Below are 144,179 nucleotides of genomic sequence, written 5' to 3'. Positions count from 1 at the left end.
TATTATTAAAAGCAAACACAAAAAAAAACATAAAGGCTAAAAAAGTCTATCTTCTATGATACTGCTCAGGCTACATGAATTAGACATGTGAAGCTATGGCTATATTGAAAACAGATTTTTACTCAAATAAATGCTGAGGAAACAATCTTGCACTCTGCCAGAGCTCTAAAAATACTTCTCCTAATTTTGACAATATTAAGAAAATCTTGGTTTGCTTTAGCATGCATTAAAACTGGCAATACATAATTTGTGTTGTCCTAAAAGGATATCCAGAACTCTATTCATCTTTTATTTTAGTCAGTAAAGAGTTGGAAAGGGACAACAGAAATAAGCAACAGGAGATGTACTTGGGTATTTGAGCATAACCCCAGCAAGAAAGACTCAGTGTGGCTTATTCTACCTTGGATACCGTAAAGCCAAGCACATATGATTTCAAAGGAGGCCAGAGTATTGCCTCAAATACAACAGGAGCATCCTTCATTCAAGGAGTGGTTGGGGGGAGAACACCCCTGGGCAAAGGCACGGCAGAGCTGCAGGGCTGTGCTTCAGAAGAGCTGAGCTCTGACCCACCAGTCCCTTGCCCTGGCTCTGCTGGTAGGCAGCCACTGTTGCCTGCCTGGCATTGCTGCTGTCAGCTGGTTACTTCCTTAAGCAGCAGCGCTTTGCTGCAGATGCAACTCCTGTCTTACCCAAGTCACCTGCGCAAAAGGTACCTTTTACTGATGAAGAGGTTCAGCTCAGTTCTCATTCAGTGGGAAGCCTTTGTTTATGGTACTTGCTGTAAACAAAGGTTTAAGGCCCTGCAAGATGTTTCTTAAAAGTGGAGTGTCACACTGTTTTCTGGGAGGGGAGGGTTTGCAAGAAATCACAGGAAAACTCAATCCAGGCTTTGCATCCTCCTGACCAGAAGTGCTTTCTTTGCAGAAACCACATAAAGATTTGGGAGCTTTTTAGGGCCACCAGAGGGTATGACACAGCATAGTGTGCTACACTCAGTAGATGCCAAGCTGGGCAAGACCTCCTTCCCCTCTCATATCAATGAGGAACAAAGGGTATTTTGCCAGCAGTGCATCAGTTCTATTGTCAAATGTTTCCTTCTTCTTCACTGGATGTTGGAGCACGGGGACAGGCTTTTGAGAAGTGCCCTTTGTGCAAGTGGGAAGTTAAGTAATGAGTCATAATGGGGAGATGGTCCTAATAGTACTTGCAAATACTAAGGGCAATACTGAGGGGACCTGATGTGAAAGAGGGACAGCCACAGAGGAAGTGTGTGTTTGGGAAGGGGAGCAGACCATTATAGAACAGAAGAAACCTAATCCAGAAATCCTTACGCTGCTGAGCTTTGTGAAGGTATAATTTATATTCATAGTCTCTCATGGAAAAATAATATGAGGAAGAAAGGAAAAGAGAATTAAAAACATGGAGACATGCAAAGCCACTGCTTTTTAAAACTAGGTGAAACCATTTATGGGATTGCTGTTGTACATTTTCAGTAAGGTTTTTTTTGGTTGTTATTTTTCACTGGACCATGTAAGAAGTCAGGTATCATGGTTTAACCCCAGCCGCTCACTCACACTCCCCCACTTCCCACTCCCTGGGTGGGATGGGGCAGAGGATTGAAAGAATGCAAAACCAGTGGCTTGGGATAAGAGCAATTTAATAACTAAAGTACATTATAATAATAAGGGAAATAGCAAGGGGAGAGAATATGAAACTACAAAGGAGAAAGGAAAAACAAAAAGCAGCAGTAATGCACAAAACAATTGCTCACCTCTCACCAACCGATACCCAGCCTGACCCGAGCAGGGATCGGTACCTTCCAGGTAACTCCCCCCCTCTGTTTACATACTGGGCATCACGTGCTGTACTATGGAATACCTTTGTCTAGTTTGGGTCAGGTGTCTGCTCCCTCCCAGCTTCTTGGGCTCCTCCTCACTCGCAGAGCATGAGAGACTGAGAAGTGCTTGATCAGGGTAAGTGCTACTGAGCAGCAACTAAAACATCGGTGTGTTATCAGCATTATTCCTAGATGGAAGCCAAAACACAGCACTGCACCAGCTACTAGGAAGAAAATTATCCCAGCCAAAACCAGGACATCAGGACATCTAACTTGGCATAGCCATTAAGGTACAGTGGGAGCTGACCCAGGAGTCTGTTTAAATAACTGCAGTGGGATAACTACAGTGGAGTGGGACCGATTTAAAGAGGACAAAGCCCTCTGCAGCAGAAGCTGGTATGAGAGCATTTTCCTATTGAAGCAGGTCAAAAATAGGTACCTGTAAAGATTGTCCCTTCTTTTCTATTTAAAAAGGTTCTTTGGAGCTTTTAGGCAGATCTTTTCTACAACAATCACTCCTTTGCACGCTTTCCAGTTTTGCTAGGTTTCCTTACCACTTCATGGTATGACTTATCCTAAGAGGAAGTTTCTCAGCCTTACTCTCCCGCACATCCCTCTTAAATACTGGAGTGAGATAGACATACCTCCATAAATGGCTGTTTGTAAGGGTTGCTTTTGAGTGCAGTGCTGAGAAAAGGTACCAGGTTGGTTGATTCAGCTCATGAAGCTTTCATTTATACGTGGAACAGGTACAGCAGGCTTAGTAATGGGAGAAAATAAAATCTCAAGCACATTTGTGTTAGAGGGTAGATCACAGAGTCACAAAAGGACTGTGGAGGCAGGAAAGAACCTCTGGAGATGCTTAAGCTCAACTCTTACTCAAAACAAGGTCAGCTGCAGCAGGCTGCTCAGGCAATGCTTAGTCAGGTTTCTAGTATTTCTAAGGATGCAGATTTCATAGCCCTTTTGGGCAACCTGTGACAGTGTTTAGTCTCTCTCAAAAACACCCTGAAAAGACCAACCAAACAACACAAATAACCCCACAGGTTTTAATTATACTTAAATGTTTTCTTGCATTTCAACTTGTGCTCATTGTTGCCTCTTGAAGTTTCACTGGGCTCCACTGAAAAGGGCCTAGCTCCGTTTTATTTGCTTCTTTCAGACATGTATACACACTGATAAGGTCCCCTTGAGTCTTTTCAGAGCTTAATGGTCCCAGCTGCCTCTGCCTCTCCTTGTCCCTTAATTATCTTCACAGCCCTTTGCTGGACTCAATCCAGTAAGTCCATTTCACTTCCACTTTCCATTATGCTTAGCGATCCTCCCCAGGAATTGAAATTTTGGGTCTGGAGCTTAAAGTAATTCTGCCATTACTAGCCATGATGTTATTCCTATTATTTATCACCCCAGCCTCTCAAGGGAGTTAGTGCCAAACAGCTGACCAGTATCTTGGCTTTACAATGGAAATATTCTCTGCAAAAGCAACACACCTGTTTAGCCCTACACGGAGGATGGTTTTCCTCTCAGTCCTAAGGCAAGGCAGGTATTGTTTCACACAGGAGGACGTTGGAATACTTCCCAGTAACATCTAAAAAATATTGAATTGTAAAGAATTTAGTTGTGCCTTTGTTAGAAACAAGTGAAAATGGATTTGACCGTTTCCAAGGATTTAATTGAGGTTTGATCAGGTGTTAGATGGGTTGGAGTCTTACGCTCCAGGCATCTTTTGTGTTGATGTTTCAAATAAATTTCAACTCTTAAACAAATAGGAAAAAAAAAAAGAAAAAATCCAAACAAAAAATCAAAAAAAAATCAAATTGAAGACAAAATGCTGTGAACTTGCATGCAAGTTTGTGTATTTTAAAGTTATTTTTACTTCACACTATTCTTTCATTTTAAATCTTCATTTTTCTTTGTCCTTTAAGTAGTTTATTTGTCTGGATATGTCAAATAAGAGGGATGCTGCATGCTGCCAGGTGGGATAGTTTGACAGCTACTTGAGTGAAATGTAGTAGTCTTATACTGCGTATATTGTGAATAAATTAGGTGTCACTGAGTTTTATGCTTTTCGTGTTTAACAAGAGCTACACGGTGCAAATGGGGAAGTCTTCAAAAACTGGCAAATAAATAGGATATTATTATTTGAAAATACTAGGGTATGTTTTACTTTTGAAGCTTAACTTTAATGGTTTTCAACATAGTATTAAACTGCTGGTTATGCGGGATGTTTGATAACTTCACAACTAGCAAGCTTAATTCAGTGAAGAGTGAGTGACTGGTGAATCACTTGTTTCTGTGTTTAGTCAGTTCTCTATATTACAATGAGGATGAAACAGAGCAAATGAAGCAGTGATTGCAGGTGGGTAACTATACTTCTCTGAATATAACATTGACACCTACGTATAAAGGGAGATTCCTGTCTTACTCCAAGTGTTAGAATGCTCCCACTCAGTTGTAATTGGTTTTGACAAGTTTCATAAGCACATTCTCTTCCACAGAAGTACAGACGGGGAATCTTACAGAACAAACAACTAGTCTTTTGAATTCTGAAAGGAAATATCAAGTGGGTGTGTTTGTTGTGTGTGAATGTATGATTTATACCTCAAATATGAACCCATATGTATATGCATTGGTAAGATGGAGAGAATATTCAAAGTGCCTTTTTTTTCTGTCTTGAATAAGAAATTCATTTACCACTCTGCAATTCTTCCAGCTGTCTGTAGTATGGTGATTTATGGGAAAGGATTGTTAGTTTGATTTAGAGTGAAGCTAGGCAGTGAAGTACATTCACTTTATGATAGATATTTCCTGTTATCTTTGAGAAGACCCCACAGTAACACGTTTCCTTACCCTCCTAGATCCCTTAGATCCTGCGTAACGGCTCTCAAGCAAGGTCCCAGGCTCTGATTCCCTTTCGTGTTCTGTCTTCTGGGCCATGCAGGAGGGAAGATTAGGTACAAGAGGGAGCAGGTGGTACAGGACCCAACAGCAAATGAGCTATAAACTTGGGGAGAACAACGTAGGTAGAAGCAATTAATTTTATAGTGAAGCACACTATTCCTTCCGCTAATCACAGCTGTTCAGGTCTCACTGTGAAGAAGAAAGGAAGGATGATGAGCAGATATGTGTAATGCAATGAAATAAACCTTACCTAATTTACAATTTAAAAGGTCCTGTGTTAAAAGCTGAGGCTATTTATATACCAGCTTTAGGGGAACATTAACTTTTCCTGCTTAGAAAATGCATGTTAATAGAGGACTTGGGGACTGGTTCTGGTTGTGTTTGTCAGCTACATCAAACTCATGACCTCCTTTTCTTTATTTCAACTCTTTGAGCTCTGTGACTAAACTATGATAAAATAAGAATTCCCACTATTTATTTCAACAAGTTTTATGTACATAATACATAGGGTTATAACAGTTGTTAATCAGTGATGAGGAGAAGTAGGTCATAGATCATCATTTTCTCTGTTACATTGGTTGAATAAGAACCAGTTCTGCTATACTTGCTTGTCGTGGTTTAAGTCCAGTCAGTAACTCAGAAGCACATAGTTGCTCTCTCACTCCCACCCTTCCTCCCCTCCCCGGCTCCCAGAGGATGGAGGGAGGCAGGAGAATGGAAAGAACATAACTCCCAAGGGTTGAGATAAGAACAGTCCAGTAACTAAGGTATAACACAAATCACTGCTGCTACCACCAATAATAATGATAAGGGAAATAACAAGGGAAGAGAATACAACCGCTCACCACCTGCTGACCGATACCCAGCCTGACTGAGCAGTTATCTAACCCTTCCGGGTAACTACCCCCAGTTTATACAGTGGGCATGACGTGCTGTGGTATGGAATACCTCTTTGGTCAGTTTGGGTTAGGTGTCCTGCCTCTGCTTCCTCCCGGCTTCTCCTCCTCCCTGGCAGAGCATGAGGCTCACAAAGTCCTTGGTCAGACTAAACATTACTGAGCAGCAACTAAAAACATCACTGTTCCCAGCGCTGTCCCCAGGCTGAAAGTCAAAACCACAGCACTGCACCAGCTACTAAGAAGGAGAAAAATGACTGCTACTGCTGAACCCAGGACATTCCTTCATTACATTAACAGAGAGATGAAGTTTTTCTTCACTTACAGAACTAGTAGAAGCTGTATCTACTTATATGACCCTATCACCTGGAAATCCCACTTCTGGATTATAGTCACACAGTCAGTGCTGTATCCTCACCAGTGCTTTCCTCAGTTGTCCGAAGCAGGGCTGGAAACAAAGGACATACTTTGAAAGAGTCCCCTTACAGCAGTAAAAATTCACCCTTGTATTGTATAAGCAGTGGTGAAAAGCACACTGTTTGGAGTATCTAAAGTCTTGGTATCCCATGGGAGAACAGGGGAAGGAGGATGACTTCTAATTCAATGGTAAGTTGATGGACTGTGAGCAGAAACTGCTGTATGAATTGGTATGCCCTGTATTTAGAAGAAGGGGGATTACAGAGGGATCATTTTCAGTCCTTTAGGCTCATAGTGGAAGCTGGAGACCACTGTAAAGAGGGAGCATTCCACCCAAGAGCAAGTGAGAGAGGAATGAGGTCATTCAGAGTCATGGGGCTTACAAATAGGCCACGAGACAACATTCCAAATTATTATGAAAAGCAAGTACATGTTTGCAATGACTGTGTTTATGTGGAAATCCCTTGTCTTGGTTTGAATATTTCTCTTGGAACCATTTGACCCCCAGAGGGAGTCTTTAAGAAATAAGTTTGGAAGAAATATATACATTTGGCCCACTAAAGCTCATTGAGTCAGATGTTTGGATTTGTCACTCCCCTTTCTTATATAAAGACTGGGCTCAGCTGCTCGCGAGGGTTTGCTAGCCAGACCGAGGAGACTGGTTATTCTGAGCTATGTTTCCTGCCTGGTTTGCTCTCCGGGAGACCTGACACTTTGCCCTCTGTTAGCTGTTGTGTTCAAACTTGTAAACTGCTTGGGGTAAGTACAGGAGGTTTGAACTGTCTAGTGGCTGTGCAGGGAATGAGTTTGAACCAGAGTGGCAGCTGAAGGAAAAATGGATAATGTCTCCAAATTCCCACAAGGGAGAAGACATGGAGGTTTAATGACTAAATACTCAATAACTTTGTAGATCAAACCCAAGAGGGGAAAAAAATGAAATTAATCATTTTAAACTGTGGTGTAAAATACAATGACCCAGCAGAGCTTTACCTTCTTTTCTTTCTTTTTGTTTTCTACTAGCTAGTGAAATAGAGTAAGGTTTTCTACCAAAGGCGCGGTACCAGTTTCAGCCCAACAATAGCGCAGTTGTGGCCAAACGAGAAGCATCGATAATATAATAATCCAGGAAAACTGAAATTATTAAATACGAATCAAAATAGAGTCATTAGTTGTTATCCATCTTGCATATAGTTAGGGTGTTTTTTTTCTCACATCTGATTTTCTTATGTTGTCTCTTTGAGAATCTGGCTGTACCTAACCTGCCTTGAGGAAGGCTTATGTAGACTATAGAATTCAGTTACAGTTTTCTCGTTGTTCTGCAAGAGTAATCCATTTTTTAACTCGGCCTGTTGGGAAAATAACTGATGTGGCTTCCATAAGTGACCCAACTGACTCAGCATGAGCCAGTGAAATAGTTCAAAATCATAAATGAGATTTAAACACTGGTTCATTTGATGTCCCAGAAAATGATGATACTTGTCTTCTTGCCTTCTACTATCCAAATGAGGCCATGTCTCTGAGCATGAAAGCTGGAAAGATACTATTTTCAAGAAGTCTTATTCTTATCTTTGATTTCCAGAAAGGCTAGCTTTCAAATAACTGACACTGGACAGAGCAGCATCATTAACGAAGGTGATGGGTGACATAGCAGCTGCCATGACTTGTCTAATTAGCAGGCATTTTTCCTCCTCATGCACTTTGTGTCCAGTCTGCTCCGCTTACATCTTCAGGATTTAGCATGACCAAATAGCTTGGAAAATACATCCCTACACACATGCGAAATGGAGAGCTACATAAGACCTCTCAGAGCTGAATGCAGCAGCAGCAGCATGCATAAGGAGTATGTCACAGTCACTGCCAAATCCTTCCTTTATAGCTTGAGTTTCCTGTTCCAAGTATATACAGTTCTGTACATTTGCATGCTCATTTTTCAAGCTCTATCTTTTACATGGCTGACTTCTAGTGTTACCTGAATGGCACTTTCTATGTGGGTTATGTCCCTTCTCTGCACAAGAGAGAAGTACTTCAGGGGTTGTCGTGACAGTCATGTCTGGTTGCTTTTGGAGGCCCACACCACTTTACTGAAAGGAAGGATGCTGCAGTAGCCAAGGCCATGGTAGTGATTTGGACAGCCTGCTGTCTGCTTCCACCTCCTTACCTTTTTCATATGTGGTAATAATAAATTATTGCTACCTATGTTGGGCATTATTCTCAAAGTAATGCAGTTAGACTAGAGATAAGGTGTGTATTGTGACTTAGACTTCACTCCCATTTAAATGCTGTAAGATTTCAAGCCTGCTGCACTGGGCTCATAGAATCATAGAACAGTTAGGGTTGGAAAGGACCTTAAGATCATCAAGTTCCAACCCCCCTGCCATGAGCAGGGACACCTCACACTAAACCATGTCAGCCAAGGCCTCATCTTAGTCTGGTGCTTATTTTGCACATATGCAGGAGGGCTCTTCTGGCAGCTGTGTGTGCTCTGTGTAAACTGCGCTGCTTTCACTTACTAGGAGAAGAACCACCCAGTTAGTCTGAGACAGTTGAGCCTCGGCATTTTAATAGATCTGTGTGCTTTTAGCCCTCATCACGTTGTTATACCCAGGAGAAGGCAGTTTTAATTTTCATATTGAACAGTAATGCTCTAAACTAAACATATTGCTTTGAATCAAAGCAGCCCAAACTTGAAAGCATTCATAAAGTAGAAACAGGTGTAGTCAGCTGTTTAAATACTTCGCAAGTTGTTTGACACATTGCCACAGTAGTCTGATTCACATTTGAAAGTTAGGCATTTGCATAAGCGGAGTGAGATCATAAATCATTTTGGACAGCGTGTTATTATTTTGTTAGTTCCTGTGGATTGATGGAAACAAGTAGCTGCAACAAAGCAATGTAAGCCGGTTCTGAACATGTATACATGTTTATGATCATTAAAGCAAAGAAGAGAAAACAATTTTTCATTGACAATGATAATAAAAATTGGATGAGTTTATTCCCCAAAGGTGTTATTTTTGTGTTTCCTGTTGGTAAACTGGGAGTTGCTGGGTTGAAGCGGCTTAAATGTTTATTTAAATAGTCAACAGGGCACCTTAATACCACATTAAAGAAAGCTCAGGCACTGTGTTTGCAGAAGGGAATTCCAGATGCTACAGAGCACTCTGAATCACGCGCTATCTGGATTTCCTTGCTGTCTTTTGAATAACTGTTACAATCCATGACCTATGATCTTTGTTTCCTAGAAGTACGCACTACTCCGTATTTTATGACATGCTGCAAAATGGATGAAAATATTAATCTTAAAAAAAAAATATAATTTAATAGAGGAAGAGGGGAGAGAGCCAAGCATTATGTTATAGTTTTTTTGATGGATGTTCTATATTCCATCTTTATGCACTTGAGCCAAGAGAGTAACTCATCTCTTTGCATAAACATATGGTGGCTTTGTTTTTAGGCAGATCTGTGACAGTAGTGAGTGAGTGACTTTCCAGGCTCTGACAGTTGTCATATTCACGGGTAGCAGTACTGCCAATGAGCATACATATTAACATGGTTATTCAAGTTCTCTGTAACACCAGAGTACTGGATTCATAAACTGGTTCTCCTAAAAAGTTGAGTGCTATTGCGTTTTTTTGCTCAGGGGGGTTCTGTTTATTTGTTTGGGGCTTTTTGCTTGTTATTTTTACAGTTTTTGAACTCTTTATTTTGGAGCCAACATATACAATAGAATCTGATTGCCTTTGATCCAAAATAGTCAAAGATACTGGATTTCAACAACTGCAGTCTTTTTCTGGGGAATAGATCTGCTTGTGTTGTTTAACGTTGGGGGCTGACTCAATAAACAATAAATATGAGAGACCGTGAAATGGAAAGCAAAATGAACATCATCCCTGTCTTTTGCTCTACAGAGACCATCTGGCAGATCCACTTTTGCTTCCTGACAGGTGAAGTAGGTAAGAAAGGGAAAACAGTGAAGAAAACAGACTTGAATAACAAGTTATAATGTTAAAGAATTTATGGGGAAGGAAGAACCTAGATAAGAGACCAAAAAACTTATGGCATGCTGTGCTGAGAAACCTTTATTCAAACATATAAAAGGAAAGGGGAATATTTTTATTAGGCAGTTAGTGGTTTACAGTCAATAAAATAGGATCAGGCAATTGAGATCAGCTATAAAGAAAGCCAACCCTCCATTTCTTGAAAAGACTCTAAAATTTCAAAAAGAAAACTATCATCAAAATCAAAACAACAGCTTCATCATGCAGAAAAGGAAGAGGGAAAGGGAAATTCCTGTCTTTCTTTCCATGATGAAACGAAGGATAAGAATAGTCTTTGTCTTCTGCTCACTTTTGCACTTGCATGTTGTCAGTGCTGGTAGACACCATCCATACAGCTGCAGCATGCTCAAACTTGATTACTCTCAAGCTTGCTAGTTGGATTTTGAAACATAGATTTTCCAGGAGTGAGATATGAGTAAAACAGAAAGTTAACTTGACTGCTAACAGTTATGTCTTAACTGTTTATAAGTTCTACTTCCTGAAATTTTAATACTGCCTACCCCATATCCTATTTGACAATTGGATGATGGGGCAGAATTCTCTGCTTCTAATCTCCTTGTGTCAAACCTTATTTAAATGCAAATAGTAACCTTAAATGCTTTTTCCCAATTTACTTTTGCAATCTAAGAACCCCAAAAGGTCTCACTGAACTGATATGCGGAAGATTTTTCTATCAGTTTATGACATTTCTTGGAACAAGATTCAGATCAAATCTGTGTAATAACTAATAAACTATACATTTCTCTATGACGTAAATATCACTGAACATATAACTTAGCAAGTTAGCAGAAAAGGTAAGAGTAACAGATAGCAAAACGTGGCAACCAGTTCTGTTGCCATCTTCCCCATCGTTTTGTTCCCAACACATTGAGGTTATTAAAACCCAAAGCTGCCAATGAATCTGTCCAAAGAAAGTGAATTAAAAAAAGGTCAGATTTTGTTATATAAATACCTAAATGCTGAGTTAAAATAAGAAGGAGCAGTCAATGGCAAACATTCTATTTCTGGATGTACTTACAGAAACTATTCAAGTCCTTGATGTATTTAGAAACCAGGGAACTGCTAATAACTAATCTTACAGAGAAGAAGGTACTGTATGAAAAAAAAAACCAAATTATAATTACATTTGGTACAACAAACCACTTGGACACATACTGCGTATTATAATTTGGTTAGCAGCGCATTAAGGCATTTACTTGAGTTCTCTCAATAGTGTTACTTAAAAATTAATTCAACAAGCTGTTGATCAGTCTTGCATGATCCAGTAAAACACTCAATTCCGGTGTCACCTGAATTCTGTTGCTTAATCTCATTTGTTCCAGACCACTCTTATGCATAAATTTACTTCTTCTTTGGCACCAGGGGATGGATTTGCTTCTGTGTGCAGCCTTTGCCCTAAACTATGGAGTTAAATGATCACAAAGAATAACAACTGAATGAGAGACAGCAGCAGAAGTGATGAAGTTTTCATTTCAGGTAAAATTAGAACTGATGCAATGAATAGCAGTACTTCAGGCAACAGCTAAACTGGGTAAACCTCCTATGTTCAGGGTGAAGAGATCAACGGTATAGTTTGTAATTTTCATCTTAATTCTGCCATGTATATACCTGTATGGACGATGAGCAACTCACAGGGCAAATGAGACGTATGCTCTTCTTTTAGAGTTTCCAGTTTCCTGAATTTTAACAGTTGAAAAAGTGTGGCTTTGGTATATTGTCCTTTTTTCTGATGAGGAGATTAGGTTGATTATAGGGACATGCACTAAATCAGTGTAATAGAGAGCTTTCAATAGCACTGGGTACCTCCAAATTTTACTGTCACTAAACAAACATAAGTTTGCTGAATGCAAATTATTTTCATCAAATCAGGATGTTTTAGAGACCAAAAGCTTAAATAGGATCAAAAAAGGATTAGGCAAACTTACAAAGGAGTCATGAATTATTAAACACAATGGTTCACCAGTTCATTGAATGAAGTCCCTAATCTGCTGTTCAATAAGATAAGGAACACTGTACATTTGCTTTGATTCTTCAGTATTTCCCTTAAGTACCCAGTGTTGATCAGTCTGAAAGAGAAAAATCTTTGGCTCTGTGTCAGATCTCTTGGCCTGACTTTATAGCTAATACACTGCGATGTCTTCACCGTCAAAGCAGGTAGACCTCTGCAAAGGGAAAGCAATTTATTGTCATCCCACGTGTGATTGTTGAGAAATAGTTTGTTAGGGGTAAGATGATTGAGAAGTCTCCTCAAAGCATCCAGAGAAGACATGCTGCAAAGCCATGGTTTAGGACATGGTCTTTTGTTCCTGTTGTTCTTATCCAGAGCATTTAACTGAAACATTTCTGTCTTCTATTTTTGACTTTCTCAGCTGTGCCAGTTACCCAAATTAGATCACTTTTCTATTGGAGTTATTTCTCCATAGAGGATTTCTGAAAGGGGTAATGTGTATGTCAACCCATGTTTTCCCCTGAAGGAAACAGCCCTGTGCTTGCTTATAAGCAAATATAATCCTTGGTTTAATTGATGATTTCCCAAACAATTAAGCAATATGAAGATTCAGGAATAAACTGGAAGTCTGGTTTAGATGTTTCTTCTCTGTAGCCACAGGTCAAATCTGTATGTGCTCTTCAGGCAAATAAGGACACAGACAAGTCCTAAGAACCATTATTGATGACTGTGAATTTCACTTTGGAGAATAACTTCTAATTTCCTTCTAACCAAAAGGAAATTGTATGGGATCCTTCTTCTGGAGACATAGCCAGACAATGCAATTGTTTATTCCACCTGGGACTATTTCATCACAGGCATCACCCAATGATAGATATTCATATGATACATTAATCTCTATTTTGACCATTGCAAAAATTCCTCTTTTTCCTCTAAATCTATTTCATGGCTGCTAAATTATATCTGAAAACTTTCAATTTTTCATTTGCAATATGGATCATAGAGTCTGTAAATTGATTCAAGTTGCTTGTGTTGACTGACCCTTACACAGGCAGTCATTACAATCACTAGACAGCCATTTCTCTGGCAATTATTCCCCATGCTGCATTAGCTGAGCTGTTACAGCTGAGATAGATAGAAGTTCTACAAAATTTCAAGTGAAGATTATGCTTTTTGCCAGACCTACTGATACAATCAGATCTAAAGCATAATTTGCTAACCTCAACTTTTTTTTGACCTATTAGCTGATACAATGGAAGATACTATGTCTTCCCATGAGCTAATTAAACTTCATTTGACCCATAAGACATAACTCTAAAGAACAGGTAGCTGGGCACACTAGTGACACACTGAATTTTTGCTAGCATATCCTCATGAGAAGCTCTGGATTACCTGTCTTTGTCTCTTTGGGGTGTGTATTTTGTAGTGCAGCTACTGTGTCGTTTCTCATGTAAATGGAGGGTACCTATTTCTGCATGTGACAGCATCTTGCCTTGGAATGAGGCAATGTAACCAGCTCTACACCTCAAGGTACATCTTGTTCTTTGTGCTTCTTCAGCATTCTCAAGAAAAGCAGGCCGTCAGGCAGGTGATGAACATGAAGAACAACAGTGATTGGAGGGGGTAGGGCACTCTGTGTTGGGAGTTTAGGCACTTAGGGACCTGATTGAAAAAATAGCTTTTCAAACAACTTAAATTTGATTGGGCTACTGTTGGGCCCCCTGTTAAGGACTGTCTTTAGCAGAAGTTATCCCCAGTGCTTTGAGGGGCAGAGCTGGAGAAGGTAGGTCTCTCTAAACCAACTCACGTAATCATCTCTAGTTTGTGGGCAAGAGTTTTCACTGTTCCTTTGAGAACTTCAATTATGCGAAGATTACAGAAGTAGCTGTAGGAGACGTTCTCAAGTACCTTTGGTATTAATTCAAAGAGGAATGAGTGAAAAAATAATTTGAAGTCTGACATTAATCTTTGAATTTGTAGGAGAGCAATTGTTAGCAAATTCCCTACTGGTTTATTTTCCCAGTTCGATTCAGAATAGTTTGGAACAGTTGGTTTTTCAGCACAGAGTTAGCATTTCTGTTCCTGTATAGCTGGCATAAAATATTGCTGTCAAAAGTCAATTTGGATCAGTAATTATTTTTCTCCTGCATCTTCCAGTGTGTTTTTAAAGGGGACAGAACAGGCTGAAAAGCTGGTCTTGGAAAGAGGACTATTCTACCATGTTTGACTAACATCAGTCGGTTGATGGATCAAAAGCAGAATTTAATACAGTGAAACTGAGTCTGTTTATAACATTTAATCCCTTTTTTTTAATTTAAAAGCCTGGGAATTTTAAATCCCACCTGTGTATGCTCAAAGCCTTATGAATGGAGCTGGGTTTACAACTACTTTATGAAGTTCAAGATCATCAAATTTGGTCTGTGTGGCCTTATCTCATCAGAATGATCCTATTTCAGGTCACTGTCTCTGTGACAATAGCATTCAGATTTAGCTCCTACAAATCTGACCCAAGACTAAACTGTATCCTTAGGCAATGTTGGATTGTGAACATTAAATCTTTTCAAACTGCAAATGATACTTCCTTCATTAATTTCTAGAATTCCCCAAGTTATCAATTACACAAAGCTGAATGTTCAATATTGAAAATGCCCAGTAGATTTGTATTTTAATTTCTCTAAGCTCTTTATCATTGTTCAGTGTGTGATTTACAGACACTTTAAAATCCCATGGAATTTTGAAATTATCAGCATATTGGGAATCACTCTTCCACAATTTGCATGAAAGGCAAGGTGGACAATTTGTGAAGACAAGGCTGAAACAAATGTATACTGCACTCTGACCAAGAGGAGCAGTAACAGCCCAGGGTAATATGTCTCTGGTTTTCCAGCTTAGATGAAGTCTATATGTATGAGCTGGGACCAAAAGGTCCCTTTAGTTCAGCTGTTCTTAATGTTATGCAGTTGCCATACCATGGTGTACAGCAATGGGGAAAAACAGGTTTCCATTTCAAATTCCAAAATACTAGGTAAAAGAGCAAGCGCATACAAAGCCTGGCTGGGGCACGAGGCTTAGTACTACATGCTTTGTTCTTAAACCCTTATTCAAAACAAGGGTTCCCATCAGAACCAAGATATCTTTGAAGACTTGGAAAATTTCCTTTTAAGTTTGATGAAAAGCAGACCTTTGCATGAGTTATTTTCACAAGAAGAGGATAGGGCACAAGTCAAATTATTAAACTCCCTTGGGGATGCTCAGAGAATTGCAGTGCTGGATTGACTGGGTGTCCTGAAGCGTACGTGAAGAGCTCAGACTGTGTTTGCTGATGGCACTGTCTTGTCCCCATGGAGTTTTTGACTTTTCCATCTGAAGGGCAAGTGAAAGGGAGACCGCATTACTAAATCTCAGTATATTGCTACTTGACATTTCAGCACAAAAATTTAAACAGAAATGAAGAGATATCACTACCTTTATCTTAGCAAATTTTTGAACTTCACCTAGTTCATATACAGGAAGAAAAAGCAGGTAGCGTGGTAGCCCATTTGGACCTTCTCTGGGCTCAGGTCTTTCTTATTGTTAGGATGGTTGTCTTGGCATATTAAAGGAGGCGCAAGATCACTGCTTCATACCCATGTGAATAAATAAAAACAAAGGCCGAATGCTTTCTTCAGGATGCTCTGCCTTAAAATTTTCCATTTACTTTTGGCAAGAAACTGGTTTTAAGTATTCCTTCTTTGGGATGCACAGTATGCTTACCATGAGTGTTTTCCATTAGAAGGCGTTTCACCAGGTGTAGCCACACAGGTGCTTTTTAATAACATATAAGGGATCTTTACACAGAATTCTGCAGACCTCCACGTTTGCTCCAGCAGTATGGCAACAAATACAAGGAATCTAAATAAAAGCTTTTGTCACCTCTCTGAAAGAAAGGATCTATTCTGGAGCCTTGAGGAAAGTTTGGAAGTCCATTTCCATGGTTTTGCTGGGGGTAGATGGGTGAGATTTGCTTTTTACCTAGGGCTTTTACTCAGTTATAGGCTAGTAACTAGCAATGTCTGTACAGCTCTTATTATTCTATTTTTTTAATGGTAAAATGACACAGATGAGCTTCTGATGTACTTGTGCTAAGGAACATTTTATTTGACAAATAGCCCTACTGAACTGGGAGGGAGGAAGTAGATTAAATATTGGGTTTTGGAACCTGACCATAAATAAATGGTGACTTTTTTACTGTTTCAAATTTCTTATCTCTGAAGTTTCCTGGGGTAGATTCAAGATGTCCAAAATTAAGATCATTGCTCCTCGGTGTAAATTCAAAGAAAAATTAATTCTGTCTGAATTTATTTCCCACAACTGTAATGCTTTCAAGATGGTGTGCTCCATCGCACTCTGAGCTCCACCAAAGCCAGTGGAATCGGGCCAGTGGTAAATATTGTCTGAAATTCCAAGAAGGAAACTTCCTTCTCAGAAGATGGCTATTGCAGTTTTTAATTTAAGCTGTAGTTTTTCGAGATGGAGTTTTAGCGAGTCAAAAGCACATCTGGGGATATTTTATACACTGGAGTATTTTCCCAATGAAAATGTAAAGCTTGTCTTGTGTTATGTCCAAAATTTCATCTTAATTAGCATTTGCATTCCCTATAAGCAACTATATTTTATGTTTGTTTTGACATTGGAGATATACTGTTAATTAAACGTCAGGAAAAGCAAAGGTGCTTGAGAAAAAGAATGACATAAAATATGTACATATGAAAATATGTATATGTATGTGTGTGCGTGTGAAGCTAAGTAGTTTCTTTTGCTCTCAGAGGCAGCATTGAGCTCATCATGGAGCTTTTTTGCTTCCTAGAGCTCAATGGGAAAAATTACCTTGGAAGTTTAATGGAAGGGTAAATGAACTGAGCAGAATGTTTTTGTGCTCAGTCTTTAGCAACCAGCTTCTTCAGTTTTCATTCTGAAGGTGAACTCCGATCAATCATTCTTCTCTTTGTAGTAAAAGGCTTTGGGGACGCCTTAGGGCTTGTTTGGTTTAGGGATGTTTTTCCTATTGTTTTTATTTTATAATCGTTAGCTTCAGTTATCCTTAACCCAGCTGTCAGAGACACTGATATATGGACAAGATGCAGTAGCTGTGACTGGAGTTCTTGCTCTGTCTTGAGATACACAGTTGCCTGAAGTTCACAGATGCAAACACTCAATTTTGTAAGCCTTAACTAAATTTGAGTTAAAAGTCTGAAATGGGAGCAGTCATCAACTCTTTTGATCAGTCATTGGATATGGGTAATAATAATTATATGCTGTGATATGGTAATACAGTAGTCAATTCTGCAAATGTTTGTCATATGCTTAGTGACCTATTTACTTCCTTGCATAATATGCTCATTGTGAACTGAAGCATACATAGAAATTGGGAACATTAGTCCTGAAGGAGATTCTAAGTCCCTCTTCTTGTCCCATAGGGGGTCTAATGAACATAGCAAGGATCATGTAGATGAAGCCAAACTCATTTGCTAGGTACTGGGCCAGAAGACAATCAGCCCACTAGAGTTTCTCATAGTTTTTCATGTATGACTTCTTGTTTATCTTTACACTGCCAATGATATTGGCCCAAGTTATGTTCTAGCATGTGAACAGTATTATTTTCCATGTACTCTGCCATTATACAGTCCTCTGACAGCAAATCTACCCCGCCACCCCATGCATACACAGAGATATACTTGTTTTCTCATACCAGCTCTCAGAGCAGCCGAAGTAATACTACCTTCTGGAGAGGGAAAACAGTATTCTACTTGTCCCATCAAGTCATAATCTCTTGAGATAATTAATAACCTACACATATACTTTATGACATAAATCACTGAATTGAATGATTCACAGAGTTTTAAGGTAGGAAAAAAATCCCACCGGAGCATGAAACTATAGGCTTTTTGTAAACGGTTGTTCTGCCCCTGTCTATATCCTGAAAAGGGAGACAGTCAAATCACAGCAGTGTATCAGATAATATGAGATTTAGAATGCAAAAATCACAACAGACACCTTATTCAGCACCAGATGAAATCTGAGTGAATAATTCAATTCAAGAATAGGGTCTTGGTCCAAACCCTTCTGGAGACTGTTTCTAGATACCTGAGGAGCTGCTTCCCTCTACAGGACCATGCCTGACCATGACAGCTATGGAATAATAGAAATACCAGCTGTAAAATGGAAACTAACAGGCAGCAGGAACAGCGCTTTCTCACAGATGGTTTGAGCCGTGCTCTTTACTCCTGGAATGTATTAGGGATGCAATCAGTTCAGCTGGAAAAGAAAATGGTATCCTTTAATTGTCTTAACTTTGCCTCAAGTAAATAAGCCTCACTGAGGAGGGGAGAAATGCATAACGTGGGTACTGTATGTCAGCTGCTTTTACAAATGTTTTTAAGCAGTGCTATTGTCACTATTGTCACTATTGTAAAATAGTTAAATTACCTAGCAGCAGATTTGGCAGCAGAATCTACACATTTTCCAGTGGGAAAGCAGGTATTCTTCACGTGCATTCTGCTTACTGTAATACTGATGGCATCTTGCATGTTTTGTGGATGCGTGTAGAGTAAGACATCAATGTGGCGGGTTGAGATGGGTTTTGCCACCGCGATGCTGCCAGGCTGCCTGCGGACTTGATGACTTGCCTGACCTCCAGCTCTTGGTCTTTTGCCTCATTTTAGTTGAGACCTCGCTGAGAAGGAAATTACGTCTCCCTTATATTTATATGACGTTCATCACAACAAAAAGCTTTTTTAAATTACAACCCCTGGGTTGTACATAAAGAGTATATAGACAATCTTTTTCTTTGTCCTTTGGGAGAACCTTATGTGTAATACACAATTTATATTGGTCTTTTCTAATTCTCTTGTATTGTTTAGATGCCTGTTGTAGACTAAGTCTCTGCTATCACCTATGTATAAAGATGTGTGATACTCCTTTGAGGAACCAATCTGTAACTTTCAAAGCTCTTGCCTTTAAAGAAGATTTGCTCAGCTACTCACACTCTGTTCCTTGTTTATAGGTGGAGTTAAAATGTTGGTATTTTTTCTCATATTAAGCACAAGGTATTAAGTACTTTTAGGAATGAGTAGCATCCTAAGTTTAAAAATGAGGATAATCACTGTATGGTGTCTAAAGAAAGCTTTTCTGCCTGTAAACTTCATAGTCCTTTGCCATACAGTAATGAAGGCATTAAAAGAGATGTAGAAGATAATTTTGGATTAAATGATTGATAGTTGAATTTGCTTAGTTTAAATGGAGAATTTAACAAATAGCAGAGCACTCTTTTGAGAAATGCAAACTTTAGTAGGCTCAATGACCCAATGTTTAAATTAATATTTGGCTTTCTAATATTGGGTAGACCCAGAAAGTCTGTAATTGCCCCAGTGTTGTGATCTCTGTGGCATTGTGGGGATATGAGAAGACTCTCGCTTCAAAAATCTTTGTTGATGATATATGTAAAGATAAAGTAAGAGTTGATAATGTCTAACTCAGCTAGAATCTATATATTAAAATACATAAGAAAAGGCTTTCCAGCTATATAATTAAATAGGACTAATTTCATGCTGCAGTGTGAGCATGACTTGAGTTCCCCATTCCCCAGAACCAAAGGAGGTAATCAGCTTAGGTAAGGTGAACAACCTTTGTCCCAGGAGCGTGAAACAACTGGAAAAGGAAGGTGTAATCCTGGTAGCAAGGACTATGTTGAGACAGCCAGCCAGATATATCTGGAAAACATCAAATATAATACCTGTGTTTAAAACTGGGTAAGAGAAATGATCCATGTACCTGTATGCATCTGTAGTATTGAGGGATTAAAAGAGGAAAAAAGTGAAGGAACTAAACATATGGCAATACATAGAAAACATCTCCCATTATAGCACAGTTTAGGGTGTAGATCAATCCAGATTAATCACTCTTAGAAATTAATAAGATTAATTTATAATTATATATTTATATTCATTTATACTATATATCATTGGGCAGATACTGTCTATTCTTGGGCTAGCATAGGTGCATGAGATGGACATTCATAAAATTCAATTATGAAAATTAGTAAAAAATTGGAAAAAACATTTTTAAAAGGAGAATTGTAATACAAATTGTAATACAAATTGTAATGTAAATGCATCATAAACAGATGATGTAATGACAGGCATTGTTGAAAGGTGGATTACAATGTAGATTAAAGGTGAAACTCTCTGAATCAATTCTGGGATTAATCTTGTTTTCTCTTTTAACAGAAGCTATTCCTGCTGTATATAGCTTTATTTGCTTTAAATCCAGGAGGAAAGAAGCTTCTTTAGGTGAAAGATCAGTGGACAAACAGAAGCAGACATAAACCATTCATAATTACATATTGACTGCAAACTGGAAGAGCTGTGAAAATATGCAATATCCTCCAGTAGAATTAATGAGACCAAAACAGACATATTACTGCTAAAATAAATGTCTGCATCAATAGTCGCTACCCTTGACTATCTTTTAATCTTTACCTACTGATGTCTGGTAATGAAGCACAATGATTTTTTTAAACAGTATAATAGACTGAAATGTGAATTGAAACTGCATGCAATGAAAGCAACACAGGGCCACGTTCCAAATAGCAAGGATACAGGCAAATGTCAACTAGTCAATTTTTAACACCACCTCTGTCCTGTGTAATGAATCTTGGAGGTATATTGTTATGGGAGAAAATAAAGTATGTAATTACAGGCTGTATCATAATGCAAATATTATCAGTCAACACTGCAAAGGGCAACTGTAATTCAGATACTTTGCTTTTATAGTTTTAATGCTGTAGTAATAGGTTTGGGTTGGGTTTTTCATGTGTGTGTGTGTTTTAATTCCTATTTACATTAAGACAAAGCAAAGCATGCGTTTTGATCAAAATAAATAATAACTACAAGTTGAAAGTATTAATTATAGGATTATGCAGTTGAAGCAGTAAAAGTGATACAACTTTAACAATTCTTTTTCTTCTCCAACCCAGCAAATATTAGATTTCTGAATAAGAACTCACCAAGCAAGTTTTCAAGCATCACCTAATCTGTCCATATTAAATTTTCAAGAAACAAAAAGGCTAAATACAGCTGCCAGTAGCACTTTGTTGAAATCTCTTTGAGTAGCACAGAAGGATCGTGGTCCATCAGTTGTCTATAGCAAATATGCCACCAGTGTAAAAGTTATAGCTCCCTTTAAGGCCAAACTGGCAGTGAAAGTTTTTACATCCTTAAGGAGAATGTTGAATATATTCAATTCTATATGAAGATGAAAAATAAAAGCTTGTTTTGGTGTTATAGACATTGAAGAACAAGTAGGCAAGAAAAGCTCTGCAAAGAAAGGATTAACGTTACTGTAACTTAGCCTAGTAGAGATTTTGATGATTATGGAGCCAGGCACTAGCAGAAACTATGCTGCAGCACTATCATCTTCAGTATATCTCAAACAGGATAAATAATCAGTAAGTACTTGTGCCCCATTAAGTCACCAACAATAAATTAGAGGAAATATGAGCTTCAGAAATCATAAACACAATGCATCTATCATATTTTCTCATTCATATGGTAATACTTATTACAGGGTTGAGGTTTCTTTTTTCAATCCTGCTTTCATAAAAATTCCTAAACATTGAAAGTATTTGGAGCTCATAGCCAGCAGTTGTCCTATCAGGTTTCCAAACTGTCATTTAACCACCCTGCTTTCACTTGGACTTTAAAAATTGCTCATAATCTCCTCTGATAGTAACTCCCCAGAAGATCTCTTGTAATTGAAAACAGCAAATTGCACCTTTCAGTTAAAAAGTCTGAATTTATGTTATTTTCTTGTTGGAAAGCCAGCAAAACAAACAAATCTCTGAAGGGAGCTCTTTACACGTGCTGGAAATAACCGAAATCAGACCGTGGGTACTACTGAAACAGAGAAACGTTCTTTATTTGAGACAATGACAACTCCACAAAATCATCAGCTTCTCAGTTAACTCTCTGAGGGACGTCATTTGCGTTAAAGTCTCTACAATGGTGACAAACAATCTGGCGTCCCTTATCGGTTCCTCTGTTGTCCCTAGGGGTTTCACGTCATAAAGATTAATTTAACAATGCCTCCTTTGATTTGCCTCAAATCACTTTTGAGCTTTGCTCTTCTAATTAAAACGTTTCCAAAAGGAAACATAAAAGAACGCATCCCTGGATCTTATAGTTTTAATCCCAACATGGGTCTCTTATCCCAGACCGAAAGAAAACATATGGTTCCTATCAGAAGTGATCTTCCTGAAGATAAAATGGAAACTGCTTTGCTCTATAGAATGGAATTGTATGGGATAGTCACTACGAGACACATTTTTTAGGACAGACCATTTAATTTTCATTTTCACCTTGAATGGTCTTAACTAACATAAGCAACTGCCCTCTGTGTCTACCAGTTGAACATACAGGAGTCTTGCTGGTTGTGTGAGTATATAGCTGCCAGATTTATATGCACAATCAGACATTCTTGTGTATGTAGGCATATCCTAGTACAGGTCACCCTTTTTCAGGGCTTCCTTACTTAACAGCCCAGATACACATTTTGTCTAGGCTGAGGTATTTCCAGGTATTACCACCCAGAAGTGGTATTCCATGGTGAAAAAAAGGTTACCATGATGACAAGCTTGAAGATAACACAGACGTGTGAGAAAACCAGCATTGGCTTTATTTCCCATTATAATTTTGGCCTCTTCCCATGCAGATTAAGGTTAATTAAAATACTTTCAAATTTGTCTGGGACTTCCTGGCTGATTGAACTGGTTCCTAAACTCATTGTAAGCTTCAGCCAAAGCTTAACCCATGACTGAGTCATTTTAAGGTTCCTCTGCTGTATGGTGTTTTAAGCTGTGGGCTGATTACGCATCCTTTCTCTTAATGAGGATGCAAATAAAGCTTCTCTTCTATCTCCCTACCTATATCATTACTATAACATGCTGTCATCTTTAGTTTTCCTGCATCCTTAGCGCAGCTTGACAAAACTGCCTCACGGATGCTAAAAGCAATCTGAAGACACTGAGTCGTGTAAGCCTGTAAGAAGACGAATTTAGGTTACAAAGAGAAAAGTTTAATGAATGTCTTTTATCATCAAAGAGGCTTAATAGAAACATTTGTGTTCACCAGAAACAGAAAGAATACAGGGTTGCACTTAATAAAATGTAATGCAGGGGAGTTTATTTATCTGCTTCTTGCTTTTCAGTAGCAGGGCAAGAAGAGTCCTATGATTTCTGGTATATTTTGCAGGTTTCAGATTCCTTCTTTTCCCCCTCCACCTCTGTGATCCTTACTGTCTGCTAAAAGTACTTTTTAGAAGCCACTCATCCCATTCCCATTAGCCTGGTACCTCTGGGAGCAGACTGCCAGGGTTATGATTATGGACATAGGGTTTTCTGGGTCTCCTAAGACTGGAAAACCAGCAGAAGCTTGTTGTTTGGGACAGGGCTGTGTCTCTCTGCAGATCCATAGGGTAAGGTGTAGTGAACTAATAGGTAAAGTGCCAATTAGGCTGTACCATGTAGCGCACAGCAAGCAGCAAGGTGATATGGGCTGAGAAGTGGGGGGGGAAAGAGGGGCTTTTATTTGCCCTATAGGAAGCCTAGGAAAGATGGTGCCTCAAGAAGCTTCCTATGGTGCAGGACACCGTGCCAACTTCAAGGAAATGAGTTATGAGAGACAGCAAAAGCTGTCCACCATGTGGCAGCCTATAATGCTGTTAGCTCGGGAAATTCATGACAGTAGTCCTCAGTTCAGGCATTTGCAATAATGTTTGTTTTTTAAAAGCTGAAGGGGATGTGGATGAATGCAATGAGTAATTCCTGAGTGAATTCTGTAATATTTTCCATGTACGGTTAGAATGTAAACATGTTGGAATGGGTTCAAGAGACCAAGATGTGGAGGTGTGAGGGGTATGTTTTAGCCTGCTTGGGAATCTGAAACAGATATAACTGTTTAGTTTTGGGGTTCACTTTTTTGGGGGGGTTTACCTGCTGCAGAAATTGCTTGGTACTTCACCCTCCTTCTGGACCAGCAAGACAGAACAGCAAACTCTTTTCATCAGGCCACAGATCAGGCAGCAGATGGCAATTTTGGATAGCCTCCGATCAGGCTGGCTTGAATTAGAGATGAGTCCCATCCCCTTCCAAGTGAGCACAATGCTAGCCTGAACTGGGAATTGGGTCATGTCTAAACATTGTGTCTGGATTCAAAGCGCAGCAGAGTTTTGCTGTACCTGGTCCAAGGGCTTGGCTGGAGCCAAATTCTAATCAGGGCTAGTAACTTAACAGAGAAATGGTGTGTGTTGCCATCAGTAGCTCTGCATTACCTATGTCCTCTGCTGGTATTTCAGGAAAGACGAACTATCCCCAGGGCACAGGTGATCTCTGAAGGCTGCTTATAGCACTGGCGTTTAACACCTGAAAAGGAAAAGGTGCTATTTGATTTGGTGACTCTTTTTCACCTCCTTATAACCAGCTGGACTTAGGAGACACTTCCTATGAGCAATCTCCTGATCGGTGAAAACAAGGTAACAACTGAGGGAAGCAGCAGCTTATAAGTAATTAATTGCAAATCAGGGGCAACCTTTTCTTTCCTAATGTAGCACATGGATGAAAAGGGGCAATAACTTGAAAATGGACTTCATAACAGCAAAAAGACAAACCCTAGGAAAGGGTTTTGGAGACAATTGTTAACACAGATGACAATAACCAGAGAAGCCTCCCTAATTGGTTTTCTGAGTCCCTCGCTCTCAGACTAGCTGATTGCAGTTGTGCTGCCTAATGTTACTTTCCACTCTTTGTAATCCCTTGCTGCACAGTGAAGGGAAAAGCGTTGTGGGGCTGCAGGAAAGGCAGCCCTGTTTTCTACTCCCTGACCTTCCACATGCTCTTCTGATAGCAGCTTAGGTTTATCAAACATGTCTAGTGTCTGCATCTCGCTGTAGACTATTCTACTTGATGTGACTCTTCACTTTGGAGCTGGCCTCAGCTGCAAAAGAATCTCGGCACCTCATTCTTCTCCCAGTTTGTGCTTGCCAAACCCCTATGCTAGGAGGGGAGGTGATGTTCTCCATGGCTAGCAAAATGGAAACAGGCACAGAAGGACCAAGCCCATGCAGCATGCTATTGTCTTATAGGAACAACCGCTTTGTTCTCTGCATGTGCTCACAATTGATGCTACAGATGGACACTGAGCTCAGGGGACAGGCATCTGAAGCTGTATATTGACTTACACTACAAGCCTTTGAATTTACTTTGCACAAAAGGCAGGTCTCAGCTGTGCTCTATCACAGAGCCATGCTTCCCTCTGTGAGGAGGGATGCTGTCTGCAGCCGCTCCCTAACCATCTCCTCTTCAGTGCTGGTAAAATCCCTTGGGGTGAAGCTAGAGGGTATAAACAAAACTTCCTCTCCCCCATCATATCTAGAGGGAAGTTAACTCCCCAGTGAGGGCTGTGGGTCCCAATAGCTCTGCCCACGTGGGCAAGAGAACGGTCTCATGTTCACTCTAATTTTAGGGATGAATGTATTGAAAGTCTGAGCTCAGACATAGCAAAGGCTGTGCAATACTTCAGGCTGCTTTAGCATGCATGCCATCCGCATCTTGTTAACTTGCCAACCTAATTCCACTCTTTCGCTTCACAGACAAGTACCACTTTATTAGCCACAAATCTATTATCTTCCTGTTTGAAGGGCTCTGAATAGGCTTACAGCAACATTCTGCTTTTGTAACACAACAAGTCTTTTCACATTGATAAAAATACTTGCAGGAATGAAAAATCAAATTCAACAGTGACAGAAATTCCGGTCGTTCCTTTCATTCTCCCTGTGTGAGCCAGCAGGTGCAACTTGACATTCCTTAAACAAACCTTCCCCCTGCTTTGTGGCTGAAGAAAGGCTTTGGCAAATGCTTATCCTTTGATATGATGTGTACTTGACAAAATTCACAGGGAGATCTGAACTGCTGCTTTGAAGCAAATGCTTATTAGAACACTGGGGCACTAAAGTGCACTCTGATTTGGCTCGGTTGCTAGTAAGATATCAAGTAAAATGGACCCATTATGTCAATTCAAAGTCAAGTCGAAACACTCCGACTTCTGAGAAATCTGAAGAGAATTTGTGGCCGTGCTGCTCTGCTGCTTTATTGCTGTTCTGATTTGCATTTCCTTCTCTGTCTGTCAGCTCTCCTTTGTGTTTCTAGCTGAGCAGTTGGTGCATCATCTGGAATTCCTTAAATACTTTCCATCACTGTATTTTACTTCCCACTTTCAAACCTTCCTCTCCTCTCCCTCTCTTCAAAACGTGCTGCACTTCCAGCTGAACAGAAAGGGGGGGGACCGGCCTGTCTCCCTTTCACAGTGTGAAAGGGTTGTTCTACATTTGTGCTTGGTCTAGGGGAAATAGAATACTTGGTATTCAGTGGGGGATATTTAGGATCTAGAATATTCAGAAGAGTGGACCAGCAGTGCTGCCCAGGAAAGATCTGCAGGTAAAATGAAATTAATGCATCTCTTTCTGCCCTGAAAACAGAACACCACCACCACCAAAGACTGCCAGAACGCCTTTCATCCTTTCTCTCTCCTTAAGTCTTGAAATTCCCCATGAAATGTTACAATTCATTGCAGCATCTTCTCTCTTCCTTCATGTGAATAAATCCCCCAACCACAGCCTGCTGATGGCTGGCTGTGCATGAGCAAGCAGCTTCGGACATGATTCCCAAAGTCTGGGGAGCACCAGCAAAATGCCTGACCTGCCTCTTCCACAGCAGATGGCAGATAACACCACCCTGGAAGAGTATCTCTCTGAGCAGAACAAGCTGTCTAATCCAGCAGAGGTATGTCAAGATGCAGCTTCTGGAAGCTTAGGAAATGCAAGTTCCACCTTGAAATTTGGTGTGAGTTTTTAATGCTGAATGCAAGTAGCTATTAGAACAACCTCCCTGAATGCTCAATTTGTTCATTTGACATATTTAATGCAAGACTTGGTGACTTCCTAACAGATTTTCTATAGTCTCATAAGAAAACATCATCTTGAAACAAGACTTTCCTGGTGTGGTCATCAGGGCCTGAGGCGGCATTCATAGAGCTGGAGTAGACAACCTTCACAGTCCCCCCTGGCCTTCAAATGTGCTAGGCATTTCTCTATCCAGCCATTCTCAATAGATGAAAAACTGCCTCTAGCTGGGGGCAATAACAGTTCTTTACTGAGGTGAACAGAGAGGTTGCACTAGTGGTGATCAGCGCCTGGCAGACCTGCAGGAGATGTCCTAACGTGCTCCATCCACCACCTGCAAGCAGGAAGCCTTTCTCCCAGTTTAGACTGAATAAATGAATGCAGGCAATAAGTCACTGCATCAAACATCAGAAGCAAGCAAGGGGAAAGGTACTCTAGGTTTGTTTTCCCTGCTGTCGCGGGGAATTGTGCTTGGAATTGTTGATTTGTTGACATGTTCAAGAGAGGCTACACTTGCTTCTTTGTCTAAAAACCAGCATATAAACACAGCAAATGTTATGTTTTGCTTTGGACATACAAGTTGCATCTTAAATATTATATCATATAGCACGTGTGATGGCATGCAGATATACATACCAAAGTAAAAACATCTGCTGGCAAGACTAGCTGCCCCAGAGAATGGGTTAGAAGGGCACTCGCATGTAACTCTGGGCAAGGAGTACCTGGAGAACCCAGGACAAGGGCTCTATGTGTAGATTTGGTGGGGATTGGGACATTCAGGTGTGGTATCAAACTTGCCTCATACATAGTTTCAAGTGGAATAAAATTGCAGTTTGAGAAGCTGCTTTAGGAGAGGCTTGTAGCTTTCAGGTTATCTTGCTGCCAGGTGATGTAATCACCTTGCAGAGTGCAGTACAGATTGCAGTTCATACTCAGTTCATTTTTCTACCTAGACCACTATAAGAGCTAACTCCCTTAGAAGCAATGAGGGTTAGTTGCTTGAAAGCATATCTGTTGCCAGTGAGTCTTGCCCTCAGACACTGAAGAGGGCATGTGCCAGTCATGTCTGTGGACATGTCAGGTTTCAGGGAGGACCAGCTGAGCTGTCAAGGTTTGTTAACCTTTTGGCATCAAAACAGTAAACTACACATGTTCAGCAAGAAACCGCATGCAATTTGCCTTAACTCAGCAGGATGAGCGTGCTGAGCAAGGAACCTCGGCGAGATGAGTGTGTGGACCTTATCTCAGCAAGCAGAAGTGCTGAGCCAATAACGATGCGATGGCTTTGGCATCAGACTAACGAGCCAGGCTTGCTGATGCTAACACTCTCAGATTTCGGCTCCTGGACATCAGGCCAGCGCAGTGGAGACTCTGAGCCTGTAATATCACAGTACCTAATGACTTGGCATCACCTCCTCAAGCTAGAGCTGCCGTGCTAATAACCACAGGAGCTCAGCCTGCCACTTAGCTGAAGACCTATTAATTAGTGGTGCTAAGCCAGGAACAGCAGAGAGTCCTGCAAAATTCATACCAATGTCAGCCCTGAAAGAGCTTTGCCTCTGTTAAAGAGATTAATAGTGGTAGTGTAGAAAGCGAAAAGCTCCCGTTACATCTCCTGGTTTGGCTGCACATTGCACCCCTCAGTCTTCCATGTGATAGTGTAAGACTGTCATCTCTTTGTCAGAGGCTAAAGGGGTCTGGTTTGCCCTTTCTTATACAGTCTTTTTTCAGACAGCCTTCTCTTCTTACATCTAAGATTAGATGCAGCTTCTGAATTTGCATCGTGCAGAGGCATCTAGGGGAAAAGAGTGTGTGACGCCTTGGGTGACATGGTTTAGTGTGAGGTGTCCCTGCCCATGGCAGGGGGGTTGGAACTTGATGATCTTAAGTTCCTTTCCAACCCTAACTATTCTATGATTCTATAAATTCCATTGCATGATTGGAGCAAAGGAAAAAAGAACTAACATTTCTGGGTGTGAGGAGCTCTTTTACATGGACGCATGTCCATGAGACCTTTCCTTGTTCTTAATGGGAAACACTGGAAATGGGTAGGGAAAAAACTTACAAAGTCAAACCTGATTATGCTTCTCAAACTCATTATTTGTAAAGTAAAATTTATTTCATTTCCTCCAACAGAAGCCAGGGGAGTAGAGAAGGTGATTTCTATCACCACAATTTTCCCCAAGTCTCAGTTTCTTCCCATGCCCAGTAAATGTTTCTGTGAGTCTGTAGAAAGACATTTGGGAGGATTCCAGACTATTCAGTTAGCATTTAGTACTGGTACTAGTACTAAAAGTATGGTCTTTTCTTTGCAAATTAAAAACTGTGCAGTTTCCATAGTGACCTAAACAAGATGAGAATCTGAGTGAAGAGGAGCTGATGTAAGTGAAGATGAACAGATAGCAATGTAGGCACTTTAAATGATTTTTGGTTGGTTTGTTTCATTTGTTTGGTGGGCTTGTTTGTGGGTTTAGGGTTTTTTTCCTCAGCAGCTAGATCCTGATCTGAAACTGTTTTGGGTGCTCTTCAGTGTTCTCTGCTAATGCTTCATGGTAGTAAATGGCCAGGAAAAAGGTTATTCTTTATTTTCATGTAGCTTCATTGGCTCTTTTTCTTTAATGGCATCATAGCTTAAACAGATACACATCTGTGGTCTGTATCTTTCTTTGAAATCTGAATGACAAATGAGTCTCCCTGCATTGCAAAGGCATTTGGTTATATACCTTTTATTCTGCAGTGGTGCCACTGTCCCATCACTGAGATGAGCCCAACACAGCTAGAGACACAGGTTTTGCTACAGAAAAGGCATCCAGCATAAAACTGTGTTCTTTCACAAAGTTCCTCGAGCTGTTTTCAAACTGAGTTGTAAGCAATGATGAGCAGATACAGCCACATTCATGGTTTGTTGTTCAGGTTTTTCATTAAGGGCTGGGAAAGTGTGCCTAGAGATTTGGGGTGAGCAAGGAGTGCAGAGGTTTGGTAGGTAAGCAGATGGTTATGCAACGTGACATTCAAATTGCAGACTGCAGCATGTTTGTGCAATGCTCAGATCAATGCATATCATTTTAGAAGTAGGGAAATCATTATTAACATTGAGCTGTTTGTGCAGATGAAGCATTAGAGATGCAAAAAACACGTCTTGTGTTGGTTTTGTAAAGATCAACCACAGGTATCAAGCTGAGCTTAGAGAAATATCCCCAAACTTATTGGCACCGTGGTCCTCTTTCTTAGGCTGGGGCCCTTGATGCTGAAAACAAGCTCATGACAAATGGACACTTCTAAGCCACAGGAAAACTCTTAACTGGCCTTTAAAGGCTTTGTTGGCCTTTGAAAACACTATTTCTTAACCTTTCTAACGCATTTAATTTTAAAATGGTGGTTAGGAGAAGGAACAAATTCCACACTCACAGTCTTCCAGGCTGCAAAATTTGCAGTCAGTGATGTTCATTACCTGCTGTGGCTTCTTGTATGCTACCACGCAGTTAAAGCTGAAGATTCAGGGTCTGAGCACCGAAGCTGATTCTTCTCTGCCAAACATCCTGCTCCCTATTGATGTTTAGTTGAGAGTTGAACTGAACTGTGCATTCAGAGCCCCTTATTGAGATTTTGCCCCCCCCCCCTTTAAGCCAAGTCAGTGCATGTGCTAGTACAGCTACCTGCCTGTACCTAAGTTACCAGTGGGGCAAGAGGCTCAGTAAGACAGTTAAACACTTCATGTCACTACAGCAGACACACATTGATAATAGAATCATAGAATGGTTGGGGTTGGAAGGGACCTTAAAGCTCATCCAGTTCCAACCCCCTGCCATGGGCAGGGATACCTCCCACTAGACCAGGTTGCTCAAAGCCCCATCCAGCCTGGCCTTGAACACTGCCAGGGATGGGGCAGCCACAGCTTCTTTAGGCAACACATTCCAGTGCTTTGCTACCCTCACAGTGAAGAACTTCTTTCTTAAACAGGAGATGTTCTTGTTAAATATAAGTTTAAACCCATTGCCTCTGTCCTATCACTACAGTATCTGACGAAGAGTCCCTCTCCAGCATCCTTGTAGGCACCCCTTCAGATACTGGAAGGCTGCTATGCCATGCAATAGGAGATTATTCTCTGCCCTGCATCAGGTTCAAGAAGGCAGTTTTTCCCTTCAGCAACAACAAAAAAAAAGAAGGCAAAATGTACTGTAATGGTTTATATGCATTTGTATTGCTCTGATATGTCCATAACAGCACTCTGCATGAGATTCTATATGGTGCGGGTAATAAGACAAATTAGGTATTCCAGCTGCAAAAACACACTGTGCAGAGAATGATGTGCAGTTCAGCTGCAAAAATACAGCATTCGTGTGACATTATGTTCAACCCTCTTCTCCCAAGAGATCTCCCTTCTAGGTTAGTGTGGAAACGACAGCCATTGCCAACCCGATGCAGTCCGTTTGCTTGGGAATCACGATAGTTGCCTTTTTGCAGTTGCCAGTTGAGTGCTCTTAACAAATACCAAAATAAAATAGAGAAAATTGGACTGTCAACATCCGAAGAAGTTAATAGAGGTAAACACAGCTTGATTTGTGTATGTGTATGTGTGCATGAGTGACTTTTTGAACATGTTTAGTTTCCATTAAAGAGGCACTTTCACAGCGTAGAACAGCTAACGTGGGTCTTTCCACTTAGATCCCTTTCAAATTTAAGTATGTATTTTATTTGGCTTTGTTTCTTTCCATAATCATCATCACCATCTTCATCTTTTCATCCTGGTAAATTCACTGAATGGCATAGCTCCCTATAAGAGAAGTTCATTTATCTCACCATAATTTGACACACGTACATATACAGCTACAACTACATACTTGCACCACTTTGAGGTGAGCAGTGAACTCAAACTTCCTGTGAGGACCACCTCACTGATTTCCTTTTCTTCTTATTGCCTGTGCTGCTGGTAGCAGGCTATGTGCAAGATACTGGCTCTGTAGAGGTTCCTATCCTGGCACCGTAAATGGCTGGATGCTTTAGCAACTGTTTAAAAAGGTGAACTCATAAGTGATATGAAAATCCCCGAATTGCCTAGCTCTGTATTCTGTCAAGGTTTACGAGGGGTTTTATTATTATTGTGTAATAATAAAACCAGCTTTAAGGATGCAGATTCAGAAAGCGTCAGCTGGTAGGATTAGGGGAAAAGCCCTGTTGCAGCAAGTCTGCTGAAGGAAACAACTGACATTTTGTGTAGTCTAAATTTTCATTACTCCAATGCATCCTGTGTCCTATTCAAAGCATCACTTCACAGTGTGATCCTCAGCTAGTGTGCATAATTCATTTACTAATTCAAATTGAACTGTGCAGGCAGCAGCTCTTATTAAACAAAAAAGTGGGAAAGAAAGGAAGAAAAGAAACACCCCCCCCAGAAAAGCTGGGGTTCTTTGCTGAATAGTTAAGTGCTTGAAAGTTCACAGCTCCATGCTTCATTTTCTTACATGCCCTGAGGCAAGCCCCTTAGTTGCATTACCCTGAGAAGTGGCTACTTGCTGAAGGTTCATGTTCTGACCATCCAGCCTCATTGATATTGCTTGATCTAAGGTCTGCGGGGCTTTTTTAAGCTGTTATGTGCTCACAGCTCCAATTTACCTCAGCTGCACAGGATATCACAAAAACCCCTGGAATTTATATTCTACTCACAGTAATAGCGGAGGAGCCACGGCCAAAACGGCTCCAAGGACCAAGCTATGGCCTGATTTTCTGCATCTTGTGAAGATGATGCTCACAGGTTGAAGGTGAGCTGCCTTTGAGGAAGAGTGTGAAAGAAGGATGTGCTGTTGCGCTGCCTTTGTCCAGTGTTATTTTATGGCCTAAGTTTGAGGCAATTAGGGAAAATCCAGAACTGGATGAGACACAAACCGGGTATGCTAACAGGTCTGTCAAGGGCTGGTTTTGATTATGGACCATATGGAGGTGGTGCAGGCAGAGTGCAGAAGGCTGTGGTCCATTCTGAAATTCAAATTGTCAAGAAATCCAGACCACAGTGACTAATTTGAACCTGAAACTTGGAGAGATGAGGGAAGGTGGTGTCTTGCTGGGTCTGGTATGTCTCTTAGCTTTAAACATTGGGATGAAAAGGGTGGTTGTAAGAGGTTTGGAAACTGTGTGAAGAACTGTGCTCGTCGTAGTCAGTGATGGTGCAGCAACTGATGCAGCATCAATGATATCTGCTCTGTAAACATGGCTTTGGGCTTGTATGGTATTGTCTGTGTCTTCTAGTACTTAAGTGCTAGGAGTGCTGCTTACATCTCTATAAGCGATATTACCAGAGGGTTTCTGCTCTGCCAGTCCATCTGTCCCTGCCAACAACAAGGCCAGGGAGGGTCTCCTGTGTGACAGGAGCAAGCATCAGTGGCTGAGATCTGCATGGCTCTAGGTATACCCTGATGCCCTGCTCCACTGTGTCCCCGAGAGCTCTTCACCAGAGGGAGAAAACCCATTGTTTAAATCACCTTGCAGAGCCTATAGTTCAGCTTTGGGGTCTGTTGGGGTTTGTGTTGTGCTGTTTTGTGGTTCTGTTGTTCCGTGTTTTTTTTTCTTTTCCCTACTTAGTGTTCCTGTTGCAGCTGCAATAGTTAATGAAGTGCTGAAAATGGATCTGTTATTCTGTATAGGGGGGAAATTCTTCCCTCTCCTGGCTCCCCACAGGCCCCACAAGTCACTCAGATGGGTCACAAGGGGAGGACTTGGCTGTTAGCTCAAGCAGCATAGCCTGATGAGCAAAGCTTGGGAGTTTCATAAACAAACATCTAGGCAGCTGCATCCCACCCAGGCTAGTGATGGGAGGATGAGCTGTGAGATGTGGCTGGAGATCTCCTCAGTCACCGCGCTCCCAGCTTTCCTCTGCAGCAAGTGGAACCGCAAGCACTGTCCTGCATGCAAAAACGACCTTCAAGTTAGGAGAAAGCCCTTTGCGTTTGTCAACCGAGGTGTTGACATTTGTCTTGTTGTGGTTTATGGCATGTAAGTCACGGCATAGACGTTTTCCAAACTAGTTATTGCTCACAAATAAACAGCCATGTAAGACATTCGCTAGCATATTTATTTTTCTGGTGTGAAACTAATGAGTGACATCATATTTTAGCAGCTGTCTTGGTTGTGCAGCCCTTGCCTGCAAAGATCATGTCCTGAGAATGCAAGAGAAAAGCAAGAGATCAAACGCTGGTAGAATGATAGCAAACATCGAAGTATAGCTGAATAATTAATTGAAATAATAAATTACTCATTGCAGCAAGAGCATGAGTGAATCTGAATCCTGGACTTCCCATCCTATGCAAAAAGCCCTGGTAATGTTTATTTAAGTAGGAAACATTCTCCTCGAGGAAATGGGTAAATAGGGACCTCAGGAGTTCAAAGCTGAGGTCCTGCAGAAGAGATACCCAAGCTCAAGGGCCATGCCCTTAATTTGTGTACACCATTGGTTACAATTTATATTCATCAGAGATCCGTCTCTCAGCGCTTGTTCACACTTTTTATTAGGCTTGCAAACACTGGTCCTGTTTGATTTTAGTCTGTAGGAGCTTCTGCCTCTTCCAGCTTTAACGACAGGTAAAGATAATTGTGGAATAACCTGATTTGGACGGTGTTCAGCTGGTTTTGGTCCTGTCTCAAACCAAAAAGGAGGGAGATGTCTAAGAACGGGAGACATTATCAAAACATTTAAACACATGCATATTTAAGATTAAATCAAAACTGCTTGACTTGTAGCAGTGAAGGCTCTGAAGAAGCAATTCTCCACAGGCATTTTATAGCAGCAGCAATCAGTGGGGCCAACTCTTTTATTTGCCACTGTCTTCAGCAGTGGTTATGTGAGTGAAGTAACAGTGATAATTTTCTTCAGCGTGTGTGTATCTTGCATCTGAGAGATAAATTTTGCCAAATAAATGAAACAAGAAGGTATTTTTGCAATGTACAAGTGAGTTATGGTGTTGCATTTACACCGCGCTCCAGGGACAGCCTGTCAATGGAACCGCTTCTCTCTCAGAAGCGTGCGGTGGAGCTGCAGACAGAAAATCCCAAGGAAGTGTCAGTGATGCCTAAAATAATGACAAAGTCATTTTCAAAGGAGGTATCTACTTCTCCCATGGCATGGCAATAAAGCTGTCAGAGATCTGAGCAGGCAGTTAGCAGCAGAACATAGTGCTTCTGACCTGTGTGTTTGTGTAAGTCAGATACAGAAGTTGTAGGACGTGCATCTCAGAGAACATTAGAGGTGATATGGTCTGCTGTGATAATCAAAGAGCAATAAGGAAGTACTCAACACAGTGAGAAACACAGTTTTCTACTGAAAATTTCCAACTTGGTTATGCTTTGGAAGAGTCTCTGTGGAGAAACCTCTGTGGAGCTCTAGTGGAAGCTGAGGAGCTACCACGGGCTGTGGTTAAGGGCCACCCATTGAGATAGCTTGGCTTTAACTCTGCAACCATGCTGATAATGCAATGCCCTCTGAAGTTATTTCAGTGGGAGCAGGATGAGGCTGAAAAGAGCCCTTAGACCTATGAGTGGGGCTCGGTTTCTCTCCTGTAAGTTTATTCTCAGTATGTCTGGCTTGCTCTTTTGAAATCATGTGATTCCAAAATATAGCAGAAAGCAGGTTTTTTTTGGGGGGGGTGGTTTTGTTGGGTTTTGTTTGATTGTTTGTTTTTAAACTGCTTTGTATGGGGGAAACCTATTTTTCATCCACTATCTGTGGAAGTGTCCATGGGAATGCACCACCACAGAGACACCTTGAAATGCCCTCAATTTAATGGTAATTTGGTACCAGATTCTGGCTCATTACAATGACTCCAAGAGAGCTGTTCAATCCCAGTTTTCCTTGGTTTAAATCTAGCCGCTGTTAACAACATCCACAAGACAACATGGTTGCTTATAAGGAGGCTTACATAAACTGGGCTGCTGTTGCAATACAGATTCTGGTAGACTGCATCACGCTGGGAATATGAACACTACCTGTGTCCCAAAAGCCTTCTCAGAGGACTAACTCAGCATGATTGACTGCTTCTGGTTTCCTTGCTGTAAGTGACACCGTGTGCAGTTACTCCAAACTGCTGCAAGTGCTTGTTTGGGTATTGCTTGACAGGACAAAATAGGGATTTAGAGGGAAGAATAAAAAGAGGCAGGAAAAAGCCTTGATGCTTATGCCAGTATGATAGTTACTCACATGTTTCAGCAGCGCTGTTTTGCAGTGAATTCACCTCAGTGAATTTGAAGACTTCAAAGGGGCACAGCAGAAGTAAACCAAACTGATTTCCCCCATGCCTCCAGGGCGCTGATTTTTAAACACCTAAGCTCCACTAGCATTTGGGTTCCCATTTTTAGGCAGGAAGTTTATTAGAGAGAAAACATACATGCCGCAGGAAGAGAGAGGTCTCTGGTACTTTCCAAGTCAGCATTTACGTGACTCAGGTTCATTTGGAGAGGAATAATGTATAGTGGCATGAATAAATACTAGTGGTGAGTTCTAACTGTCCAAACACAATACATAATACCCTGGGAAAATTTCCTCTGCTGCATGTTAATGGCTGATTGTTGGCTTTTATGTTGTGAGCGACTAACAAGTAAATCACTTGAGAATAACTGACGTGCTCGGGTTGGTTTAAGCAGGACTTGTCAAACTGCATCTTCAAGCCAACGTGAGACTGACGTTCAGTTTACTGCTGCAGTCAGTGTGGTCTCTTTGCCTGCATTTGTAAGCAACGGTGCAAGATCAGCTGCTGAATTTAAACAATCAATGGTTTAGCATGATTTGCATTGCTCAGGATTGCCATTATATCAGTGTCACTTCTTAGGGAGATAAATACATTTAGACATCAGGTGCGTGCTTAGCTTACCTGGAGGATCATCCGCAGGCTAATTGTAAGAGCACTAGTGAAAATATATTCCCTCATGCATTCAGTTTGTGTGTGGAGAAACATTTTCAAGCTGTTGTTATTCACACTTTGTTGACTACTCCTCTGGCTGTATCCGTGACATGGAAATGCTTCCTTTCTGCTTCTTCTTATTGCAGCTTTACTGAAATGGCTCTTCTTCTATTGTTTTTGTAATCATACAAGAGAGTGTTGTATGCTTCTCTCCTTGTCTGTCTCTGCTTCCTTCTTGTATCAGAAAACCTTGAAATTTCATCATGAAAGGAAACTACCTAAAATGTTGCTTTCCTTTGCAATTGCATCTGTTCATCGGCACTAGCAAAAGGTCTTTTGAAAGATAAGGACTTGCTTCTATCTCTCTCTCAAAGGAAATCGAATGCTCGAGCCTACATTGCTTGTGCTGGTTTCCTGATTTCTGCACAGGCAGAGTTTCCCAAGTTGTTTTCAGTGAAAAACAAACAACAACAGGAAAAATAGTGCAAAGTGTAGTGACACAATTCATGGGAACAATAAGAAGATCTCTCTGTTCTACCAACATTCTTATCCCAGGTGACAATTAACACATCCATCTGTCTTGAATTGCTCTTTGGCTATCCTTGTCATAATATCCAGGCACTGAGCTTAATGGAGCAGTGTAGGAAGGGAGTCTGGTCCTTTTTAATTTCTTTTGGTAGGGACATAATTCCTTTCAATGTCACAAATGAGATTCAGTATTTTCATTTCTTCCAACTGCCTGAGGGAGCAGGTTTAAGTTTTGAATTGCTTGATGTGTACAATTGCTCTTAACTAGATTAAGAATCCAAACCCAGCTCACGGAGGCTACCAAAATCTCACCCAGGTATTAAAATGGGTCGCCACTGATTTGAAGCCAGTCTTGAAGTGGTGATGTGATTTCAAAGGTTTCATCTTTTATTACAGGTCTTTGAGCTTGACATTTCCATTGCTCAGCATTCATCTTAGTCAAATCTTCATGCCTCTTTTTATCTTTTTCCTTTCTTTTGCACATGTTCATGGAAAGATGTACCTATCCAGTGAACCAAAGGGTGAAGCTACCCCACTGATAATGGATAAGTGATTGTGTCAGTGAATCTACTTTTACCTTGCTTTAATTTCTCACAGTTTTTAACTAGATTTTGTGTTGAGGAGTTGTTCTCTGTGTGCATTTGTGCTCAGCTCTGATTACTTTGGATCCAACACACTCATCTCAATTTAGTATTCAGTGAGCAATTCTCTGTTGGAGTCATGTGTATAGCTTCTTACCATCTGGCATCACTATGGCTACTACTGGCCCAATGCAGTTTCCATGGTAGTCGATGGAAATGTTTGAAGCTGACTTCACAAAGCCATGCATCCAATACAGGAGAGAAATACATTAATCCAGAAAAGGTACGGACAGAGCTCATCACTGAAGCATACATTGTCATGACTTTGCCCTATTTATGCCGTAGGATAAATGTGATCCCCACCTAAGAGATGGGGACCACTGTTCCCAGATTCATCCAATATTTGTACAGGGATGGAGGACTCTAAAACTGGGCCTTCTAAGCATCAAGTTAGCAGCCTAACTCTGGTGCCACCCTTGAGAAAAGAGCTGCGGGATGAAACCAAGTATAAGGGAGAGAACAAGCTGTCTAACACAGCATCATGTTCACAGATTTGGAACCAAAGGTACCTGCCTTAACAGATCTTTGCTGTGTTGAAAAATAAAACAAAAATCTCTTTAAATCATTCTCTTGTTATCACAGAACCATAGAATCAAAAGTTTGTTTCCATACAAACACGTATTTGATACATGTGTGTGTCTGATATCTGATTAATGCAAGTCCTCCATCGTTCCTATAGCTTGTTCAGGAATCAGAGGATTAAAAGATCACATTGAACAAGGTTCTTAAATTAGCTGAATGACTGTAATCAAGGGCAGAATTTGGTCTGGTAACTTGACTATTTTCCTGTCATCTGCTTCATGTGCCTCTAATACATTGGTAATACTAGAGCTAGCAGCTTTGGTTCCTTTGAGCCTCCTAGGAGTGAGACCAGAACCTCACCAGGAGGATGGGAGCTACAGTATTTCAAAGTTGTTTTCATGTAGGCTTTCCAACTATGATGTTTTTCTCCTCTCCTCAGTTTGTTCTTTTCCTGTGTGTTAAAAATCACTTTCCCTCCTCTGGAGAGATTTTCCCTATCCCATGCCCTCTCTACTCCCATCTTCGCTGACCCTCTTTTTGCCTTTCTTTTCACACAGTACACAATTTGGGTTGTTTTCAAACAAATGTGAACTTTTACTTTGTTCTGATTTTATTTGTGGCCTGAAAAACAAAGCACATTAACTTGAAACAGACACTGAATTGCCTATGGGGGAACTTGCAAAGTACTGATGCTTGGAAAGTTCCCAAAAGAAAACAAAGCCCAGCAGTCTTGCCTTGTTTGTAGAGCTGATGGAGATCATTGACTCCTAAACCTTTGCCATCTCATTCTAACCAGCCCCCTAAAACAACAAATACATGGGCTATGTCAAACAGTTATGGTCTTCTGAATCATGAGCCAGACATAAGAGTGACATTTAGACTGTTCCTGTACATAAACATTAGTAGCTCAGTTTTGGGGCAGCTCTGTCACGCATAGCAATGCTATGCTGATTTACTTCCACTGAGAATCCAGCCTGCTATCCCGTAGTGAACAATTGAAATGATGGATCTAGAAAACAAAGCTCACTCCATGTGGCATGAAGTACCTCCTTAGGGTTTTTGTTTATTTCTTCCCAATGATATGCTAGGTGTTCTACAAGCAAGGAACTCATTTTTATATATGCCAGAAGTCTAATTTAGAAAGGAAAGCTGACAGGGCATGTTACAGGCAATGGGACCCAAGACCAGGCTAAGGAGCAGAGTGGGACTTTGTAGTTGTGATATGCCCAGGTCTCAGTGGCTCAGTACATGTGTGATTTGAATCAATTTGTGGAGCAAATGCAGGCCAGTGATGGCACTTCACATTGATTCAGCTGAGAGAATGAAATAAAAAGCTGCAAGTTCTTTTCTATGCTTTTGTAAAAAAGAAGGGCATTATCACAAGCAGATCCTATAGTCCGAGTGGTTTTAGTGATAGCCTAGAACAAAGCAGTTGCTCGCTCAAAACTGAAAATTTTATAGTGAAATTTCATTTCATTGCTAAGGAAGTTGAACCTTTTTACTCGTATCACAGGAAAATGTCACTCTTTATTGATGCCATGCTGTACATACGCTTTCAAAGCTTAAACAGGGAAAACTTTACAGCCTTAAGGGGAGTCCCAGATAGAGCTTGCACAGAGACAGAAGAGGAAGAGGGCACCTCTAGATATAACATTGTCCAATGGCACAGATGTGGTGGCTGTTTTTTTTCCCTGCTGAAATGGGAACATAAATAGGGCTACTATCAGAAACGCTATTTGTTTCTACTTCTGTTTCAGAAACAGCAGTAGTGTTTCCAATGATGATGCTGGTAAAATATGGAGATGCATCCCATGCCTTCATGGTGTCTCCCATAGGAAAGAAAAAAGGTGGTCATGCGGTTTCTTTCCACTCTCAGCAGGATTTGCCACAAGCTAAATATGTGTGTTTGCTTGCCAGGCTTGGTTGTCTTACCTTGATCCCCCAGAATGGTTCCTGCTTATCACAGAGCACTGTGCAGCGCAGTGCAACCAGTGTCCACTGTTCTAGGAGTGCCAAGCCTTCTGGTGGCAAGGGTATCTTCTGCAATGATTAGCTTGCATTTGAAGGGCTGCATGCTAAGGTACAGTGAATATAAATTTGACTTGGAGCCTGTCATTCACACAGATTAATGGGTATCTTGATCACAGGATACTTCTTTTGTTGATTTCCCCTTCATGCTTACCTAAGATATGCTTGTTGTCTCTGTTTGGCTTTCCTTACCCTTCCTTCCTCACCTCTCCCTTTTACTTTTCTATGCTTTTGACATAATAAGCTCACCTGTGTAGACACAAATACTCATCTAAAGCAAATAGCATGTAATAGACAGGCATACTGAAGGAAATGGTTTATTATCTCCCACTTGTTGTATACAATAGATGACTTCAGTAAGAGATGGAAGACTGAAGACCTCATTTCTCTCTTGCAGCAGCATGGCTCTCTGGAGTGACTCCAAAGCAGGCAATGGAGTTACACTCTTGTAAACACTGGCGGGTGAACGGAGATGCCAGCCCTGTGAATTCCCTCTCACAGCACCCTCTCTTCCCCTGCATTATGCAAATGTATTACGTGCGTTTACTGCTCTCAGCATTTCTTTTTCAGGCCCCATCTATATAGAATTACTGAAGTCATCTAGGTAATAACTTGAAAGAAAATAGACTCATTCAGTGAAAGATGTTGAAATTGCAATCAGCCCTTGAAAGAGGGAGTGTGATATCAGGGACAAGGAACAGATGGTGGTGGTGCCTAATCTTTCAGCCTATTATTTTACCACATGGGGGTCCATGCCACAGAATTTCATGCTGAAAATAAAAGATAAATTAATCATTGTGTGACAATACGTTAGTTAAATAGCTCTGTTGCAGTGACATTTTCCTCCATCTAGAAACCATATGCAAGAGTATAGGCTCCAAAACAAGATTCAGCTGCATGTGGGCTGGCATTGTGGTGACAGACATCACATGACTTCAGAGGAAAAAGAGCTACCCCATTTAGGTTACACGGAGAAAATGAATTTTCTGGCTGTGGGAAGGAGTCTGTGAAAGGAAACCCACATACAAATACCCAATGGGCTATAATAGGAAATGATACTTTCTTGTGGAATTGAATAGAGAATTACATCACAAGCATAGGACTTTATAGGGTGATTAAAAAGAGAAATTATTCCATTCTGTGTTATGCCAACAGTCTCTTAGCTAGCCTTTCTCTACTGGAGGCAGTAGTGCTTTAATAGCTACAGGCCTTTATAAGTAATCTGTATTCAACTATAGTAAACATCTATAAATTTATGTATTAAATTCCTATCAAACTTCATAAGGTTTTTCCACAGTATAAATGCCATAAGAGCAGCTGTAGCTATCCTATTTCTCCTGTAAATGTTTCCTTAAAATGCTGTCAAGATAAGGTCATTTCTCTATTGATAAACCAGAACCAAAGATACTAAACTAAGGTACTAAACTTCTAGTTAACTTCCTTGCTAGCTATCTTCTCTATAGTTAAATGTGGTAAGAAAAAGGAATAGGTCCAAAGCACTCCTGGCCCTATTTGACTACCAGAGTGTGTTTCAGAACTCACTCAGGCTTTACATGGTTGTATTAGGCATGACAAAATTGATTTGAGGAATAAATATTGGGCAATGCAGATTCACGTATGGTCATGATGAGAGAGAAGAACAGGATAGATGGTTCATCTTGAGCTTGCTCCAAGCCCCACAGCCATACCCATCCATCAGCATGCAGAAAACATCTCTGAGCAGAGATCAGGAATTGGTGTATCCATCCTCTAAATGATGTGACCATTCAGTTGACTCAAGTAGAGAAAACCATTCTCAGAACAGAAGACGACTAAGCGGGCCAGTTATGTTACTGATTTATAGCATCTTGATGTGAGCTGTGGCCAGGAAGACTTCAAATTATTCCTTGCTCCAGACATGCTTGCTCCCTTAACCAGCTGCTCACCCCTTACCTAGCAAACCATCAATAAATCCCTGCAGTGCTTCATCGTTGATGTTGCTGTCCCAGTGTGCCATGAAAAGGACACACACGATTAAGGAAAAGGCACTCCTATTCTCTAGACCCTACTGCTATGATTGCTGAGAAGTATAATCTCTTTAATGTTTTATTCTTATTGTAGCTGCATGGATTTTGCATATGAAAAGGAAGTAGATTTTGTACTGTATTCTTAAAGCACAACTCAGGTCTGTAACAGGGACCAAAACCCCTGTTACTATACTGTGTAGGATCTTGAGCTCTCGTTTTGCACAGTCTGGACTCAGCCTGACCATGGCTAATGCTCTGAAAATGCCACATGGTGTCTGAGATTCGGCCAAGGCCAGGCTCAGAACTGCACTATAAATACAACTGTCATTAATGGTTTGGAGGTGCATGCCTCTGAATGGAGCTGGAGCAATAAGAAAGCTAGAGGTCGGAAGTTAGCCATGAAATATCGAGAGGCTAAAGAAAAGCAGAGGTGAAGTCTGCATCTCTGAGAAATTGTTTCCCTTTGTATCCTTGATTCCGTCTCTGCAGAAAGAGCCTTTTCCTGTGCGTGCATAGTAGGAAAGAAATATGTACAATTTGCCAATGTATTTCACGCCTGAAGTGCTGACAGAATTAATGTAGGGATCTATCACAATTTATGGTGCTACGGCTGGCCTCAGTGAATGAGTCCCCCTAGAACTTCTCCTGTGCCTCTGTCTTCCCTTTCTCTGAAGCCAGACAGAGGACACTTTTTAACCTCAAGTCCTCTGAGTAGAAAGAAATTTGGGAGAAAGCCCAAAGAATAAAAACCGTCACATAAATAATAATCAATGCTTAAAAAATTGTTCAAATTAGCTTAATGTTGTGGTTAGTGGTTAAACCAGACATGACTATATCCTCTTTTCATTTAGCTTTCTCTTAACACTGCTCCTTGTGTAACCCAGTGTGCTTCATCAGATTTTATGTTATTAATGGAGGTATAGACCAGGCACTGTCTTTCAGATCAAGGAGTTCAAGTGTGTTGAACCACAAAATGGCTCCCATTAAAATATTTGGGGACAGAAACTGTAAGATGATTCTGAAGAGTTTTTAGTGTTGCTTTTTTTGTCTTGCGTTCCCCAGATTAATGCACTCTTCTTTTGGTGTTTCATAGAAGAGAATAGTTAGGGTTGGAAAGGATCTTAAGATCATTCAGTTCCAACCCTCCTGCCACAGGCAGGGACACCTCACACTAAACTGTGTCATCCAAGGCTCTGTCCAGTTACTGGACTGTTCTTATCTCAACCCATGGGAGTTGCATTCTTTCAGTTCTCCCCATCCCTCTGAAAGCCTGGGGAGGGGAAGAAAGGAGGGGAGTGAGTGAGGGCTGCATGGGTCTGAGTTTAAACCAAGACAGTGATGCACTGAACCTTCCTGCTGGTTCCTAGAAAGCAGTTAGGAAGGAAAAGGAAATGTGTGAGCAGTTTGCTCACATTTCAGTATAAGCCTGCCTATTGTGTTTGTGGAGCGTACTGAACAGGCAGAAGCTGAAATTACAATCTTATCATCAAAATAGACTGATTATGGTTTATATGCAGCTAATTGCTTACTACTTAACCCACTTTTAGCTGCATCCCCATAGGCAGCCTATTTCAGTCTTTAAACCCATTCAAGTCAGTTGAGGAATATTAATTTGTTCCTCAACCCAGAAGGGTGCCCAATTGTTGGGTCAGCTGTCAAGGAAGAGAAAATAGTCATTTGCACCAGGCTGCTTGTTTTCTTCCATTTGATCAGATGACAAATGATTAATCAAAACTAAAGACTTCTTACAAGCAGGCAGTTCTCTGTATTTGGGAGTCCACATTATTTAACTCAACTCATGCCTTTTGTGAAGCATTATTTGCCATTATTATGTATCATTTATCCAGTAGCAGCCCCTGAATGAATTAACTGAAACTCTGCCTTAACTTGTATGATCAGAGTTTGTGATTCAAACAGGAACATTCAGGCCCTGTATTATTTAGGTAAGGGAAGTTTATTACTTCACATTTATAAAGCCTTGGCTCTCCTGTGCCCTGTGATTGCAGAGGTCTTTTACCAGCACGACCAGGAAGTTAACTCACATCCATTTCGAAAAGAATCCAGACTCTTGAAGCTTGAATATGAGATTACAGCTTCTGTAGCTCTATAAGAATATCCTGTGACTTTCATCTTCATAATACAGTGTCTTTGAAAGCCATTACGGACCGCTGGGCGGCTGCTAGAAATCAGTGAATCACTCTCAAAGCCAAATGAGTTTCACTTTACTGTGAGGGTGCTGAGGCGCTGGCACAGGGTGCCCAGAGAAGCTGTGGCTGCTCCATCCCTGGCAGTGTTCAAGGCCAGGTTGGATGGGGCTTTGAGCAACTTGGTCTAGTGGAAGGTGTCCCTGCCCATGGCAGGGGGATTGGAACTGGATGAACTTTAAGGTCCTTTCCAACCTAAACCATTCTATGATTCTGTGATTCACTTGGTAGCAGAGTTTGCTGAGGACTTGGCCTCTTCTGATTCTTGCAGAGCAAGACGTTCAGCGTGTTCTGTGATTTTGGAGCATGTCCTGATGATGGTTTCAAACAGAAGTTCCTGACTTACCCAGTCCATTTGAAACTCCCAACTGCTGAATCAAGGATGAATAAAGAAAACTAATGTGTACTTCCTTATTCAGCACTGCCAACCTAGAATGTTTGAAGTTTGTCTGGGTGGATGGTAGTGACATTTAGGTAAGAGGCGCATTACAGGTGACCTGGTTGCTCTCTGAAGGACCTCTATGCTTGTAAAATCAAACAGGTTGTCCTTCTCCTTGAGGGAAATAACGCGTCCATGTTTCCTATCAGTAATGTACTTCTGTCTTGATAAATGCTTTGATTACATCTCTCTATGAAAATTTGCTTAGTTAAAGGTTCAAATATCTGTTAGGAATTTGATCTGGGCAGCCAATATGTAGCTTGGCTCTGCAGAGATGCAAACCATGGGGCAAAGGCTCAAGAAGTCTTTGCCTGCCTTCAACCTCCTCAACGTTTGTGCATGTGCACAATCAGCATTTGTTCTTAATGAGGTTATGGCTGCCCTGGAGCGAGGAAGCATGCTGGGTGGAAAGCCCAGCATTGGCACTCACACTGAGTGCTGGGGCTGGCTTTATACACCGTGACCCTTCGAAGAGTAGGTGCATTGCATTTGGAAAGTCCATGATCCCTCAGGGATTCTGACCCATGCAGTGTGAAAATGAAAGATGGATTTTCTAAGCACAGGCTTGCTCTCGAAGGAGCACGAAGGTCAGCTTCACAGTACTGTATGCAGCTACTGCAGTAAATCAGAATGGTTTCCAAGGGCCTCCGGCTGTGTTACAGCCGTTCTGGTGCTACTCCTGGAATATTACTGGAGGGAAAGGCAGTAACTTACACAAAGGCTATGATCCTATAAATGTAGCTGCTCAGAATCCACCTCCATGGGAAGCACTTTTGGGATATAGAACTTTGGTTTCTACATCAGAAACCAAAACCTCTAGGTCTCTCTGGGTTGGCTTGACTGACTGCTGCAGATAAGAACAATGAAGGAAAGATCCCGTGTGCCTAGAGGCAGGATTTTTGTTGTTCCCTGTCTGAAATCACGAATGATAATTTACAGGGCTAGTTCAACATGATGTTGCTTTCCATTTACCTCACTGAGTCCTGTTAATAGCACCTCAGACCTAAAACTTTAGCGCTTTAGCAGTCAAAAGTGCAAAAAAAACAACATAAGGAAAAAAAAAGGGCAATCAAGGTGAATCACAGTAGCAATAGCTTCTATCTGTGTGCCTCTTGTGTTAATGTACAATCTGTTTTTCTAATCTTAAATTCATTTTGAATCCTGCCTCTTTCAGCTCTGTGAAATTTGTGGTCGTGACCTCTACTTCTTGCGTAATTACTGCTAATGAAGAGCTTAAAATGCCTCATTGAGTTGGAAAGCTATTTAAATACTTGTTATCCAGCCCAAAGTCTGAATTCCCTATTGTCTTTGGTGTGTTTTTGCACTGAAGGACAAGTTATGAGTGCTAACAGACTGGCTGCTCTTGAGAATTGGTCCAGCTATCAACTACAGGTGGAAGCTGAACTTCATCCTAAAAGCAACCCATGCTCCCTTCATTTGCTGAAGTAATATGCTAGCAAAGGCAAGATTTTGCAGAACGTGGGGAGGGGGAAATGGCATTGATCCTCTAACTTCTCTTTCCCTTTTTCGCCAGCAGTGTTGCCTTATTTCTGCTTTACGTGATTCAGTCTCATATCCAAGGCATGAGAAATAAGCAAGATATGCAGGCAAGTCTTTGGTGAAGCTGTCTTGGTTTACTGATTTTGTGCAAGGTTGAATGAGTGGGAGTGTGGCCCAGAATGTTTTCTTTAGCTGTCCATGACCAAAACTGGAGCAAACTGGGCTTCTGTGGAGAGTTAAGGCTTGAGCCTTGGATCTATAGGTCTGATTTTCAAGTTCTGAAAGCTTCACCCGGTTTTGGTTTTGTTCAGACATAACCTCATGGCTCCAAACTTGACTGAAGGAGTGTTTGAGTGGCTCAGGTGCTTACAAGTGGCCTTTGAGAGCCTGATCTGCTGCCCTACAGGTGTCCTGTGTGCCCTTTGGTGTGCTGCTTGGCCTCTCTGCACCTAGTTTCCCACTTATTCCAAGGGCATGCTTCCCTGCTTCTGGGAGAACTGTGAGGATAACTACATTACAGATTTCTGTAGTGTCTGAGCCTTTCTGAGTGGGGGTGTTATAGAGAGGTGAGAACTGTTTGGTGAAAAAGTCTGTAGTGACGTGTCAGAAAAGCCCATTTTCTCAACCTTAGTCCAACTGGGAAGCTTTTGATGTCTATGATTAGGTAGGTTTTCAGCATGGCTTCTGGTATTGATAAAGCATGCTAGCCTTGGTTCTGATCTTTTCCCAGATGAGAAGCTGGGGATAATGCTGTACCACTGAGCCTTACTCATCCCATGTTTAGTCAGAAACTGAGGTAGAGGACAAGCGATTGGCTGAAGCTATGCAAACTGATTTCTGTGGCTTCTCCAAGAGGTGGACAGGTCGAGATTGTATCCATCTTCCCCCACAGGTAACAGAAATGAAAAATCAGGAGTGGCTGGACAAGCAAAGCCTCCTGGTTTTGAAGGAAAAAGTACCCCAGGGAGGAGGAGCTAAGGAACTTCTAGAATCATAGAACAGTTAGGGTTGGAAAGGACCTTAAGATCATCCAGTTCCAACCCCCCCTGCCATGGGCAGGGACACCTCCCACTAAACCATCTCACCCAAGGCTCTGTCCAACCTGGCCTTGAACACTGCCAGGGATGGAGCATTCACAAGCTCCCTGGGCAACCCATTCCAGTGCCTCACCACCCTAACAGGAAAGAATTTCCTCCTTATATCCAATCTAAACTTCCCCTGTTTAAGTTTTAAGCCGTTACCCCTTGTCCTGTCACTACAGCATGGGTTAGGTGCATTTGGAGCCACATCATGGAAGTGAAAGGGATTACTTCTGGTAAACAGGAGGGATACTTCTGGCCTCTGGATCTGGCAGAGCGCTTCTAATCTCATGTTTTCTTTATGTCAGCTCATGTAACCACAATTACCAGGCACTGGTGGCTCTTATCGCAGCCCCTACCTGACATCTGCGTAGAAGCCTGCAATCCCGAGTATGTTGGTGTGAATCTGTGTGAGTCCTCTGGTTGTGGGAAACCCCGTTTTTGTTTTATTTGGGGGATTTATTTCCCTCTTTTTTTTTCGGATCAGGTGCACAGCACAGGCCTGGTTCCCACAACGGAGAGGAAGCGGTTTCTTGGTGTTCCCTCTCCTGGGCAGCAATTACAATTTGTCAGGAATGCAGTTGATTTTGTAACTCAGCATTTCCCCGTGGCACAGTTGTGCGACACCTATGCAAATATTTGTTCCTGTTAAATGCTTGGAAAATAGTAAGAAACATAGCAGAGATCGGAATAGGCCGAAAGTGCTCACAAAACCAAAACCATTTCTTTCCCATCCTTGAACCGGGTCCATTAAAGTCATCAGTAAGAATTCCATTGACTTCCGTAGAAATCATTCCAGATCCTAAATATTTGTAGTTCCCGGAAGATGCTACATCAATAGCTTTAATCTTTATGTGTTGGCACAGTAGAGGTAAACCAAGGCTGCCATCATTGCATCATTGCCCAAGTATAAATCTTCAGGGACAGCAGCTGGGCATCAACACAGACCTAGGTTCCTGCGCTTCCGCAGCCACTGGAATGAAAGGAATAATAAAGGAATGAAAGTAATTTTTCCCTGATTAAGTTTGTACTGAAGCTTCTTTTCATTGTGCCATGCTACTACAATTTACGTCATCCTTTGTACTCTTTCAAACGGCCACAAAGGAGAGATTAACATGATGGATGCAGCAGTGGTGGTGACTACTTTTGGGGCCTCTTCTAAGTCCTTGACGGTGAGCATTTGGAGAAGAACAAAATGTGAAATCTGGTAGCTGCAACCCAGGATTTCTTGTATACAGGAAATATGCATTGTTCTGCATATTTCTCATGCAAAACAGTAGCAACAAAGTTAGAAAATGGGAATTAGAGCAAGCAGCTGTGAGGTTTTTTTCCTCATTTTCTTTTAAATTTCATTTGGAAGGAAAAAAAGGCCAGGGTAAGAAATAATTCAGGAAATATTTTTATTGAATATTCATAGCCTGGTGGTGAAAAATGATGTGGTTATTAAAATATCCACCGCTATCATATGGAAATGAGGCCATCAGACGTCTATCCCCATCAGGAAGCAGTGCAATTGAAATGTCTGTCAAATTACACAGTGATGGCTCTTACTTAAGCCGCCACCTCTACCAAAATCCCTGCAGTATTACACCTGTCTGCCTGCCTCACGGTCCCCCAACAAAACAGGCACAAGTGCAGACTTGAAAAGAAAATGGTCATGAAGACTGGGGGATTTTCGTCCATGTTTTGGGTGGACTGTGTGAACTACTTGAGAAGTTGTATTTTGGTGAGTGACACTTCAGTATAATCCATTTAAGGGTAAAAAAATATATATATAGTCTTTTGTTTTGAGCCATCTACTCATTTACATGAAGCTTTATTTATCTTAAGAGTGTCTCCTGCTTGTTTTCCCTATGTGGAATGGGAAGTTAGCTTTCCAGATGAAGTGACAGGAGTGTTTTATCTCCCTGTGCCCCGCACATTCCATAGTCTTCTAAGTCCCCATAGCAATCTAACTCGCAGAGCCTTCACACTTTACATCAGGGCACACAGAAAACACAGTCTTAGTGTATTTTGTATCTTTTCTCTTTTTTGTTTCCTTCTTAAGGAGCTAATGCTTGTAGTGGATATAGCACATTTTCATGTCAAGCAAGATCCCTATTGATACATGATGTTTACTTGGTTCAAGGTCAAAGACAAAACAGAAGACCTACCCAGTGGAGTAGCCAACAGCTTGTTTTGATGTTTAGGAATATGATGAAGAGATTCTGAAGGAACTGAGAGTCAGAAAGCCAAATCTGGAGCACTCCAGGAAAGCTTTGTCACATAGGAGCTACCAGCAGCGCTCTGAAGAAGCCCACCTCCTTCGGGTGGTATGAACCAATGATCCCACTAAATGCTTCCCATTATGTTGTTCACCATCTCACTTGGTGTGTGGATTACCATAGGACTGGCACTACCAAGACACTGTTGCTGTTACATGACTTTGCCTGCATGCTTGAACCACACCTGAATTGTTGGGGAATCACGAGAGAAACGAATTTGTGACTCTTCATCTGGTTAATTTCTGTACCAAAGATTGCCCATTGGGTTCCAAGCAAAATAGAATTGAGATTCACGTTAGCTTTGTAATTTTACAATGCAGCTGGAACTTTAAGGTTTTGCATCAAAAGAGTCCTAAAGGTAATGACATTTGAAATTGTTCCTCTGGAGCACTTTGGGTCCATAGGAGCCAGATGAAGCTATGATCCTCTCTATGTATGTACACACATGGAGCTAACAGCACTGAGATGAAATCAGATATACAAAGCTAGGTTTTGGCTACCTTTCACTGGAAAGAAGTTAAAAATAACAGCATTCTTAAGAGTTCACAATTCAAAAGCAGTCACTAAAAGCTAGGAAATCAAACCCAAATCAGAAGTTTTAAATTAAGTAAAAAGAGATGCTATCTATTTGGAATCCAGTGTTAAGCTCTTAAGCAGCACATTTCCAATCTTTTTCAACAACTTTGAGGTGATATGGCAAACGTGTATTTTATTGTGTTTTAACAACAATTGCATTTCTGCAAAACGTGTGTCTTCTAGGTTATCTGATGAACCAGGTCCTTGGTGGCAAAACCTTTGCCTTTTTTTCCACACTGTACTTCTGCATGATCAACCAGCTTGTTTCTATATAAAAAGGTGACTGGAATTTGCAGGTATGTTAGTTATTAGTGATTTCACACTTGCTGTGAAGCCAGACCTTTGACAATTATAAACAGATGCTTCTGCAACACGCTTAGTTCTGCTCAAAGTGGAAAAGTTGTTTTATCCTCTATTAGAAGAATAAGAAAACTATAGCTTTACTGTAACTAGCAAAACTTGCACGTTTTTTACAGGAAACAAATCTTTGTGATAAAACTATTCATATTTCCATTCAATACCAGTATTTTCTGCTTAGCTATTTAACTACACTTTATCCAGTGTGAATATTGAGAAACTGGACTGAGGATGTTAAATCTATGATTACTCATCAAGCATGACATTCACCTGGAGTTACGGGGCCAAATTCAGTGCGTCTGCAGAAGAAGATTGTACCATCTGAGACATACTGTTTGTCCACCCTTTGGGGGGGGAATAGTCATATATTCCATACGATAATCCCTGATCTATAAAATCTTAACTTCTGTTGCTCTGTAGCACTCTAGAAGATAGACACATAGGAGAGTGCAAATTGAAACAGTGACCCAGGCATGGCTTGTCCTGTGATGCCACTGTTGACTGCAGTCTTCGTTAAAGCTTGGCTGTGTGCAGAACAGCTAAACCAGAAAAGTCTTAAAAAGCTAAAATTACTACCATCTAATGTTTAAATGCTGTTATAGTGGCTCATGGTGCTTTGCTTTGCAATAACGTGTGTGCTTCTCTACATTCTCAATAATAAACAGATTGCATAAATGATTGACATAGATACTCCCATAACCTGATGAGTTCATTATAGGATTATATCTTTAACTTACGTGCTAAACTAATCAAAGGAAGGATGTTCATGCTGCAGCTGTTTGAAAAGAACAATGGTAACCTAAAAAGCTTTTTTGTTTTGTCTGTTTTTTAATCCGCTGATGCTTTACTGTATATGAACTCATCACTAGAGGACATCAAAGATCTTTAAAAATTGAGTTACACAGGTAACAAGACCAGGATGTGCACAGAAATCTGAGTTTGATTTTTAATTAGCAAGTGCTTTGTGTAGTGCGGTGAAACAAATCAGGTTTGCCAGTGTTTCTCCATTTAATGTACTTTATGAGAAAAGCCCAGGTTCTGAAGCATTTAAATCAATCTAATTGCCTTTGATATTTCTGCTGCATCTTATATTTCTTTCTTTTTTTCCTCCAGGACCTATTTCTCTATTTGGTCCGTGGTTCTTTCTCTATCTCTGTTCTCTTTCTTATTGTTTTCAGCTTCCTTTTCTTTCCATCAATGAAGTTTCAGTGGACGACATCCTTTGAATCAAAGATTTAACACCACCGCACAATGAAGAACCAGGCATCATAAGGTATGTGGCACAAGACAGTTGTATGACAATAATGTAGGTACCCACGCTACCCTTAAAGTATCCTGCTTGGTTAACAACACAGGTCTAGGCATCATGTGGATCAGCATGAGCTACTAAGAAGTCTGCAGAATAGGTGTGCATTGAATCCTGCAAAACCTTCTTTGATGGGAATTCACGCTGTGCAGTAGTTTTGAGGATCCCTGTTTAGATCAGGATCCCTAGACTTGGAACATCACTGCTAGCATAAAAAGCAAAGTCTGGTGCACGATTATTTGTAAGCCTTTAGGTGTGAGCTGTCTTTCTGCCATGTCTGCATCCCAAAGCAGCTTTCCTTCTCCTCCAGTCAGCTGAGGCCATCTGTGCTAGAAGCGCTTTGGTTACAATCTGGATTCACACTTCACGTAAGTGTGGAGATTAATTAAGTGAGGAACGGATACCCAAGACATTTATAATTAACGCCTTAAGTAAGTTACAAACCGGGGCTCCAAAGATGAAAGCTCACTGCTTGACTGATTTACTAAATCACACGTTCCCTCTCGACCACTGTTTTAAGGGCACAGTCTTTGTGAGCTCCATGCACATGCTTTGAGAATTATTCACTTCAGAGCTTCTTGCATTATCAACATCACAGTGCTTTTGCCAAGCACCGCAGTACACGCTCATGTTAAGTTCTTTGAACTCGCATCACTTCCCAAGATCTGATTAAACCTTTTTTAGACCTGCAAGGAGATGTTTTGCATGTTGAAGAACTTAATCTCATACCTAAAATCTTTCTGCCTCCTGGGGTTCCCCACATGAAAGGTATTCCCCATCAGCTTTTCAGATGCTTCTATTTTCATCCTGGAAAACTATGAGGACTTTAGGGGGGGATCTAAGAGGGAGCAAGTTACTTTGAACCTCAGTCTGCTGCTACAGGGTGGGCATACTTTAAAGTTTCAGATTTTATTGAAAATAGGGGGGGGAAAAAAGGATTTTGGCAGCTTTTGAGAACTTTGGTACTTTCTTTGGGCATTTGCAGAGAGAATGTTCGGAGTCTGGTCCAATACTCCTGAAATCTAATAGAACTGGGGACAAGAAGGGTAGCCAGCATGGCTAAAAGCAAAGTTAAGGAGGTGATTAGAAGGAAAAAAAGACAACCTTCAGTAAGTGGAAGTCCAAATAAAGAACATAGAAAAGATAATAAACCTTCTGGCGAGCTAAATGGAAGCTATAATAAAGCGGGCCAAAAAAGATTCTGTGGAGCAAGGGTGCAAAATCTAACAATAAAAGCTTTTCTTTTAAGTACATCATAAGCAGGAAGTCTGCCAGCAAGTTGATGGGGTCAATATATTACTGAGATGTAAAAAGACCACTATAGAAGGACAAGGCTAGCATAAAAGCATCAAAGTACTCCATTTGTGAATGCTCATTATGGAGGGGCTCAAGGAACTTTCCCTGTTGGAAGCAGTTGTTGGGGACTCTCCCGAGGAACTGCTGATGCTGACGTGGTTTGATAGTAAAGGGGATGAGAATAACTCAACACAACAACAGGGACAACGTGCAGCACGATTGCTGTAAGTGTGCAGTCGTGCAAAAGCTCCAAAGAAATTCAAAGAGCAGTCAGCTCTTCCTGCATCTTAGCACTGAAGTCAGCCTTAGAGATCTATCACATTCTGTATCTAATATCGCTGCTCTAAAAGGCTTCAGGACAACCAGGATAATTGTTTCAAAATCAAGGTTTTTGCCACTGACTTTTGACAGTAGACTACCTTCTGTTCTTGCTAGAAGCCTTAACAGGTCCTTTAGTCTAAATCAGATTCAGGTACTGCACTGTTGTCATAGGGAGGGGAGAGGAAGAAGTAACGCTACCTAAAAGTCGAACAGGGACTGTGAGGCATTTGGTGGTTCATATGTCTGGAGAAAAGCTGGTGTTTCCACTTCCCTGTCGCATTAGTGTGGCTGGTTTGAAAGGCTGGCCTCAGCCCTCTTCCCTATCCCCAGTACTCAGGGGAAAAATAAGGATTAAGGTTATTGTAAGTGATATTTTTGGTAAAGACATAGAAGGGCCACCTGGTCCCTGCCTGCTCACCAGCATTAAGTCAGAACAGCCAGCTTATATCCCATTTCCTGGGGTCCCTCTGGGGCTCTGGAAAGCAATGAAAAAACCTAGATCTGTGCACTTCATCTCCTCTTTTCCTCAACGTTCCCTTTCCTATTCCTTGGTGCAAAGTCTGCCATCTGCATGTAGGGGACTGAAGCACATTTGAGGATAAAAACCCATTCTGCACCTCTTGTACATCCTAAGAAGATTCTACATAGAGAGTTACTTCATCTGGCTTGTTTTGCCCTCTATTTTTACAGTCACTGGAATAAACAGACTATACATAAACATTCCACAACCTGTGAATAAGTCAGACCTATGCTGGTAAGGCTGTGTTCAATAACAGCACAGTCAAAACTGACTACTGTGCAGCAAAACTCTCACCGTCTGTGTGGCACAGGGCTATGGCTTTAGAGAGGGTTTAGCATGTGGAGATGCTGCCCAAAATGCCTGTTGATACAAAGCAGATGTGCTCATTTCATCCCAGTGCATTCTGACTACAGAGAGTGTTGTTGATGATAACATGTGGACTTGCTGCTTTAATTTTGAGTTAGGGTTTGCTTTTGCTTTTCACACCAGGGTCTTGGCATAGCTTTCAGAAAGGGGTTAGCGGTTTCTAGCTAGAGACCTTTGATAGACCTATCTGAACATATAGGAGACCCTTACCAGAAATGGGGGTTGGGAATAGAGCTGTCCATAACAGGATCTTAAGCACTGATGTCTGATCTCTTAATACCCCTCTTTGCCTCTCTCTTTTTCTGGTTTTGCTTTTGTCTTGAATAGCGTATGGAGCCATGTAATTGCATCATGTCTCATTGTACATGAGCCATGTAATTGTGTCAATAGCGTCCATAATAGTGTATGGATACTCATGCAAATGAGCATCTCCAAGTGGTCATCACCTTTGTTACACCTTGAGCAACTGCTTTCAGCTCCCTTTACAGTCAGATAAAAAAACCTTAGTTTGGCTGCTGTGAGTGCTAGGGTTGCCTTCAGGAATGACCATATCATTTAGAGACACTTTAAAATATGACTGGATAGGATCCACCACTTACCTGAGATCAACATCCGTGTACATTGCTGATTCTTTTTTATGTCTCATTTTGGGTTGGCTAAAAAAAGAACAGTAAGTAGCTTCTGCCCAATATACTTACAATCATAGAAGGGTATGGTTTAGAAGGGACCTTTAAGATCATTTAGTTCCAACCCCTCTGCCATGGCCAGGGACACCTTCCACTAGAGCAGGTTGATACAAGCCCTGTCCAGCCTGGCCTTGCACGCTGCCGCGGATGGGGCAACTTGATTTATGAAGATCACAATGAATCCTTTGCTTTTACCCTTATTTGCAAGTTATAGGGTTTCCCCCCTTATTTTATGACTTGTAATTATTAAATCCCTGAGGTAGAACCTTCTTCATTCCCTTTAATTCAAAGACAACACAACCAGTGGAAGGGCGGATGACTTTCCCCGGACCACTCCAGATGTGCTGCAGCCTTCAAACGCCGCTCCAGATGTTCACCCAAGCTAAATGCCTACGTTTTACAAGGGCGGGGGAAGGAATCCCGTTGGCCACAAACCAATCCAACCAAACCCCATCGGTTCTCTGTGTGCCCACAGGGCTGCCCGAGCCTGACAGTGCCTGTGGTTTGCACTGTGACTGCTCTGGAAGATGAAACGCAGCCCGTTTATCCCGGCACCGTTTCCGTACGAAGCAGCGACCGCCGTTATCGGAACGGGAAGAGGAGGAAGAGGAGGAAGAGGAGGAGGAGGCGGCGGACCGGGCTCTCCCTGTGCCGCAGCGCCGCCCCGCGGCTCCCGGTGCCTACTGCAGGCGCTGCCCGTGCCACGCCGCTGGCTGTGCGCGTCCAAAGGAGATCTCCGCGAGCCTCGGTGCTCCTGACCCGAGGGAACGGGGCAAATCGAAACCTTCAAACGGAGTAACGAGCCTTCGCAGCGTGTTCGGGATGGGTTCAATGAGAGCCGACCTCGTTACGCCAAAGCCCTGCCCCATTTCACTCCTCCTCACCCCACCAGCATCCTGACCTCTTTCAGCTGGGGTTGACGGGGAATTCCCAGGTAGAGGACCTGAACACCTCATCTAGTGATATATTAGCCTGCCCTCGGAGCTCCTTAGCCAGGCAGGTGCCCTCCACCACCTGAGGAAGAGGGGCTAGTGCCCAGGAAACCCAAGCCCCAGCACTCCACCTATAAGAACCATCTTTAAACACAGCATCACGTTTCCCCCCAAAGCTGAATTCCGTGATATTCCCATTTCTCTGTGATTCCTTTGCTTTCCCTGATTTCATTTGCAATGCAACAAAAAGCATTTTGGAGGAAAATCAAGGTGGGTTTTCACAGGTAGCAATGCATGCATGTGCTTTCTCTGTGGCAGATTGTGCATAGACTGCAGAAAAGTGACTTTATTTCTGGAAAGCTGATTTAGGGAACAGCAAATGGACAGACAGCTGATCCCCAGGGAGAAAGTGCAAGTCGCCACCAACAAGCTTGTGAAGAGACTACCAAAATCCATGTTAATGTTGCCTGGATGTTAACAGTATTAGCAAATATCTTATACAAGCCTAGCCTGTGGGTCTTCCCTGGTAACCATGCTGTCTTTAACAGCGTACATGCACGTAATCGATACAAGCATTTCTTTAAGGTCTGATGTATCACATTATAGCGGAGCATTGAGTGAGAAACTGGCAATAGCTCAACCAAATTAGAGCAGTTTGACATGAAAGGACTTTTGTCAGATAAAGTAGGAATTGTCCAGGGGGACTTGAAGGGGGTGTTTTGTCCTTAAAATAGCTGATTGTCCACACGTACATGCTCCGCTGGCAGCACATCAGCAGTTAGCCATGTGAGAAACATCCATTCCTCATTGGGTTTAGCATCTTAATTAAACATATTTGACCAACGAGGCCAAGGCAGAGGGGCTGAGTGGCCACGTCGCTGCAGCTGATCTATGCAGACAGGAGTGCTACACGGCAGATGTATCTTAATATATCTTAATATGTGAATATATCTTAATATATCTTAATATAGAATCATAGAATCATAGAATAGATAGGGCTGGAAAAGACCTTAAGGTCATCCAGTTCCAACTCCCCTGCCATGGGCAGGGACACCTCACACTAAACCATGTTACCCAAGGCTCTGTCCAACCTGGCTCCTTCAGGGATGGAGCATTCACAGCCTCCCTGGGCAACCCATTCCAGTGCCTCACCACCCTAACAGGAAAGAACTTCCTCCTTATATCCAATCTAAACTTCCCCTGTTTAAGTTTGAACCCGTTACCCCTTGTCCTATCACTACATTCCCTAAGATACATCTTAATATATCTCAATATACTAATATATCTTACTATATCTTAATAGGGCCCCCACCTTTTGTCGTGCTGTAAGCAGCAGCTCCCGCACCCCACAGTGCAGAGAGCTTTGTAGCAGAAACCTTATTTGTGCTGTCTCAAACAGGCATGTGTTTGCGTTCCCTTTCAGATGAACTTCAATTCTGACCCTGCTGAGGGTGTATTGCTTGCTTTGGAAATACTTGCAATATCCCCTAGAATGTTTATTTTCCACCCCAATATGCTGCTACATTCTTGCAAGCTCTCTCTGGTTGTAATGCAATGTTTGGCCAGGAAACAGAGAATACAAATGAAAACCAGTGCCTTGGTCTTTGGGAAGCGTAGCGAACCTGTGACAGAAAGTGTTTTATTGGAAAGAAGGCAAAGGTTTCCAGAGGAATAACAAACAAAGAGCTGCTCAGCATCCCTGTAAGGCTTCGGATGTGTATTTCCTGGAAGAAGCAGAGTATTTTGCTTAATTCCCTTTCTCTGCCCTCAGCAGGTAGGAGAAGCAGAGGGCAGGGCTGGTGGTAATGTTCCAAAGCAGATAATGGGATGTTTTACAAGTGCAGTCACAATACGATTTGTGCGACCAGCAAACAGTAACAAAACGAGATGGAAACATCTAAAGATTGTTTCCAGCAATGGATCCAAACCACAGGGTTTTTCCAGGTATTTGTTGGAGAACAGCACTTAAACCACAACAGGCTCCAAAGGGTCAGCAGCAGAACACTTCTCCCCTGCAGTGCTATGCGGGAGTCTGTCTGATGCCAATGTTGACATTGGGGTCCCTTTTTGCTAGGGGAAGAGAGCAGGGTCAAGACAAGACCTCTGTTTTCTGAAGCAAGGGCTCAACCCATCAAGTGAAGGAACAGAAGTTCCCCAAAACAGTGCTGGAGAACCTGAAAGCAGACCCTGGTGTCCATGAAGTCACAGCACCATCAGCTCCCCACACACAGACTAGATGGAAGCGCCTCTATCAAGGTGCATCCAGAGCCAGACCTGAATTCAACAGCAGCTGGCCCTGTCACCACAGTACTGTCACAAGAGGTTTTATTTGTGTTTGAAGTCAGACAATCTTTAAACCTATTGTTTTTCTCCTGTGACTGCAAACATAAACCTCTCTGCTTGTACCCTGGTAGATATTTACCCTGGTAAAGCATAGCACATAGTTTAAGTCTTGGCTTTGAGATACTGTGTGCAGATAAGGTTCTTCTGGCTGTGTCACAAGATAGATTTAAAGAGGCATGAGGGGTAGTAGCACCGTTGACTTTCAACAGCAGGTGGATGCCTAATGTCCCTTTGCAGCCTTGGAGGTCATTCCTTCATGTATTGTTTTGCCCCCGGCCCATATAAACACTCTCCACAATTTAGGAGTTAAACCCAACATTAGCAGCAGAAAAATCCATGCACATAATGAATTAATTGGATGTGGGCAAAGGCACAAAGTGCTTTGGGATCTGTTGACTATTCATTGCGCATAGTCCCGAGGAACTGATGTCCATATTTAAAGTTTCACTGGTTGGGGGGTTTTGGGGGGAGTGGAGGGTGTTTTTCAGATCAAGCCCTACAACGGGGTATAAGGTAAGACCAATAAAACTGATTTCATCCTTGGTTAGCATCAGTTTCTTCAGGCTTCTGGCAGTAGCTGGGCATTTGAACTATGTTTGTCCTTACTTTGCTGTGGATGGGCTGAACTACATTTTCACCTCTTGAGATCATCAGTCATAGCTCTGCTTCACCAGCTTCAGCTAATGACATCAGCACACCCAAAAGAGAGCAAGGAACTGCTGAATGAATCAACTGCTGATACCATTAGTGGTGGGGAACCTGGGACTCCTGGTACCTTCACCTTTGATAAAAGTCCAAAGGCAGCTCCAAAGAAAGATTGCTACAGAGCATGAACATTAACGTTACCTGCTTTACAACAACAATACGATAATTAAAAGAATAATAATAAGACTATTATATTATAATATATAAATATTATAAATAATGAATAACTTAAATCAACCCATCTTGCCCCAAATGATTGGGATCGAATTCTGTCTGCTGGTCTGATAAAAATTCAGCCTGTGTTTCTTTAAAGTCTTCCCCATGTAAATAAAGTTTGGAAAATGTTAATGCAAGGCTCATTTTGCGTTAAAAAGGCCTACAGAAAGTGTGCTCATCTTAAAACGTTTATTCCCATCTGTTGTATATTTAAAGAGACAATCCTTTTTTATACGGAGCATGCTTGGAAATACTGTTCATTTATCTTTGTCTAAGAAGCTAAGTGGCTACTAAAGCAGCCTTCACTTGTGAAGACAGGACAGCAGTCCCTCTCTTGACTGTTTGACCCAGACTGATCTCATTTCCCATATGGAGCAGAGCACCCCAAGGACTGGGGTTTTTGGCCCACACCAGCAGATGGAAAGACAGTTTGGGGCCGATCCTGATGTCATCCTGGTGAGGAGCTTGTGAAGTTGCCAATGAACTACTTAGGAATGCTCTGAAACACTTGTGAGAGCGTGTGTAAACCTTCACTGCGACACAAACATCATCTGTGCAGCTTGCTTAATGCCTCTTGTGGTGTGGCAATATAAAGTTGGGATTGACAAGGTGATGGGGTTTGCCTGTTTCAGGCAAACAGGTTTGTTAAATCTACACAATCTTCTGCTCCGGAAGAAACCCTTGAAGCAAAAGGCTGGCTTCCACCCAGATTTAAAAGAGGAGATTGCTTTTCAATGGGCTGCGTTAGCAGGAGTCTGTGGCCAGCTGATGGGAGCCATCAAGCCACTCTGTGATAGGTTATATAAGAGTAAGGCTTGCTCTAATAGCAGCTTTGTTTTTCCTTTTCTTTTTTGTTTTAACAGAGTTTTGGTTGATAGGAATCACTCCAGAACTTGAAGAAGGGAAAAGTCTCTCCTGGAAAGGTAAGGTACTGTTGAATGGTAATCGGAAGTATTGGTTGTTTTATACATGAATAGTTCTTCCTCAGGGTTTGTTTTAAGCAAAGCCCTTTTTTTTTCTGTATCTTCTGTGTGACCCAAAGCTTGCAATAATTCAAATATAACTTAGCATGTGTCTTACAGTGGTCATTTTATGTCCTAATTAAGGCCTTACCTTTAACATGTATGATATCATAAATAGAGCCATTAGTAAGCTCTAGAAGTATTGCTCTCCAGTTCCATGGCCCTCACCATCTCTTCAGTTTACTTATACTGGGTGTCAGTATTGCTGTTAGCATGTGCTTCCCGCACCAGTGCCGTGGTGGGCATTTCACAGAGGAAGTTTGACCCAACTGGAAAAGAATGAGGTTGATTCTGGTCCTATTTCCAGAAAAGAGAGTTATATGGCTTTTTATGACTGTGGGGTTGTGTATTGTTGTGTTGGGTCTTGTTTACCTGTTTACTGGGGGATGGGAGTGAAGGGAAACACTGCTTATTCATGAGCATGAAGAAAGAAAGCACTGCTTTGGAACTGTTAAAGGATGTGGAAGCAAAGCAAGATTCTTCAGTGCTTCAAGGACCTGAGCAAAAGATTTGGTCTATGGCAGGTCTAGCCAAGGACCTGAGCAAAAGATTTGGTCTATGGCAGGTCTAGCATCACAGACTACAGCCTTGTACTTCAGTTACTCCTGTAATAACAGCCTAAAGTCCTTGTTTAAGCTCCAGTTTATGTTTGTAAAGCTGGCCTTGGGTGCGTGTGGGGAAACACAGCCCTGGTTTTGAGCAAACTGTTGCCACGTTGGATGATGTAAAAGTGCCAAGTGAGGTTGAAAAGCGAGGTGTGCTTTTAAAGAGAGCTGTTTATGTGTCTGCAGGGGCATGGGGAGTAAGAGAGAGGAAAGGAGGTGAAAACTGGACCAAATTCACTTGTGGGTTTTGGTGAGTGTGTGTTGTTTTGTGGGTAGGGCTTCTGGTTGATGGAATTTCTAATGGGATGGGGTCTTTTTTGTGTGCGTCCTTCCATACACGCTCAGCTAGACCGGATAGAAGCCAGTGCCCCGAGGTGGACTGGCCTTCTGCCTTTTTGGTACTTCCAAACTCAAGAGACAGAAACAAAGCATCATGCTGCTTCAGAAGCCTGCTGGCACAGATCCCCGCATAAGATGTGTTTATGTGAGTGTATGATAATGCTCATTATGCTAACAGTACTTCTTAAAGTGTTTCTGCACATCTGATTTTCCCAAAATGCATGTAAGTGCTTATGTGAGGAATGTGGTGGTTGTGGCTTTTGCTTTACATGTTGTAGCTCCCATGGTCCTTATCTTCAGCAACAATGGGGGTGGATTCTGTGGCTCTGCAAATATAGGATGTGTGATACTGGTTTCTTATCACTTGTGGTTTTAACATGCTCCTAATTTGCTGAGATCCTACAAATTCCTTGAAAAAACAACCCCAAAAAAGAGAAACTTTTTTTTTAAAGCCACATAATTGCAGATTACATACAGCTGAGTTGATTTGCAACCACTAGATTTAAGTGCCCATAAGCAATGTCCTAGATCCCTTACTTGGAACCAAGGTGTGATTTAGCTGCTTATTCATGTCTTCCTATTGAAATGTAATTATCCTTAGAGCAGGATACACCTAGTGTAACAATGAGGGTATGCCCGTTTTGTGGATGGGAAGCGTTTTGTCAAACAAACAAACAGCAAACCCTGTTTCTTGTGAAGGTCTCAACTCTGGATGGAGGTTTTGGTAGAAGTTCCTTTTGATTTCCAATGATAACACAAGAGTATTTCTTGTGTGTCTTGTTGGCACTTTTGCACCAATGTGTCTGGCAATGAGCTGTCTAAAACGACAGGAACTAAGGTGACTTAGCTCTGAAGTGCTGCTGCAGGACTGTGGTCAGGTAAGGAAGGTGGCACAAAATCAGAGTCTTGGTATCTCAGTCCTTTGTTTATTCATACAGCGATGCCTTGCCTACCCCTTTGGTGTTAGCTGCTTTCCTTGTATCTAATCTTTTTGGAATGTAACTGCTCTTTTTGGCAGATGAAACATGAAATTGTTCCCAAATCAGGTTGTTATTTTGGTATAACAAGGTTGCTGAGGCAACAAAACATTAAGCAGATGCATATGACTAATGACATCAAAGGACCAGCCTCAGTGTATTGTTCAGTGATAAGCAGGACTAGAATGACTTGCAATGAGTTTGGCCTCTCTTTCTTTGAAGACAACAGCTCTAGAGCTAATCTGGAGTGAAGGTGTTTGCACTCAATCTACCAGGAGATGTGCAGCCATTAAAGTACGTGAAGTCAAGCCAGATCAGGCACTTAAGCAGGAAGCTGCTCTAGCATAAATGGTAACCAATTCCATTGCTAGATTTCATTTTCAAGGAAATTAGGACACGCTGATTTGTAGCACTTAGTGCACAGGAGATGGAAAAGTACAGAGCAGGCCCAGCTCTTCTGTATAAACACCGAACAGCCCTTGCTAAAATGATTATGTCTAAAAATACAAAGAAATACATCCAATGAAGGAGAAAAGATAGGAATCGGTAGCTTCCACTGATCTTCTTTCTTCCCCACGTAGCTTTAAGCAAAGCTTAATTTCCTCAGGCAATATTAACAATTACTAAACTTACAGATTTATCTAGAGAATATGGATGCCTCTTTGGATAGCATATTAATTTGAGCCAATTCTTTTTTTTGTGGATTATCACAATCTCTTGAGTAAGCCATTTTCCACTAGGACAAGTCTTGCAGAGTGAAAATGAACAGAGATATGCAAATACAACCTAAAATAAAAAGAAACTTGCAAATGTGGCTTTATTTAATTCTTACAAGAGGGAGGCACTTTTACATAAAAAATGCAGAGGTTTCATTATAACTACAAAACCCTAAAATACTATTCTGTGACAACGGAAAGAAATGGTGTATGTGTGAGAAAATGCAGTGATTATTTTTGTCTTTCATTTCATCTCTATACCATTTATTACGCTTAAAATCCAAAACCTAAAAACCAAACAAACGACAAGAGACAACCCCACCAAAACCTCCTTTTTCTTCTATTAGCACAGGCCAACAAAAGCACTGAGTACTGCTGACACTTTATTTTGTGTCCCTCATCTCTCATCGTTTGTATTTGTTGTACAAGGCAGAGACTGACCCAAGGGCTCTCAAGAGTTCAGTGGGTGCTGTTGAGACGCTATAAGCGATCACATGTGTTTGTCCTGATTCAGCTTTGCCCTGTGTGCAAAACCTGCTTATTTCAGTCAAGTTATTCATCTGCTTGGGCCCAAATGAAGAATGTGTGTGTTGGGATGGGAGGAGAGCAGGGAGGGATGCTTTCCTGCAATTATTTCCCCTCCATGGACTCGGGAGAAATCCAATCTTTTTTTACATGCCATACTAGAAAGCTGAATTAACAGGTCACTGGTTATTAGGCCCTGGGTGTCAACTATATGGTATTGCTGGCGATGAGCAGCTATATATGAACCAGTGCTGGGCAGACTCGGAGACTCTGCTGAGGCTGGTTGGTGTGCAAGTCAGAGCAAATCCTGTATTACATCATGCAAGTGGGAAGTAAAGTTAACAATAACCTTAGACAAAGCAATAATGTTGAAAGATGGGCTCAGATTCTACAACACCCATGTACTAATGTTAGGACTTGACAATGAAAGAAACCTCACTAACGTCACTGGGAATATCTCTGGAGAAAGGCATTCCTCAAAATGAATACTGTCACAATCTATCCTTCTGCACATACATTTCCACTTCAGTGTCTTGAGTGAAGAGAGCAAACCTCAGGTCAAGGATCTTGGCAGATAGATGTCTCTCCAGTTGATGGATGAGAGTATGTATTCATCGCTTACAGCAATCCTCTTGCTATTTATTTGGTTTGGGGTTAAAAAAAAAACACTAGGTGAGAACAGGGTGGTTTCTGATTGTGTGAAAATGAGGTTGGAAGTGGAAGGAATGCTCAAAGGATGCTAAAGTAATATTAAAACTCCTTGAAATAAGTATACCTGAGAAAAACAATATTTTTCTAATTACCTCTGCCATTAAAGTGGCTGAGCAGAACATGGCGTTACGTTCTCATGTTACTAGCAAAATTTAGGCTTTCAAGTATGTCAGAAACACAACTGCAACAGGGCTTACAAATAAATTTCTTCTGGGGATCTGTGAATGCAAAATTGACCTAGACAAAGGGAAAATGATGGACCTTTAGAGGGTGCTCGGATTGAGGAATGCTAGATTTGTCATGAATAGAATAAATTTCTGCCGTAATTTCTCAGCTTTACTTAGCAAATTCCAGTTTGACATCCTGTGATGAAGACCAGAGCACATTGTTTCCAGCCATCTCCTGTTTTCCAGGATTGCCTGGGGTGTATTTTAACCAACTTTGCAAGCAAATTACCTGACCTAATCCAGAAGTCTTTTAAAAGTCCAAAGCTGGGTCCCTGCAATAGAAGAATTAAAGCTGCTACAGTAAAACAAGAACTACCTGCAAAAACTGAGCTACTTATAAAAACAGTTCGGTTTTGAAGTTGCTTTACCAATACTGATACAACTTGTAAACATGTTCACAGAGAGCTTGGGCTCCGGATTCTGTTGGGGCTTTTTCCTTTTCCCCAAGCACGGATTAGAAGATCTGCAGAGGTTTTTCTTTGTGTGGAATGCTTGGAGACTGGTTCGGTTCAGATAACACAGGACCAAAGCTTGCAACTTGTGGCTTGGTGCTAATCTAGGAAAACTAAGTAAAATTGGTTCTAAACAGAACTTCCTGAACTCTCTCTCCAAACTAAATATAAAGAGCGTAGTATGAAGATGGAAGATAAATCTAGCTTTAAGATTTATCACTCATATGAATAAAAGAACATTGCATAGAATTTTATCTTGATTGTCTCTTTACAGCTGAAAAGAGGGGATTTCCTTCCCCCCCCCCCTTCTATATAAAAGAGGAAAAACATGCTGTTGATTATTTTCCTGGCACATGTTGAATAACATAATACAGGCTTCATTATGGCATGAGACTAATTACACAAATTCTATCTGAGAGAAAAAAGTTAAATTAAGAATTGAATGGTTACTGCATAATCAGTGGGCACGAGTGAGATCTAATGTCATTGTGTTTAGAAATGGCTTCATCCAGATCCAGCTGTCTGCTGTTGACCTCCACCTCCATGCAGCCGTTGTAAAAAGCGGTTACTAACGTAGCACCCAGAGGAACATCTGCACAGAAACACATTCAGTTTATTAGGGCAAGGCATGCAAATTCTTATGTATTTTTCAGATTAGCAAAAACATGGGGAATACTGTATCCCTGTCCATTAGTCAGCCACTGGAGATGAGGAATTTGGCAGGAAACACTTGGGTTCTTCTCCTTTTTTTAAGGTTGAGATAAAGTCAGCAAAGCTGAGAAAGGTCAGTGAAATTTGAAAGGTGCCTTCAAAGTCTATTTCCACCCTGAAACTGAACTGCATGAATGTTTTTCGTGGTAGCGTTTCCTCTATTAACAAGCGATCCAACAGTTTGTTTCTTGGAGTCCACTGTTCTTGTCCTACCTTACAAACAGATGTTTATGGATCTAGAGGTCACAGAAAGAACCATCTTGCTGTTGCCAGAAAGCTACTCTGGATTCAAACCTGCAAGTTCTCAGAGAGGGGACTCCTGGGAACTCCACACATTTTACTGCTTCCTTACTGCTTCTTCAAAGTGGATTCTCTGTAAAAGACTCGCTTTATCTGTTGCTCGTTTAGGTATTGTTTGGATCTGCTTCAGGAAACAATATGTTAAGCATAGAAATCAAGCAGGCGTTGTTCTGATGTCTTAGGACACAACTGGATTCTTACAAGCTAAACTTAAGGTGACCCAAGTACGTTCAGCAACTACGATGAGGATGCTGATCTCCAGAGCATCATCTTTGGTTTCAGATGTTAATCATCCAATCCCTTCTAGAAGATAGCCTTGATTGTCTGGGGAACAAGAAATGTTGCTTCCTTGTGGTTTTTCTTTTGCTGTGAGATAAAGTACTGCACAGTCCTGTGGAATAGTGCTCTATTGCTCTTTTTACTCCACTGATAACTCTGCTGCCATAGAACCGTGCAAGACTCATTTAGCTTGCACTGGTTGTGCTGAATTAATTAATAAAAAGGCATGCTCCCAATGCTGGTACTACTTTGGAGGAATGTGTAGGAAAAAATGGGGATTTCTGGTCTCAGGAAATGCATATTTTTGTTAGGTGCCTTTTAACCACACAGTTAAAAGCACTGAAGCTTAATGTGGAGATCCTTACCTACTTTTGTATATTTCAGTAATCCCAGAGGCTTTTCAGGAGTAAGTTAGAGTGAGTAAATAAATTGGTGTAGCCAAAGTGGCCATACCTAGGAACCTGAAGTAATTTTCCTATATTACTTTTTCTTTCTTTGGTAGCAGAGGCTGTTGTGGAAGAAGCCCCATTGGATAATGGGGATGGCGGTGTAGCTTTTTTGAGACCTTTAAGTGGAAACTCTTGATGCACACACAGGTTTTCTGTTAATTTGCATGTTGAAGATACATTTACTTTAGAGGAGCAGCAAGTAACCAACTTCCTTTCCTAGTTGCTTCCTAGTTGCTTCCTAGTTGCTTCCTAGTTGCTTCCTAGTTGCTTCCTAGTTGCTTCCTAGTTGCTTCCTAGTTGCTTCCTAGTTGCTTCCTAGTTGCTTCCTAGTTGCTTCCTAGTTGCTTCCTAGTTGCTTCCTAGTTGCTTCCTAGTTGCTTCCTAGTTGCTTCCTAGTTGCTTCCTAGTTGCTTCCTAGTTGCTTCCTAGTTGCTTCCTAGTTGCTTCCTAGTTGCTTCCTAGTTGCTTCCTATCTATTTGCAATGAATGACTGAAGCTCTCAAAATGCCAGTTTCTCTGCTGGCAATGTACTAGCATCATTTAAACATCACAAAGATGAAGATGTCTAAGAAATTACTGGAATATTTGTTAAGTTAATATGGCTCAGTTAATCTGCTGGCTCTCTTCTACTACATAAATACTGACTTCATCTCTCTTTTAAAACTGAACAGGTATTACAAAACCACTATGGCTATTGCAGTATCTGACAGTAGTGCACCTCTAAACAAGCGAGTCTAGAGGTTAGAACCATAATTCCACCTTCTTCTGCACATGCTACCTTGGCAGAAATGCCTTCAGTGATCATCTCCAACGGTATTTAGCTCCTCTTCTCTTTTTACTCTTATGTACCCTTGCCTCCTGCAGAAGAAACATACTGCAGATAAAGACCAGCTGTATCTGAGGCAGTGCTACGACACTGCAGCATACATGTAAAATGGAAGTCGATTCAAGACTATGTAGATCAAACTCTTAGAATTTCCTTAGGAATTGTGACTTATCCTCCCTAAAATAAATGGAGGATACAGAAAAGCTCTGCAGTAGTAATGTTGCAACCTTGGTGTCTTTATCAGTTTTCAAGATTGAGGATCTTGGGCTGTGAAAATTCCTCATCTCTGGCAATGCTCTTCTTGAGGATTCACCCTGAAGTCAAACTGATTTATAGATAAGCATGTGTACACTCTCTGTACAAATTAATGATTGCACATGCCTTAAGACTGCATACACTTGCAGCTTGCTTTAAACAAAATATTTGCTGTTTCAACACATCTTCTGTCTCATCAAGAGTGCCGGTCATCTATTGCCCTGAGTTTCATTGCTGAAACAGTGTTCCTGACTCCTGCACTTCTGACAACTTACAAATGCCCAGCATTCTTCCATTGTCAAGGCAGTTCCTAAACTGTGCCAGCTGCTGGCATTTCATAAATATGCAATGCTTGATCCTCTCCAGCTCAAAAATCAGGGCATTTCCCATATCCGTACCTTTTCATGGGCCTAGAAATGCTGCTGTTGAAAAGCAGGCTCCTTCAAAAGCTGAATAGATTGAATGAAACAAGAAGCACTTGGGGGGGGAAAAAAGGCCTGTTTCTTTCAGTACAGTTATAGGCTCTCTCTAGCTTGGGTCAAGCTGAATATAACCAGGCTTGTACAAATAATCAAAAGAAATAGAATTTACCTGGCAGGCCACCCAAGTAGGTAACAACATTTGACATCATTGCTTGGTGCAGGATAGACAGTTGCTCTGGATTGCTTCTGTCTGTGTGAGCATCAACAGACAGTTCAAGTTGCTGTTTAGTCACTAGAAGGCCAAGTGGCACTTTCCTGGGCGTGCATAACTTCTTTGATTCCAGATGTGCAACAGTGATGTTTCCAATGGTCACAATGATTTTCTAATTGGAAGAATGATAGATTAGAAAAGGTGTCACATATAACTTTAACACACAACTATACTTGGTTCTGATATGTTTTATATTTGGAAGTAGAAGAAAATGTTAGAGCCATATTTTAAAACCTGGTTCCTTAAGTTGGAAAAGTTACTGACCTTGATGTAAAATTGTTACCTTTACTAATGAGTGCCATTCATTTATATTCTTACATTTATAACCGAGGATGTTCACTGTAAAAACATCTTGGGTATGGTTCTGAGGTGAAGTCCTGTTCCTCTGGCAGTTTAGAAGGTAACCAAGTGTTCACTACAGGTTCTTATTTCAGGCAAAAGCATGGATTAGCCATGGTGTATAAACATGGTCTATTTTGGGATGCCTTATGTGAACAGGTTAAAGAGATGTAAATGGAAATATAATGAAAATATAAGGATGAAAAGATCAGTTTATAAATCAAAATTAACATGATGCCATTACTACAGCATCATCATTCGGCTTCTGTCATATTCCCCTGTTTGTTTTGTGCATTTGGAAGGAAAGGTTGAAGAAGATGTGATGTAGGGGATAGTACCTGACATAAGAGCACTTAATGCTTAGTCACTGATGTAGCAGTTATTAATGGTACTATATTTTCTGCACAACACTATATGATCTAAGTGCTCTTCAAAATATCAATGTATTAAAGTGAGTAGCTCTTTTTAGTTCAATTTTACATAAACATAGTAGTAAGTTATGTGAGACAAAAACAAGAGATGTGACTTATGCAGATTGGCTGCCATGATAATTGTAAGTTCACCTGTGAGTCAGAGGAGTTAGAGTCCACTATGGACAAAGCAAGAGGTACTGTTTCACCAGAAACCAAGGCAAACATAACGCCAGTATCTGTGGATGGGCGAATAGTCATAGTCACATTTATTAGCCAGTCTTCAGCATTGTCAAGATCATCTGTTTTAGAAAGAATAATTGAAACAAGTGAATCCTTCTGCTAATGAAAAATTAATGTAGAGTCAAAAATTAGTTTTTAATCTGCTCCCACTGTGGAAAAAATTGTACTAATCTCCAGAAACAAACAAAAAGACCCCCAAACAGTTAACTTGGAGCTTTTAGAAAGTATAAGTCTTAAAAAAAAACAAACCCCAAACAACCCAAAACAACACCAAACCCCAAATAAACCCCACACCACAAAAAACCCCAACCTTCTCCATTCTAGAATGGAAGAGGTGCCACAATCATTAAAGGTCAGTTCAAAAAGAAACACAAAAACCTACTTTACTCATGAATTGCTGCCACCGAGTAGAAGACGGCAGTTTTCATATTTTACCATTCCAAAGCAGCTCCACTACTAAAATGTGAACATTTTCTGGTGTCCTCAACATAAAAAGGACATGGAGCTGTTGGAACAAGTCCAGAGGAGGCCACAAGGATGATAAGGGGACTGGAGACCCCTCCCATGTGAAGATAGGCTGAGAAATCTGGGGCTGTTCAGCCTGGAGAAGAGAAGGCTGCGTGGAGACCTCATAGCAGCTTCCAGTATCTGAAGGGGGCCTATAGGGATGCTGGGGAGGGACTCTTCATTAGGGACTGTAGTGACAGGACAAGGGGTAAGGGGTTAAAACTTAAACAGGGGAAGTTTAGATTGGATATAAGGAGGAAATTCTTTCCTCCTTATATGGAATGGCACTGGAATGGGTTGCCCAGGGAAGTTGTGAATGCTCCATCCCTGGCGGTGTTCAAGGCCAGGTTGGCCAGAGCCTTGTGTGACATGGTTTGGTGTGAGTTGTCCCTGCCCATGGCAGGGGGTTGGAACTGGATGATCTTAAGGTCCTTTCCAATCCTAACTGTTCAATGATTCTGTGATTCTATGCAGGTGCGTAAAGTAAAGATGCAGATGGTGCAAGTGTGATTTCATAGGGTGCATTCATAGTGAAAGTAATAGAAAAAATACTTTTTAAAGAGGTATTTGTCATCTTCTGTACCTTTTCTTCCAGTGTCTCTCCTCTCCCTGCCCCTCCCTGTCAAATTTAGTAGCTTCTTGATTTCTAGTAGTTACTTGAGGAAGCAGAAATCCTAAATATATGAGGTGAGGGTACATTCCTACACAAAGCCAAATGGGTAGGGAGGCAGCGGGCTGTAACAGCTCATGGAAGGGCAGCAGTTAAATGTGGAAAGCCTCTTGAGAGGGGAGCAGGGGGTGAGAACAGGAAAGAGAGGGGGTGAAATCATGGTACCAGCCCCAAACACCAAGGTCAGGAGGAGTCATGGCAGCGTGATGTTAGTGAATGAAGGGAGGATAGCTGAGGAAAGTTGAGTGGCATAGGAAACTGATCTAAGTTATTTTTGAAGCATAGCATATAAGAAGCTGGAGAAGTCTCTTGAAGTGGGCTATGGAATTTAAAGAAAGAAAATAGAAAAGCAAGACGAGAATAGGAAAAATAGCAGAATATAGAATAGAATAGGACAGACTAGCAAGTCCTGGGATGAAAATGACTGGGGATCAGAGGAGAACTGAAGTATAGCATAGTGTTTCAGATGGGAAAGAGTATAATGATAACAGGATTTGGGATGATGCTCAACAGATTTTCTTCATTTTGGCCTCAATTTGGAGATTCTGGTTTGGAAACTGAAGTTAGGGCAGGTCAGACAAGAAAGTTCTGTGTTCGGGAAGGGGCAAGAGATGCACCTAAAACCTGCAGACAGGATGCTCATTTAGAAGCAGAATTGCACTGATCTTTTTCTTCATACCCAATCTTCTTTCTCTATCAATAATATGATAGCTTTCCCCATTGATGAAGAGGAGGCAGAATTAGATCATTGGAGAGTGAACGTGCTCAACAGTGCCTGTCCTTTGCAAGTAAAGAATCCCTTTCTAACCTGAAGTACTTCAGAAATTAATTGGATGACATCAATGGGATCAGATTTCTCATTCAAGCAAATTTCTAACAGGACTTACAGGAATCCTGGCTGGATGCAGTGGTGTACAGCTTGGTTTGGGTGGGTCTCTTTCTTTCCATCTTTTTTACCCTCCTTTCTTTTAACAATTCATCAGTTCCATCACCAGTCCAGCAGAAAATATAGGAATAGACAGCAGAATACTTACTATAGTTTATCTGAAACATGGCCATTCCAGTGCCAGGGTAGAAGGATCCTCTCCCCACTGCTACTAAACAGTGTTTGCTTTGTTTTTCTTGAATAACTTCTTTTACACCTGAGTGTCCCTGATTCATGAGGTTCCAGGCACGAATGCACCCATCTAGCCGAGGGTTAATCTGCAGAAGAATTACAACATGAGGTGCTAGCACTCAAAGTTGCTTTACAAATGCTAATAATATGGCATTACTTTACACGTCAGCTTATTTCTGGGCAGCCAAAACCAGCCTTATCGATGTGATAGGTTACAGCAGTGACGATGGGAGAAAACAAATGGCATGCATTTAGTACCTCAGCCTTCAAAAGGTATTTCTGATTTAATAACATTTTCCATTTTGATGCCAGCCATCTGTACAAAAGGATTGCTTCAATTTTTAAAGGTCACGCTGTCCTTTTGTTCAGGTCACAACAGCTTTTCTGTTGCTGAAAGACAACGATCACTAGCACTGCTCCTTGTCTGAGGTTTCGTTTGCTCCTTGTAACAAAGTACAAAGGCATTTCTGAAACTACCTTCTATTGGGTAACGGGATGTTGTTGTATTGCTTCCTATTTCTTCTCTCTGATTCACTTTTGACAAAAATGGGTTAGGTGGGTTGGGGAAAGCTGCAGTCTCTACTGTACCGCTATTTCTTGCACCTCTGTTTAGACTGCCAGTTAGTTTGGCAACAACTTGACTGTACCCATCCCCAGCATAAGACAGAGCTGCTAAGGATGGAAGACTGAGAGAATCATGGGCCTTGTCTAGCCTGGACTATTATAAAACCTAGTAGAAATGAATGCTCATTGTGCTGCCTGCACAGTAAATTCCATACCTATTCAGAGCCTAGCCAAGGCCAGCACCGGAAACATGAATCACTGTGAAATACTCCTGCAGCAGACGTGATTTAGGGAATCTTAAAGCTATATTAGGGAATGGACTACAGAATCCTGAGAGATTAAGGCTGTGGGGACCATGGCAGGTTGGAATTAGATGCTCTTTAATGTCCCTTCCAACCCAAACCATTTTATGATTAGGTGTTTTTACAACTGAAACCTAACTTAAGACAGACTACAAAGCTCCTTGCATCTTTATTTTCAGAACAGTGTTTTAATAATGTAACTTTGATTTTCTAAAAGGATTCCATGCAACTCTTCCTCCTTGTGTGACTAGTAAGTAAATAAAATAAACCCAAATAAATATCAGACCAGTATTAATCACCATTACTCTTAGTATTTTAGTTACCTGTTTAACAAGAGTGTTGTCCGCTTTGCGAGGTAATCCTGCAATGTACACCTTAGTTTCCAGGAAGCCCTGTGACTGTTTAAAAAGAGTTCCTGGACTGTTAATACTCATCACGGCTTCTTTAGCTATTTTTACACTGATGCTGTGTTCCAGTTCTTCAACTGATATCTAAAAGGAAATATAAATAATTACATATACACATACAAACATGCAGAATAATTTAAATACTAATTACGTACACCCATAGGAAGCATTATTAATGCTTCTCTAAGTGTCTGACTGGTAACTTAGTTTTGATGCAGTCAATATTTACAGCAAATTCAAATTTGAATCAGAATGCTGTCCATCTGCATGGACATCCACAGGAGGATGATCACCCATTCCACCCCCATCCTGCCCTTGGGAAAACCCATGCAGCTGACTACGCAGCTTTATGTGCTATACTGTTTGCCAGAAGCTGATTTCTGCAGTTCCTCTATATCAAGTCCACATTTGGCACACAGCTCACTATGTCACTACAACCTGCTACAAAGGATTGAGTCTTCAGATGAAACATAGACAAAATAGGCTCAATGCTTGCTCCCACTATTATTAGGCATCAAAGTAGATTTTTAATCTCAAGGAAGTTGCACTGAACTGAAAAAGGAGGTCTAAGCAGGATCCTAGCTTCTCTCACCCCTCTTTAAAAATAAGCCCCAACTGACATTAATTTAGTATGATTTATAGATAGTTTAAGTGACCAAGGCCTTTCATCTTAGGTATGCAAGCTTGAAGAATAAGATGGATTTCTGGTCTAGCCAATGTAAAACTTGCACTCTAGATACTTTATCTAATCTAATAATATCTATCTAATCTAATAATGACACTTGCTGTAATAACTGCACTTGACCATGCAATCACACTTTTTAATACTCTGCTGCTTTCTTTTTCATGATTACAAAGAATAATTCCTATGTTGCCCGCTAGTGGTAACTTCCCCTTTCTTTATTGTAAATAGATGTCACGATCTTGGTTGATTTTTAAATCTGAGATTTGAGGGCATCACTTTAAGGCTTTTTATTAGATAGTCCCTGATTTACTTACCAAGACAGAGTGTTCCCATAATGGGTTAAAGGAAGGAAGGAAAAGGGAGAAGGAAACTCAGCTTACTATATGCCATAGCCCGTCATTAATGGCTTTGCCGCCACTGGTGACTTTTGTTACAAATTCATTCTTGAACTGAACTTCAATCTTTCCATCACGAAGAGCAAGCAAGATCCATGCTGTATTGTCAAGGGATTCTGCATACAGGATAACTCCCTCTGCGTCATATGTCCGGAAATCAAATTCTGCTGTAAATCTGAGTTATGAACAAGGAATCTTAATAAGAAGACAGGAAACATGAAATACTGCATAGCTTAAGATACCTTGTTAATGGGGTAAGAAAAAAAAATCATAGATATTAAGCTTTTGGTAACTCTGTATTTCAGCACCTGTGATATTTGCACACAATCAGCAAAAAAAACAGAATCTAATGTAAGCCTTGGTCATACAAATCCACTGCAAAGTTTTGAGATGAACACCCTGAGCTGGGATTTGAAAGAGCCTTGGTTCAGTTCCCAGATCTGCTATGGGCTTTACTTGTAAAGGATATCACACTCCCTTGAGTAAGAAGAGAGATGTAATATTCCTGTTGCAATTTGTGGAGCTGTGCTGTGGGAAAAAACACATGATCTATGATGTGCTTCAGTACAACGGGATTGCCAAGTGTCATCCTACAACAATTATAACCTAGCAGTTTGTTTTGGTTACTGCTGCCTTTTATATATCATTCTCTACCTCCAGGATTTGCTGCTTGGATCTTGGCAGTTGGCTGAACTGGTGTATGTAGCAAAAATGATGGTTTACATTACAGAACCTGCAGAGTGGAAGAGAGTATAAGTAGAGTGAAAACCAGTCCTTGTCCCCTAGAACATCTGAACTAGATAAAATGGAGAAAGGATGAAAGGAGAAAATAAAACATTTGGAAATTAGGATCTGATGAGATGAGAACAAGTAAGGGAGCTGTAATTAAGAACTCGGGTCACTTTCACTTTCAGTCTTGTTCTTTGCCCACTAGATGTCATTGTCCCTCATGCAGACCCACAGAGAAACCATTCTGTATTTACAGAGATGCTATTAAGGTAGTGTCAAACATTTATCATCTCAGAAAGGTCTTTGAGGAGAGCATTAATGCCTGGTCAACTTGGAATAGTGGCAGGGGAAAAAGTTCTCAATATTTATGTCCTTCTGTAAGGTTCTGAGGCTCTGGGGATCACCAGCTTAACAGCTGCTGCTGCTGCTGCTGTTACCCTCAAATTGTTCAGTCAGTAAATCACAGAACACTACAATTTCAGCTGCTGCAGTGAAGAGGCCCACAAGTAATAACAGGGTCACTACCATTAGCAATTGTTCTGGCAGCAGTAAAGGAAATCATATAGACAGCACTCTCGACAAGGTGCAGTGTTCTACTGGTGTCCTTGGAACACTCTGAAAGGAAGCACTGGGGAGGAGGAGGTGGAAGCATTGGCCTGGTTTTGTTTCTCAGCTGTATGCATGTAGCATGTCACAGCTTCTACCCAGAGCAGAGGTAAAGTAGCAGCAACATCCAGATGAAAGCCTTTCCCATCTGTAACTGGAAGCTATACAGTTATTATTGTCCTGTAATATCTGAATTTCATGTTAAGAGCTCTGAATGCCTTCCTGTATCTGTATCACTGGCTCACACCTTCCCCAAGACCTGCTCTTTCCTTCAGAGGAAGAGTAAGCTTCTGTGATGGGGAAGCACCAATCTTTTTGCTCTCTTGTCCACAAACTAATGAAAACTTACTGCCTCCAATCTTCTTCCTTTTTTGCTCATTCAAGTCTGGATCTCTGAACTTCCTCCCAGTCCATACACTGCTCCCTACAACAGCACTTGTAATCAGGACTAGAATGGCTGAAAGACTCCAACTCTGTTATTCATAGATGCAATCACATCTGAATGCCAATGCTATATGTTTTACCCTAGCTGTGCACTTTTTCCTAGCTGGGACATAGCTGCTATCACCTCCTACCTGCTTCGGAGGTTTCTGGAGGAAACTTGATGACCTATTAGTTTTTTCATGTAAGAGCTGCTGCCTGTACTGATGAGGTGGCTTAAGGACATGGTACAACCAGTAAGAGATGCTGTAAAAATGACTCCAGACACGACTCATCTGTCCACTTTCAAATGACTCCAGCTTCCTCTAAGTGCTAGTACACGTAGGAACCCAAGTTAATTCATTCTCCTTATAAAAGGTATCTTAACCTGTGGGGAGGTGGTGATAGCATTTACTCATGCAATGCACTCTTTCTAAACCCTCAGAAAATGAATGGAAACCAATGTCCATAATTTCAGTGCATACTTTTATCATTAGCAAATGCTTACCTTGTGACATTTGGCAATTTAAACTTTAAGTACAGAACGGGAATTCCTATAAACTGCTCTGCCAGGTAAAGCAGTTCATAATTCTTTTCAAGGTTCAGTGGGATACAGGCAGTAACAGACTGAAAATGATAGAGAATAAAAAAATGCTGTTAATGCACTGTGATAGGTCGTGAAGCAACTCCTGTTCCTATTGCTGGCTGCTAGCCTGTCCCTTTTTTTAAGCAGTGGCTTACCTCTATTTTCTCTTCCTTTTGTTTTTTAAACTTGAATACTTACTTACAAATGAAGGGGCATGGTTTTGGTTTTGCTTGAGATGTCCATTATTTATGCTGTTAGAGGATAATTCAGGTTGAAACGGAGTTCTGGTGGATTGCAACTAATATTCACTTAGTCAGCATTTGAATCAAGAATTCAAATCCCCCAGCAAGTGCTTTCCTTTCATCAAGGACCTGTGACACCCACCTACTAGGGTCCTGTCAGGCTCCATTACTAAAGCTGTCTGGAACCTAAATATGATCAGGTGTCAGAAGGGAATGGGGCGAGAACTGTGTCTTGAAAAGATTTAATTAACAAAATCAAAATCACCTTTTGTTTTTCACTATCGATATTTATGTACAACCATTCATAGCTGAATAATCTCTAGCATTACTAGAACAATTTACCTGCAATAAAAAGCAACAGTTTACAAGTGGATTAAGTAACAGGTCAACGGAAGGTGTTTCTATCTGGCTGTCCCTTAAATGTACTTGTCCTGTTCAAGCTCTGGAAAGGAATGTGACAAAATCAACGCTACAATTCCTGCTGGAGTAGCACTGAACTAATATCTCCGAGAACTGTTAGTGGGGATATGGAGCTCTTAAGACCTACATTCTCAGAAAAACTGTAAATGAAATTCTAAATATTTTTAGCAACTGAAAAGCCTGTAACAGTATGTAAAATGTATTAGAATCATAGAATAGTTAGGGTTGGAAAGGACCTTAAGATCATCCAGTTCCAACCCCCCTGCCATGGGCAGGGACACCTCACATTAAACCATCTCACCCAAGGCTCTGTCCAACCTGGCCTTGAACACTGCCAGGGCTTAATCCTCATGCTCTAGCCAAAGTTAGTGTGAGAAAGCACAGACCACCAACTGCAGTTGCACTAAGAGGGGGAAAAAATGGTGCTTATTCTTTTACCTCCTCACCTACTTGAAGCTTTAAACAAAGATATTTATATCCAGGGATAATACCTATTTTATATGTGGTGCAGTTTTAAACTTGTCAAACTTCCAGTAAAGAAATGTCAGGTATCCATTATAAGACATGGTTGTCTTGTCTTCTGAAACTGTGATGTTATAATTAAAGAAATATCTACAGCTTTGTTTTCAAAGAAAAACACTCAAATTTCCTTCAGGTACAGGGAACTGGGCTCTGCATGTGAAGAGAGGTGGGAGATTATTCCAGTATGTGTTTTACAGCACCTATGTCATTGACTAGTAGGAACCTTAAAGTCTCTTTGATCTAAAGTTATCCCTCAAAACACCCCTTGAATATCGTCTATATGATGGCAGTATAGTTATCCCATAAAAGGGAACAATCAAGACTAGGTGTGAAGGGCTTTTCTGTTCTCAAAACAGAGGCTGTACTTTGGTAAAAGTTAATGCAGTTCCCAAACTCTGACTTATCTATTCATGATGCAGCAGTTTTATTAAATGTGGAGGTGTTCATCTTGAATTTTATGGCTTCTTCATTTTATGCCTGCTACTGTCACTTGTCTTCCGACTGCATGTATTTTCTGCTGATTAAACTTTGGTTTTATTATTCTTAAAAGGCCTGCAACTAACTTCCAGGTAGAAAGTTAATTGCTTTTGAACACGATGTTAAAAATAACATGAAGCTATAAGATGCTCTTCCTGTTTCATGAATAAGCAAAATGAACCCTAATAACTGCGAGTGCTGTTCAGATATTAAGCTTCAGAAAGCACAAACAAGATCTAATACATACATGCTAGGACTTGTGTCAGACCTTGTTCCTACAGTTCAAGGCCAATTTTGTTCTACGATGTTAGAGGTGGCTTTTTATTGGCAGTTATCCGAGCTCCCTTAGCCTAACAAGTCTCAGCCTGCCTGCACCTTTCAATGTACACAGTGAATCACTCACAAGAAAATCCCTGAACTAGAATTCTTGGGAGTTACAAACTTGCTGCTCCTAAGAAGTATAAATTCTCAGGCTGAGCAAGAACAGCTGGTCTCGGCTCAAAGATGTTCTTCAATTGGCAACTATTCCTAAATGCTTTTTCTTAAGTTGTGGCAGATGAGAACTGTGGAAAACAATCCAGGTTTTTTGACCCAAACAGGCAAAGCATAGAGGAATTCTGAAAGAGCAAGCGAAAACTTCTGAGCAGTCCAAAGAAAACCTGGGAACACGTGGACAAATGGAGTATTCTGGCTCTGAGTCATGTGAACAGGAATTAGGTGTTTGATAGGAGAAAGCTGGGGCTTCTTTTGGAAGCAGCAGGGAATAAAGATGACTGACTAAGGAAAGCTGGAAAGCTTCTTTTGACAGGATTCCTGTAAATGAGCATACATGAACTGAGCATGCATCCAAATCCCTACCAGGTCTATTTTGTGAGCCAAACCACAGCCTGGAGTTCCCAGCACTTTCTCGGCAATTTTGAATCAGTTTTCAAATAGCTGCCTATTTTCCTTAATGTAACTTACAGCTGTCATGAAGAAATATAGAACTTTGTGATTTTCCACATGGAATTTTATATAGTGCAATTTTACCTCGCAATTCCTCAGGTCCTTAGAGAGCTTGTACCCCTTTTTGCCATCACAATAGCAGCTATAACTTCCTGGGGAGTTTACACAGAGTTGAGCACAAACATTTTCAGCACATTCATCAATATCTAGAAGAAATGAAACCACACAGAAAGATTTATTCAGATTATCCATGGCACAGACTGAAAACTAACACAATAAATCAATGGAATAATGGACACAGTGGGTTCTCTGGCATAACATGAATCCAGTAGGTGACTGCTGCAAAGCTAAACGAATGCTAATTGATGTCTCCTATGTAAAACTTACAAACTAGAATTACCTGTTGGGTACATAAGACCTAGCAATCTGATAGAGGCCTTGTGTGCAGAGCTGGGGAGAAACTGGTCTCATTTGTGAGGCAGTAAGAAGCTGATCTTGTAAGGTGGCTGAATTAGTTAAAGAGACCCCGTAAATCACTACCATTTATTGAAGAAATGCCGTTTGGGCCAGATCTCTTCCTTTCCCTAACAGATGTCACGAGAACATAGATTATTAAGAGTATATATGGCAGGTATCTGGACAAAGGACACGTAAACCCAAAATTAAAATACAAGGTAAAAATACCTTTTAAAAGAACATACAACACTCTCATAAATACTTAATTTTCAGACAGCACCTATTTGTGGCGACCAACCTGATTTGAGCTGCAAATAAGGTAAACTAACTAAAGGAACTTCATTTTCTATTTAGGAGGCCATATACAATAAATAATTTAGAAATGAAAGGCTGTATAAAAGGCCAATGTAGCTGTTCCATTTCTAATATAGAAACAAAATCTCTCCTGGGTAGAGACTCTAATGAGGGTAATTTTGGGCCTGTCACAGTTGCCAGCTGGCAACTAAGTACCATGCAGTCACTTGCTCACACACACACACCCGCAGCAGGATGGGGAGGAGAACCAGAAAAAAGGTAAAACCTTGTGGGTTGAGATAGGAGGAGTTTAATTATTGAAATAAAAGTAGAATATAATAATAATACAATAATAAGAAAAGGAAATAGAGAGAGGAAGGAATAACGCACACAAAAAGTGATCCCAAAACCAAGTGATGCACAGTACAATTGCTCACCACCCACTAACAGATACCCAGCCAGTCCACAGGCATCAGCTGGCCTCTCCTGGCTAGCTCCCCCAGTTTCTATACTGAGCATGATATTCTATGGTATAGAATACCCCTTTGGCTGGTTTGGTTCAGGTGTCCTAACTCTGCTCCTTCACCCCGCTTTTTGTGCTGGTCCTCACTTGCAGAGCATGAGACTGAAAAGTCCTCTATCAGGGTAAGAGCTACTAAGCAACAACTAAAACATCGGTGTGTTATCAGCATTGTTCTCAGACTAAGGCCAAAACACAGCACTGCACCAGCTACTGGGAAGAAAATTAACTCCATCCCAGCTGAAACCAGGAGAGGGCCTCAGATTAAAGAAACTGTGCTACTTGTTTTGAAACAAATGTTAATAAAATCATTCTGCTTACGATCATTTGGCAATCTGAAAAGGCCAAGAAATGCCTCTAGCTATAAGCACACAAGAGAGAAGGAAAAAAAAAAAGACTTAAACCCCAACCCACAAAACCCTCTACTGAGAAGACGTAAAACAAAATCATAATTTAACACCTTCCAATAAGCGTTAAGAGATACTCCAACAAACACCTCTCTTCCTATGCCCTTCCCAAAGGAGCATGACTGTGAGTAGATACTTTAGGAGGTATCGTTCTGTGTACAGGTCCTATAACCTTTCCAGTACTTGAACACCTAGCAGTACAAAAGTAAAACCACAAGCACTGGTTAACCAGTAGCACTACAGTAAATCTGGGTGCTGAATTCTCTGAAAGCAGCAGTTAATTCTGCTCACCCAGTGCCTGCAGACAAACAGAGACTTATGAGGTTATTATGAAAGCTTATCATGCAGTGTGACAGATGCATTTCTATCATTAAATCAACTACTCGGGGGCTTGCACCCATCTTGCAGGGGTGTAAATTTCCCTTACTAAAATGAACCTGCTGGTCAGGGGTAAGGGTCCCTCTCCAGAGTGTACTATAGCAGCAGAGGGACAGCCAAGCTTCTTGCATAGATATGCAGTCTCCCTCTTCAGTTCTGCAATCCTAGAACACTCCAAATGGCAGGATCTCCCTGTGCAGAGATAATTGTCCTCCTACAGAAATGCTGATATGCACTGGAGAGGGCCAGGGTTTTTTGAGGTTTTTCTCAGTTACGCTGTAACTATCCTGGGTTTTGGTTGTTTGGTTTTGCTTCTTTTTTTCCTTCCAAGTTGTAGTCAGCACCTTTGCATGTTTGAGCTTTCAAAGGCTTCCCACAGATCTGTCCACGTGTCAGTCCCCCCTCATAGAATGGTCAACAGAAGCTATTCGTAGAAACCCATGAATCCACACAGCATCCTGGTTCATCCAGCTGCTTTCAGCGGAAGGCTAAAACAGCTTGCTTTGGGTAAGTTGCTAATATACAATAGAATCGGCCACAAAGGAGCTGCATACCATGTCCTAGAAGGGAGCTATATAATGCTAGGGAAATATACTGATTTCCCCAGAGTGTGGATGTGGGGAGGCAGGACACAATTAATGTGGGAAGAGGAAACGCTGATTCTTTGTCTCAAATTTTCAGCCTGTGTGCTAGGGAGAGATAATGCGTAAGATACAGACATACTGTGTGCTGTTTGATTAACTGGTTCAGTCAGATCTTTAAAAGCAGTGCCCTTTTCAGAGAAGACAGAAGAAAATAGGCAAAGATATACCAAAATTGAGGCCAATATTTTCCATCGATAGTGTCTCCCAAAAGGAGGGGATGAAGAACTGTAGCTACTTCCTCTGAAGAATGGATAAGGAAAAAACCCCAAACACTCTTCTATTCCACTCGTATCTGTCATAGAGACAGTCATGCATACATGTATGTAAATTTGATTTTTCCAATAAGCATAATGGAATTTGGCTACCTACATGCAATATGACAATGAAAAGCTATTGTCATTTAGTATTTCTCTGATGCTACATTCCTGTCAGTTTGCACAACCCTGTCCTTAGGCTGGATTTGGTGACTCAATGTGATTACAACAAGGGCTGAAAGTTTAGCAGCATAATCCCTCTTCTAGGAGGCAAGACTTTGCTCATTTTAATGTCCTCATCTTGCAACCTTCAGGAAACTATGTTTTGGGAGAAAAACAATGCTTGAATTCAATTTGATGTAACCCATGTGTCTGCAGAAAGTACTAAAAGGAGCAAGAATTAGATTAATTATTGTGAAGTTTTTCTCACTTCAGTGCATGCAGGGACACAAAACCATCAGTAATGTTTTAATCCCGTAGTAACTGGACAAAGAGCTGATGCCTGAATATGTCATCATTACCACTGTGCAAAGCTTTATCACAAGAAAGCTGCATGAAAAGCCATGCAGCAAAAGATTCATAGGCAGCAAGAAGCTACTGTTACACCCTTCTGAGCAATAACATGAAGGCAGCATTTAAAATAAGACAGTGATGTATTTTGCTTAAACTGACAATGTAAATTCCTCTTTCCAATAAAACTGTAAGAGCTTAGATACCTCTTCTACAACTGAAATTTAACTTCTGATGTGTGTACTAAACAAACTCTAACAAGTAGAAAGAAATAAAGTATGTTGTGTTGTGCAAATACCCCCATACTTGAAAGAATTATTTTATGACATCCTGTGTATGAATGGTTTCTTCCTGCTTTACTGCTAGCTATCGGTACTTTCCAACTTTGCTATAATTGTTATAGGACTTGGGTTTGAAATTCCTTCTTCCAGATTTTCATTTTGGAAAAGAATACTCCTGAGGAAAGATTCTTTCAGTGCAGCTCTGTTTTTTTCATATGGATATTTAAGAACAATTTTATTTTATGTTTTTATAAGTATTTAAGAACAATTTCTAGATATTTAAGAACAATTTTATTTTAAATGTGGGGTCTTTATAAAAACTATTTTATCCAACTGCCATGCTATCACTTCCAGCCTAGGACAGAGATCAACTCAATCTAATGCTGTTATTTTATATCATAACTAGATACCCCAAGGAAGGAATAGATAGATTTTATTTTAAATGGAATTCAGTGACCCTTGTGTTAAGCTCTTTCCAGTATCTGACATCTAAGGGCATAGAAAGGACAGAGATGAGGACATGGCCCTGGCCATGAGGGCTAAATAAGCACCTACACAGCCTATCAGATGGATAAAGACAAGTTTTTTAGGTTTTTGAGACCACTTGATTAAACATGGTTTTAATTTCTGGCAGTTACCTCTTTCTAAATCTTCCTAACTGTCTTGCCAGTTTAGAATTGCCAAATAAGGACTTTTGGTTGTGTTTGCTATAGCTTCTCTTGAGTTAGAGATTAATATTTAACTGACTGATCTCAAATATTCCATCCTTATAACTGTAAAGATGATTAAAAAGTAGGTACAAGGCACTAGATCCTCAAGATATCCAGGTCCTGAACACACTGCTCCAAGTTATCTGAAAGAAACATGCAAGCTGGTTTGAGAGCTTGGATAAGATGTCCTCTCTACACTGAGGCAGGAGTGTTCCCATCAACTGAGAAAGTTATCTGGCATACAGCAGGACATGGTAGTAAACCATAAAACCTTTTAACATTTGGTATTAAGTCGTTCCACTACGTTACACTACATGTAACACAGACTGATTGAACCTCTGAAAGAACAAATAATCATGTCATATTACAGTAAACAATATGAAGGTACATCACCAGATGAGATGCTGGAGTTTGGCTTTTAAAGGGGATGCATGAGGGGTGGGGAGAAAAGAAAGAGAAAAGGGGTGATAGAGGGAGAAAGACCTACCTTCACAGTTCTTGGACGTTGCATTGTATGTGTACCCTTCTGGACATTCACATTCATATTTCCCCAGGGTGTTTTTACAGGTGGCGGTCCCACAGATGTGTGAATGTAACAGACATTCATTTATATCTAGAAATACAAATAAGTTACTGAAAACAAATCGCTCTCTAGCATATAATTTTTTCCTAACTCTATCCAAAACTGCAAGTGATTGAGGTGGGCAAACTGGCTCGCTCTTGCTATGTCTACCAAGCTTTCAAGCAGCCGCAAAGATCTACAGAGGTCCCTAAAAGGCACTTCTGCATGGCCAGGAAAACAAACTCTCTGCCTGCCTGCCTTTCACATTCTTTTGTCTATTCTGTGAGTAACAGGAAAAGGGATGCATGTCCAGGAAGGCAGAGAGAGAAACAGCCTGCAGTTTTCCTATAAACTAAACCAGACTGAATAATAAAACCTTACCTTACAAAAAGACATCTAGAAAGCCAATAGATAATCCTATCAGAGTTTCTTACATGCTACAATCAATTTACGTCACAATCGCCTGTTAACTGGCTATGCTGACAAGTATTCAAGTCCCTCACTTTCTGTACACCACTCAGACCATTTTAGTGTCTATCTTATGTGGCGTTACCCATTTTTCAATGTCATTTTCAAAATGTGTATGTCACAACTGGATGCAGAGTATAGTATCAATCTCACCAGAAGTCCTGCAGACAGAAAAATAGCAGATCCCCGTTAGTACTTCAATTCCCACTTGTTTGTGCAGGGATCATTCTAGTTTTCTCTGTGGCTTGTGGGACTTGTGGAAATGGTGCTGCACAGGGAGAACAGATTCTGCCACCGGCTTGCTAGGACTCCCAAAGCTGTCCTGAATTTGATCTGCTTTTCTATAGTTACTCTGTGTAGTCCAAATTCCTAGGTGTATAATTTTGTAGTTGGATGTAATGAAATACATAAATCTGGTTTATCAAACGACCAAACTAGTACTCCATGTGCTAAGATGTATTAGTGTATTTTTGTCTTTAAGTTTTTAACCAACCTTTCCAGTACCTTTCCAAGAATTACAGAGATTCTTAAAAACTTGTCTGCTTGCGCTTTTTGATGAAACAGCAGTCTTCCATTCTGGAATTTCTTTGGGAATTATTCATTCACAAAAATATATAGGCTAAAGGAAGCGACAGCAGGAAATGACCCTCAAGTCTGGCTTTTTGAATTATTTGATATTATCCAAAACTACTGTTATAGTCAGGGAATAAAATGACATGAAAATGGAATGAGGTTGTACTCCTAACTATGCAGCAAGAATTGCTAGTTATGTCAGTACATAGTCTCTGTCTGGAATATATTGTCACTGCCAATAGTAACTGACACAAGCATGTACAGAAGAAATATTCTGAGTGACAAAAGACAAATCTTTCTCTCCATTAAGAGCATTTTCAGATTCATTAATAGCTTCTTCTCCAATGAACTTCAAACTCCCAAAAGAGTAGAATCACTAATTAGGAGTGGTTCAGCCTAACCCAGTGTTAACCAGACAGGATTTCCATGGAAACAATATTAGCTGGTCACACCACTCTAGATTCTTGTTTCAGCATGCTTAACGGGTATGTGAAACTAATTAGTGACCAAAGCAAGCTTTAGAGAGTTCTAGTAATGAAGCAGAATCTAATCTATAGCCTTTCTCTTTTTTCTGTTTGTTTTCCCTTTCTAAATTGGTTTCAACCCACCTCAGTTCCTTGATCTGGATCACTATATGGTTGCCCAAATGCCTGCACTGGTGTAAGGCTGCAGGCGGAATGAGGAGCCAAGTTGAAGCAGAACTGCATCTTTCAGAGGTAATGCAAGCTTCTGTTGACTTAGACAATTCATGAAACTACTAGACTAAATTCTTTCCTCTCTCTTGTCAACAGGCAAGGTACTGTCATGTCATGATGGTCTCCTTAAGCCTTACTTCTTACCTCCACAATCCCGTTTATTTGAATGCATAAAGTAGCCATCTTCGCATAAACAACGGTAGCTTCCAGGTAAATTAGAACAACGCTGGCTACAACCTCCGTTTAAGTCATCACATTCATTTATATCTAGAAGGAAAACAAAATAAGAATCTTTGAGAGGAAGGCATTATTTGACCAACTGTATATGGGTATACTTAAAAATCAGATACTATTAAATAATAGTAGAACTATAATTGTGGTTTTGAGAACTAAAATCATCAAGAGATTAGAGACTTTACCTTCTTCACATTTCTCTCCTTGCCATCCCGGTTTACAGACACACGTATACTGGGCTTGTCCATCTATGCAATCCTTATATCCATCTTTATGGCATGGCAGAGGGCTGCACTGGTTTGAAATGTCTGTGGGATAGAAAATATTGGAAATACTTGTTATCTGGGATTATTTTTTCCTCAAGGATCAGATTAGCCTGTCTTCTTCTTTCCCCACAGGTACACTTAATGAAATAGGAAAGGGCCTGAGATGTAACATCAAGTACCCATGCAACCATCTTGCATTAGTTCTATCACCAAGAATCTGTAATGACTGAGAAAAAGCCACCAGTACTTTGTCAGACAGAAAACAACTAGAAAATGACTTGCTAAACCATGTTAATCCCTGCAAGATGTGACCAAACACAGACTTGATACTATTTTCATTGCATTTTAAGGACATATTTCACTAGAAAGACCAAATTTTCAAGAATTCAAGATTACAGAAGTCAGTTTCTCTGTTCAAGGAGAGTCACATTTTCAGAGAAACTAATGCCTCAGCTTGCCTTCGCTTTCCAGGTCCTGTGGATGGACTGGATACATCAGTGTCTAATACTGTCACCTTTTACAAGTATTAACTTCAATGTCAAACAAATTTGCATCTAAAAGAGCAACTGAAGTCTATATATGCTAGCAAGATCTCCGAAAGCAAGGCTTAAAAGACAGAGATTGGGGCAAAGAGCACTGAATTCACTGCCTTTTTTTTCTCTAATCAAAATACATGAAGTTCTTTTCATTTTCCCCACCATTTTCCTAATTTTACATCAGCATAGCACAGAAGGCATCATTCTGTTTGTGTCTCCTGAATATGCTGGTAGCTTAACAAAATATGTGTCAGTATATTTGTCAAATAAACCCACTTCTAATTAAATTCTGCCTCAAGTAAATCCAAAAGCCCAAAGGCCAGCCATGCTCCAAAACTCTAGAGCATCTCTAGAATAGGTGCTGCATGTCATGTAATATTCACAGTGTACACCAAAGGACTGCAATTGCAGATGAAGACTGACAGAAGAAATTGTGCAGAAGAAATAAAAAGTATGATGTTTATGTGTGGATCCAATTTCCAAAGGAAAGTTCTAGAACTCCCTATGGTTTTTAATCCTTTTTTATTATTTCCTGCTTTTGTAGGTTCAGGTACAAGTGTGTGACCTAAGGTTGGTACAAGCAAAGCACTTCATAAGTGATAGATGTGGAAGGCATCCTCAGGAACAAGCCTGACTGTAAACATTTCTGAGCAAAAAGCAGTGATGGCTTGTGAGAGTCTGATCTGACAGAAGATTGATTGGGTTGGCAGCATGAAACATGAGTAGGTAGAATGAGGTGAATTAAGGGTATAAAGGGAAAGAAAATTAGTCAATCAGTGAATGGAAAAAGGAGAACTGGTGAAATACACTAGAGGAAGAAGACAAGACAGAATGGATAGGACTAGATGGACAAAGAGGTTATGTCCACGGATGAATGATTAAGATGCCACCGCAAGAACAGTAATGCAGCAGCCATTTGTTCTGAAAGCAGGCCTAGTGCTCCTCTTTTCCCCTTTCAGGGTACCTTCTGACCTCCTAGACAGCAATGTGACAACTAAATGTCAGAAGATATACTCAGCCTATAACAGAAGCGGTGAGCGGCGAGAGATGTATTGTGGTTCCTCTGCCACTCAGGAGGCTTTGATATCTAAAAGATGTGTCATGGTGAGATGGATAGATGTAAATGCAGAGATTTTTAAGTATTTATTATTAAAAGCAATTAAGTATACAGATGTACGGGGTAGAGATGTTTAGGGTCTTAAAAATGCAACTTGGATACATGCTTGGATTAGAAAAGTATGAAAAAGGGTCTCCTATTCCTGTGAAAGTTTTCCTTTTCCTTTCTAGATGGTATTTAAAAGGTCAGTATATTCACAATCTTTTGTACTTGTTTATCCAAAAATGTATGCCTTTAAAATGTGTGTTCATTTAGAATCATAGAATAGTTAGGGCTGGAAAGGACCCTAAGATCATCTAATTCCAACCCCCCTGCCATGGGCAGGTAATGTGTAGGTAATTTGGACAAATCTGAAAACAACTGCATTTCTGTCAGTTCTGTTTGCATTGTTATTTTTATTCTCTGGTTTGTTTCAGCTTGAGATTTTAATTCTACTAATTCTTAGAATGATTTCCTTCCCGTTAGGAAAATTGGATTTTTGATTTTGACAGTATCAAATCGATTTAGATCGGCAAGTTCAGAAAGACAAAACTTGGTTTAGAGATGTTGATTGCAGTATGACAAAACCTTTGTCTCAATGAAATAGCATTTGAAACAATGTCATATAGTTTTAATGGGAATTTTTAATTCCACTTTCTCAGCAATAGCTCCCTTCCATGAACGTGCGTAAGTTTTATTGAACGTTTAAGCCTTAGAAACTCTTGTAAATGTTATGCATACACACTTCTTTTTTTATCCTGGGGACTGACCAATAGTAACTTGATTGTTATCATGTAAACCCAAATGGGAGATACCCAGTGACTATCCAGTAAGCTACTTGTTTACAGAAACACTGCACGTTGACACAACCCTGCTAAATCCTTTCCTCCCAGGACCTCTAATGAGAGTGAGAAAGAGCGATATGAATGCGAGTGCGTTTTAGTTTGTGACAGTGGTCATGTTGGTCAAGTGATCTGGAAAATATGTTCATCCATGACCATGAGCAGTGTAATTATTAAGGATTTTTTTCCCCGTCATAGTTTTCAATGAGAAAAACAGTGTCAGATGGTTGAGTATCCCTATTCAAACTAACCATAAGCTACTTCAGTGCAACCAGGTTGTGTCGTGGTTTAAACCCAGTCAGGTAACTTGTTCACTCACTCCCAGTGAGTGGTGCCGAGCTGACAACAATCAAGGTCCATGTCCGTCTCCCCCCCCCCTGCACCGGGGCTCTCCCCTTCCCCGCTCCCGGAGGAACGGGGAGGAGGATCGAGAGAGTGCAACTCCTACGGGTTGAGACAAGAACAGTCCAGCAACAAATCACCACCGCTACTATCAGCTAAAACAATGATAAGGGAAAATAACAAGGGAAGAGAATAGGATACCACCGGCCAAGAAAACGAGTTCCACCCGGAAGCCCCTGTCCTTCCGGGTAACTCCCAGTTACCCCCCACCCCGGGCATGACGTGCTGTGGTATGGAATACCTCCCCGGCTAGCCCGGGTCAGGCGCCCCGTCTCTGCTTCCTCACAGCCTCCCCTCCTCCCTGGCAGAGCATGAGCCTCACAGAGTCCTTGGTCAGGGTAAACATCACTTAGCAACAACCGAAAACATCGGCTTCACCAACACTGTTCTCAAACTAGAAGTCAAAACACAGCACTGCACCAGCTAACACAAAGGAAAAACATGACTGCTACTGCTGAACCCAGGACAGGTTGTAAAGGTTTAAGAAGTTTAGAGAGATGTTTCAACTGTGTCAAATAGGGAATAAGGTACAGATTACTTCCTGTGAATTTACAAGGGGAAAAAAACCCACAATTCCCACCGGACTTATAAATGTATAGGTGTAAAAAATCAACTGTTTGAGCAACATCACAAGTTTCCTAGCATTTTACTTTTTTGGCTGGCAACGTTGCCTGCTCCATGCAGGGATACAGAGTAACTATGGGCCAAGGAGTGGTAGAAAGAAAAATTAACCAGATGGCCTCTTCCCTTAACTGACAGAACAGGACTTGCCAGATACAAAGAGTCAGACATAACTATTAAAGATGTGGTAGAGAGGAGATACGAGGGAACACTGGTGGGTTGGAACAGGTCAGTTCTATGTTTCCAGAAGAATTCTACCTTCTATTTTTGCAGTTAATCATGTTTCTTTTCCAATATTCCTTATAAACCAGTTAACTTAAACTGCTTGCTCTGAAAATGCTTCATCTCACCCGTTTATTTTTTGTCAGTTTATGGTTTATGTGATGGAGTTTGCATCAGTTAAATGGAGATTTGCTTCTTTTCCTGCCCATGTGAACTGCTTTCAAGCCATGTGCATGTGTGTTCTTAGATGCGACTGCATTAGGTAAAGTCTTAGTTAAGCAGCACTTACCAACGACACAAGCCCTCAGGTCAGCTGGAGAATCTGGAGTAACTGCAATAACCCTGAAAATCCCTGCTCGATGGGAGGCAAGGCAACCTGCAAATGCAAACCCACACAATCTGCTTATGATACAAACACTCATGTAGACTGAAGTTACAACAGCTTATGCATGGCATCTTCAAAGGGTCTGTTCTCACAGCCTGAATTAGAAAACTTGTCTGGGCATATTAGGCAGCTGATCTCAGACTTCTGAGTGCCTCTGCTAGGATCTAAGCGCGCAGAACTGCCTAGGAGCTACTATGCGTTATAATCGGCATGGAAATCATTCAAGCACTATGAGCAGAATAACTAAACTAGCATTATCCAAATACGAAGACCAGTGAATGATTATACTTGCTCAGGGCTCTTGTACTTACTTAAATATTTGGGATAAAAATATTCCTGCAAAAAGAAAAATAAAGAGTAAGAACAATTTAAGGTAGATAAAATCGCAGTAAAATATATCACTGAATGAATACTAAAATATATTGGTATTATTACTACAAAACAAGTGAAAAAGACAAAGTAATTTTGAGTCATAGGCCGAGTTTTCTATATAACTATTGTATAGGCTAAATCAGCAGATTATTCAATAAATGCAAGACTCAGTAGAGAGACTAAGATACTGCACTGAACTGGACACTTTGAAAGTAAGGAAAATTAATTGGGTGTCAAAATGACTCTGAAAGTTATCTCTTTAAATGGGAAGATCTTGTTATTGGATGCACAGCAGCATCCTTTAATTCCCTTTTCACCCCAAAATAAACAAAAACCCCTGGAATAGATTGAACATCTTACATGCAATTTATTCCAAACGAAGTGAAAAGTGTTACTAAACCAGAAATTGTTAGAAGCAACTGATAATTGATTACTGAAACTATTTAAACTTAACAATCAATATATCTAAATACATGCAATGGTATGAAAGAATATGGAACTGACATGATCTGCAAAACAAGAATTCATTTTAACTGCATATATTGTGTAATAAACCTTTTGCAGTACAAAGGTGAATAAAATTATTTTATTTCATATATATATGAATATTAATCTATATTCAATAAATATGAATATTATATTGAATGAAATAATAAATACCAACTAATATGAAGTGAGAATGAACTGAGGAACAGACTTCTCCCCACTAAGAAGAAAGCTTGCAGTAATATGTTCAATCCCTTCATGAAAAGGGCTGCACTGCCATGCATCCTTAGTGTAAACTTTTAATTGAAGGCAACAGAGTTTCCCTGGATGGCATGCCTGCAGGCAACTGTGGTCTAAAACTGGTTATCCGTACTGGAAATCAAATACCTGCTCAGCCATTCTCTTTGCTTTACAGGGTTTATTACTAAATGTGAAGGTTTTTCAAAGGAATTTCAAACTAGTTCTTGGTCTGCATGGTGCAATCCTTCTAGCTTTGCAGCGTGAACTCTGTGTACTTCCATCTTTCCTCTGCAAGGAACAACTATCTACCTTGTGGGTATTCATCAGATACTTACAGTTTCAGGATTGTTTTCAAAGATTTCCCTGGCTTCTTCCTTATTGCACAATTCTTCAATGCACTCTCTTTCTAGATTTCCTTTCTTACTTTCTTCCATAAAAGAATTTGCTCGACGTTTCCTCACCAGGAACTGAGAGGCATACTCCTGGGATAAAACTGAGCAGAAACAAAAAGAGCTCTGTTATTGTTTGTTAGTTTAAGAGCTGAAAATCAGTGAGCACTGAACAAATATGAGAATCTAACACAAACATCTGAATTAAATCCTTAATCAGGAGTTGCTGTTCTCTATCATTTTGGAAAATGTGGGCAAGAAAACCTAGGATTCTGTTTTCTGTATGTGGGGTAGCTGGTTCTAACCAAAGGAAAGGTTTGTAAAATGCTGTGCCTAAAGTGTAATTTAAATATCATATTCAGGACAAGATTTTTTTTTAGTAGCTTTTTTTTAAGCTATGGGTATTACAAAGTGAGATACGTGACCAACAAGTGGAAAAAAAGATGTGAAGCCTTTTATATTACCTGTTTCAGCCATCTAGGAGTAAATGCTCTGATCCTATTTAACTTGAGACCAAAAATGTGTCTTATAATTGCAAAGCAGGCAAGAATGATATCCTGAGAAATACCAAGACAGCCTACAAATACCTTCACATTTTACCAAGATAAAATGCAATCCTAGCTAACTGTTATATTTCAGACCCATCGGGAGTCATTACCTACTTTTAATGTATCTTATTTTTGTCATTTTATTGACTTTTACACAAATGGTGAACAAATAAGTGAGTTGAGAAATAATGCTACAAATGAAATTTGTCTGCTTCAATGTTCTTTGTACAGCACACAGCTCTACAGGGAAAACAACTAAATCAGACTGCCTTGTTAGCTTAATTTTGGGGTATACCTTGTGATTAAAAGAAAAATGCATGTGCATAATTGGAAGAAGACCAGCTGACAGGGTTAAAGAGCATGGCTGGCATATGTTAACTAGAGAGCACTACATTTCTACTCCTGTGCTTCTTCATCAGCCTTTGCACAACTAAACCTCTCAGACTAGCACACTGTGTGAGGGTCAGGACACCTGCAGTGCAAGCCAGGTATGGTATGCACACATACTCATCACTAAGCTACGAAGATCAACTCAAGCAGACATAGCCAATTCATTACTCTTTATAAGCATGTAGCGCCTCAAACCCAGAGCACTTTTATGAGATGTGCCACCAGCCAAGTGTCAGAGAACAGCTTCTCACTGCCTGTGCACTAACAGGGAAGAAAGGACTTCAAAGGCTTATTAGAAAGAACAGCTAATGAGAACCAGAACCTGCAGTGAGAACAGCTTTCAGGTGACAGATGCAATGAAAATCATTTCATCCTAAACACATTTCTTAAAGGTCTCTATCAAGTGACAGGGAACACAACTAAAGCACTCTGGTGTGTAACACTGGACAATGACCTGAAAAAACCTTTCTGTTACAGCATCCTAAATGTATTTAATGTGGGATAAGCTTGTGACTCCACACTGATCTACCTGCTCTCCTGCTGGGAAGAATGATCTTCCTGGTAAGGCAACAGGTAAGATGTCCTGAGTATGAGGTGGATGCACTACAACATACCTCCAAACTTTTGAAGGACACCTATGTCTCAACAAGCAACCAGCAACTTGCTTAGAAACGCAAGAAGTCAGCTTGTGCCCTTCCCCAGTAATACACAATAAGTATATGAGCAGGCAGCAGTTAGGTAGTTGAATCTTCATTTTTTCTTATATACACATTGATCTACGTGGTGGTCTTACTGGAGAATGGGAAAAATTCTCTAAGGTTACAATTGATCCTCAAGGGAACTGCTCAGAGAAAAAAGTCTTGTCTTACTTTCTGGGCTCCCACTGCCAGAAGTTATTGGCACAAAAGAAATGATTCAAGCCTGCTTTCCTCTTCCACTCTTTGCCACTTCCACAAACCTTAAGGTGCACCCCTAAGTACATCTCAAGTGCTGTTAACATCTTTCACGAGCTGGGTTTGGATTCTTGGGTTGTTATGTATCCTTCACACAGCAGTTAGGAGGAGCAATGAATTGGAAACTGCTGAAACTGTGGATCTCCTAGACCTTTTTTCTCAATCCATGAGCCCATCACTAACGTATCATAGAACAGCCCAGGCTGGAAGGAACTTCGAAAGATCATCGGATTCAGCCTTTCATGGGAAATGGAGCCTAGATGAAATTATCTGACACCAAGTCACATCTTGACAACCTCCAGTGATGAGGATTCTACCATGTCCCTGGGGAAGTTATTCCAGTGAGTGATTTGTCTCATTGTAAAAAATTACTTTCTTATATTGAGAGGAAACCTCTCCCAGTACATCTTGTACACATTGCCCCTTGCCTTTCCCACGTGACTCCTTGCAAAGACAGAGCCTCTGTCCTCTTTGAAGCAGCCCTTTAATACTGGAATATGGCCATGAGGTCCCCCAGGTCTTGTCCTCTTCAGGGAGAACAAGACCAACCCCTTCAGTCCCTCCTCACAGGGCAGGTTCTTGGTGGCCCTCCTTTGCACTCTCTCCAGTCTGTCTGTGTCTTTCTTGAATTGCAGAGACCAGAACTGGACACAGTACTCCAGGTGTGGCCTGACAAGCGCTGAGTGACTGGGATGAACATGTCTCCATCTCTGCTGGTACTGGAGACAGGGAAAAAGCGCGGCAGGAGGATGGGACACGAAAGACCTCATGAAAGATCTTCTGAGCCCTAGCCACACTGGAAAGCATACCCAGAAGAACATTTTGATAATATATTTATCACCAACTATTGCTAGCAGTGTCATTTTAATTAACTTGGGTAAGTGGCTGCATTTGTCATTACATAAAAGCAGACTGATAAGAAGGATGTATCTGTTCCGAGGCAAAAGGAGTGACAACAAAATGATACAATCCTGCATTGCAACCGCTGATTTTGTTTACGCTGCAGATTTCTACCAGTGTGAGCATGCTGACATAGCTTTAGGGCAGAGGCTCTGTGGTGTAGATGAGGCCTAATCCACAACTGACTGTAAACAATCTTGTTTTGACCTCTAGTGACAGGAGTTTTGTAGCGAGTAAAACACAAGAAAATGCCAAGCACATGCAGTGTTCTTGAGGACATTGCACTGGATATAACACTGAGGACATTACACTAGATATAACACTGCTGACCTCATGTCTTCAGTTCAGTGGGGTAATGGAAACCGGTCTTTCCCCTTACACCCCAGCAGTTCAGCCTTCTCCTAAGCTCATTTCCTATGACTGAGTTTAAATAAAATATATAACTCTATATGAATTCCATATTTTTACTGCAAATATTTCAGTTCTTATGTACAGAATTAGCAGTGTATTTATTTAACTGTTCTTTCCTTATGAAGATTATGATAAGACCTTTGTTTTAAAAAGTAATCCTGACTGCTGTTGCTGCCAGTTTGATTACCGGAAACTCCAGCCCACTCCTGACCCTGCCAAACCAATAGTTAACCCTTAATGAGCTGTGTGCTTCATTTGGTACTCACTCAAGTGCTATGGACTTCAATAACCTTACGATTTCAATAGCTGTAGTAGAGACACTGTGTAGTGATTACTTATCAAGTACCTGTTTAGAAGTTATGCTACTGAAAAAGAAAGAAAACTGTGGGGAAAGGGTGAGATTCCATGGTTCCTTACAGCTGTTTCGTAGTGCAGAAGGAACTAGGAACCTACCACAACTGGGCTATTTAAACATAGCTTACAGCTGCTTACCTTATTTCCCAGTTATGGAAAGCAGTTCTAGCCTACTAGTGCTCTCTCCCAGAAGCTCCTTATAAACTGAATAAGGAGTACATGCCCTACCACTGTAGAAAGTGGCATCGTCTTGTTTGTACAGCTGCTATACTGCAATCGGCTCCCTAATTCCAGCAACTACAGTCTCCCCAAATGCTCATCAGTGACATAAGCTTTATGCAGCCAACAAAATGAAGCAACCCAACTGCTGATGTTTGCTTGTTTCTCCTCCATCTCATCCAAAAGATGTCCCTCCCTGGATGCTGGACCAAACGCAGCTGAACTATCAGAGAAGCAACTTTCCCTTATGATTGAATGGTAAATTAGGCTGCATTTATAAGATCTTTCTGGTTTTTGTCTGTTTCTTTGGGCTTTTTCCCCCTGGTACAGAAATCCCTGGCAATGTTCAGAGGCAATGATAGGAAACTGGACTACATGGGCCACAGAAATTTTGCATGAGTAGGACAACTTCTAAGTTCTCTCTGTTCATATTAAACTGACAAGATATGCAGTGAGCAAGATAAATGGCACAGAAAATGTGATGAAAACAGGAGAAAACGTTACAAAACATTTATCAGAAGATTTATTTTTAGGACTTGTTCAAAAATAAATTATAAAATGAACTTTCATCTTCCCATGCTGCTCCCTTCACACTCACAATCACTAGCATTCAAACACGCATCTGAACAGTAAACATTAGTTTTTTCTTCTGCCGGTTTAATCATTAGCAAACCACGTCAGAAACAGCCTTACTTTGAGCTGCAGCTCTTCTTGTTCCAGATAGCCTTCTATCATTACTAAGCTCAAACATCTTCGTGTCAAAGACATAAGCTTTGATTCTATTTTTTATCTCTATGTGAGAGCAAGTAGTTCTTACCTAGCCTGGTAGGTCTGAACTTAACCAACAGGCAGGGCTGCTTGCCTGGACTCCACAATAATGCCACTCTCCTGAGCCCGTGATCTACCCAGTTTTTATCTCCTAGGCGACTCAAGCGCTATCTGAAGGCACGCTTTCCCCTAAGCTGCAGACCTGCACTTCGGCCACAAACAGCTTCAGACCGGCCACAAACAGCTTCAGACCAGCCCCAAGTTACAGCTCGGCTGCCCTATTCAGTAACCGCTGCCTTTCAGCGAGCAGCCAAACCCGACGGGATCAAAGCGCTCCAGTGGCACCTACCCGGGGAAGGAGGGCCGCCCCACGACCGCCTGCGGCACCCCGTCCCAGGGCCACAGGGACCGGCGCCAGCCCCCGCCTCGGCCCCGTCGCTCCCGGCCCTGCTCGCCTTCCCCCCCCCGCCATGCCTCACTCACAGGTCGCGGCCTCCGCGAGGGCGATGGCCACCGCCAGGCCCGCCAGCAGCGGGAGGCACCGCCTGCCCCGCGGGCTCATCGCTACCGGGGGGGCGGCCAGGACCGGGCACGGCACCGGGACTGCGCGGCGGCTCCTCTACGCGACGGGCAGAGGAAGCTCTGGGGGCGGGAGGGAGGGGCAGCGGGGCGGGTGGGAGGCTGGGCCGTGTCCGGGCGGTGTTGCCCTGCGGGAGCGTCAGCAAGGCGCCGGGGGCAGCGCGGCGGGGGCGCGGGCGGCTCGCTCCTGATCTGCATCCGGGAGGTTCCGAGGGCCGGCTCTAGGAGGGGAGCGGCGGCAGAGGGGGCCGCGGGGGGCCGCGGGCATCCTCCACGGCAGCGGCTCCCGCATCTTCGCACCCGTGGGTACCAGAGGGAGGGCTCTGCCCCCGCCCCCTTATAGCTGATTGGCGGCCGCGTCGGTCCCGGTGCGGCGGAGCCGAGCGGAGCGTTGCGGCCTCCGCCCCGCGTCCCGCCGCCGTCTCCCGTCGCCCGGGGCAACGCCAGGTCCGCGGTGGCGGTGGAGCTGCGCGGAGCAGTTAACGGTCGGACTGCGCGGCCTCGGCTGAGCGATCGGTAATGGCTACAGCGGGGAGAAGGGGGGAATGGAGGATGACGGTCTCCGCGGTTACCGGGGTGAGGGGGATGGTTGCGAGGCTCGCCTCCGGCCTGTCCCCGCCGCGGCTTGCTTTACCAGACGCGCCGTGCGCGGCCGGCGGGCGGGCGGGCGGGGGTGCCGCGGGAGCCAGGCGAGGCGAGGTTGGCAGCTCGGGGTCGGTGGGGTTGCGCCTTCGGGTGGCCGCGTCTCCGGAGAGGGCCTGGGGCATCTCCCGGCGGGTGAGGTGGCCGCGGTGGAGGGGTCGCCCTGCTCAGCTGGCGAGTTTCTTGCAGCTCCGCTCCAGTGTCGTTGTACAAAACACATCGGTGTGTGTCCGCAGTGGCAGCCTCGGGCTGTGGGTCGTTGGCAGCCTGCGTGGTAGGGCTTTAAGCAACAGGGAGTAGTTTTTCTCCGAAGTCCTGATTTTATGGAGCAAAAAGCGTACTCCCATAGTGGAAGAGAGAAGCACAAGAAACATGCCCAAAACAAAGACTGGATTTTAGGGCTGCTGCTTTTTTTTGGAAACAGAGGAAGAGATGTGGAAACTCACTTGATCTGCTAGTCTCGTAGTAACTTTTCTTTATACTAGAGCTACAAGTTCTTTTATATATAAAATTTTCTTGATACAAGGTCCTACACCTGGGTCGGAGCAATCCCAGGCACAGCTACAGGTTGGGCAGAGAAGAGATTCAGAGCAGACCCGCGGAGAAGGACTTGGGGTATTGGTGAATGAGAAACTGAACATGAGCCAGCTTCAGTGTGCGCTCACAGCCCAGAAAGCAACCGTATCCTGGGCTGCATCAAAAGGAGCGTGACCAGCAGGTCGAAGGAGGTGATCCTGCCCCTCTACTCTGCTCTTGTGAGACCTCACCTGGAGTATTGTGTGCAGTTCTGGTGTCCTCAGCATAAAAAGGACATGGAACTGCTGGAACAAGTCCAGAGGAGGGCCACAAGGATGAACAGGTGCTGGAGCACCTCCCTATGAGGATAGGCTGAGAAAGTTGGGGCTGTTCAGCTTGGAGAAGGCTGCATGGAGACCTCAGAGCAGCCTTCCAGTATCTGAAGGGGGCCTACAGGGATGCTGGGGAGGGACTCTTCATTAGAGACTGTAGTGATAGGACAAGGGGTAAGGGGTTAAAACTTAAACAGGGGAAGTTTAGGTTGGATATAAGGAAGAAGTTCTTTACTGTTAGGGTGATGAGGCACTGGAATGGGTTGCCCAGAGGAGGCTGTGAATGCTCCATCCCTGGCGGTGTTCAAGGCCAGGTTGTACAGAGCCTTGGGTGGTACCGTTTAGTGTGAGTTGTCCCTGCCCACAGCAGGGGGTTGGAACTGGATGATCTTAAGTCCTTTCCAACCCTGACTATTCTATGATTCTGTGATTCTATGAGGAGGGTTAGCCTTAAATGGTTTCTTTAATTATGCTTTAAAAAAAGTGAAAGCATGATATGACAGAAAAAAATCTCTACTGTAAAAAGACTCTTCCAAAGGCAGAACATCTAATCTGAGCTCTGGCAGTTAAATGTGTAAATGGTGCTTGTTTTCCACTTTGATATGGAAGTAGATAAACTTATTCATCAGATATCTTTGGACGTTGGACTTGCTGGTACCCAGTACTTTGGATCACATAACATATGGGCTGCTAAATATATGTAAGATGCTGATCTTAATCTTGAGTATTAAGCGTTAATGCAGTTATCTGTCATGTTTTTCTCAGTCTCTGTAGTACGCTTCTTCTGTTTTCTTACCTAAAAACGGGATCTTTGACATTCTTAGTCCTTGACACTTGTGCTGACCTGCTACCTAAACGGTATACTGGCTTAACTACAGTTTTATATCTTTCTGAGCTTATGGGCATGTTGTTTTGCTTCGCCTCAACAAGCATAAAGAAATTAAGCTGACTGATACAGTATCTGGAACGACTTCTGAATGTCGTTAATGCAACGTATAAAATACATGCATTGTGTTCCATACATGTTTCAGAGGTCAAGTGTCTCCAAAATGGCATAACACATTGTGATTTGCCTCCCTACCGTAATTTTCTCGGCTGTGTTGAATGCCCTTTCCTCCTACAGTGGAATGTTTTGGAAATTTTGTCACCTCCTGCCCACCCCCATTTAGGGTTTCGTTTTTAAACAAGATTCCTCTGCTTTGACGTAGCCATCCTCTGCTCCTTAGTCTTCAACAAAGTTTTCTTCATGTCACGAATCCCATTTGAACGGTATGGGCCATATATGTGCTTTAGAGCAATTGCGTCACCATTTGCAAGCGCAGCAAATCTGTATAATGTTGTTCTGTGATGATGCTCAGGCACTGAAAGCGTTATGTTTTTATCAGGGCATTGTTCATTGAGCTGTTACATTTTGATTTTCAGCAGAGCTAGCTTGTGTAGCTGTTCTCAAAGTTAGCTTTGTTGGTGCTGCTTGTGGGCTGAGGCACCATATACTGCATGTGGGTTTGGGGGGTTTTCTTTGGTTTGTTGGGGCTTTTTGTTTGATTCTTCAGAGACTGATTTTAATACTTCAATAGTAGTAATCATCTTGCTCTCCTTTTTAGGAGCTCTGTTCCTCTTACATTAAGTTGTCCTGTGGATAGCTCTTCTCAGGTGCTCTTGTGGAACAATAAAATATTTAAAGAGTATCTGCTGTCCCTGCTCAGGAAGAAAGGAAGAAATCTGACCTGTTTCTGACATTTAATAATGACAGATCCACAAAAGGCATCCTTGAATACTGCAGCTTTATGAGAATGGGAGGAGTTCTTAGTTTCTACCTGCATAAATTGCCTAGACCATCATGGTTTGTTAGGGACAAATATGTTTGTTAGGGATAGCTCCTCTGTTTTTTCCTGCTTTTATTGGTCTAGACTGGGGAGGTGACAGCTCGTAAAAAGTTGTTATAATCTTAGATTGGAGTTAGTTGTAATTGAAAATTAAAGGGATTTCTTTAAGAACAAGAAAGAATGTTGAGAAACAAACTTTAGGAAACTTGCTGTGGTAATCTGAAGTGTCAGTACTCTCTGTTAGTACTCTGTTCATGAAAGCAAGTTAGCAGTAGGGAGCATCTATCTGCATCTCAGCTGCTCTAATATGAATCTAGTTGTTTTAACTTAAGCTCCTGATCAGAATGGGATCTAAGATGATATGAGCCTATGAGCTGAGGTGATAGAGCACATTCCTTCTGCAAGGGTTCTCTTCTCTTTGGAGATCACTATGTCATTATCCACCATCCCTTGTCCCATGCCATATATATGGATATTATTTCTCTATTCCATAACGCCCCCCGACTTCCCCAGATAGGGACAGTTGATGACTTGGGCTCCATATCTAGAGGTGGGCACTCACAGAAGGTAAGGTGGCATGTTGGACTGTTAGTTGCCAAGACCCACTTGAATTGAGTCATCACCACACTCGTGGTTCCTTACAAGGCTCATCCTCCTTTGGTTCAAGTGATTCCTGCTATACTGTTCCTGTAACATATGACTCAAATCATGAGTTATTTCTCCCAAGTTTAAATCTCCTGGAGTTATAAACTGAATTTCCCCATTCTTCCACATTACCCACCAGATGCACTTGAGCAAACATAATCCCACAAACAGCTTGGCCTTATCCCAAGGGAGGAGCAACCTTAACAACCTTTTCCAACTACTAACAAGCACTGGACTCTAATATGCAGTAAAATAAGAAAGTCTAGTGACCATCACAGGTGCCTGCCAGTTAACAACTGTAATGTGCTCAGATCAAAGCTGTCATTATCTTTAGGCCCACATTAGCACCAAGGAGTCTAGTGGGTTGCCCCTACCCAACAGCATGCACCCAGTGACTTGCTCACTCCCGTCTCCCACAAGATGGGGAGAAGATAGCAGGAAAATGAGAAGACTCATGGATAGAGATAATGGGGAAGGCAGAAACTGCATGCTTAAGCAGAACGCTGGGCAGATGTTCAGCCACCTTCAAGAAAGCAGGGCCTCAGCACACTTAATGGTTCCTTGGGAAGACAAACACAATAACCAAGAGCATTCCCCCTTCCTCCTCTTTTCCCTGAGCTAATTTTTGCTGTGCACTACACCACATGGTATGGAATGACCCTCTGTCAATTGGGGCTGGCTGTCCTGGCTGCATCCCCTCCCAGCCTCTTGCCCATACCAGCCTTCTGGCTGCAGGGAGAGAGGAGCAGGGCAGAGTGGGAAAGAGAGAAAGCCTTGGTGCTATGCAAATCCTGTCCAGTAATAGCCAAAATATTCTTGGTTATCAGTGTTGGTTTAGCCAAAAATACAGAGAATAGCACCATACTGGCTGCTGTGAAGAAAATAACAGCCAGACTTGGTACATCATCCACCAGGGAGGTTATGGATTTGAACTCCTGGAGTAAAATTGCCCAAAGCTTGCTGGTGGAACGTCTTTACTTGGACATCTGCAATTGTTCGCAGTAGGATTATTGTAGCTGAATAATTAAGAGAGCTTTAAAGCTTTTGCATTGTTGTGCACTTGACTGCATGGTTTGTGTAAGCTTTACTGTTTCATAGCTTAAGTGTGCATACAAAGCAATAAATATGCATGTGATCACACAGTTTGTCCCTGCTGTTTGTTCCACAGAGCAACATCAATATTCTCCGTTTCTTTATCCTGCTTGAAATGTGGGAAGTGGGATTGTAAAATTATGGAAGTGCTTGGTACTTAGATTTAATTTATTGACAATTACTATATATTAAGGTGCCAGCTCCTCAAAGTACTCACTAGAGAACCCAGTTTCCTTGTTGTGGGATCTCTTCATGTAAAAGAAATTAGCAGTTAAATAGCTATATTGAACAGGTAGGACATTCTTTGTTTGCTCTTAATGCGTTATCCCATAAAGTTCTTACAAGCCTTACTCGTGCTTGAAATTGATCCTTATATTTTTGTCAACCAGCAGAGCTGTGGGATGTGTTAGTGAGGCAGGCACTGGAATATCAGTGTCTTATTGCTCTAACTTGCAGGCTTTCCTTGTGTGCAATAGGCTTGCATTACTTTTTGTATGAGTACTGTGTTACTGCCCAGATATGTAAAATGGGGGGAGATGAAGCATGAGACTGTCGTAGGACTGACTGAATATGACTCACTGTGAATAGACAGGCTGCTGCTAAGGGAATGGCTTGCCTTGGTTAAACATAAGGGCTAACTATGCATTTCTTTCTTTTTGCTAGCAGTGACAAGACAACGCCTGGACCTCTGCAGCCTCTCTTGGGTTATTCTGGCCTGTCCACATTGTTTCTGTAGCTTTTGTGTCTATTGATGGCTAATGAAGAGGGATGTTCAGTCTAATGGCCAATTGCTGCAGCTGGTTAAAACGGTGGCAGGAACCTGTCAGGTAAACATGTGAAAGTATTTCATGTTTCTGTAATGACCTTCCCAAACTATATTTCACCTATGTTTTATTTTATCTGCTATATAATATTGTTTTGGACTTTTTAATCCTGTGGCAAAATCCATGGAATTCTGCTGTTCTCGTTTGTTTCTGTAGCTTTTACTTTGACATTCTGCATCCTTTTCCCTCCAGTTAGCAGACATGCACAGGTAGTACGTAGTTTGTTTCAAACTGCTTGCAAACTATGGGGAAGGGAAAGAAAAGCTGCACCACACTCATTTAGACTTCACAGTCATGTAAAAGGATTTGCTGTCTTCTTCAATGCTACGTTATTTAGGTTTTACAGAAGGTGATGCTGTTCAAAGAACTATATTGGGTTGAATAACTTTCTAACATCACCAATGTATTATAGACACTTGTAAGTTTATAAATGTCCATGGCTTTTCAGATTTTAGCCTACTGTTAAAGTATAATTTTCTAAGATCCTACTGTTAATTTTTAGGTTCTTTCCTCAGAGGTTTTTGGCTCTTCTGAAAGAACCATCATAAATTATACTTCATATATGATGCTATCACAGCTTGGAGTCCAGAAATAACAATGGGTTTAGTATTCTTTCACTTAAAGGGGCATAAAAAGAAGTTAATTCTTTTGACTACTCTTAAGTCTTTGTGAATGAGGGGAACAATTGAGGTATATATGTAGATATGTTTTTCCTCTTGCTTTATTTAAAATCCTATCGTGGTGTCAATTCTAACCTGTATAACAGTTTGCATATATAAAATACTTACTTAACACCACTGCTTTACACATTTGCACTTTAGATTGCTCCTGCTTGAAACAAAGGCACAATGAGTACCAGTGCCACTTATTTAAAACATCTGATGTTGTCTACACAAGTGTTGTGTACTGTATAGTGTTGTTCAGATGCACTGGTTGAGGTAGAAATAAATTCCTAATACAGGCACAACTTTGAGGCAGAGAGATGGCAAAAATACAGGGGAATGGAAATGAAATTACAAAAATAATAAAATTTACAATGCTGTGAACTTAAATTTCAAAAGGCAGATAAAAGTTGAGAGCAAAATTGTTATCTTACTTGAAATTCACAGTCCAGTATTAGACGTACCATTTCATGCCTTTGTCTGTTGTTCTTACCAGATGGTTGGACAGAGGGGAGATTTAGATAGCAGGAATAAACTCTATATACTGTGAGGGTGGTGAGGCACTGGCACAGGTTGCCCTGAGAAGCTGTGGCTGCCCCATCTGTGTTCAAGTGTTCAAGGCCAGGTTGGACAAGGCTTGGAGCAACCTAGTTCAGTGAGAGGTGTCCCTGCCCTTGGCAGGGGACTGGAACTCGGATGAACTTTAAGGTCCCTTCCAACCCAAACCAGTCTGTGATTCTATGATGTATTGAACACCAGATACGCAACTGTAGCAATGCCTGCTACTTTGTATTTTGCTGCCTATTCTTTCTACGACTTTATGCTAAGTTTTCTACGTGTGTATTAAAAAAATATAAGTGATGTCTATGTAGAGGAAAAAAAGGTTTGAAATATCTTTTTTGTTTTTTTCTTGTTTTTTCTCCTTATGGAGGAAGGTGACACTAATAATGGTGGGTCTTGATAACGCTGGTAAAACTGCTACAGTCCGAGGAATTCAAGGAGGTAAGCAATTCATTTGTTGATCATCTACATGGAGCATTGAAAGTGAGAGTATAATTACTAATTTTCCACCATTTAAATCTTTAAATAGTGCTTTATCTCTTAATTCATCTCTGCCTCCCATATTGTTGAAAGAAAACATTGTGATTGTACTGCCAAAAGTGGTACATGTGTGGTTGCCAAAGTGAGCGTGTCACAGGCCCTATTTTGTGAAGACCTGCAGATGATAAAAGAATGAAGGGATCTTACCTTTGAAACGTGACGATCCTGAATTTTGGTATCTGATAAATCATCCTAGGGTGACTTAAAAAGTAGGTACTCCTAGTCTTGTGCTTTATGATCAGGAGAACTAGCAGAGCAAGCTCCACATCTGCTCGTTGGCCACTGCGCATCATGTTGAGCTAAGGTAGACCAGGTAGTGGTCTGTTACATCTTTTTCAAGGGTAGTAGTGTGGTGTCCCTTTTAACATTGCTTGCAGAGATCAGAACCTTCAGTTAGGCTTCAGGGTTGATAACACCAGTATTTTTGGCTGTGTACCAGCCATACAGACTATAGGAGGAAGCTGCAGTTATGTCTGCTTGGGTGTCTTAAACCTAGGTAAATCAGCATGGTTACCAAAGTTATATTTGCCAGAATGGATCTGCAGCTTACATGGCAGACCCTATTTTTACACTGAAGATTGTTCATCATTGGAGACTTCACCATACAATGGGAGCTGATGGTTCAGCAATATCCCTTTATATTCAGCACCATCAATAACTTTCAGCCTTAACCAACCCTTATGTTCACATTGTACTCTTTGGTAAGAGCCCATACTTATGGTTCACAATGCAAATCGTTCTTCAGAATTAAGTCTGCTGAGTTTCGAAGCTGTAGTTTTTCACAACTGGGGGGTCCCAGACCCTTCTCTTGGTAGAGTCTTGGCTTACACTGTTCTGGCCAAGGGGTCTGTCCTAAATGCCCATCACAGCTGTGTGTAAAGGATTCTTTCAGAAGAGAAACATGGTAGCAGAAGGCTAATGGTGATTTAGCTTTTGCACTGCTCTTCAGAGCTCAGTGCTTTTGACCATGCCCTCATTTCTTCCTGTCCACAAGCTGAATTTTACATCTGTTTCTCTCACCTTGTGCTACCAAGCACATAAAACAGAGAGATCCCTACAGTAGAGAGCTTAGTGATGTGAGGCAAATACAGTGTTTCTTTGCCCTCTGAAAAGGGTGACAGCAAGCAAAAGTATTAAATATAAATCTATAGATTTTTAACATATGGCATGACAATCTAAAAAAGGATGGAATTTTTTGTCCCCCTCCCTCTTCCCAGTGCCCTTATCTAAATTAATGTGAAGTAACTGGTTGATACACTAGTGTGCTAATTTGAAGTTACCTAAGGAGAGGGAAAATATTAAGGTAAAAACTATGTGGTTAGCAATATGGTGTCACTTAACTGGGTTGGTTTGCTCCATGTCTTTAAACTATTAATATTGCTACACAAATCATAATGTAAAAACCCCTTTAAATACCTAAGGACACTTTTTACTGAAGCCTTTCTTTGAACTCTGGCAGAGTCTCCTGAAGACGTGGCTCCAACCGTTGGGTTTTCCAAGATTGACCTTAAACAGGGACGCTTTGAAGTCACCATCTTTGATTTAGGAGGTGGAAAACGAATTCGAAATATCTGGAGAAATTACTATGCTGAGTCCTACGGTGTAATATTTGTTGTGGATTCCAGTGACATTGCAAGAATGGAAGAAACGAAGCAAGCCATGATAGAAGTTTTAAACAGCCCGAAGATATCAGGAAAACCCGTGTTAGTGTAAGTAATGCTAAGAAATGCTCTCCTAATAGTCTGAAATGTTGTAAATTTTGACCTTTGATACATCCTCTAAAGAAGTATTGATGTGTAGGATAAACATAGGTGTAAAGAACACTAACGCTACGTAACTTCAGTGCTAAGCAATATTGCAGTTAGTTTGACAGTATTTCTGAGGTATTTATGCATGCCAGTCGTAGAATCATACTAGTGAGCAAAGCCTTTTCCCTTTTCCCCTCCCTCTTTCCCAACTTGCATGGGGTGATATACTGAATCCATTCACTGCATCTGACATTAGATCTTATGTAGTCTTTCTCAGGGGTATTTCTCAATCATTAGTTGTGTGGGGTTTTTTAAACTCTTTAAGATTCTAATATTACTCAAAATGGAATGATAGGTTAAAGGTTTTTGCAAGTTTGGCATGGCAACGTGGTGTAAAAATATTGTTACTATTTAGGCCTACATTCATTACTTGAATTGTAAGTGGTTGATTATATTCTGTCATACCACTAATCCCTCAGCAATAAATGTCTTGTTTGCTTAACACATGGTGGTGCTGCTGATACATGATCAGCAAAATCTCATTAAAGAAGGCTTACTGTAATAGTATTTGGCATGTGCTTTTGTTTCAGTGCGTGCCTTTAAAAACAAGAAAGTTAAAGTTTATAAGGTTTGGAGCCATTCTCTCACAGAATAGGTAGATTCATGAACTTCTATATAATATTTTCTTTCTTAGTTAATAAAACTTGGTAAAATGTGATACTGGAGTGGTAGCTATCGTAAGGAGGTAAGGATTTGCCTCTGGACAAGAATTCTGATCTGTCAGCATTCTCTTCCTAATCTACCTTTATACCATGGATTACCACAGCATATACAAAAGAAAAACTTGAAAAAGAAATTGCATTCCCTGTTAGGTAAATTAATGCTTACTGGAATGTTCAACCTGTTTTACTTGTAGAGTTCCTGGTGTTCAGAACATTAGGCTTTGGATTAAGAAGAGTGCAATTGTTGAATGCTTCTAGAAAATTGGTTGTTCAATAGTAATTCCAAAAGGAAGTAAAGTACAATTTATATAACTGTAGTAATGAATAAACACATTCCCTAATATACTCACCTTTTCTTCCATCCTCTGACATCTGTCACTAGTTCCTGAAGTCTTACCATCTTTCTCCTTCTCTTCCCTTCATCCATTCAGCATCTCATCTCTGGCTGAATAAGCACACGCTGTGTCTGGTTATAGTGCAACAACCACTCAGCTGTCTGTTGCCTTTGAGAACAGGTGAAGTGAATGAATTAAAACTAGTTTTAGTCTCTCTCTCTTCTGACAGTATGAATTTGATATAGGTCAGCAGCTATTGTAGGAGCTAACTGTCCTTGCAAAAATGGTCTGAAAAAGTAGTGGGGGAAAAAAACCTTTTTCTACTCGGGTAGGCAGATTTTGATATAATAGATAAAACAGATCATAGAATCATAGAATGGTTAGGGTTGGAAAGAACCTGAAGATCATTCTAACCCCCCTGCCTTGAGCAGGGACATCTCACACTAAACCATGTCACCCAAGGCTCCATCCTTTTACCTGGCCTTGAACATCGCCAGGGATGGAGCATTTGCCACTTCTTTGGGCAACCTGTTCCAGTGCCTCACCACCCTCACAGTAAAGAACTTCCTTATATGTAACCTGAACTTCCCCTGTTTAGGTTTAAACCCATTACCCCATGTCCTATTGCTACAGTCCCTGACAAAGAGTCCCTCTCCAGCACCCTTGTAGTCCCCCTTCAGATATTGGAAGGCTGCTATGAGGAGCAGTACTTGTTACCAGTCTCCAGTTGGACATTGAGCCGTTGACCGCAACTCTGTCCATGTGGACATCCAGCCAATTCTTTATCCACCAGGTGGTCCATCCATCAAATTTATGGCTCTCCAGTTTAGAAACAAGGATATCATGCGGGAAATCATGCGGAATCATGTAGTTCCTTCATCTAAACATACCTTCTCCTCAAAGATTTAGAAAATTACATATTCCTGATTTAGATAACTGTGTGCTTCTTCCTGTAAAAAGATAATGTTGATTATAACTGTGAGGTCTGCTTCACTACAGCAAAAACATCTCTGATGGTAACATTTAAATAACCTTAAGGAAAAAAGTTGAAAATCTGTCTGGTGGGTGGTATTTTTGGTTTCTTTGTGTTTTTTTTTTTTATGTTATTTCTTTTCCCAGTATTTCAGTTATTTCTTTGACTAGAAATAGAACATTTCCCCAGCACGTTTTTCCTATTTTGCTTTACATCTGCCAAAACAAGCAACGGTCCTTTCTGAAAAGTACTGGGAATTGATGTCACTTTACGTCACGGCATGTTTGTAATCAACTTTATACTGTGAGTAGTGCTAGCAAGATACTGCCATGAATTACCATGGGTAGATGGGTCTCATTTCATAATGAAGAACAGGATCTCTTACTAAAGACTATGAGATGTGCTCTTCATTACAGAGCAAAGTTGAGTTGGAGTCACTGGCCTTCTCTTTCTTTAGCCATCTTTTCTATGCCAATTGATTGTATTACAGTAATGCCATAAGAAAAGTAAAAATGAGGACAACTCTTGCTCCTTGTCCCCCCTGACAGAAGAGTGGATAGCAAGCCTGAGCTTCAGGGAGAAGTGGAAGCTCAATAGCCTGGAGAGAGAATAGACTGAATTGTGCAATATGGCATAAGATTGGTATGAGACACTATATTACAGTAATATGGGAATATAAGAATTCTGGTATTTTTTTATGTGATACTTGCTTCAAATTTAGTTGGTTCTGTGGCACCTTAGTGTCTACCACCACCCATGGAGGTATCACAGTATCATTTTAAGACAGTTCTCCTCATGTGCTGATGATGTTGACTGACTGTTAGTACAAATTACTTAAAAATGTTTAACTTTATATTTGGCAATTGTTTTTACTGTTCTGTATTGCTACTGAATTTATGTTTGCTTTGCTCATGTAGGCCTTGTTTAACACTAAGTGCTTAAGTTATCAATGTTACGTATGGGGAAATTGAGTTGTAGAGAGCAGTTTTTACGTTCATGGGTCATCTCTTCTGGCAGCATACTCAAGGCTTAGACAGGCAGACAAGTTCAAACTTTGTTTTGTTTTTCTGTTGCCTTTTCTTTTTACTTTCAAATGAAATACATATGAGAGGAAATAAAAGGCCATGTGCTATGGCTGATATTTTTATGCCAGATTGCTGGGCGGGTATCTTTTTTAGTAGGATGCTAATTTCTGCCTGTCGGTTTGGTGATGAGGGATTATGGATATTAGTATTCCCCATTTCTGATTACAGCTCTAGCAGCTCTGTGTTTATGTGTCTGCTTTTCTGCATATCTATGGAACAAAAAAAAAACCCCAACTGCTGGAGAGTCATTTTAATGGTTTCTACAAAATTTCTGCTGTTAACATTTTGAATGCTCAATATCCAATTCTGATGGTATTGTAATTTGTAGCTAATGCCATTTACTTTCAGTTAATGGCATCTCAAATTAAGAAAAATCTTTTCACAAGCCTTTCTGGTTTTCTTTCTCTTCTGCAGTGTGTTCTGTGTTTCTTTTCTGCCATTTCTAACCAATATACAGCTTAAAACTACATGGATTATTGGCTTGTGTATGTGCAGGCAGCCGTCTTCCTGAGTCTTAGTGAAACTCAAGGTTTCTTCCAGGATTTAAAGTACAGCTCTTGTTTAACAAGACCAAGTTCACTTCAAAGAAGCATATCTGTTGTGTGAAGAGGAAGGGCTAGCCCAGGAACACATTTCTCTCTCAGATAAGGAAGCTTGTGTGAACACTTCTGCATGGGGGATACTGTGCAAGCAGGTTGTATTTTAGTTTTCTCTTCTGTAACACTGACTGCAGTAATCCTTCACAGACATACAGTAATGCCCTTCTGTCGAAGGGGCCAGGAGAGAAGGAAAGGGTTATGAACATTGGTTTTTTTTCTAGAAGTAAAAACAGGAAAAGGAGGGCTGGTGTTTCTGTATACTGCAGATTTGTAAGTATTATATACATTTATATACACATAAATACATATACACGTCTGAAAGGGCATATTGGCAACAGCAGCTTTTTTTGCCTGTATTGCTTATTGGCTAGTTTCTGCCCTTGGAACATTAAAGTAGCTTCCCTTACAGTTAAGGGAAGTTATTTAATGGAATAGTATCAGTGGTGCCATTATCTAATTTTGTCATTACTGTGTAAAGAGTCCTTTTCACTTTAAGGTTCAGACCTCTGGTTGTGCTTTGGTAATATACAATAATTTCAGTTGAGATTTTAGGCTGCAATGGAAAGGATCCAACTATTGATAAATATTGCAATGTGAAAATAATTCAGTAGTGCCTTTTGATAGTAGATGGACTTTTAATATATGGGTTTTTTTACTAGATGCAGTTAAAGACATCTAGCATCACTTAGTATCTGGCAGAGTTGCTATGCTATTTGCTCTGACTTCTGTGTGTACCCAGATGTAGTGGTACTGATTGTGTCTTTGTGCAGCATAAAGGAGCTCAGAAATACATTCCTGCTTTGGTGTTTGGGTTTAGCGTGGTATGCTGCAGTTTTCTTTTCTTTTTGGAAATAACTTTTTTTTTTGTCTCAGTTCCATTATTATTTTCTGTTAAATTGTGTTAGAGCACTATTTGTCATTCAGTTCCAAAAAGGATGGATTACAGGGCAGAAACCTGCATGTGGAGGGTTTCAGATTCATGGAAGAAAAAATCCTTAGATTTGAACCAAGTAAATATGACTTCTAAAATCCCTCAAGGTAATTAGAAATGCTAATTATTATTTTGTAAAAGGTAACTAAACCATTATTATGAACCCTGGTTTTGAGATTAACAATATCTTCAACGCTTTCCAAAAGCACAGGTAGTTTGTTGCCTCATTGTTCTAGTTTGGGTAGAAGAGCAAAAAAATGTCACTTGTGTCCTTTAATCTTTCACCCTAGTTCATATGTTTCTGTGGAAAAAAAAATAGTGTTCTTCCCATTCTTTTAAGTCTATTTGGAAAAACAGATGCAGTTTTTCCTGAGAACCCTATGGAAAGGGAAATGGGAAGAAAAATTAAGCAATCGAGGGATCCTGAGGCTGCTTTACAAGATCAGTTTACTAAATGGGAGCCATTTGTACTTCAAACAGTTTATTTCTTTCGTCATTTGCAGCATGGACAACACCAGCAGCATAACACTTTGCAAGGGTTTCTTTTCCGATATTTGACTGCAAGCCCAAATTTTTCTTTAGATACTTGAGTGTATTCTTGAGTATTGTTCATACTGATTTCAATGTTGTTGATCATGGCCCCTTGCTCCTCCACCAGAACTGATATCTGGATAAAAAGTTCCTTCAAGTCTTTGACCTGGTTCTCCAGATTGACTAGTTCTTTGTGTCTCTGTTCAATCTCCGAAAGCTGAGCTTTGGTAATTTTGACTTCCGTGAGGAGGTTTTCATTGAAGATTTCCCATTTGCCTTGTTGGAGCATGTCATTGACTTCTTCCTCAGGTACTTCTTTACCAGCTACTTCAAGCTGACGGAGAATAAATCGTCTGCATTTCTCTTGCTTAGCACTTATAGCATCGTTGTATGCTAGCATAGCGTTCAGGTAACGCTGGGATAAGAAAGAGTGCTGGGAAGCTAGAATTCTCACTGGGGCACGTGATGGCCCATGCTCACTTTCAGCTTTTTTCACTGTTTTTGACAGTTCATCCAAACTCTTTCGTATGTGCTCTGCTTGAATTTTTATTTCTCTTGCGATGTTAGATTCCTTTTTAAGAACACTGAATCTTCTCATTGAAGATACCAGGCTTTTTTGCTGTTGACTGAATTTATGGACTTCGTCCGCCAAATTATTGATGTCATTCTGAAGCTTCTGGATTTCATGCAAGTGCCTTTCAGTTATGGGCTCTTGTTCATAAATAATGGCCTGCTGTTCAAACTCCTCCTGCTCTTCTTCTTGTACAGTTGCACCATTGTTTTCTCCAGCTATCTGTAGTTCCTTAGCTCTCAGTTTGAGCTCTTGGAGGCGGTCTCTCATGGTTTTTGTGTTCAAAGGGTTTTTTACCCTCTTGCAATGCAGGGAGTTCACTATCTTCTTTTTTCCTTGTTTTGCTGTAATGAAAAGTGTAACAGCAATCAATGTCAGCAGTTATATATATATGTCAAGTAGTTTTGGAGACTAAAGCTACGTCCCTCTGCACTAAAGTAAAAGTCTAATTGGAAGTGGTAGGTATTCTGGACAAATATACAAGATGGATGATGTCAGTATTCTCCACCATTTAATCCAGATTCGGTAGGATTTAATAACCTAAAGTTTTAAATTTCTTTTCAGATGGGTATGGTTTAACAGTCTTTCCTCAGCTTCTTCATTGTAGTGTTTTTTCTACACAAAGTGATTTGTAGCCCAATCCCTTTTTCATGGTAGATTTGTGGTGCAGGGTCCAGCATTTAGAACAATGAGGAATATGGCACATGGACATGACTTTTGCTTTGGAAGGAGGACAGAAGTAACTCAAATTCTCATTTTATTGTAATTCCTTATTTCATGAAAACTAATCAACTTTTAAATCCTTAAGGAAATAGAAATGAATCTGCTGCTCCATTTTTGGGTTCTCAGTAGGAAGCGTACACTTCAGCTTTTGAGGTTATAAGATAAACTATGTAATAAATCAGAGATCTGGTATGAGTAAACTACTTTAGCCTTTTAGTTTAGCCACACTGAAAAGCCTTTCTCTATTTTTCCTTTCCTTCCCTTGCCTGGGGAGTTAAACTGATAGTAACTGAAGCAATTAACTCTACAGCAAGACAGAACAACAGAACTTTAATATCATTTAAGGACTGTAACTATTTAGCATGAAAATACTTTTATATTTATGAAATGTACTTTGTGCACTTTAGTGGGATACAATTCATTACTGTTTATTTAATAAAAAGTAGATATAGTACTGTTTTCTATGCTAGCTGTTGAGCAAGCATTATTGGAGGTATAATTAAGAGGAAGATTCTGTTGTGCATGCTTTAGAAAATATCTGAGTTCAACTATCTTTAATTATAGGGAAGAAAGTATTTTCCTCAGACTCTACAGGAATGTCTTCCTTGGACTATCATCAAGCATGGAAAGTTTCAGTACAAAATAAAACATCCGGGACTAGAAGATGATGGGGTCTTCTGGTTAAATGAAATATGTCTTTCAAAAGCCTGTTTACACATAAACATTACACAGTACAGTAATATCCTTTGGATGTTTTCAGAGGTTTCAGGCAGTCTACTGAAATAGTAGTGGTTTATAGGTGCATTTCTTCTTAAATCTCAATTCTAAACATGTATTACATTTTTTTAGTGAGCAAATGCAGTATTCCTCTGTAGTAGCCGGAAGGATGCATTTGTAATAACCACAAAGGATCAATCCAGTCACCTGTCAATATGCAAACAATATTGGTACATTTTAACAGCTTCAAATGGTCCTGCTGTGATATCTCTGCTCCCTTATGCACATTTAAAGTCCCTAAGTAGACTTTTGCGTAATGTAAGGCACAGAATTGAACAGTGTGAACGCGTCTTCCACAGACTTAAGTCTGGCTTGTCTGCAGGAGGGTTAGTTGAAAAACAGAACTTGAAGTGCTGCAGAGGTAAATCAAGAGAGAGAATGTTGATGTTCCACCCTACCGTGGATTTCCCTTACTGCTTTCTTGTTATTTCATTAACGCCTTAATATCTGAATGTAGTGGTTGTTGATTCACATAAGGGGAATTGATAAAGCCTGGAGGTCATTAGAAGTTACAGTAATGTACTGAGACGTGATCAGGAAAGTTTGCAAGTAATTTATGGGAAAACATTACTGGGAGAGGGGAGAAATGCAACGTGTGTTAGTTTTGTTACAGTAATTCCTCTTCATTGCCTAACTTGTGTGTGTCCTTTCAGCAGAAGTCAGGCAATTTCTTCATGATAACATTCTTTAGCAGTGTTTCAGAGCTGCTTGGCACCACTGAAACTGCTATAGGGAAAGTTCAGGCTGGGGCATGTGACAGGAAGCAGGAGTGCTAAACAAGGCTTCAGAGAAGTGACCTGAAAATCTGTTTTTAGTATAGCCTAACGCATCTGTTGACCCATGGTACTTTAGCATAGCTTGAGAAGCCTGTGATTAACAGCAAGTTCTAAGGGCATAATTAATGCTTACGATATGAGGTGGCAAGACTTTCTGGTATCTAAGAAGATGCAAGTAATTACTGAAAAGCTCTAAAACATGCATGCAGTTATCCAGTTGCTCCTTCAGAACATAGTACAATTTCTCAAAAGTGCATTTTCCAGTTTTCCATATGATTGATCTCCTGTGGTTTAAAAGTAAGTTAAACACAAGAGCATATCAGGCTTCATCTTCAATTTGTGTATCCGTTAACGACTGACATTGGCTTTTCAATGCTTTAGGTGCAATGGTCTTGAAAAAGCTGTATTTCTTGGGGTGGAAGCAATGGAATTGCAGATCTGCAAATATTCTCAAACTTGCAAAGGAGTAAGAACAAAACATTTAAAATTGCTCTTAATGGATTTTTTTTTTTTCCCCCTTGTTTAAACATCAGTTTCACAAAAGAGTGGAATGTAAGCACTTGAACACTGGTTTCATACCTCACACCATATCGGGCTTGCCTTCAAAACCTGCCTGAATGCGCTTGCCAATGAAAGTGGTTGATGATGCTGATAACAGACATGCATGCTGTTTTCAAATAAATAAGGATGTCTTCATGATGAAGATAACCTTGGGAATTGTTGGCTTCAATTCTTGACTGTTCCACAACAAGCTCTGTTCATATACTGAGTCCTTGTGTTGTCCTACGGGTTTGTGTGTATATATAGGGGCACATCCTGTTGTTCTTTTGATTGAGATGAAAGATCTTTTTCCTTGAAGTTTTTGTCAACAGAGGGAAAATGTGCCTGTTCTTTTACAGTTGAGTAAAGGAAATATGTGCACCAAAAGCACTCCAGTGACATAGTGTGTCCCCTACGTTCAGTAAAACATTTTAAAACATGATCCCTCTGAAGCAGTGAAGTAGCACAGGCTAGCACATCTTTTTCTTCATCAAAGGTTGGAAAATTTGGGTTAAAACAGCTAAAAGAGTGACTGCAGTACAGGCAAAGCAAATCAGTAGATGAGAAAGTATTAGCTTGTTAAACTGTAGCTTCAGATTATTGACTGCATGTAGAAATGGCCCTAAATGCTCTTACATACATAAATCTGAAGAGCACTGGTGAGGTTTGCCCGTGTTTCTAACCATTCTTCAGTCATAAATACTGCTGTGTCATCTTTTATCTACTGATACTAAAACCATATGTTTGGAGATGGAATCATAAGCTGATATCCAGTCTTTAGTGAAAGACAATCTGTAGAAATGGAGTTGCTCTAATCATATAGCTGCAATAACTGAGTCAGACCGATGTGGCACTGTGTCTTCTCTGTCTGCGCTTAGAAGCAATGTAAGATTGAAAGCATATCCAAAGAACAGATAGAATAGATTTGAGGAGGAGGTGGCAAGGATAAGGAAGGGAAAGGAGGAAGAATCAGGCCCAGTTTTTCTCAGTACCTAAGTTGTACTCAGAGTTCAAGGATTATACATGGGCTTTCACACATGTATTTGTGGAGAAGAAGTAGGAGCACACAAGCAGCATTTCAGTTTGGCCACTCTCACAAAGTATGTCCTAAATTCAAAGCTAATGAATTTGATGGAAACTAATGGTTGTGTATTATCATCGTCTTCATTTTTTAAGGGGGATCAAGGGTGGGGAAGGACAAAAAAACCCAACCCTAATCCAGCAAGTTTCTGGATTCTTTTGCTTAGTTGCAAAGCAGCCATATAGAATAGCTTCCACCTATCTAATGTATTAGTTGACTCAGTAAACAGGGAGCCTACATCCAAAACTGAGATTTGAGCTGCATTAAGTTAAAGTGCATAAATGGGTATGTGAAGTAGGTAAGTTGATCATATGGAACTCTTGTTCATCATATGGGACTCTTGTTAAATAAGATTTAATGGCTTATTTTTTTGGCTTTGATGGTTTTATTTCCTTCCCACCCTCTGACTTCCCAAAAACTTCTGTTTATTTTGATTTCTGTAGTTTTAGTTGTTATTTCTTGGCTATTCCATTCCTTCATTAAAATGCCTGACCGAAAAGGCTCTTGTCAGTATTTGACCTTTGATGCAATTGGCGTGCCTCCTGATGTTCATTTCAACATACTGCCATCCGTCAGGAGAAGAGGACTTGCAGGGAATTAAGGGACAGAATTCTTTCTTTAAGAGCTCTTTGAGATACATGATCTGTGTTCTGCATCATACTCCTTTCTTTACCTCTGCTGAAATAGCTTGGGTTTTGCCTTTTACAATTCCAACAAAAATAAGGGTCAGTTTGTTTTCCTGTTCGTTAGGTATGAGCCGATTAAGGACACTGGTTAGAGGACACTTGGAGGCAATATGTCGCAAAGGAATTTCAGGTTACAAGTTGTTGTTGTTGTTATTATTTATTTGTTATTATTATTATTGCTATCCATTTCCAGGCTGAAGTGAAGTTACATTATAGCTCTGTTGTATGGTGCCAACAAACCTGTGTAACTGTCATTTTGGAGCACAATGGCTCTGAGTAATGTTTGGAGTCATACTATGGTCTGGAAGGTGATTACTGCTTTAAGTGCCTTAAGTGTAGCAACAAAATATTAGTGATATTTAAATTGCCTACAGTTAAATACCTACATTGCCTACGTTTAAATGCCTACAGTTTAAGTTACTTACTCTGTGGGAAAAACTGGTGCCTTGAGTTGCAATTCCAGTTGCTCCAAAGTGCTCTCTCCTGTGTTCTCACACAAAGAGGGAACTTGTTTGATGTATTTTTGGAGTATCTGCAGTAACTAAAGGAAGCAATCTTGCTACAGTAGGTGATGTTTATTTTCTCCTTTGTTTAAAAAGTTTCCTCTAATTTGAATACCTTGGAAACAAACGTGCTTAAACCAAGGATTATCACAGCAAGGTGGCTGATGAAAATATCCCCTGCAAGCATTTCTGTCTTGAGATGATAAATCCTTGGGAAAACATATTTTAAAGTAGTTCTAAGTTCACGTTTCTGTCTGTGGGAAGCGTGGGAGTGGTTGAACAGGACCATACCAAAGGCAAAGAGCTTGTCCTGGTTATGAGCCTAAGAAAAAGATGTCATTATATGTGGAAGGTAGCAAAATTGTATCAGAGTATATGCAATATGATAGTGCAAAATCAGTAACATTTTCAGTACAGGGGACTTAAGTGCTAATGGGTGTATCATTCCTAATACTAGAAAATACTAACACACAAAGGTAATTTGTATTTGTCAGCCTTTTTCTCTGGGAAACAAATAACCTGTAGCACATTGCTTCCGGCATTTCCTACTCTATAACATTGTAGAAATGCAATCTGGTTGCTTGTCCCCTTGAGACATGTTACCCACCATAACTTCCATAAGGCTGCCCAGTATGTAGTAGCATGGAAATGCTGCTTTTGAAGAAAGGTAGCTTAGGAGTTCTCCAAGTACTGTGAAATAGATAATGGCTGGTAGAAGAATGTTGATACAGAGTAAAAACATGGGATACCAATGGAATAAACCAAGTCTGAGTATCCAAAGTTCAAAAGATGGGTAAGAATGAGTCCAAAGTTGCTGGAAAAGTATAACTGAATCGTGCTGTTGGAGTAAGCCCTCCAAGGGAGATGCAGAGGGGCAAAAGAGACCTTAGTGATTTAAAATAATTCAGATTTATTCAGATGGGTGTTTGGCCAGCAACTGTAACACAGTCATTTTGTAGGAGATGTAGCTGTCTTGCGTCGATTGTGTGATGTTGAATGATATGAGAGAGAATGCTGAGAGAGAAGAGAAAGGAATAATACAGGGTATGAAGTTTAGCATTTTGAGTGGGAGAATACAGCAGGTTGCGAATCATCTGTATTAACGCTTTTATACTTTACCTCTACAGCTGTCAGTACTTCTTTTAAGTTCCAATTAGAAGAATGGGTAGGACGTTGCTATTTTATTCTGTACAATGAGGGCGGTAAAATACCGGCACAGGGTGCCCAAAGAGGTGGTAGATGTGCCATCGCTGGAGACATTCAAGGCCAGGCTGGATGTGGTTCTGGGCAACCTGATCTAGTTCAAGATGTCCCTGCTCATTGCAGGGGGTTGGACTAGATGACCTTTGAAGGTCCCATCCAGCCCAAACTGTTCTATAACTCTGTTTGGTTCAAAGAACACAGTGACTGAGTGGGAAGTCTGAGATTGTTCCGTGAAGTTTTGGAACCTTTGTTGTGTATGTGTGACTGCAGATGTGGAAGACTTGAGGAGAAGCATCTACCACCATTTCCATGTCTACAGCCAGCAATTCTCACATTCCCTGCTGATACTTTGGTAATGGAAGGTAATGAGTTCATGCTTTCACACTGACAGAAGTCCACGGTTATGACGCATACTGCACTTACAAGTCTTGACTGACAAATCAGTGATCTCACTCTGCAAACCAGTTAGTCTGTAGATTATTCTCTGTAATTGGTAAGGGAATGGAGTATTCCTTGATTAAAAGCAAAACTGAAGAAATGTAATGTTTTGATGCTGGGATTTTTACCTATTAAACCAGAGATTTACTGCCAGTACTACTCCTTAAGAGCCCTCAGAAATGAGCAGTAGAGAGAAGTAAATGTGTATATTGTAGATACCTGTTTGTGTATTTCCAGCAAGAATAATACTAGAAATCAGCACCTTCACTTAATTAGGTGGTTCAAATATGACAGCTGCCTGTAGGTCATAGAAATACAGAAAGAAAGTTGTAATCTCCTTTGCCAAAACATATAAGTAAGGTTTAGATACTGATACATTTTTAAATGGTATTTGAAAATAAATTAAGAGCAAGAGCAAGGGCTGCAACAGGATAAAGGACATGGGGAATTCTTTCCATTTATTAGGATGTATAGTTTGAATTCCTAATTCACAACTTTTTATTGCTATAAATCAGTTTCAGGATTTTTGCCTTCCTGACAGTAGAATTGCAGGCTCCAAATCTGTACTGTGCAACATCCTACTTAACATTCCCATTTCATATCTGTCAGACCGTATAGCTACATATCACAGCCTTGGAAACTCGCCTGTAATAAACATAAGGATTTCCAGGCAGCTTTTTAAAGGATATATCTTACAGGCAACTTTGAGTTACTTTAATGTTTGCCCAGGTATTGACAGATCAGGGTGAAATGAAGTATAAGAAAATAATTCATATTTACAATACTTTAAATCTTCTCCAAAAATGTTGTCATTGCTTTTGGAATTACACATCCGGAAGGTGAACTTAATCTTGTTGATACGAGCTCAGGCATCTCTTTGGATGCAGCCTATTTGATCAGTGGGTGTGATTAAACTAATAGTAGAGCAGAGTGTGTCAAAGAAATATGGTTTGGGTAGCAATGAATATAATTCAGACCTGAGGTGAGAATGAGGCCACTTTACCAAAATGAAACAAATTATAATTGTTAACATTCCTGTGACCACTTCAAAAGGTAATGTGAGAATAAAGGTCCTCTAGAGTTGCCTAGAGATACTATAAACAGGATGAGTTTAGAATCTTATTTCTACCTATTCTGTTATTTAAATGGGACCTGGAGGAACTGTTCAGGGAAGAGGTTGAATTAGAGAAATGTCTCTCCTATCTCCCAGCAACTGCATGAAAGGGAACTCTTAATTGACGTTTGCAGGCAGATAATCTTGTAGAACTTTATTCACCAGTTTCTCATTATAGCTTACCCTAATATTCAACAGCTTGTTTTGCATAAGAATTGAAGGCATGGAAAGCGAATTAAAGAAATGAAATAAGCCAGCTTATTTAAGAAAAGAGGCTAGTGGCAATCAGTAAAATGTAACTGATGGGTTTATCGCTGTTGTCAGCAATCTAGAAGGCACAGGGGCTTAGGCTGCTGAAGGAGCAGGTAGTTTAGCGGGCTCAGAGCTTAATCTTAGAATACCTTATGGGCTCCATAGGAGGCCCAAAGCTGTTGGCTAAGTCCCCTGTCTGCTTGTTTGTTAAAAATGTCAAGAATTTCGTTTTCTGTGACTTCCTTGAAAAGCAAAAGAACTGCCAGTAACTGAGGAGGAAAGAACAAACGAAGCAATCTGACAAACCACCATCTTCCTGTCTTTTTGTGGATCAGGAGTTTGACTTCATAAGCAAACCATAGGCTAGCAAACCTTTTCTTGCTGTATCTGCCGAGACCTCGCTTCCCTAGGACATAACATCCTACTAATTGCTGTCCACAGGACTGCCCAAGAAAAAAGGTAATAGATGAGAGGTGAAATTTGTGAAGGAAAAAGGGCTAAACCAGCATTTTAAAATAGAAGACCGACAGTAGACTGAAGAACATGGCAATGGTCTTTTGATTGTGTTGACTGCTGTTAAATTCAAAGGTGCCCTCTCTTTGTTTTCCCAGCAATGCTAATTCAGTCCCTCAAAGCTGTGGCTTCTTGGAGTAGCCTTAAAGACGACTACACTTGATCTTAGATAAATAATTCTCATTAAACACACCTTTTCCTAAAGTTGCTTTTAATCATGTTGATAGTTCTGATACTGTAATATTTTAACCTCAGGGATGCTTTGTTTTTCATTTATTCTGATGGCCACCATACAGGTTTGACCCCAAACTACGGGTTTGTGATAACCAGCTCTTGTTAAACAACCCCAAAAGCAGCATCTCTGAGACACTGATAACCCTCTCCCCCCGCACTGTGTACCCTCGGCAGTATTTAGAGTTCAGTGTTATGTTACTGTATGAGAATCCCACGCAAGTGGACAGAAATGTGTAAGTTGGAAAGTAACAGTGTTTCAAAAACCCCTTCTAATCTGCAAAGCAAGAAAGCAAACACAGGCATGGGCGCGTAAGCTCACACAGAATACCTTCTTCCCAAATAAACCCTGCCTGTAACATTTCTGGGATTTTTAATGGCAGCTGAGATACAAATGTGTCCGTTTGACATTGGATTTTTTTTGTCACCAAATCTTGTGGTTTGTAAAGTAGACTTTAATGCTGATTTATTGTTGTTGTTCCCGAATATTCCCTCTTTGCTCAGTAATTTATGTTTTAGAAGCAGATGCATAGTTTGCGTTCAGACTCTCTTTTTCTCTGGAATGTCTTCTGGCTTCAGAGCGAAATATTGTTGCGGAACTGTAGATGTCAGTTGTGCCAATGCACACATACACTCCCTTTCCACAATGTTTCCCATGACTCTTAACAAAAGCTCTCTAGCTGCTTAAAAAAATCCCACTCGATATCAAAGCAGTTGGTGCCTACCTTTGCTTTATTTCTGGTGTAAAGTAAGTTTGTTACACTAAAAAGGTTCCAGATATGCTTTATGTGAGATTGAAATAAACCCAAGCATGATTTTATATGCGAAAGCTTCTTACTCAGCAAACTTAATGTGATAAACCAACAGCCACTCTCCTGTGCTTTCAAGTGTGTTTTGGTATATACTGCCTACAGTTTTTTCAACATGAAAAATTGCTATATATGAAGTTCTACTGACTCGGAAAATTAAAATCAAGGTCTGTCCTTTAGGGTAACTCACACTAAAGGAGAAAGTCTGATGCATAAAACTTGCCTCAAAACCTGGCATTCCTGTGCTTGAGCAGCAGAGCTCTGAGACTCTGTTCACTCCGAGAGATACTCTGTTCTTTGCATGGTAGACATCCATTATTTGTTAGTCTTGACACTTAGGCACATTTCCATTCTAAACCACACACTACATAGTCTGTTTCTGATATTTGCAACTTTATAAACATTAAGTAAAAGGAAAGTCCTTACCTTTTAATCCTGTGCTGGTGGCTTTCTGGTTTATCCTTTACAGAGGAGCTCCTGAGGTTAAACTTCAGTATAATCTGAAAAACATTGTTTTGAATGTTTGCCTAAGCAATGCGTCTAAGAGTGGCATTCCATTAAGTCTTTTCTGCATGCCTTCCGCTTCTAGCTCTTTATATAGTTGTCCAAGGGTTCATCTTCAGCAGCAGTGGTGCGAGAGAAACTGACTTCTGCAACTGCACTAGACAGGCAAATTGATTACTTGCTACTTGGGGAATCTGGTTCTGCCTGTTTGAAACCCAGCCTTGCTGAGAGGCGGATCACTCCTGGAGCTGCCCAGTAGCAGGAAGTGTCTAGGAGCAGCTCCCTAGATAGAGGCCTTGTAAGCTGGAAGTGGAGCACTGCCTGCTCGGGAAGGACAAGTGTAAGGGCAGGGATTGCTTTCTTCCACACTAAAGCGTGAAGGGGAAAGAAAGGAAGCAAGGGTGGGTCATGGATGTATTAATGCATTTTACTCAAAAAGGTAAAAAAAACAGTAGCAAAACGATGCCTTTTATCACAGTACCTTATTTAAACTCCATTTATACGTTAGACCTAAAGGCTGAAGTGGGCAGTGGTGTACAGCAGGGAATGTATGACCTATGCAGAATGTAAGGTGGAGGTGGCTATTTGGGTATGCTGCTTTTCCAGATACAGCACCTCAGCTGTTACTTGTTTTAATTCAGTCAATATTACAACAGGACTGCTGTGGAGAAAATGGAAGCTAATTGACCAAAAAAGCAAATCTTACACCTCTCAAGGTATTAGATGTTAAAAATCAGCAGCTACTGCACATCACAAGACATCAGCGTCACACTCTCGGTGAGCTATGCAGCTTACCAACGTTTCATTCTGCTGCGCTTTGTACAATATGCAGGGCAATAACACAGTAAATAGTGCAGCTACTGAATCTTCAGCTGAGAAGGGAATAGACCATAGAAACAAACTGTGTTCAGAAGTATGTTCTTCAGTTAGATCTAGGTGCATTGACAGCACTGCTGAAGAGCCATGTCTGAAACTAAGGGGCAGTGCCATGGCATTTTCAGACTGTAACAAAGGTGGTTATAGGGGAAACAAAGAGCGGAGATCATTGTTTCCAAACTTCTAATTACTTTCCATAGCTTTCTGGAATTTCATTTCAGTTTTTCCCTGCTTTAGCTTTGGCCCTATTTCATAGCTGAGTGCTGAGAGGATATTACTTGTTCTAGCCAGTTGGTGAGAAGGGGTAGTGCTGGAGTATCATAAGCATATTGAAAGTGTCATAGGTTCTGTATACGCATTGAACAACAGTTGAGGAATCTTTGCACTGAATCATACAAAGTATTGTAGAAGCCCTCTTTTTGTTGAGAAGTGGGAATGGAGTATCAAAGGAGGGGTGGAGAGGAGAGCCATTCGAGTTAATAATGATGACTTGAGATGTCAGAACAAAGGCTGTGATGTCTGGTTTCAAAACCATCTGCTGTGGTGTTCATAGGCGCCAAATATTTGTGATTTTATGCAGAAAGTTCTCATGGAATGGAAGGGTTGCTACATTTCAGAACAACATTCATCTAATGGACTTCCCTTATTAGAGAGAGGCAAGTGTGATTTTCAGATTCCCTCATGCTATGCAATACTCCTTTTTACAGCTTTCGCACTTCACTTGGGTTATTACTGTTGTAGAAGGTGCAAAGTAAGACTGCATTGTGTGCTTATATTCCAGAATGGTGTACAGTGGTTAGAAGCAAAAACTCCCAGTTTTCATGGTGAAAAATAGTAACTTCAAACAGGAGTATGCTGCTCGTAAAATACCACTTAATATCTTTTCATACTCAATTAAAAGCAGGTAAGAGGAGAGGAAAGACTATATGTCCTATTGTCCCAAAGAGGTTTTATGGAGGAAGGGAGCAACTGTTTTTTGACTTGACCTCTCAGACCCTCAAGAAACAGGAAATACTTCCTATATGTGGGTTTTTTGTCATTTTGTTTGTCTGTTTAAAATGTATATTTTGGATTTCTATCTAAATTTCTCCATTTGGTATTAAAATTTGCTTGCAAGTGAACTCTGAAAATCATTGACCAACGTGACTGCAAGTTTATTTGGTTGAGTTTCTTCTTAGGGAATACATCTACTTGCCTAACACATTCCTAAATACTTGGGTAAACTCACCTTTTTAATCCCTCCTACCTTCCTCGGTGTCGACCAGTTTAAATCCATTTTCATCAATAAATTGAGATCTTGAGGAGAATCAAGTCCTGTGAGTTTCATGGAAACAATTACTTGGATGGCTGAGAAAAACCCCCATAAGGGAAAAGGTTTTGCCTCTCTGTGAGAGGTGGTTCCATACAGGTGTTAGAAGTTACTCTTGCTTTTTTGTACGCGTAGTTTGTCACGTACCTTTTGGGCTTTAGATCAGAAGCTTTCCCAGTGTGAGGTGTCCCTGCCCATGGCAAGGGGGGTGGAACTTGATGATCTTAAGGTCCTTTCCAACCCTAACTATTCTATGATTCAATGATTTTGTGATTTAATAGAGAGAGGAGTTTTCAGTGGAGCATTAAGTTAGCCTTGATAAAAGGAAGTAACTTTTATTTCTGTGGTTAGAACATGGTATCACCAAGAGTTTGTGGAAGTGAAGAACTTAAGCATTTGGGATGTTTATAAATCTGGACAGCCCTTTTATCTTTGTAGTAGTTATTGATAAGAGTGTTGAAAGGACCATAACAGCCTCTGCTTCAGGGTGTATGTCCACATTAAAGGGTGAAATAATAACTAACATTCTTTGGTAAATAAGATCTGGTTTGTGCCTTTTCCAAAAATACACGGTTTTGGCTGTGGTGTTGGATGCAGTTACAGAGGATATGGGAAAAAGCAGCCCCCCCCAGAACTTAAGATGTTTATCTTCTCGAGTCTTCTTTGCCACCTTATCTATAAGAAATAAGACAATGATGGCACTTCATCTTACAGGATGCTTATTTTGTAAGCTATGTGTTTCATTCACCTTTTTTTTTCTTGCTTCCCTCTATTTAATATGAAATAATAAAGCATGTTTTCAAGAGCCATTCATACAAGCTCCTCCCTCTGCGCTTGCTTTTACTTGTGATGAGCAGGTTCAAATCACTGCACATTGCATATCATATTGTTTGGCATCAGAGAGAAATTCTGGATAGGCAGACCCAAGGTGATCATGAAGCAGTATTATGGGGGGGGGGAATGTGCATGGTTTGGGAAGTTGCAAAGTTTGGTGCTTTGATCTACAGACTACAGCAGATTGTCCTGTGTAGCTTATGTAGAACAGTGCAGTCTTTTACATCCATCTACTTAAGTGTAAAATATAATTGCTTTGTCTATTAAGTATCTTCTAGTTAATGTTAGTATTGGCTGAAAATAGTGCATGGACTAACTTGTTTATTAAGTAGAAAGAAGAATTAAGAGTTAAAGCTGAAACAAGGCATTTTCTCATTACTTTCTCCTTCTTCCCCTTCTTGCTTTTGTCAAAAACTTAGCTACTGGAGATCTGGGAATCTTTTTTGTGTCAGGGTGCAAAGTGTTTCTTTTGGTCTTTTCCTTAGGTTGGCAAACAAGCAGGATAGAGAAGGAGCTCTGTCAGAAGCAGATGTAATCGAGTCCTTATCTCTGGAAAAGCTTGTCAATGAACACAAGTGTCTATGTCAAATTGTAAGTATATTTTAAGATTATTTGTTTTCTAATATATATGTACATCTTGCAATAAGGTAGGAGAATATGTCACATAGCATAAGACTGAAACTAAAGCCCTGCAATCCCAGCAAAGATACAGTACATACATCTGCTCTGCAGGCAATTCTCTGCTCACCTTGTTGCTCTGCTTCTGGATCTGTTGAAGAAATCTTTAGGAAAGGGATCCTAAAAGTGTACCTGCTGGTCCATTTTGAAACCATGTAAGAATAATTAGTTATTGATGTGGTTTCAAACTTCTTTAATTGGACAAAAAAGTTCTGTATTCCACCCTTTTAAAAAGAAGCAGGGAATGGAATTTGCCTGTGTTGACATCCAGGAAGGATCACTGTTCAGATATGATATGTGTCTCATTTTCATAGCTAAAACCATCATTTAGTCTGAGTCACCATCTGGCAAACACTACAAGCTTAATCTGATTCCGAGGGCATCTAATTCCCAGCGCAATAGTCACCAAAGAACAGTGGTAGAGCTGGTTGCTATGTATTTGTCCTAAAATACCTACGTTTCAGATGTAGCATTCACAGTCATGTTGGAAAAAAAAAACAACAAAATAATGACAAAGGGATGGGAGGATCTGTATGAAAGCTACTTGATATTGGTCAATATTTCAAATAACTTGTGTGAATTCTAAGTCCCTGAGGTTTTCTTTAAGCCTTTGTTTGAATGAACCAGTTTGTTAGTAATTACTTGTTGGCTTTCCTTTACTGATCCTCTTCTAATGGCAATAAGAAACATTTTAAGAGTTAACAAGAGTTTTGCTGTTACTACTCAAAATGAGAAGGCAGTTTTGCACAACTAGCCCTGGTATTGGGGTTTTAGCATTTTAAAAATACTTTTAACTCCTTAAGGAGAGTTGCAAAATTCACAGGGCAATGCATATTGCTATTATTTTCTCTAGAAAGCTGAGTTACAGCCGGGCACAGCTACGTTCATTATGTCATAACGCTCTGCATGCTTTTCCTCAGTCAGTGGCCTTTGCGTTATGCTTATGTGGCAGTCATAAAAACAAACCTTGTGAGTTTGCCTTTATTTTTTCCAAGGGACTTCTGTGACACCAATGTTTTCTTGCAAAGCATTATCCATATAAAAGACCTGAAAGATTCTTGTGTGCTTCCCGGAACTTAGATCTTCTTAATTTATGACATGTTCCAATGAAATGCTGTTCTTGTCCTCCATTTATATCTTGGGTGTAATGAACAAAGAAACTAGATCACATGCTCTAAGTCATTTTAGCTGAAAGCAGCTGAGAGTCTCACATACTCAAATGGGCAGTGTCTTTACCAGGCGCATTAAAGGTAAACGTGGCCCCAAGTTATTTCAGTATGATGACTCATGGGGTGAATTTAAACAGGGGAGTTGTGAAAGAACATTGAAATAAAATCAGTTAAGGACCAAAAACCCCTTCTGTTTTTTGTTATTCTTTTAGTTTTCTTCTGGATCTTTAAATTTCCCCCAAAATATTAAACCATGAATATCATGACAATAGTTTTACTCCAGTCATGATGCATAATATTTTGCTTCACCCCTGTCCACAATACCTGTTCTGATCTAAAAACACCAAATTGGTGTCACAGCTTTTCTGAACCATTCACGCTGGATTTTATTTATCCCTTAGGTGCCTATGAACAAGTCGAAAATTTCTTTCATGAACCGAAGCCGAGCTGATTCTCTTGAATCTCATTTTTTCCATTTTACTAGATAAATATAACATGGACTATTTATAAATGAGCAGCAAAACAGAACATATATATTTGGGGTCGATAAATTATATTTCTAGATAGATGCATAGATGTAGACGTGTAGGGAACCAGGTGTGAAAATATGTATATAGCATGTGTATATGTAACAGCTATGTCTATATGTAACAAGTATATATATATAATCATAGAATAGTTAGGGTTGGAAAGGACCTTAAGATCATGCAGTTCCAACCCCCCTGCCATGGGCAGGGACACCTCACACTAAACCATGTCATGCAAGGCTCTGTCCAACCTGGCCTTGAACACCACCAGGGATGGAGCATTCACAGCTTCCCTGGGCAACCCATTCCAGTGCCTCACCACCCTCACAGGAAAGAACTTCTTCCTTATATCCAATTTAAACTTCCCCTGTTTAAGTTTGAACCCATTACCCCTTGTCCTGTCACTACAGTCCCTGATGAAGAGTCCCTCCCCAGCATCCCTATAGCCCCCTTCAGATACTGGAAGGCTGCTCTGAGGTCCAGAGATAGACATGCAAACATTTTTGTGTGCAGTACTGTAGTATTTTTGAAATGAGACTGGAAAGAATGGAAATTGGTGGAACTAATGTGATCTGTGTCTTGGCAAAAAATAAGCACCTAAACTTAGAATCCCTAAATACAAATTCACTTCCCATGCTTCTCAGTGTTCTGCAAGCTTCACAGTGAACAATAACTGTGCGTCTGATTTCTTGGTTTATAATCAAGGAGTGCGATTGGAACTGTGTATGATTTTCTTCTCCTTTCCTTATGTTTTTACAGGAACCTTGCTCAGCCATCATGGGCTGTGGGAAAAAAATCGATAAATCAATCAAAAAGGGTTTATATTGGCTTCTACATATCATAGCAAAAGATTTTGATGCCTTAAACGAGCGCATCCAAAGAGACACTACGGAACAAAAGGCATATGAAGAACAAAAGAAACTAGAAAGAGCTGAGCGAGTGAGAAGGATACGAGAAGAAAGGTATTCTCTCTGCAATTTCTCCTACCTCCCCTTCCTCCCTTTCTCTAAGATATTTGATTCACTCCTATGCATAGAGCTTATGGGAACCAAGCTATCTAGGGTTTAAAGCTTACTGAGCATACTGAGTTTTTCTAGCAAATATGATTTCCTAACTGTTACTACATAAACTGAACAGTCTGGTACAAGTTCTCCTTTCTGCTTATTAGAATCTAGAGCTATGCGGAATTATGGAGGTGTTTTGAAAACAGAATAACAGGTTTTAGTCTGGTTTCCCACCACATAGATTTGAACATAAAATCCAAACCAAAAATACCCCAAACAACTGAAAACCTTGAAACAATGGTTATAAAAGATTACTAGTGTGCAAATCTCAGCATAGTGTTGAACAATCAAAACCTTCCAGTTACAGATGTATTCTGTCACGTATCTTGTCCTCAGGAACTGCTGCTACACTCTCAAGTGCTGATTGAACATTCTGGCACACTGCAGCGTGTGTTTCTACCGCTGCTGTAACACATACTCGTGCTTTATTGATGTTAGCCCCTGGTTAGCCTGCCATTGTGATTTCTGTAGAATGCTTTTCACAATACAGAAGCATGTTGTAAAAACCAGCTGCCACAAATCAGAGGGCGAGTTAGATGACCTAAGAAGTATGTAAAACAGCCTGGCTTCTTCATAATTCTTTGTTCATCTGCCCTTTTCCTCCCCATGCCTGCCCCCCAAAAACCCCAAAACGACAACAACATAAACCCCAAAACAACGATAAAGGGAAAGAGAAGAAGGAAGAAGTGTACCTGATGAGGAAGACCCTGAGCCTGGGAACTCTCAAAACCCCTTCCAGCCTATATCTGCTGTAATCTCTGAGGTATGAGAATATGTGGAAATCTGGATCGGTTTAGACCTACCACTAACAAATGTCTGAGAGGTAATGACAAAAATAGTTCACTTAAAAGAATTGTTCTCATCTCAGTCTCGTCAGTCTTGTTTTATGTGCGTTGAATCAATGCTTTCATGTTAACAAAGTCCCCTGCTACTGATATGGTGACAAAAAGTTTTGTAGGCACGGTAAAATGAAGGTATTGTAAACAGCTGACTGAACAGGTTTCCTAATTAATAGATGCTCAGGGGTGGAAAATATTCAAGGTCTATTAGTTTCTTGGAAAGTGTTTTAGTGATGTAGTGAGTCATATAAAATCTCCCTGACTACTTCTACTATTGAGATATCTGAGCATAACCTGGTTTCTGTTGAAAACAGACACATTAAAAGTATATTAATATACAAAGTGCCTTTAATAGGTATTTCTGGGGTCAGGAAGTTCTTCTTTACTACACTGTATTTTATTCCGTTGACTTGAGATAACGTAATCTCAAGAAACACATAAACTCTCAGGAATTTTTCCAGTCAGTAGTTCAAACACTTGCTTCTCTCGAGGACAAAAGCGACCATATCCATGTACCTTGTAAAGTCAGCTGCATGCACAGTAACCCAACTTATAGTAACGTACAGCGTAAGAAAAGAAGGGTATATCTGCAAGTATTGTGGAGACATTGATTCAGTGATATTGAAGATGTGAAGCAGCTTATCATTGAGTCTGTGTGACACAATTGGTGTTTGTCCAAATCACGGTGGCGATTTCTGCGTACTTAAGCTCTGTGCATGTGTATTTTGTTTTAACTAAAACCACAATCCAACACATCACTAAAATAAGGAAGAAATTATGAGGCTTCTAACCTTCTGCTCAGGAATGTTGATGTTTTTTGCTCAGCTAGCTTATTTTGTCTTGTCATATGACCAAAAAGAAAGCAGGAAAACAGTCTATAAACCTAAAGATAATTTCTTTTCCTGCTAATATTTTGTCTTTTATAGATGTGGGATAGAACAGAAAAATATTTTAGGACTATTTTGATTTTTTTAAATAGTCTTCCTGTCTTATTAATCAGGTTACAGCATTGCAAGTTGTTAAAAAGATTCTTCTGCTTTTTGTTAGAATGAAAAGCAAATTGAAAAGGAAAAGAAGCGGCAAAGGTTGGAGACTGAAAAGGCTACAACTGCCCTGAAATCTCAAACAGAACAGGAACAAATGGATGGCCATCACTTATCAAGTAGCAGTAGCCAAAACACAGATGACAGTAGATTAGAAGCGTGCAATTCTGCAACTGCACAGCTTTTGCAGCATGAAGCAGAGAACGAGCAGCAAGCCTCAGAATGCCTAGACTCAGGTGAACCGCTTCCTTTTAATGTGTCATTTAATGTTATTTATCTCATAGTTCCTCCGTCTGTCTGTATTATTTTTCATGATGCCATATATCAGTTTAATCTACTGAAAACATAAAAATGCACTATTAGGTTATTGTATTGGAAAATCTGCTTTGAAAAAGCACGTGGTTGTTGGTGTGACTGATACTGTAGCTGAAACGACATTCGTTTTCATCATAGAATCATAGAATAGTTAGGGTTGGAAAGGACCTTAAGATCATCTAGTTCCAACCCCCCTGCCATGAGCAGGGACACCTCACACTAAGCCATATCACCCAAGGCCTTGTCCAACCCGGTCCATGGTCCACATTCCATCAGTACCAAGATGATTCAAATTCCTTTATGAAAGCAGAGAGTTTGCATATATTTTATGCTTACAATTTATTTTCTATAGCAAAATGTTTTATAAATTGTACATTTCATATTTTGTGTATAGACCTCATAGCAGCCTTCCAGTATCTGAAGGGGGCCTATAGGGATGCTGGGGAGGGACTCTTCATTAGGGACTGTAGTGATGGGACAAGAGGTAATGGGTTAAAACTTAAACAGGGGAAGTTTAAATTGGATATAAGGAAGAAATTCTTTCCTGTTAGGGTGGTGAGGCACTGGAATGGGTTGCCCAGGGAGGTTGTGAATGCTCCATCCCTGGCAGTGTTCAAGACCAGGTTGGATGAGGCCTTGGGTGATATGGTTTAGTGGGTGGTGTCCCTGCTAATGGCAGGGGGGTTGGAACTGGATGATCTTAAGGTCTTTTCCAACCCTAACCATTCTATGATTCTATGATTCTATAAGTGTGGAATGAAAATGCTGATGTATCTCCTTGCAACAACTGGATTAGAAGTTGATCTAGGATAGTCTATGAATATAATTTGTGGTATGTAATGCTTTATTTCTGTTTGGTACAGATAACAGCAAGAAAAAAAGTAAAAAACCAAAATTAAAAAGGGGCCACAGAGTAGAACCTGTTAATACAGAGGATGCTGTTCCCAAAAATCCTACACCACCACCAACTCTTCCACCGGGTAAGTATACTAACAAACAATAATCAGTGTCTCAGTTTGTGGTTATTAATCCTTTAAAATACTCACATGTGCATGATGAAACTGGAATGGTCTTCAGAGATACGCTACTGTACCTTACTCTCTAGGAAATTTTTGATGCAGTTTTCCACTTCATGGTATAGACTTTCAGCACTATTGGTTTGATCTACTCCACGCAGGAAGATGTTGTTATTTTCACCATAAAAAAAGTCAGAGACTTGACTACTCACTGATGAAAAGTGATAAAAATATCAGTATTTTAAGGGTAAATCAGTTTATTTTTAAAGTATTTCGTCATTATTCACTGTATATACAATATATTACATACTTCTGGCATTTCTAAATGCTTTCATTTCTCCCAAAGAGAATTGGCTTCCATACATTTTGTCAGAATCAAGTGCAGTCGTGCCATGTTTTGACTGTCTTTGTTTTCCTTTAGTTGGCTGGGGAACTCCCAAACTTAATAGACTTCGAAAACTTGAGCCTCTTGGTGAAACACATCATGCTGGTAATTGAAAATATTTTGGATTTTGTACCTTTTTGAAGCATTTTCCATTGTTTTATTCACTTCTACATTAATTTCATTCTTCATCTCTTTTTATTTTTATATTTATTTCTTAGTGCCAATTTTCATTGACCAAAAGCTAACCTTTTTTGCTTAGTAGAAAGCATCTTTTTGATTTTTCAAATCTTATTTATTTTTTTTTTTTACTAAAAAGGGTTAGTTCTCTCATAAAGATTCACATAGAGAGTTTAAAGCGGCACAGGCAGCAGAACCTATTAATGACCTGAAGTGATTTGCACAGCAGCATTTACCTAATGTTATAATGTGCCATATAGCAAAAAGCAACAGGGCCGGTTACTTTGAGTCCAAACACACATTACATTCAAAATGAAAATTTCAGTGTGTTTTTCCATTGTCCTTATGTGGGCAGTTCATCGTTACCTGATGCCATGAGCACAGGAGCTGGGTTACCTGGATACTGGAAAAGGTCTGTGGCGCTGCAGAAAGACCTAAGCAGAACTGCAGAGATGCAGCAGGGCTTATTAATTTGGCATCTATAGTGGCTCGTCCACATTCAGGCTGATCCTGCACTAAGCTGCCTGTTTGTTTCCACGCTGATCTTATGATCTGATGTGGAAGGGCTAATCACTTTACAGTGCTGAACCCAAATGTGCTCCATGTATTTCTGTAGTTCTTTGAAGCATAGCCCCACATGCAGATGAATTTGCTGTGTGTAAGCTGACTCCTTGTGTTGCCTCTTGAGATAGTCCAAAATTTCTTCTACCCAACACTATGGTTTCCATATGATTTTAAAAGCATAGTCTGTAAGAATTTTGTCATTGATTTGGGGGTGTTTTCTTGAGAGAAGGAAGGATAAAGACATGTGGGAATCTCTGAATTAAATGCATTATGATAGCTAGGCCAAAAGAGGGACTGCAATCCCAGCTATGAGGAAAAGCCCAGCATAAATTTGATGGTGAAAGTAATGAGACTTCCAGCTGAAAACTAGGTTATTGGTCTGCCAGGGCAGGTGTTCGTGATAAAGCTTGGAATCTGCTGCTTTACCTAAAGAAGAGTATCCTTGAAATTTCACAAGCTGGTAGGAGAAATGAGTTTAATAACTGGAAATGGTAAGGTGTAGTAGGCAGAGTCATGATTTCTCTCTTCAATAATAACTATTTTCTGGTTTTGAAAGACCATGTAACATAGTTTTTTTTGTATGGTCATTGTTTTTTATATGCTCATATTCCATCTTTTTCTCATTTTTGGATGGTAATGTCTTCATTTTTCTTTTATTTTTATTCTTCAAATTTTGAAAAGCCAAGTGAATATGGAGACATCTGGAGGAATATGAGAGGAGGGTAACCAAACTAAAGCAATGAGATACACAAGTTGAACAAATAGAACATTAATTGAGGAACTCATAGAGAAAGGAGCTCAGTGTGGCTGTAGTGATCCTTGAGCTTAATTCTGGCTTGAATTGATAGCACTGCTATCATGTAGTACAGCACCATGTGGACAAACCTGCTGAAGTTCTGAGGAACATGGAGTTTCTCTGCCAAAGAATCAAAAGAGCCCTAAGGGGGAGTTAAGATCTCTAAACCCTAGATCTTTATTTTTTGCAGAAACATAATGAAAGTGCATAAAATGTAATTTATAGTCTTAATCATAAAACCATCTTGCTCTTCTTTTTTAAAGGCATATAGAGAGAAGGCGGCAAGAAAGAAAAGCCAGACAAAGAGGTAGGGAGGGGGAGAAAGGGAAGAGGTGGTACTCTGTTTTGATCTGTGCCTAGGGGAGGTGTTACCTTTTGTAGCAATAGCATGGGTGGGACAAAGAGGGAAAAAACCCCCAATGCTTAAGCTAGGTTCCCTACTCACAGATGTGTAAGTTAGCAACCTGAGATCTGTGTTAATGTAGTCCATTCGTAAAATAAGGATAATAATTGGAATGTTTTGGAATCTAATGATGGAGAAGATGTTGGTAGGGAAATAATCTCTTGATTATCTCTATAACTGTTGAGAGCAGATGAAATTTGGAGTGGGTTTTTTTTTGATTCTCTGAAGTGCACTTTTTTCTACAGCAATACTATCATTCTGTTGAAGAATTGCTTTGACGGTTATTGGCCAAGTGGTTAAAAAGTCTTTGTATATGGGGCAAATGAGCACCTACCTTCATGTAGACCAGGCTGAAAAACTCAGTTCCAGTAGGATGCCTAGTAGATATTTTTGTCAGGACTCCAAATAAAATTGTAAGAAGTGTCCATAAGAGCAAGGAAAGAAAAGAAGTATTTAACAGTCTGCTTTTAAAAGGTTAAGGAGCCTTGGTTATGCACAGAGGTTATTTTCAGGAGTACTCTCAAAGTCTATGTCCCAGATTGTATCAGTGAAACAGTTGATAGCTCCCCAATGTAAGTCAACCCCTGAAGCTTCAAAACAGATAGGACTTTTTGCAGTGTTGATTTCTGGTAGTCCATAGAAACACATGGGAATAGGTGTTTCTCAGTATTCCCATGAATTCTAACCTGGGTCTTTTTCAGTCAGGATAGCACTTACTCCTTTGGTTTTGTCTTAAATATGATTTTTTGGAAGTGTCACAAATATGACTTAGACCTTGCTGCTGAAATGTGTAAATTAGTGCAGTGTGTGAGGTTAAAACAACCTCCAAAGGGCTGGGTTTTAATGCTAGGTGTTTTCAGAGGCATAAATCTGTCTTAGTGATTTAATGTGCAAACTGAAAAAGTCAAGTGGTTTTAGTACATATACAAGGCTATTTAGTACATACATTAACTCGGTTTTGTGTCATTCTTAGCAGAGAACATTATGTTGGATGTTTAGGCAGAGTTAGCAGGCAGTGGAGTCAATTAGAGAAATCTTTAATTATACACTTATTTTCACTAAAGACTGCAATTTTTCCAGTCATGCTAATGATTTTAGCACAACACTGGGTAACGAGTGTCTGTTTATTGTCACTGGAGGATATATTTGCAAGAATGATAAACCTCTCTCATTATAAGAGGTAAAATTGCCTGCCAGTCCTAAAGCCAGCCTTCAAGAAACTGACTAATCAAACATCCATTGTGCAAGTTTTCATTTACACTATAACCATTTGGTTTGGGATTTTGTGTTGGCAGGCCGTCAAGGCTTTGTTAGGGAGGAGGTTGTCCGTATAAGCAAAATTGAGATTTGAATGCTTCAAAAAGCTGCTTTTGTTTTTTCTTGATTTCTACCTGTTTCCTCTTACCATCTTTCATGATACTATTTTGCTTGTGAAATGCTTGCATGTACCAGTGTGCATGTTGGGATTTTTTCACTCTTAGATCAATCACAAATGTATGAGAATACTCCTTATTCTCTTCTGGTGCGTTTAATAACTTTGTCTTGAATGATTTCACTACTTTAAACTCCTTTATAGAGAAAAGGAAACATTGCACTTTCATCTAAAAATTCTTAATATAGCTATTTCAGAAAGTTATGGCTTTTCCAGACAGATGCTCACCCTAAACTCTGGGTGCTGCATAGCGTTACTGTCACTTAAAACTTCATTGCAATGCAGACTTGACTACAGCAACATTCAAATTTTGATACCTCATTTCTTCATTTGTTACTTAGACACTTTGGATGTCATTTCCTATTTTTAGGAATGTTTACAGGTCACCTTTGGGCTTGATCTTGAAAATGCTGATGCATGTATTCAAAATGTAATTAAACCCTGTTTTGGCCAGTATACCTCCAGACATTAACCAGCACAATGTCTGAAAGTTGCTGGTAGGAATTAGCTCTAAAATTGCAGGTCACCTTGTTTTCATTAAGAAAGCAAGAATTTACCTTATTTAAACACCCTTTAAGCAAGAGAGAGAATAAATGACAGATTAATGTGGGTTTTTTTTCTCTGCTGTTTCTTATACAGATTTCTATGGAAAGCCTTTGCCCCCACTGACTCTACGCCAAAGACCCAACAGTGATACCCATGATGTCATTGCTTAACTGGATCATAAACAGCATTTATAAAACATCATCCAAATATTATTTCAGAAATATTTTTTTTTTTGCTCTTGAAGGGAAGTTTAAAAAATCACACATTTATCAGCTGGCTACAGAATAACTTGGTGACAATTAAACATGGAGTTTGTTCTGTCGTACTTAGTGCATCGGACTGTCATTTACTTTTCTCATCACCAGCTCTTCTTCAGATTTTAGCAGGAAATCAAAAAAGGTCTAGGTTTCCATGGATGCTCCTATGAACATGGTACTGAATATTTATTGGGTTTACTTGCGAAAATACATAGCTGTAAACCTGAAGAAAAACATCTTCAGGATCACCTAATACTGGATTGTACGTTCTCACCAAGGTCTGTCTCGAGGTGCTGCGCAGTTGTTGGTATTTTTACAGCTAATAAGTTATTCTAAACCGTTTTGTAAGATTCATGTATGTTAGGATGAATATAGGAAAGTTATGCAAAAAATATTGAGTATATTTTTCTAACTTTTTATAAAATTATTTGGAAGTTTGAGAGGACACATATACCTGCTACCAATAAAACAATAACTAGGAAGCATTAGAAAGCTGATAGTCAAATGCATACAAATAGAGTATGCTTGACTCTTACATTTCTCTTAAGTAGCAATACTTTTTATTAAGCGTTACATTACCAGATGCATATTTCATATTTCTGGCAATCTGAGGGAGGGGGGAGGAAGGTAGAAAGGAAAATTTAAGATAAATACTTTTTATACAAACAATGCTATTTGGATTGTCTGAACGTTTTCTTATGTGTTGTTTTCTTTGTTTTGTTAACCAAGTTTGCCATAGGTAATAAACTCACTTCAAAAAGTAGAGCTGAATATCGTATTGTCAGCTAAAACACACGGAGATTGCACATAGTGAAAGTTTTTTGCACTAATTCAGTCACCAGTTTTGATGGAAAACTGAATCGACCACTATGCAGATAAGCTCCGGTTGTTTTTAATCTTAATAATACTAAAATACCATCTTGAAAACGAGAGAAACCCGAGATTTTTAAGGACTTCTATAATACTTCCATGCAATATGTCAATATTACATTAATCAAATCACAAAGTGCATATGCAACAAGGGTTACAGTTGGACATATTCCTATTTGGTTTTCCTCTTACACTGGAGACAGCCATTGGTATATTGTGTAAGGGTGTATTGTTATGCCACTTACCTTTTTTTACAGCAAGGATAAAACCCCCATTCAAGGGTTTTTCGAAGAAGCAGCACTTGATTTTCTGTTATGCTCTCAGTCTTCCATAACACGCTATTACCAAATGATTTCAGTAAATGTTAAAACAACGCAATGTATATATTCAGCACTTAGACATTAGAAACCTTTGCCACGCACCCCTTACGGCAATGAGTTGCACAAATAAACATCTACCAATGAATCAAAATGCAATTATTCAGATTTTTAAAGAGGATGATGGAGTGGGGGAAGAGAAAATCAGTCTTAAGAATATGAGTTTGGAATAGGTGGAGAGGAATATTCCAAGTTTGCCAATTTAGTTTAAGGATGAAACAATTTGCATGTGACTGTCAGCATGGGAATACTTTTGTTGTATTCTAATAGTGTCACATGGTTCGATTGGATTATTCTCAGGATTTAGTTATTTTCACTTCAGACAAACACAATATTAAGTGGAAGGGGGACACACACCATAAAAGTTTATGTGTGCAATCTCAATCTTACTCTTTAGCTATGTTTCCACTTCATTTTTTTGGCATAACAGCTTTATTTTGTCAGGCTTGTATATATATATATATATATATTTAACAGCTCCAGTTTCTAGAACTGTATTACCCTTTTCTTTTAACACGCACCAAAAATAAATTAATGGAAGTCTTTATTAAAAACCTAAAGCTAAATACTGCTGTGGCAACAAAATACGAGAAACTGAAATGTAAGGTGTTGATACTTACATGTGAAACGTGTGTTATGTGTGGTGTGTGTGCGGACACATGTATCGGGTTTGTTTCAGCTTTTAAAATAAATGGTACCAATATATCACCAAAGTACTCAAAGATTTTATTAATATGCTCTGTAATTATTTTCCAGAGTGGGTTTTTTTTCAGTAATTTATACTACCTTGACTTTTTATTTGCTCAAGACATTTATATATAGAATAACACTAATGCACAGTGTCAACATGTTTCCCACATGAGCATAAATTCAGTTTTTTGGAAGCAAGTCTGGTCATAAATGTTTAATAGCTGCAAGTCTCATTTATGTTGCTAAAATGTACCAAATGGAGACCTTATAGAGAGAATCTTTACATGGTTTTACAACTGCAATGTGGTCATATTTGTATTATTATCCATTAGGTTTAGCTTCACATCTGTGACGTGGTCTCTCCATGTAAATCATGCACAGTGAGGGGCACTCATTGAGGTGAGACAAAAGCACTATGATTTTAGAGGAAGCTGTTTGATAATCTTGTGATTCTATTTCAATTCCACAGTTCTGATGGAGAATTAGAAAGCCTTAGAACAAGTACGTGCAGTAGACAGCTGGTGCCAGCTTTCTAATGCCCCTCTTGTGAGCCCTGGTTACAAGGAGCAAGATGGAAGCAGCAGAGGACACCCACAGCGAGGCCTGTGTAATAGGCAACCCTCAAGCACATCCATCACCCTGTTGGCTATCAGTGTAGCCATGGAAGCCCTGTGCAAGAGGATTTGAGCCCTTGGTATTGCTCACCTTCTGGGCTGTGGACTCCATATGAGCTTTATAAAGGTGGTGGTGATTATCCTTTCCTTGAAACTCTTAAGTACCATACCTCTATCCTCTAGGGGCCTATATGACACCTGAAAATGGATTTATCAAGTTTGCTCTTTTAGATTACTTTTGAAATAAGGTTGCCAGAAGTGGTCTCATGACAATTTTCTTCTCCAGTAAGAAACCAGTCTATATCCTGAGAATAGTTGTTTCTGGAAATAATGATGTCATATTAGAAAAGATTGATGGCCAGTAACAAAGCAAGCAGCATAGGTGCTTTTTCCCCCCCTTTAGATAACATTCAAGCAGTATTTATCCACTGAGGTGTTCTAGTACTTCATTTGAAAGCTTAGTACTGTAAGTTCAGGATAACTTACATTGCCGTGCTGTCCATTTAGCTTCCTGGCTTCTGGAATTCATTCAACTTACATACTATATATATTTACATCAATAGATGCATCTGTAAATGGAGTGAGGAACCATATTCTTAAAGTAAGTGTAATCTGAGACAAGTTTATCTTTGGATAGAAGAATCTTTCTCTTGTCTGGTTGGTTTTGTGCAGGTTTTGTTTTGTTGATTGGTTTTTTTTTCCCCCATTTTATCCCCCTGCTGTTTACATAAGCTGTATTTTCTTACTTAGGATTGCTTTGGCAACTGTTTTATGGTAACAAAATCTGTGCTTTCCAGAAGATTTTAGGAAAGTGGATGGTGGAATGGTTAGCAATTTTTGTATACTCCCCAGCGAATATGAACTTAAGATCACTGTGAATTCTCTTCCCATTGGACTAGCAGAAAGATTGAGAGAGGACAATCTTGAGTGAGAATGAGTAATGAGATAAGAAGTCTTTGCATCAAGCAAAGTATGTGTGAAGACCAACAAAGCCAAGTGGAGTTTAATGTGGGGCTCAAACCCATAAGCCTGAGATTAAGACTTTCATTATACTGTTGTGGTTTTAGCTTAGATAATCTTAGCTGGTACAATGCTGTGTTTTCAATTTATTATGAACATCATGTTGATAACCTCCAATGTTCTCATTGCCAAGCAGTGCTTACCTGAAGTCAAGGACTTTTCAGTGCTCTGCCAGTGAGGAGGAGCACAAGATGGGGAGGGCTTCACGCTTACCTGAGCTGTGCTACTGAAATAACAATGCACTGATAGGCTACTGGATAATAGACTGAAGGCCTGAAGAAGGAGATTTGGGATTTTGAAGCATATACATACATATACACATTTTCTTCAGAAGGCAGTAGATTTTGCAGACCTCAAACAGAAGCTTAGTCATGTTTGCATTTGCTAATGCAAAAGTGTCCTAAAACTTATGGTCCTTAAAAAGTTTCCCAAAGAGTACTTAATGCCAGTAGCGTTAATTTACATGATCTTCTAATCTACATATTGTGTATCCTACAAGTCATACCATCCATGACTTTGATCTCCCTGAAACCTAGCAAGCTTTTTCTAAGTCTGTCCTAATAGAACAAACAAGGTGAATATTGTTTGCCTGTGTATTCCTAAATTACTATATAATAATAGCATAGACTCGATTGCTGCTTGCTCCAGAAAGTGTGGACACCTGAAACTGAACAGTGGAAGTCACAGTAGTGGCCTGGCTTTCCTGTTCCCTAGGCTTGGAGGATGTTGATGCACTTGGTGTTACTTCTGAATGTTGACTTGTTATTCAAGACATTTCAGCCATCGTCCACTCTGAGGAGACAACAGGGCATACACCGTGTCCTCTTCCTTTGTTTTCCTGAAAGCCTGGACATGCTTAGGAAACACAAGCTTGAAATAAGGTAACTTGTGTTTAAAGGAAATGTGTTAGCTTGAACGAGCTGTGCACTGAGGTCATAGAGGAGTTCTGGAGATAACGAATTTCACAGCTCACTGTTTGAGATCTAACAGGGCACCCAGGGATGTACATGGTCACTCGGCATGGCAAGGGTAGCTGCTTAGGTGACAGATATCACATTGGTTTGGGTTGGTTTTCATTAAGAGGAACAGCAGCCTGCCTTTCAAAATGTACTGGTTAATCCCCACCGAGCCAATCCATCTCTTCAGTAGCACACGAGGCAGGTTCGCAGTCGCATTTTTACTGTGCTGTTGCAGTTCACCTGTTTGTGATGGGGATGTTGGCAGTGAACAAGCCACGTCCGTGAAGTCCTATCTTCTGATGCATTGCAAATCTTACTGGTTTCAGATGCATTAAACAACACCGATGGCACCATCTACAAGTGGAATATAACCCTAGACTCAGGGCAAGGTGGCTCATTCAGTGTACTTCTTTGTTTTATTGCGTGACAGCCTGGAGATTGAGTTTGTCTTAAACATGGCTTACATTGTGTAGCGTGAGAGCCAGGAAACTGAGCTTGTCTCAGGCACCATTTACATTCTACCGTAGGAGGCCTTGCAAGAATTAGCAAACAATAAGGATGTTAGCTCTAAACACAGCGTAGACAGGATAGTTGTGACCCCTTTGTTCAAAGGTGATAAGCCTCCTTTCAGGTCGTGACATATGGGTATAGGAAAATTCAAGTGTTGTATGTATTTTCTTGTATGTCACTGGTGTCGGCAGAATTACAGCCACAGAGAACTGTACTTTTAATACCAGTTCTGTGTCTGTTGGTACAACTCATTTAATAAAAAGCCTTTCTGCTATCCTTTCACATTTGATACGTAAGAGGCCTCCACTGTATTCCTGGCTTTTTGTCAGGATCCTGATTGAAACATTCTAAATAAGCTTTCAAGTTTGATGGTCATTTGCACAAGGTTTGCATAAATGTCCTTAAGTCTTCATTAGTCAGTGCCTGAAACTCAAATATTTATCTGTACGATTGCACTCCTGCCTTTACCTTTGCACCCCTTTCCAGCCTGGATTTCAGAGGCCAGTTTCACCAGGTGGAAGCTGCATGGGCAGACTTTAATCAAAACCACTGTTAAACAAGGGGTTGCTCTTGCTGAACGGGTTGCAAAATCCCAATGGGCATAGCAGGCTTCCAGTATCTGAAGGAGGCCTATAAGGATGCTGGGGAGGGACTCTTCATAAGGGACTGTAGTGATAGGACAAGGGGTAACGGGTTCAAACTTAAACAGGGGAAGTTTAGATTGGATATAAGGAAAAAGTTCTTTCCTGTGAGGGTGGTGAGGCACTGAAATGGGTTGCCCAGGGAGGCTGTGAATGCTCCATCCCTGGCGGTATTCAAGGCCAGATTGGACAGAGCCTTGGGTGACATGGTTTAGTGTGAGGTGTCCCTGCCCATGGATGATCTTAAGGTCCTTTCCAACCCTAAGTATTCTGTGATTCTGTGTGATCAGAGGAGGAACTGCCCCAGCACATCAGCAGCCTCAGATTCTAGCACTGCTAAACCAGTTACAGTTGGTGAACTGGGCTCTGATGGTTCTCCTGTTTAATGTTCACAGGGAATGTGTTCTCTGAACACATGTGTAAGACATTTAATCATAGAATCATAGAATAGTTAGGGTTGGAAAGGACCTTAAGATCATCCAGTTTCAACCCCCCTGCCATGGGCAGGGACACCTCACACTAAACCATGGCACCCAAGGCTCTGTCCAACCTGCCCTTGAACACCACCAGGGATGGAGCATTCACAACCTCCCTGGGCAACCCATTCCAGTGCCTCACCACCCGTACAGTAAAAAACTTCCTTATATCCAATCTAAACTTCCCGTTTAAATTTTAACCCATTGTCCCTTGTCCTGTCACTACAGTCCCTAATGAAGAGTCCCTCCCCAGCAGCCTTACAGGCCCCCTTCAGATACTGGAATTTGTGTGAATGATTCTCTGGTCTCTATCTCTTTGCAACAGCAGCAGGTTAAGCCACAGCTGACGCTCAAGGGTGGTTCAGAGGAGTCCGAATAGCGAAGTCTGTGTAAACGTGGGCCCGCCATCAGTGGTGAAAAGCCATTCGCCGTGAGGACGGCAGCAGCACCTCCAGCTGCTCGGGGATGAAGCTGATTAATCACGGCTGCAGCTGCTGCTCTATTCCCGCCGCAATAAAGAAACCAAACTCAACCTCAGACCGAGCGCTGCACCTCCACGGAGGGACGGGACGAGACGAGACGAGCGGAGCTGCCCTCCCTCAGCCGCCAGGCGGCGCCCCGGCCCCACCACCGACTTCCACTCCATGCCCCGGCCCCGGCTCCGGCCATGAGGCTGCAGCGGGCGGCGGCCCGGTTGCTGTCACTCTACCAACGGGCCGGGGCCGCCCTCCCGCCGAGGCGAGCGGCTGTGCGGGCAGCGGGGCAGGTGAGGCGCGGGCCGGGAGCCGGAAGCCGGGCGGGAGGGAGGGACGGAAGCTTGGGGCGCTCGGCCCCTTCCTGCGCGTCCCGGGGAGGGCGCCTTTCGGCGGGGTCGGAGCTGTACGCCAGCCCCGGGGAGAGCCGGTGAGGCAGCGGCCTCCCTTTCCCTCCTCTCGCTGGGCGGAGCCGAGGTTCCTGCTGTGGGCTGAGAGCGAAGCTTGCTAGGGTGCAGTGGTGCTAGCGGCCGGAGGAGGGGATGGTCTGGCCGCGGTGGTGCCCCCCCCCCCCCGGGGATTACCTCTGTGGGTTTCGAGGGCTCCTCTGTCCCCGTCCTGCGTTCGGCGCCGGC

General features: G+C 40.8%; 4 protein-coding genes and 1 long non-coding RNA gene across 10 annotated transcripts in view; 3 read left to right on the top strand and 2 right to left on the bottom strand.

The window, feature by feature from the left end:
• Positions 1 to 60,622: 60,622 nt before the first annotated feature.
• Positions 60,623 to 94,435, top strand: LOC130602800 (uncharacterized). The gene is made up of 3 exons (XR_008972983.1): positions 60,623 to 60,684; positions 93,693 to 93,788; positions 94,267 to 94,435. It is a non-coding gene; the product is annotated as an uncharacterized LOC130602800 (long non-coding RNA).
• PROS1 (protein S) lies at positions 65,531 to 97,506 on the bottom strand. The gene is made up of 15 exons (XM_057416016.1): positions 97,304 to 97,506; positions 92,224 to 92,381; positions 91,102 to 91,126; positions 90,695 to 90,781; positions 86,606 to 86,728; positions 86,331 to 86,453; positions 84,376 to 84,501; positions 79,519 to 79,640; positions 76,751 to 76,869; positions 74,473 to 74,662; positions 73,324 to 73,491; positions 72,052 to 72,220; positions 69,751 to 69,899; positions 68,747 to 68,960; positions 65,531 to 65,927 (listed from the first exon to the last, which is right to left on the bottom strand). The coding sequence occupies exons 1-15, from the start codon at positions 97,380 to 97,382 to the stop codon at positions 65,782 to 65,784; spliced, it is 1,998 nt and encodes a 665-aa protein (XP_057271999.1). The 5' UTR covers positions 97,383 to 97,506; the 3' UTR covers positions 65,531 to 65,781.
• A 5,557-nt stretch (positions 97,507 to 103,063) lies between these two features.
• Positions 103,064 to 137,710, top strand: ARL13B (ADP ribosylation factor like GTPase 13B). Of its 6 annotated transcripts, XM_057416019.1 has the most exons (11): positions 103,065 to 103,279; positions 104,874 to 104,940; positions 106,499 to 106,748; positions 126,189 to 126,294; positions 128,837 to 129,039; positions 129,808 to 129,904; positions 131,028 to 131,259; positions 132,202 to 132,318; positions 132,776 to 132,844; positions 134,540 to 134,583; positions 136,751 to 136,884. In XM_057416019.1, exons 1-10 carry the CDS (start codon positions 103,211 to 103,213, stop codon positions 134,545 to 134,547), a joined length of 1,218 nt encoding a protein of 405 aa, XP_057272002.1. In that variant the 5' UTR covers positions 103,065 to 103,210; the 3' UTR covers positions 134,548 to 134,583; positions 136,751 to 136,884. The 6 variants fall into 6 exon arrangements, with proteins under 6 accessions (XP_057272003.1, XP_057272002.1, XP_057272000.1 ...); XM_057416017.1 differs by lacking the exon at positions 134,540 to 134,583 and having other exon boundaries at positions 136,751 to 137,710; XM_057416021.1 differs by lacking the exon at positions 132,776 to 132,844 and having other exon boundaries at positions 103,066 to 103,279.
• On the bottom strand, positions 111,868 to 112,835 carry STX19 (syntaxin 19). Its single transcript, XM_057416024.1, has one exon. The coding sequence runs from the start codon at positions 112,802 to 112,804 to the stop codon at positions 111,926 to 111,928; it is 879 nt and encodes a 292-aa protein (XP_057272007.1). The 5' UTR covers positions 112,805 to 112,835; the 3' UTR covers positions 111,868 to 111,925.
• A 6,019-nt stretch (positions 137,711 to 143,729) lies between the features above and the next one.
• NSUN3 (NOP2/Sun RNA methyltransferase 3) overlaps positions 143,730 to 144,179 on the top strand; it is an 18,060-nt gene continuing 17,610 nt past the window's right edge. The window contains exon 1 of the mRNA XM_057416023.1: positions 143,730 to 143,837. Within this exon, the coding sequence (XP_057272006.1) occupies positions 143,739 to 143,837 (99 nt within the window). The 5' untranslated portion in view covers positions 143,730 to 143,738. The remainder of the gene's footprint in view (positions 143,838 to 144,179) is intronic.

Source organism: Pezoporus wallicus, unplaced genomic scaffold (assembly GCF_028554395.1).
Source record: "Pezoporus wallicus isolate ANWC-B61680 ecotype Strahan unplaced genomic scaffold, APGP_CSIRO_Pwel_v1 contig_6814, whole genome shotgun sequence".
NCBI lineage: Eukaryota > Metazoa > Chordata > Aves > Psittaciformes > Psittacidae > Pezoporus > Pezoporus wallicus.
Note: the sequence above shows the minus strand (reverse complement) of the source record. Positions and strands in the feature narration are given on the sequence as shown.

Excerpts from the sequence above, each read along its gene's own strand:
- ARL13B (XM_057416017.1), top strand. The coding sequence starts at position 103,211 with ATGAAGAGGGATGTTCAGTCTAATGGCCAATTGCTGCAGCTGGTTAAA. Across the intron at positions 103,280-104,873 it reads CGGTGGCAGGAACCTGTCAG|GTGACACTAATAATGGTGGG; the intron begins GTAAACATGTGA and ends TTATGGAGGAAG. Across the intron at positions 129,040-129,807 it reads AGAAGGATACGAGAAGAAAG|GGAAAGAGAAGAAGGAAGAA; the intron begins GTATTCTCTCTG and ends ACAACGATAAAG.
- STX19 (XM_057416024.1), bottom strand. The coding sequence starts at position 112,804 with ATGAGAGACCGCCTCCAAGAGCTCAAACTGAGAGCTAAGGAACTACAG.
- PROS1 (XM_057416016.1), bottom strand. The coding sequence starts at position 97,382 with ATGAGCCCGCGGGGCAGGCGGTGCCTCCCGCTGCTGGCGGGCCTGGCG. Across the intron at positions 90,782-91,101 it reads TTTTTATCCCAAATATTTAA|GTTGCCTTGCCTCCCATCGA; the intron begins GTAAGTACAAGA and ends TTGCATTTGCAG. Across the intron at positions 72,221-73,323 it reads ACAACACTCTTGTTAAACAG|ATTAACCCTCGGCTAGATGG; the intron begins GTAACTAAAATA and ends ATTCTTCTGCAG.